Source organism: Lissotriton helveticus, chromosome 2_2 (genome assembly GCF_964261635.1).
Source record: "Lissotriton helveticus chromosome 2_2, aLisHel1.1, whole genome shotgun sequence".
NCBI lineage: Eukaryota > Metazoa > Chordata > Amphibia > Caudata > Salamandridae > Lissotriton > Lissotriton helveticus.
The window spans coordinates 524,185,376-524,329,554 of NC_136060.1; the positions used below are offsets into that span (position 1 = coordinate 524,185,376).

General features: G+C 50.5%; 1 protein-coding gene across 1 annotated transcript; it reads left to right on the forward strand.

Moving 5' to 3' along the window:
* Nucleotides 1–22,542: 22,542 nt before the first annotated feature.
* Nucleotides 22,543–103,124, forward strand: LOC144821933 (uncharacterized). The gene is made up of 5 exons (XM_078679082.1): nucleotides 22,543–22,640; nucleotides 26,469–26,588; nucleotides 79,427–79,582; nucleotides 96,561–96,710; nucleotides 102,108–103,124. Exons 1-5 carry the CDS (start codon nucleotides 22,589–22,591, stop codon nucleotides 102,236–102,238), a joined length of 609 nt encoding a protein of 202 aa, XP_078535208.1. The 5' UTR covers nucleotides 22,543–22,588; the 3' UTR covers nucleotides 102,239–103,124.
* Nucleotides 103,125–144,179: the final 41,055 nt, after the last annotated feature.

A 144,179-nucleotide genomic window follows, 5' to 3' on the forward strand; every position in this document is an offset into this window, starting at 1 on the left:
TTAAGCCCCTAGACAGGAAATTGTACTTTCAGCTTAGAATTGCCTCTCTGCCCCTTAATGCTTTTACGGCCAAATGGTCCCTCGGTAATGTAAATACTTGCTCTTACTGTAAAGCACATGTAGAGGACATCCCACATTTTTTGTTTGCTTGCCCATTATATGCTGCCCCAAGAAGTAGATGGCTAAAGCCGGTTTGCAGGAATTTGGGGACCAGGAAACATCTAGAGGCGCTAAGGATTTTGAAATCAAATTGTGCCCCCAATCTTGCAATTGCTGTAGCCAAATATATGGGGTGGGCCTGGCTAATACGCACGCGCACTTTAAAACTGTAAATAATTATCTACAATGACAAATTAATTCCCCTAAGATCTTGTGATGTGACTCGATTTTATAATTGTACAACTTTACTGAGTTATTCGTCAACAAAGTATAAAATTTAATATGTATTTTAATTGTTCTTAAAATTTCTAGAGTAGTATTTATTCTGTTTAGCTTAGGGACATATGCTTTTATGACAAATGTTGTCGAATAAAGTATTTAAACTGGACTGGTTTATTGACGAGCAAACCTGGGTCAATCATTTCACCCAATTATATGAAGCCCCGGGAAACAAGGAGCCATCCATTGATAATTGCTCTCGAATTGTACATAGCACAAATCCCCTAGTGTTTAGTCTAGAAGAATCTGAGCAAGCTATTAGCTCAGTTAAAAATGGTAAAGCGCCAGGACTAAACAAAATACCTGGGTACTTGTTCAAGCATGAGATTGGAGTGTGGGTGCCCTATATCAATCACCTTTTTAATATATTTGCTACCGGTGGCAATTTACCTGATAGTTGGAGGGGCGCTGAAATTATTTTAATTTTCAAAAAGGGAGATAGAGGTGTTCCTTCTAACTATCGTCCCATTAGTCTTTTAGATATTTTGCAAAAAATGTATGCGAGGCACCTTTTAATTCGTATAAATCAGTGGATTGATGAGCATGATATCTTTACCAAATTCCAAGCAGGTTTTAGACGTAACACCAGCACAATCGATCAAGTGTTCAGATTTTTTTGTATTTGTTGGAAATATTTTTTTTTATTAAAGGGACACATTTATGTATCTTTTGTTGACCTAAGGGCAGCTTTTGATTTAGTTTTACGGGATCGTTTATGGGATTGTTTGTTTGCAATGAGACTACCAGTCTGTTTACTCGAGCAGATCAGAAGATTGCATAATAACAACTTTGCAAGGATACGCTGGGGTCCGAATGGGGAACTAACTAATCCTGTTCCAATTAGGCGGGGAGTCCGCCAAGGGTGCGTGTTGGCCCCTACTCTCTTTTCCTTATTTGTCAATGATATTCCGGCATATTTAGATGAGAGTCAAAATGACTCACCTAAGTTGAATGGAGAGAGGGTTCCCGCACTTTTATTTGCGGATGACACCATTCTGATCTCGCAAACCCCAAGTGGTCTGCAAAACCTTTTAAACTCCTTCAAATTGTACTGTGATGAGATGGGATACGAAATAAACACAAACAAGACCAAATGTATAGCCCTCAATCCTCATAAATCCTTTAAGGGCCATTTCCTTCTTAACAACCAAAAACTGGAACTTGTATCAGATTTCTCCTACTTGGGTGTCTCTCTTGACTCCAAAAATTCCTGGAAGACACAACTAGAAAAAAGTAAAACCATTTCTAATCAGAACACCCTACCTATTACAAGACGACATGGGGCCAGCCTAAATAAATCTATTACACCAGCTCTGGAAGTGTTCAAATTTAAGGCACAGGCCGGTGCCTATATGGTGCCGAAATTTGGGGTATGAATGCGGGTAATCTTTTTAAGAAAAGAGAGAATGACTTCTACAGAAGTATTCTGAGATTGCCCACACGCACCCCACTCCTACCCCTTTTTTTAGACCTTAATATGAAGCGTACGGACGACCTTGCAGTACTCCACCCTCTCAATCAATCAATCAATCAGGTCATTTGTAGAGCGCACTACTCATCCGTAGGGTCTCAAGGCGCTGGGTTGGGGGGGGGGTGCCGTTACTGCTCGAACAGCCAGGTCTTGAGCTTCTTCCTGAAGGAGAGGTGGTCTTGGGTCAGGCGTAGGTCGGTCGGGAGTGAGTTCCAGGTTTTGGCGGCCAGGTAGGAGAAGGACCTTCCTCCTGTTGTTGCTCTTCGGATGCGGGGGACGGCGGCGAGGGCGTGGCTGGTTGATCTGAGGGGGCGCTTGGGAGTGTAGAAGTTGATCCGGTTGTTGAGGTAGCTCGGGCCTTGGTCGTGTAGGGCTTTGTGTGCGTGGGTGAGGAGACGGAAGGTGATTCTCTTGTTGACCGGGAGCCAATGCAGATCTCTCAGGTGTCCGGAGATGTGACTGCGTCGGGGGATGTCGAGGATGAGTCTGGCCGAGGCGTTCTGAATCCGCTGGAGTCTCTTCTGTAGCTTGGCGGTGGTGCCGGCGTAAAGGGCGTTGCCGTAGTCCAGTCGGCTGGTGACGAGGGCCTGGGTGACCGTCTTCCTCGTGTCGGTGGGGATCCACCGGAAGATCTTGCGTAGCATGCGCAGGATGTTGAAGCAAGACGAGGAGACGGCGTTTACTTGCCTGGTCATGGAGAGGGAGGAGTCCAGGATGAAGCCCAGGTTACGTGCGTGGTCCCTCGGTTTGGGTGCGGTGCCCAGGGCGGGGGGCCACCAGGAGTCGTCCCAGGCGGAGGGCGAGGAGCCCAGGATGAGGACCTCCGTCTTGTCCGAGTTCAGTTTCAGGCGGCTGGTCGTCATCCATTCGGCTACCTCTCTCATCCCTTCGTGCAGGTTGGCTCTGGCGGTGGCGGGGTCGTTGGTCAGGGAGAGGATCACCTGGGTGTCGTCGGCGTAGGAGATGATGTTGAGGTTGTGTTGGCGTGCGATGGCCGCGAGGGGGCTCATGTAGACGTTGAAGAGGGTGGGGCTCAGTGAAGATCCTTGAGGGACGCCGCAGATGACTTTGGTGGCCTCTGACTTGTACGGTGGTAGGCGGACTCTCTGTGTTCTTCCGTCGAGGAAGGAGGTGATCCATTCCAGTGCCTTGTCCTGGATTCCGATGTTGCCAAGGCGCTGTACTAGTGTGCGGTGGCAGACGGTGTCGAAGGCCGCGGAGAGGTCTAGGAGGATGAGGGCCGCTGTTTCTCTGTTGTCCATCAGAGTTCGTATGTCATCGGTGGCAGCTATGAGGGCGGTCTCGGTGCTGTGGTTCGCCCGGAAGCCAGACTGTGAGGGGTCGAGGGATCCGTTCGTCTCGAGGAAGGCTGCCAGCTGTTTGTTGACGGTTTTCTCGATGACTTTGGCCGGGAACGGGAGGAGCGAGATGGGACGGTAGTTCTTGAGGTCGGTGGGGTCTGCTGTGGGTTTCTTGAGAAGAGCGCTGAGATCGGCGTGCTTCCAGCTCTCAGGGAAGGTGGCGGTGTCGAAGGAAGTGTTGATGATGTCCCGCAGGTGGGGTGCGATGACAGCGTCGGCCTTGTTGAAGACGTGGTGAGGGCAGGGGTCAGTCGGAGATCCGGAATGGATGGAGTTCATTGTGCGGGTGGTGTCTTCGGTGTTGATCGGAGTCCAGGTGCGGAGGGTGGTGGTGGGTGGCGTTGTGGTCGTGGCTTGCTTAGGTTGGTTGCTGAAGCTGTTGTGTATGTCCGCGATCTTGTTGTGGAAGTAGGAGGCGAGGGAGTTGCAGAGGTCTTGCGACGGGGTGATGTCATTGCTTCCGGCATTGGGGTTGGAGAGCTCTTTCACGATGTTGAAGAGTTCCTTGCAGTTGTGTGCGTTGTTGTCCAGCCGGTCCTTGAATGTATTTTTCTTGGTGGCGCGGATCAGCTGGTGGTGTTTACGGGTGGCGAGTTTGAGGGTGGTCATGTTGTCCGTGGTTGGCTCCCTTCTCCAGGCTTTCTCGAGGGCTCGGCAGTTCTTCTTGGAGCTCTTTAGTTCGTCGGTGAACCATGGTGTTTTTCTGCTGCAGGGTCTGCTGGGTGGGGTTCTCAGTGGGGCGAGTTCGTCCGCGCAGTTGCTGATCCACTTCGTGAGGTTGTCGGCGGCCTGGCTGGGGTTCGCTGAGCTGGCGGGAGGGTGCTGGCTCAGGGAAGCGGTGAGCTGGTCGGCTGTGATCTTGTTCCAGCTTCTTCGGGCAACCTGTTGCTGGTGGTGGTGGATCGTCGATCTTTTGAAGGTGAAGTGGACGCAGCTGTGGTCCGTCCAGTGGAGTCCTGTTGCGTGGCTGAAGGTGACGTCGTTGCTGGATGAGAAGACGGCGTCGAGTGTGTGTCCGGCGAGGTGGGTGGGGGTGGTCACCAGTTGCTTGAGTCCGAGGTTGGCGAGGTTGTCCAGCAGGGTGGTGGTGTTGCGGTCGTTGTTGTTCTCCAGGTGGAAGTTGAGGTCCCCCAGGAGGATGTAGTCGGCGGAGGGGAGGGCATGCGGGCTGACGAAGTCGGCGATGTCCTCGCTGAATCGTGTGCGTGGCCCCGGGGGTCGGTAGATCAGGGTGCCTCTGAGGGTGGTCTTCGGGTTGGTGTGGATCTGGAAGTGCAGGTGTTCAGCGGTGGTTAGGGTGTCGTCGGTGTTGGTCGCGATGCGGATGGTGTCTTTGTGGATGATGGCGATGCCTCCTCCCGTCTGGTTGGCGGTGCGGTCCCTCCGGATGATCTTGTAGCCCTCCGGGATGGCGATGGCGATGTCGGGAGCTGAGGAGGCGTTCATCCAGGTCTCGGTGAGGAAGGCAACGTCAGGGGCGGTGGTGTCGAGGAGGTTCCAGAGTTCTACGGCGTGTCTGTGGACGGATCGGGTGTTGAGCAGGATGCACTTGAGGTGGCTGCTGGTGGTGTTCGGCTTGGCGGGTGCTGGTGCAGGGTGTGCCCGGGTGCAGGTGAACTTGCAGGCGTGGCAGCTGAAGGGTCCGTGGGTGTGCTTCGGGGCGGCTTGATGACATCCTGGTATGCGGCCGGTGTTGAGGGCGATGAGATCGGCAGCGTTGTAGGTTCGTCGGGTCGGCCTTCGACGGTGGGGGCCAGGGGTCCTGGCGCTGGTCGCGATCCGGTCGTGGACGGGCGCAGACGGGCTTACCTTTGGCGCGCCTTCGGCGCACAATCGGCGCTCCCGCTGCGCGTCAACGCTGCGCGTTCGCACGGTCGCCATATAAGGCGAAGTGCGCGGGTGGGCGGAGCAGCTGGGAGGCGGGAGCGGGGAGGGAACAGAAGGAAAAAGGGGCGGGGTCGGCGGTAGTGGCGGGAAGCGGGGGCGGCGAGGGAGGCGGGAAACAGAGCGGGCAGAGGTTACAGATGGAGACAAATTACGCTAACACGGGAAAAAAAGACTAAAAAAGGCAGACAAGCACAAATGATTGGGAAAACAGGTTTAACAGGGGATAAAGACTGAAAAAGGCAGACAAGCACAAATGATTGGGAAAAACAAGCTTAACACGGGAAAGAGATTAGCAAATAAAAACAGGCACAAATGATTGAAAAGAAAACTAAACAGACGGCAGCAGGGTCAGTCGGCAGCGAGGCAGCTAGGCACAGCGAGGGGGCACACGCAGCAGCTGGTGGCCGTGCGGCGCGGGGGTGTCCCACAAGTGGGTCACACTCACCTGTGTCGCACGGTCGCCATATAAGGCCAAGTGCGCGGGTGGGCGGAGCAGCTGGGAGGCGGGAGCGGGGAGGGAACAGAAGGAAAAAGGGGCGGGGTCGGCGGTAGTGGCGGGAAGCGGGGGCGGCGAGGGAGGCGGGAAACAGAGCGGGCAGAGGTTACAGATGGAGACAAATTACGCTAACACGGGAAAAAAAGACTAAAAAAGGCAGACAAGCACAAATGATTGGGAAAACAGGTTTAACAGGGGAAAAAGACTGAAAAAGGCAGACAAGCACAAATGATTGGGAAAAACAAGCTTAACACGGGAAAGAGATTAGCAAATAAAAACAGGCACAAATGATTGAAAAGAAAACGAAACGGACGGCAGCAGGGTCAGTCGGCAGCGAGGCAGCTAGGCACAGCGAGGGGGCACACGCAGCAGCTGGTGGCCGTGCGGCGCGGGGGTGTCCCACAAGTGGGTCACACTCACCTGTGTCGCACGGTCGCCATATAAGGCCAAGTGCGCGGGTGGGCGGAGCAGCTGGGAGGCGGGAGCGGGGAGGGAACAGAAGGAAAAAGGGGCGGGGTTGGCGGTAGTGGCGGGAAGCGGGGGCGGCGAGGGAGGCGGGAAACAGAGCGGGCAGAGGTTACAGATGGAGACAAATTACGCTAACACGGGAAAAAAAGACTAAAAAAGGCAGACAAGCACAAATGATTGGGAAAACAGGTTTAACAGGGGAAAAAGACTGAAAAAGGCAGACAAGCACAAATGATTGGGAAAAACAAGCTTAACACGGGAAAGAGATTAGCAAATAAAAACAGGCACAAATGATTGAAAAGAAAACGAAACGGACGGCAGCAGGGTCAGTCGGCAGCGAGGCAGCTAGGCACAGCGAGGGGGCACACGCAGCAGCTGGTGGCCGTGCGGCGCGGGGGTGTCCCACAAGCTCTCCTACATTGGGTTAGACTATGGAGTACTCCAGATCTTGCAGATTATAAAAGTGGTATTCTAGAAGTGAAGAACCTTGATGCTTACAATACCAATCCTTGGTTGAAGCATGTAAAAACTTGGTTTATTCAAATTGGTCTTACCCACTTCTGGGAAAATCCTGCACTTTTGACACAAAGCTGCAAGAAACTTGTAAAGACAAGATGTTGGTCCTATATCTCTCATAACTCCCAAAATGATAATTCCTGTGGTTCTATCACTAGCAGTTTTCTTAACTTTAAAAGAGTACCACACTTTGAGGAGTTTTTTGATAAGAAACAACCCCCGCTTGCAAAAAGTCTGTACCTAAAATTTAGATACGGAATACTCAAAACGAATGTAGTTCTAGCAGGGTGGGAAAAGCACACCGAGACAACAAAAAGTTTGAACTGTATATAATGTCAGTTCAACCTAAGAGAGGATGAGAAACACATATTGCTGTTCTGCACCACATACGACGGAGCAAGTAGACGATGGATCAAGCCCTTGTGCAATGCCTTAGGTATTCGTTCGTATGTGGAAGCATTCAGGATCATCAAAACTGATGCTAGTCGTCTTACTGTGTTCTGTGTTAGCAGATTTCTGTTGCTTGTAAGTTATTTACGCAAGAAGCGGGGGTTGGAGTTGTAGTTGCTCAGCTGGCCGTTCGCCATGCAGAGGTTATGTTGTCCTGACTGTCTGAGGAATACTGTCGAGTCAATCTTTAGGATCATTCTCGGTGGTGCCACTTAAAAAGTTTTTTATCTTGTATTTTAACATAAATTGTATATTTTATGTGCCTTTTTAATCCATGAATCAATACTAATTTGATGAATTGTACTGTATTTCAGCTTGCCAACAGCATATCATGTATGCACTTTTGTATTCACTGTCTAAAATGTACTGTTGTTTTTATGTGTCTTTTATGGCCAGAATGTGCCGAAATAAAGATCAAATGAATGAAATGACATAGTTCGGTGCTGCCAAATTTGACACAGCTGTGCGCTCTGATGATTTCTTAACAAGTACATTTAAATATGGCAGAATGTTTCTAAACAAATCCTTAGAATATCAATGCATTATTATATTTGCACTTTTTTATTGCTATGTTTGCTTAACCATCAGCAATACCTACCTGTGAACTCATAATGGTATTTGCCTTTCGAGGAGGTGCAGGGAGACTAGTTGATGACATTACGTATTATTTCCTTTTGTCAAACAAAGAATGTATGGGATATATAATGAAACACCAATGTGAGTCTTGGCTGGGGCTTTTAGTAAATCCATGAGCAGAAAGCAAGCCTTGATGGAGGAGCTGTGAGGAGACTTCAAGTAGTCCAAAATTCAGCTGCCAGGGCTATTTATGGACTCCCTAGACGAGCTAGTGCTTCTGACTTGTTGAAGGAATTGCACTGGCTTCCTATAGCCAAGAGGGCTCTCTTCAAAAGCCTGACACTGACCTACAAGGCCCTTCACGACTCAGGCCCTAGGTACATTAGGAAGCGTCTTGCTCTTTACAAGCCGAGCAGAGCTTTGCGATCTGCCTCCTTGTCAAAAATGGTCGTTCCGTCCATCAAGCGAACCAGACAAGGGGGGCGCTCTTTTCATTACCTGGCCCCGCGCGCTTGGAATGAGCTTCCCATTTCTCTCAGACAGGCCCCTAGTCTGATGTCTTTCAGAAAGGCATTAAAAACCTGGCTTTTTACCAGTTAACTTCGCTGTTCCTTTTATTCTGCAGTTATGTTCCTTTACCTAAAGGACTTCTTCGCCAAAGCGCCGGGACACTCCTACTGGAGTAGCCGTTGCGCTATAGAAGAACCCAAATAACATAACATAACATAACATGGAGACACTGAGAGAGCCTAGGCATGGTGGATATATTCTAACAAGAATTGAACATCCATAGAAAATATAGCTTCTAAATATTCATAATCCACATGTTCTCTTGAGGTTGAATTTGCATCCTTGTTACAGGCCCGGCTCACCGTGTGTGGGATACAGAGGGATAAAGTAATTTACCCATGTTCAGTTGATTGAAATAATTGCATGTAGGGAACTGTGTGGTATAATTTCACATAGTTACTATAGGCAACAAATATTAATTAAAGCTTTTTGAGAAAATAAACAAAATACAGTCAATAGTGTTTCTAAAAAGAGCACACCACCCTTTAAACAGCATTAACAATTATTTCAGTGTAAAAGGAGGTGAGGCTGAGAGCAAAGAGTTTCACAGTTTTGTTCAAAAGAGATAGCATCCAAGAAAGTTAATCCTGGTGTGTGGTTTTGAAACTTAAGTTAAGGTGCTTAGAAAGTGGGTGCATCAGAGTACTAGTCAGGGCTGATGTAACATTGTGGCCCCAGTTAGTGAGGCCCACAAGGATGATGAAGGGAGATGAGTGGTGGAAGATAGTCATCTTGTGGTGTGTAAAGCCGTGGAGACTTAAGGACCGCTGCCTGCGGCCCTTGCTGTAGTCAGTGGAGGCCAGCTGTGACTCCTGGAGGATATAAGAGGAGCATGTAGTAATGCTAGGATCACCCTCTAGGGGCATGGAAGAGTGTGAGACAGATGGAGTCTGTGAATTCCCCCAGTCTAGCTAGGGTTCTTGGTGCATTGTCTGATCCTATTGGCCCGGAACAGGGACAGAAGTAGAGGCGGTCATCGGCAGGTTTGGGACAGCAGCACAGCAGATGGAGCCAAGATTCTTTGAGATAGTTACATAACCTACATGGAGTTACCTCTGCGTTCCAGTTCCAGGATAGGTTAAAGTCAGGGTTTGGCACGGCAATGAACCTCATGTAGTGACATTTTCTGTGTGCCTGGTCTGAAATTGTGCGTTGAAAGTAGGGCTGGGCCTTCCCCGGGACGGAGGATGCATCCAATGACTCGGTGGCGGTTCTGCAGTATAGAATTTCAATTTCCTGTTCAAAGGAGGTCTGCATTACTTGCCTTTCCCCAGCACTTTACCAGACAGAGTATGGTGTTTCTTGGATGTGCAGGTTGACAGCCTTGATCTTCAAACTGCTGATAGCTAGCGCTAACTGGGTTTTCCATCAGGTGCCCTATCCTTCAAAGATTGATTTGAGATGATAATTGAGGGAGGGCTCTGAGCCCACATGACCCTGATGCAGTATTTTATTAAGTACTCCTTGCACACAAAGCCAGGACTCCTGAACCCCAACTCCAGACTCAGCTTTGTTCTGGCATGCAGGGGAGGTAGCAGGACTTTCATATCTGCGGTAATCTGGGAGTCATAAGCAGCATGTTGAGGGTCCCTGGATACGCTTAGTGGCCCTAGTTATGAGCCGGGATCAGATTGGTTCTAGGGACTGTCAGCGTTAGGTCAGCAGTTCACAAGTGGTTGCTTAGGCGTTTCAGACTGTGACTAACGTGTGTCTGAGGTGCCTTAGGAGGTCTGCCGGTTTGGCCCCTTCCATGAACCAGACACCAAGGTAATTCTAAGTGAGTTTCCATAATTTATAGGTCTACCAGCTGCCAGCAAATTTGTTTTTTGTGAGTAAATTTAGCAAAGATGACAACCTTGGTTTTGCCTTGATTCACCTGGAGTTTATTCTCCTGGTTGTAACGGTGAACAGCGTTGAGGGCTCTCTGTAGACCGGCTCTGCTGTGGTACATTATAACAGTGTCCTTTGCATACTGCAAGATGGGAAGGCACACTCTACCCAGCCTTGATGTAATAAAGCTGGCACCTTCCAGGGCAGTGCCAGAGAGTATGCAGGGGATTTTGCGGTATTCTTACCCATTCCTCGTGGTGGTGAGATTCTTAAGGACTTGAGCCAAATTAAGTCAGGGTGTAAGTGAGTTCAGTTTGAGAAGACTTGCAAGTGCTTTATGCTTTTTAAACACATTTCTTTGTGTCCTCTAAGTTCACAGGACAAGAAATCAATCCTCTGAATATGTCTCAAAGCTCCCAGCTTCCTATACTTCAAGCATCAGTCACTCAAAACTAAACACAAGGAAAGGGGCTTCACAGAGCTTAAAATGTGTCTCTCAATTAATGCGGTTCCCAAAATTGGGTACCCCTCTAAAGGTCTTTAGCAAGTTCACACAAGAACAGAGAGGGACACATAGATAACACACATCTCAGGAGTAATAAGGCAGCCTCATACATCCTTGGAGTCGATAGAGAGGATCCCAAATATATAAATGCGATACCTGTTTGACAAAGATTGACCATTTGCTGCCTAGAACCGCCCTCTGTGAAAAGCAGCAACTCTCCTAAGACCTTGAATGCTGCTCGTCGCAAGACGCCTCTGATTCACTTACGATTATCTGTCAAAATAATGAGGCAGGCGCTGGAAACTGGAAGGCAAGAAACATGTTTTTTACTACAGAGGAGAACACATCAACTCGGCCTTTTATACAGTTTTAGGTGTATTACATAAGTTTATTGGCATGGTCAAACATCCTTGGAATCCCCGCCCCAGGCATATTCCTACACAAACCCAGCAGCAATCGCCCCCCACCCAGATCTAACAGATGATTGCTATCTCGCAGCTGGACATTCCGACAGGATCTAAAAACACGTGGGATCGGTCAGATCTACGGGTTCACGCAATTGATTAAATAGGGGCCCCTTTGTCAGCAAAAAAAAGTCCTGCCGTGTGTAGGTAATAAACCATGTCCGCCAGGGTCGGTTAGTGACTGGGACCGGATCGAGTAGCCAGGTGCGGTGAAGGAGGTTTTCAAAAGGGCTTACTCATGCATGGAGGATGAAAGGACGAACGGGTTTGGGGCGGGAAGTGACTCCGGGGCTTTGTCATGATGACAAGGTTTTACAACCCCAGTACATTTGTTCAGGCTTAGTCAGATCGCTGGGGGATGATAGCGTGGTCAGGGTGAAACATAGGTGACCAGCAGAGTATGAAATGGCCACGATGTCTATAATGGTTGCCGCTTACACGCAGGCAGAGTCTCTCGCTAAGCAAGATGGCGCCGGCAATTTTCATGTTTGCCGTTTTTCGTTTTACAGTCGCCCCTTTGAACATAACCTAGCCAGCTTGTCAGTTTACTTCAATGTCCATAATGTCCTGTATCTCTTTATCATACATTACTTTCAGTTTTTGTGAGTGGAGTGTCCACAGTCTTAGGGCACAAAGAGTTTAGGCAAAGAGAACACAAGGGTGGTAAACAGTGTATCCCCAAACAGCAGCCACATATTGCAACGATTGGAACCAAGAAGATCATTAATTTTTTCCAACCCCATTCTTTCAAAATGCCAGCTTCCAAGTGTCCAAGTCTCTGATTCTTGATGGATCTCTGACGTCAGCCTGTGGAGATGTTCAATTGCTTTGTAAACTGAAGGTGAGTTAACAGGGACGAAAGTGCAGCAACTGGCACCGATGATGCAGCATTCTCCTCCACGGTCCGCTAGTACTACGTCCATAACTATGCGGTTCTGTAAAGCCACCAGGCGGACTGCCTGGAGCTCAGCAGTGTTGTTGGTGAGGATGCCAGCTGTGACGTTCAAGGCTGTCTCCACTGCTTCAGACAGATGTTGGATGGCTCGGCTGTTTGCCATCGGACCCCTGGCGGGACGAGTCCTTTTGCTGCATCGAGGAATTGTGATGCGGCAGAGTCCGTTTGGTCTGTGTCTTTGGAACGCCTTTCTCGGTGGTGTCCTGCAGGCGCTGTGTAGGTTGGAGGAAGAACAAAGGCGATGTAGCATGTGCCCCCCCAGCCTTTTCAGAGCCAGGTGTAGGCTTTGGTACCACAGATGAAATACATGTTGGGTGATGCAACAAATGAAGGGGGGTCGGCAGTGTTCAGAGTCCTTGTGATTTGACAAGTGCTGTGACCAACGATCTTAGTCCCGTGGTCTTCAATGCAGACAAGGCCAGAGACGTTCACCACAAATAGGGCCACCGTCAGAGTTGCGGCAGTTCTTTTCTTCAGATAGGAAAAGGTAGGTCTGGCTGGGTTGTTGAACACTTGCATTTCTAGTGGCTCTTTGAAAGGGGATGTTCATTGGGAAGGTTGCATTGGAGGCGTGAGGGCAAAAGGGAGCGGTCGTTCTTCCTGTTTTGTTCATCCAAAACTCGCTGTAGAATTGTTTGATTGTCCCATCGGATGTGGCATTGTCTTTGTAGCTCTCTTGCAGGAGCATTAACCAGGCGAGGCAGGATCCTTGAACAGAAAAGGGTGAAGGGATGAAAGGAATGGAATGTTCAGTGGCAGGTGGTAGTAGCCCACAGACCCAACAGTTGGTGGCATTCGCGGCAAGATTGTGCTGGTGCAATAGTAATATGAAAGAATTATTCCAGAATTCTTTGCGTCGTTCTCGGAGGCATGGTGACAGTGACACCAGGTAGTGTTCTTTCTTGGTGGTTGGTTGCATGGTGGGTGATATTGTTCTGTATGCAGGAGCACTCTCTTCAATTATCCAGACTGTGACCATTAGCAAGAGACAGGTGAGAGATTCTGCTACGAGTGTGATTGTCTTTGTGCTGTGCAATTTCGCAGTTTTGGAGTCTTTGCGGTGGTTCTTCGGACGTCCGGGTTCTTCCATCAATTTCAAGGGGCTTGATGATTGGCAGGACCACATACTTTTGTCTAACGCTTCTCCTGGTAGCACTTGTAGATTTAGCTACCGATCTGAGACTTTTGACTCAGTTAGTGGTCTGCTTGTCGGAGCACCCTCCTTTTGTCGATCTCATGTTGTACCCTTTCTTGGATGGTACCGTGGGGTGGGTAAACTCTGCCAGTTCAAGTGTCTCTGTTTGTGGGTAGCAACTCAGGGTTGGTCGATCTTTCGTCTGCAGTTGTTCTTGAACATCCACTTTCTCGCATGTTGTCAGTGTTGGAGAGACCTTTTTACAGTGGTGCGCGTGTAGACAATTTTGTTTTCCTTCCACTCGAAGAGCGGTTCGGGTGGTGATCAAGACTTAAATCTGAAATCTCCAGGCTTAATAACATGTCCCAAGACCCTTGATACGTCTGGTATGGCTTGCTGCACCTGTTGATGGATAAGTCTTAGTTTGTTCATCAATTTATACAAATAATCGGACATTAATATGTCCGGGACATCATTAATGGAGGTTGGTTTTGGTGCAGCCCAAATGTTCATAGGCCTGCCGAAGACCACCTCATATGGGGTTAATCGGTGTTTGGTTGGGGTGGAACACATTGATAGCAATGTCAATGGGAGGGTGTCGGGCCATTTCAACCCAGTTGTGGCGACTATCTTTGCCAGTTTCAGCTTTAGTGTGGCATTATGTCTTTCTACCAGGCCTCCTGACTGGGGATGGAAGACGGCACGGAACTTTTATTTTACCGCCAACCCCTTCAGTATGTTCTGTATTACTTCTGCTATGAAGTGGGGGCCATTGTCGCTCCATAAATTTCTACAAAGGCCATATCGGGGGAAGAACTCCTTCAGCAATACCTTTGCAGTAGCTAAGGCGGTATTGTCGCGGGTGGGGTATGCTTCCACCCATTTGATAAAGGCGCACATGATCACTAGAACATGGCACCTTTCTAGTTGGATGTAATCCATTTGGAGGAATTCAAAGGGGTGGTCGGGGACTCCAAACCCTCCCTGTGGTATTCTGTCCTTTTCCCTGGGTTGTGTTGCAGGCATACTATGCATTGTTGCACTAGGCGTGTCGCCGAATCTGCTATCTTGCCGTTATGCCATACTCTGTTGATTAGTTCAGTCATGGGGGCGGATCCTATGTGTGCAGGTAAATGTGCCATGGTCAATATGGGGATTAGATAGGCATTGGGTAGCAGCCATTTATTCCCTTCTTTAGTCCTCCAGCACCCTTCCTCGTCTTTTAGTCCCACCTGTGCCCACTCGGTCAGTTCGTCTTGTGTGCCTGTCATTTGTATAGCCCTTACAGTGGTTCTAGCGTCAGTCCATTGTTCAGCTTGTGACTTGGTCACGTACATTCGTGTTGTGGTTCTGTCCTCGGCTGTGACTCAGGCAGTAACATCGGCTAGTGCATTTCCCTGTCCAATGAGATCAGTCACTTTCTTATGTGCTTGGCATTTAATCACTGCTAGCTGCTTGGGGAGGAGGACTGCTTCTGTCAAGGCGGAGACTAGATCTCCATGTCGGATGGGTGTACCGTGTGAAGTCAGGAACCCTCTTTCTCTTCACAGGAGCCCGAAATGGTGAACCACCCCGAAGGCGTATTGGCTGTCAGTGTATATGTTTACTGTCGTGGCAGCTGCTAAAATACATGCTCGTGTGAGGCTAATGAGCTCTGCTGCTTGGGTGTAAAGTAGGGCAATGTGGGCTGTTTCTAGAGTGGTTTGGGCTTTAGTGACAGCGTATGCAGCTGAGGTGGTGCCGTCGGGGAGTTTGATGCATGAGCCATCTACCCATAGCTCCCCATCTGGTTCTTAAAAGGCAGTGTCCCGGAGATCTACTCTACTCTTTGTTTGTTCGTCAGTTAGTGTCACACAGTCGTGCAGTGGAGCCACACCAGGGTCATTTTCGGGTAGGGGTAGCAATGTGGCTGGATTGAAGGGTGGTGCATCGTTTTAGAGTGATGTGTGGTGCTAGCAAGGTCAACTCCTATCCTGTCAGTCGGGCGCTAGGTAAGTGTTGGGTTTTGGTCTGGTTCAGTAGTGTATCGACTGCATGAGGCACTAACACAGTGATTGGGTTGGAGAGAACTATTCCTTCGCTCTGGCTTATGGATACTGCTGCAGCTGCCACAGCGCGCAAGCACACTGGCAGCGCTCTAGCTACTGGGTCGAGGGTGGCGGAGAAATATGCACAGGGGAGTTGCTTGTGACCAATTGACTGTGTTAAGACCGACCATGCGCATCCCTCCCTTTCGTGTGTGTAGAGGGCGAATGATTTGGAGTAGTCTGGGGTTCCTAGAACGGGTGCTGAACAGAGGGCATCTCGTAATTCTTTCAATGCCGACTGGCATTCGGGTATCGAAGGGAGTGGTAAGGGGATGTCTTTGGCTAGGAGGGAGAGAAGGGGTTTGACAATGCGGCTAAAGTTCGGCAACCACTGTCGACAGAATGAGGTGAGGCCTATCAAAGAGCGTACTCGTTTATGATTCCTGAGAACAGGAGTGTCTAGAATTGTCTGGATCCTATCGGGCGTGAGTGTCCTCTCTTCCTTCAATAAAAGGTGAACTAAATAGGTTAGTTGTGGTTTGCAGAACTGCAATTTTGTTCAGAAAACTTTGTGACCATTTTCGGCAAGGAAATGTAGTAGTTAGATGGTGGCTGTGACAGCTATTGGAGTGGTGTCTGCTGCTAGAAGGATATCGTCTACATATTGTATCAATGCTACCCCGTCTGGCAATTGTACGCCGTCCAACTGCCTTTTGAGCGCCTGACTATAGATGCTCAGGCTTTCTGTGTACCCCTGGGGTTCTCTACAAAATCTATATGGGAGGGATCTCAGGGAGAATCTGAAAAGATAGCGGCTGTCCTTGTGAATAGGTATGGAAAAGAAGGCGTTTTTGAGCTCGATGACGGTGAAAGTGGTAGCAGTGGACGGAATTAGGGTTAGAATGGTGGTGATGTCGGAAACTACTGGGTACTGTGGCACTACGATTTTGTTTATCTCCCACAGGTCGATAATAAAGTGGTAGGCTTTCCCATCTCCCTCTCCCTGTCTCTTCATGATCGGCAAAATAGGACCGTTACAAACATTGCTCACTACCTCTTCTACCACCCCTGCCTCTACCAGTGAGTGTATGATTTCTGTCAGTGCTTTCTCACCCTCTGGTGATATCTTGTACTGCGGTACTTTCGGTAGTGTTGCGTTTTGTCGTATTGTCACGTGTACTGGGTCAATCATCATTCGTCCTACGTCTCAAACAGCCCTAGCCCACAAGTGTGATGGCAAAGTGTCTAGCAGGGATGTGTCTGTCGTAGAAATGGGATACATATGCTGGGAAGGATTATCTGTCTGGTGTGGTGGTTGTCATATAAGATGACTCGTACCCCGTCCATTGAACATCTGATAGTTGCACGGAAATGTTTCAACAGGTCGAAACCCATAATGGCATCTGGGGTGTTGGAGGAGAGAAGGAATGTTGTGTTGATAATATTGTTTTCAAGATTAAAAGGGATCGGTTTGGACAAAGGGTTGGTGGAGGGCATATCATCAAATCCTTTTGAGGTCATATGTGAGCCAGACAAGGGTGCCCGTGGAATCAGTCGTTTGGATAGTACACTAAGTGTTGCTCCCGTGTCTACCAGAAATGGTGACTTTGTGCCCAGGACCTTTGCGGTAACATAAGGGCCTTGCTGATCAACATAGAGCTCGACTGGATCCCTCCCTTGCCCTTGGCTGTCCTATGCGAAGATGTGCGTGTTGTCGTAATCTGATTGTTGGTACTGATTCTGTCTGGGATGGTCAAATGCATTCGCTCTTCCTGGCCTTTCCTCGCTAGCTTCATTCATGTACCCTCTCCCATGTCCTCTTCCTCTCTGTCCAATTTCTATTACCCTCGCCCCTCTACCCCTACCAATTCCTAACAGAACTGGGCATTGGGACTTCCAGTGTCCATACTCTTTACAAAACGTGCATTGATCCTCTCCTAGGTCTTGACGTCCTGCATATGGCATCAGTGAATTATTTCTGGGTGGTGGCGCTCTAGGGGCATCCTCCCTTATATTGCTCCCTTCCTGTATTTACCCCTTGAAGCTGTGCTATCATTACTCTTTCCTTCAAGTCCTTCTTTTTCTTTTCTGTAGCCCTATCATTCTCGTTTTTCTGGTGTTCGTAGTACTGGGCCATCTGGAGAATGGCCGCTGGTTTAGAGGCTGCCCAACTGCTTTCGCTGGTCTGCAGCTTCTGTGATACTTCCGGCAGCAGTCCTTTAACATAATTCTGCACGAACAAGTGGTGTCCGTTTATGGTGGACATGTCTTGTCCGCTGTAATCGGAGAACACTGTTTTGAATCGGGAGAAATACTCTGAAACATCTTTATGTGGTTTCTGGCGGCACGTGGTTACTATGGACCAGTCGATCTTTTTCTAAAGGATCATAGTTTTTACTTTCTGTACTATCTTGTCGGGGAGGTCTAATATAGCTTTTACCGGTTTCTGACCAGGGTTTCGCTGTTTGTCTAGTACACCGAGTTGTTCCCAGGTATGACCGAGCAGCTCTGTGTGGTCTATCTTCTTAATTTGTTTCCACACATCTGATGGCAGACATAGCCCAAAGAATAAGTCGATGTCGGCGAGTGTCATGATGGTTGATCCCAGAGCGGTACCTAGCTCGTTGTGTAAAATGCAGTAGGATTCTTTCGTAAATCCGGTAAAGATTTACGGAACATCAGAATGTCCTGTCTGTCCCATAGTTGATATACCCAATTGTAGGCCACCCTTCCTTTAGTGTCCTGATGGTTTATATCGTTGTTATTCCCTTGCCCTCTAGGGGGGACCCAATAAGGGGCAGCTTCCTTAATCGGCATCATGTTATCTGGTTTTTCTATTGGGGGCCCTGCCATTATAGATGTCTTATCCTTAACTACCCGTCCTTGTTCTATGAGATGGCGGAATACCTCTAGTGTGTACAAGAAGAGTTCCGCCACATCACAGTCATTTTCATCTCCCGTATCTACTTTCCTATAAAGAGCCATGAGTGGTTCGGGCCCTACATCCTTGTACTTTTCTTCGTAAGCAGTGAGAGTGTGGTAACAGAGACGTACAACAAAGTGTCGCTTGTGATTCTCGACATAGGAGTTGCATATGTTGGTTATGTACTCTTCTGTCTCCTTTCTATCTACGAGGGTTTTAACTCATTTTATCGATGCCTGCTCATTCGTTTTTACTTAATCGTGGGACCCTCAACAACCTTTTCTCTTTTGATTCAACTCCTACTGACACGTCTTTTGATGAGGCATTAGGCACAAGAGGCTCGGTCGGCGCAGAGTCTGTGGCGACCGAGGCACTGGTGCTACCTCCGGCTATGCTTTGGGATTCCTGGCATTGTACTACAGGATGAGTAGGGGCATAAGGAGGTGGCATGTAGATGATCAGTGGACCTAATAACAAATCATCATCTACTCTTTGTTTCACTGGTAGCTCGGGGTAAAGAGTTGAGGGTGTTCTAACAGGGTATTGGCCTGAAATCTTTGACTCTTGTTCCTTTCTATCGGTTTCTCTTTCTTTTATGTCTTCTTCTAACTTTTTACAAAGCTAGGTGAGCTGATTTTTACATTTCTTTATCTAATCTAGCTTTGTCTCTTTTCTTTCGTCGGGCTGCTTCTTTCTGCCACAAACCAAAGCTATCAAGCATAGCTGGTGTATTTTTCTTTTTGTGAAGGGCTATTTCTAGCGCTTTCATTTTAGCGGGTCGAAAGATCCCGTCAGTGGCCACTGATTTTCCCGGTCCTTCCTAGTGCGTTTATGCCACAGTTCGCTATAAGCTACAGTGGCTAATCCATATTTTACATACATGTCCTTATTAGGGGTGCCCTCCGGTGGTGCTGGATGACTGACCTCTAATAAACGGTTTGGTCCAAAACAATTATCAAACAATCTAGAGAAGACAGGCATGATGTATTTAGCGGTCAAAATGAATTTCTCAAAATAAGTTAGAAAAAAGTCTGCACTACCGGCCCTTCGCTGTCTGCAAAGAGAGAGAATATTCTGATTCTTTGTTGTTTGCAAGCAGGGAATGTCTCAAATAACTCAAAACGGAATACTAGTATTCGATCAATGAAATTCCAAGACACTCAATCAAACAATCAATAACAGTCGTTTTTCACGACCTTACCCGGACCGTATGGACAGTTCTTCGTCTTCCCCTTCCAGCGCCCGATCGTCCTCTTACCTCTTACTCCGATTTTACCGCGGCACTCCTGTGGTCCCAGTCAGGACCACAGGTCACTCGAGAGAGGTCCGTTCGGAACTGGTGAAGTTCAGTAGATCGGCAGCCAGACGAGGGTCTTCTCAAGGCAGGTATAATCCAATCGTTTAGATGTTCACTTTGTCGTTAGGACCTCTCTACCAGACACATAGTGTCGCTGATGGGCCCGCGTTGGGACGCCAATTGTGAAAAGCAGCAACTCTGATTCACTTACGATTATCTATCAAAATAACGTGGCAGGCGCTGGCAACTCGAAGGCAAGAAACAGGTTTATTACTCCAGAGGAGAACACATCAACTCGGACACCGGAATGTCTTCGGGAGGTGCTCTAACTGCTCTAACTGCATCTCTGTGACTCGGCCTTTTATACAGTTTTAGGTGTATTACATAAGTTTATTGGCATGGTCAAACATCCTTGGAATCCCCGCACCAGGCAGGTTCCTACACAAACCCAGCAGCAACCGCCCCCCACCCAGATCTAACAGATGATAGCTATCTCGCAGCTGGACATTCCAACAGGATCTAAAAACACGTGGGATCGGTCAGATCTAAGGGTTCACGCCATTGATTAAATTGGGGCCCCTTTGTCAGCAAAACAAGTCCTGCTGTGTGTAGGTAATAAACCATGTCAGCAAGGGTCGGTTAGTGACTGGGACCGGATCGAGTAGCCAGGTGCAGTGAAGGAGGTTATCAAAAGGGCTTGCCCGTGTGTGGAGGATGAAAGGACGAACAGGTTTGGGGCGGGAAGTGACTCCGGGGCTTTGTCATGATGACAAGGTTTTACAACCCCAGTACATTTGTTCAGGCTTAGTCAGAGCGCTGGGAGATGATAGCGAGGTCAGGGTGAAACATAGGTGACCAGCAGAGTATGAAATGGCCGCGATGTCTAAAATGGTTGCCGCTTACGCACACGCAGAGGCTCTCGCTAAGCAAGATGGCGCCGGCAATGTTCATGTTTGTCGTTTTACGTTTTACACCTCAATGGGTTCAACAGCATGAGACATAGCACTCCTTAGTTACTCTTCTGCGGGGTTTCACTTTATGACATAAATACCTATGAGCTTTTTATGTGGAAGGATGCCACAGAAGATTCCCATGCAGATTCATCATCCAAGAGACTTTGGGACACTGATGCTTTTAGGCCTCATTATTAGTTTATGGAACCTCTTTGGGCAACTACAAGCTTTTGATATGTTCAGATAAGGTATTATTGTAGCCTCAATCTCCTGACCTGTTAACTCTGGAACCATCAATACTAGACCTGAGACTAGCGAGGAGACCCTGGTTGGCTTCATACGTCACTTTAGGAGGAACTTAAAAACTCTCCAGTTGCTGAAGATAATATTGGCTCCTCTGCCACTCCCTCCACCCTCCCCCCCACCTCTGCCAAAGCAAGAAGGGCCAAGACAACAGCCCCAGCAGTACTGTAGGGGATCCTTGTGACTGTAGATTACACAGAAGGGCTTAGTCATTCATGTAATTTTGAAGAAGGCTCCCAGTGACTAACCATAGCTTCTCTTTCCTTCCTTTCCAATCACCTTACACCCCTCCCCCCACACACACACACACACACAAAGGACCTCACATATACATACCACCTGCTCAGAGCAGGTGAAAAATGTAGGTCTTACAATCAAGTCCCACATGAGCATTTCATACTCCTTTGGCTTCAGCTCATAATTGCATGGTACTAGTTCTGCATTTCCATGCAGTGGCATTGATATCACATGCATATTTACCACTGCTCTAGTACCGTGCAGCTTGTAATTAAGCCCCAGGAAGTAACAAATGCATGGCCCAAACATGTCAGATGTATTTCAAGAGAATTCTGCAAAACAATTGTAGCATGTTGGGGTGTTCTGTGGAAACAAATTATTAATGCAAATAATACAAGTTGTAAGTTAGAAAGGATCTTATGTGGGACAGTAGGCTATCAGCCAACATACATGAAGAAAGGGCACAGAGGACACAGCGTGGCATGCAATGACGTTCCTCAGCTGCAAAAGCATCCTTTTGAGTATTGTAGATAATGCTGAGGGTGGAGAAGCAATCATGAACTGTGATGAGACTAGTGTGTCTTCTCATGTAGCCCCTATTGTGGGAGAAAGGAGAATAAGGGGGGTGGAGAACTGTACAGCATCATTAACAGACAAGAGGTTCCATGGATGAACCAGAGGGCTAGGAGAAGGCTGCACAAGGAAAACAAGGAAGCCAGATATAAAAACAGTTACACAACCACAATGTACCTACACACAGATTGACCAGGTGAGTAAAGAAGGGCTGGTTTAAGAGTGAAAGGCAGACGCATACACCACTACTGAGGGGAGCGATGCAATAGCCATGATGAAGGATCTACCAAATATTAAAACAACCGAAACGTTTGAAGCAAGGTATTCGCAGTTGGAAGTGGATTGCACTTGGACTGATGTATGTACCGGATCAAACTCATCATGTAAAGACAGTCTACTCACCACACAAGCAATCACAATAGTGCTTTGATAGTGTAGGTTAACCCTACTACAGCGGAACAAATACTCTGTACATTAGTACTCTGATAGGACAGGAGCAACAGCAGCGAAGAGGGCACAGATGCAGATCAATTACTAAGCATATTGAAAAAACCCAAACAAGACTTTAATGACCTCTTACAAAATTGATTTTATATGGAAAATATATATAGTCAACCAAACATGTCAAAGGAAGCCCAACAGTTAGCAACTTTAAATGTAAACCCTGTAGTTGGTGACATTCTCAACAAAAAACTCAAACCTATCTTCCTAAAAAATAGTTATTAATAAAACACATTTTGTTCCTGTTTAGTAACCAGGTATTGTAGCAATCTGCATCTCGGGTGGAAATGCCTTACGTTTTCTTTGAATGGTTTACCCATGAAATATATCAGGGCCTTAATGAGGTAACTTACATCAAAAATAAAAGGTCAAATGCTGCTAGAAGCCCTCAGTGAGAAGAGCTTTTAGGATGTATTTACTCATGAGGTGTGCAGTGCATCAGCTCACAAGTCTGTTTTGCAGAAGGGCTGTCTCAGAAGCGCATCCAATCACAGTGAGGGTCATCCGTTTTTTACTTTGTGGGCGGCTCAGGTGGCCCCTGACCCCACCCCTTTGCACAGTATAAAAAGCCCTGTCCTCAGTAGTGGCTGTGTAGAAGACAAGCTCAGCTGCTCCAGCCCACACTCTGCCACTCAACCTACTCCAGGGCACCATGAGGACTCTCCTCACAGCTGCGGTCCTGCTCTGCGCACTCAATGCCGGAGGTAAGAGGACTCACTCATTCATTCATTCATTCATTCCCCACAGTCGTCCAGGAGCTCCACAGGGACAAAGTAATGATTCAGTGGTGTCTGAGAAGCACTTAAGTCAGCCGGAAAAAGGAGGTAGTGCTTCCCTCTGAGAACCCTTAGAACCCGTTCCTTTACACCCCGCTTCAAATCAATGTTGAGTCCTACCTTTGGCACCCGAAAGGCTCTTTTCAAATATAAGGGGGGGTTCTTGTTTAAAAAAAAAAAAAAGTCCTAGAAGTCGCTGACCTACAGTTATGTTGTCTCCCCAGGGCGAGACGGAGGGTATTGGGGATTGTATGTAGGTTTTACCACATAATTGCTACACTATGATAACTGCTTATCCTATACATTATCCTATACATGTGATGACCGACCTGCGGACACCCCCATTTGCCAAAATCCATGGGTTTTGCATGGGAACACCCATGCTCCATTCACAGAATACCTCTCTGGGGCAGAGTCACGCAATGCAGCTTTATGGTACTTTGGATTTATCAAGGCCACTAGGGCTAAACAAGGTGGCCTTGCATGTCAAGGATTGCAAAAGCTAACAACCCTTGATTTATATGCGCTAATATGTCTCTTAATGGCAAGATATCTCGCTGGAGACCCCCCCAGCACCGACCGAGACTTGCATGTCCCTTCCTTGTCCAGCAGTGAGGGTCCGTCCTGGATGGCACCTCAGACGGACTTGAGCCTGGGTCGGTGGTGTATAGTTAACATTCAGTTTCCCTCTTGGAGTAGTTTCCTCTTCATGTGTAAGCGTCAGAGGTTGCCTGACTTATAGGTGTTGTAGTTTTTCTTGTGGTTGATTTGTAGGTGGTGGGAGCTCGGATCACCTTTTAAAAGTTAATAGTCCAAAAATCTCAATGTAGGATCTATTGGGACCCTCTGGCTCATGCTTCGTGGCCGGTCACGCAGACTTCTCTCCCCCATATATATTTGGACATGCCTATCCTGCCAGAATCTATCTGGGGAAATAGTTATCGCATAGTTTGTAATTCAAGATGAAAATGTACCACCTTGTTTGTAATTAGTGTCACAGAGAGTGAGCTATTTACCACTACTGAAAAAATTCAGGCTCCAGGGTCTAATCGACAGAACCTTAAAAAATCTGTTCCTAAGAATCGGTAAATAAATGGGGAATTTGATGCATTAAGCACCAAAATCTGTATATCTGGGTATTTATCATGTATTTGACACCTGTCAAAACTAGTCAGGTTTGAAGTGCTGAATTACAATGGTGTGTGTGGGGTTTGAAAGTCAAGGTCAGCTCTAGGGTGGTGTGACTGATGCCACTGCACCTGGCGCTGATATTAAGTGGAGGCACTGTGGGCTTTGTTTACTTATTTTTGACAGAGGGCAGCGCCACAAGCCTTCCTGCTTCGCTGCCCTACATCAAAAGGAAAGGGCAGAAATGGTGCAATCCTGCCCTCTTTTATTGCGCTGGTGCTCAAATGACTGTCTTGCAACTAGGCAGGTGCCCCTGCAATGAAGCGTTGTTATTGGCCGGAGCGTTGTGGATCGGCCCTCAGAGAAGGAATGAATGGTGATGAACCTCTCCAGGATCGGATGTATGTCACTACAACGCATGCTTTTACAACGCATGCCATTACGACACAGGTTTTACAACGCAAGTCGTTACAACGACTTGCGTTGGGGTGTGCTGGATAGTGGAATAGTTTAATTTACTATTCCAACTCCAGTCCCCGTGGATAGTAGGGAAGGTGTTGGATAGTAATTAAACTATTCCCTATCCTAGAGCGCCCTCCAGCGCAATTGGTTGTAATGACTTGCGTTGTAAAAGTTTCGTCGTAATGGTAGTGCGTTGTAAAAGTTGCGTTGTAAAGGATGTTTCCCACCAGGATCTGCAAGCAATCATGTACACTTAGGGAGTTCAAACCATTCCTCCCCTTCTCTGGCCAGCCCCAACCCCCTGGGGGATACCTTTTTATTATTTTATTTTTCCTTTTGAGCAGTAGTGTGACTATCCGTCATCTTAGAAGAGGAGATTTCCGTTCTTATTATTAAAGGGTACCCCCAACCATGTTGTTATGTTATAAATTCTGAGATTGTGCTTCTGCAGACTAATCACTATTAAACTATTGTGCCTGCCTGTATGGATGAAATGTAACTCCTGAGGTTTTGTAAATTACGAATTCGTTCGTGCTCAGCCTCCATTTTGTAATCGCCGCCATTTTGTGTTGCCCTCACTCAGGCAACGCGGCGAACGCGATGTTTTTGTCGTTTCTGCCTTCACGTGTCAGGTGGCTTCTTTGCCTATGTTTACTAACGAGTGTCAGGGTCTGGCCGAGTACACTAACTGTCTGAGCTGATTAATCTCCGTCCGGACTATTTGTTGGTTCACACCATTCTTTCCTCCAGGTTATCTTATCTGCTGTCCTTCGCTACATGTCTCATACATTCTCCTGTTTCACGATTGTCCTTCTACAACATGCAGCTGTGTTTTCTTTACTTGTAAATCGGATTGTGTGGATTCACTTGTAATTTACTCAAGGGGTTGAGTGACAAACATAACCGGGAAACTTGAGTTGCTTTAGACTTAAAGCATTGTTTATAACGTTTGTCTATGTCGCATGCTCTCGTGTGATTGTATTTTGCATTGTACTGTATCGTATATAAACCTGTGCGCCACGGAGTTAAGTGGCAGTCTCTATTGAACCTCGTTTTACAGACCACTTCTAAGACCACTGTACTAGCTGCAGCTAATAAAAACTATCTTCTACGCCAGACGAAGAGTCCGTGTCTCTGTATCTGACAAGGCAGGTGAATCCAGGGGATTTCAGGCGTACCCTGCGCCGCCGGGCCTTAAGGCTGAGGTTCTCCACTCCTACAACTTGTAGTCCTCTGTTTTATAGAACATTTCCTATATGCTGATTTACACACATATGATTATGGTCTCTCTGTAGTGTGAATGGGATGTAAAGTGCTCTGACACCCTACACTGGTATGAGGGGCGCTATACTAATTAAATGCATCTTAGAAAAAGTGTTTCTGGAGATTTAGAGGCACTGTTAAAGGGTGGTAGTGAGAGAATCCGTGGCGGATGTGATCAGTGTAGTACGTCTACAAACAGTGTTACACCGGGTGCCACCAGGGCTAAAGCCAGCTCTGTTGAATGTCTGGGACTGTTAACTTTAGAACACGTGTTGTAATTGTAAACCCAATGAGAGCAGGGCTTTTATATATGAACCCAAACGCACCAGATGCCTTAGTGACAATGATGGATGTCAAAAAGCATCGTCCACGGAGGTGCCCACTGAGGGAAGCGTCGTTTACAACGCGGTGTTTACACCGCACGACATTTTCCACGCAGCTATTACAACGCAAGTCGTTATTACGACTTGCGCTGGATGGCGCTGTGGGATAAGGAATGTTGTCATTTTATATTCCAACACCTTCCCTACTGTTACGAGGACTGGTGTTGGAATATAAAATTATAAAATTCCTAAATCCGCGCCCTCCAATGCAAGTTGTAGTAACGACTTGCGTTGTAAAATCTGCGATGTCAAGTACCGCGATCTAAAAGATCGCGTTGTACTGACATACATCCGTCCACTGATGTCCCACTGACACCTCTCTGGAAAGGACAGCCCTTGTGTTTCAGACCTAGGACACCTTCATTTCTTTAATTATGATTCTTTGTTGAGTCATTACAGTGAGAATGTGTTATAATTTCTGCTTTGGAAGGCAAGACTTTGTAAATTTCCATTGCCAATTTTTTCAATTAAAAACATTATGTATAGAAATCTAGGAAATAAGGACTATTTTTCATTTCAGTGAATTGCCTACTTTGCGAGAAGTGCTTCTCTGTGGGCACTACCACCTGCTCCGGTATTTACAGACTTTGCCCCGCGGACGTCACTCACTGCGTGCAAGGTCTCGAGAACTCTACAATAAGTAAGTGTCAAGAGCCAAAGAGTGGATTTTTGAAATGTGGATGCTGTGGCACCCTTCGTGCCATGGTTGGCTCTACCCCAAGCTTCAGTGTGACGGACAGCAATCCATGCTGCTAATTTGTCTTACGCCCGATGGCGATTGGTTAATGCGTGCTCCGTTCTTTAAAATACCTCTTTCACCAACCACAGCTCTCTAATTTCTTCAGAGTGAGGTATTTTTTAATCTCACGAAGGAAATCCGTTTTGTTTTTAGTCTAATTTGAATAAGTGCGGGTTGAAACTAAGACCTTGGAACTGGGTTTATTAATGACCCTAGATGCATGAGGACATCAGCGTCATGCATCGTTACTCATGGAATCTTCCAAATTTTGAAGAATACTTAATTGTTGAGTGTTGCAGAATATAATGAAGAAGGTTGCAATGGCTTTATTTACATTTTTGCACCATATCTGGGGAGAAAGTTCCCAATTCATTGACTGTCTGTTGGATCACTGGGTGTGGGATTGGTGAGACGACTGTGATGTGTTCATTCAGTCAGCATGCCTGCGAGTGAGGATACACATATGTTTAGAAATTTATTTATGTTGTTGTTGTTTTTTTCACAGATGTAGAACACTCTGACATGAGAGTGCTTGCACATGAGAGTCACAGTGCATCGATTACAAGTTTGTAATTTTCTTCTTGTCTATCTACCTGGTTTGAAGTAGGTGCCTTAGTGTGCACCTCCTCACAGCTAAGAATATATACTGGTCCTGAGGAATGCTGAGCCGAGTTTGGGCTCGATAGCTGAAACATGTCGACCTTTTTTCCAGGACATTGGGATCAAATTTACACGACCTTTTACATGTCCGATTGTTCACTTTGTTTTTAATTGGGTTAGAACTACCCCTTTATTAAAAAATCTTTTGTTGAGGGAGTAGTCAACACTCATTTTAACTAGCACTTATTTCTGGTATTATTCACGTACTAACAAACTGGAACCCGATGAAGACAACTGGCTACCTGCCTTGTGTGGGTGCCTGAGGGTTCCTTCTTTTCCTCACTATGTGCGCATTGAAGTACACACTCCCCGGATTTTTCATACACTCACGGGCGGTGGTGGTGGAATAAGTTTCTGACCCCCCTCTTCGCCGTTGTAGTTTTTTGTGTTATTAAGGTACTCTTCTGTTGTTTGTTAGATTGAGGTATTTACAGCACATGTTAAATACCTCCAATTTTGAGTTTTCAACAAGAAAAAGAGGCATACCATCAGTATCCCTCAGCAGGCCACCATTCATGTGATGGCCACCATTCTTAATGGGTCTTGAATTCTGACCTACCTCATTAATATTCATGCAAACAGTCTCTATGTGACCCATTAGGTTTTGCTAATTAAAAAATACATGTTTCATACATTAAGAATGATGATTACCAAATATCAATTTTGAAGAAAAAAATACTATTTGGAAATAATTGTTCTTAATGTTCCTGCATTTACCCTCTAAGAGTCTTTCCATGCTGCAGCTCTGTTACTCCACCACCGGGACACACACAGCTCTGTTCATGCATCTCATCCCTTCCCCACAGCTGCAGCTCTGTTACTCTACCACCGGGACACACACAGCTCTGTCCACGCATCTCATCCCTTCCCTCCAGCTGCAGCTCTGTTACTCAACCACCGGGACACACACAGCTCTGTCCACGCACCTCATCACTGCCCCACAGCTGCAGCTCTGCTGCTCCACCACCAGGACACACACACAGCTCTGTTCATGCATCTCATCCCTTCCACACAGCTGCAGCTCTGTTACTCAACCACCGGGACACACACAGCTCTGTTCATGCATCTCATCCCTTCCACACAGCTGCAGCTCTGTTACTCAACCACCGGGACACACACAGCTCTGTTCATGCATCTCATCCCTTCCTTACAGCTGCAGCTCTGTTACTCAACCACCAGGACACACACAGCTCTGTCCATGCATCTCATCCCTTCCCCACAGCTGCAGCTCTGCTGCTCCACCACCAGGACACACACAGCTCAGTCCACGCATCTCATCCCTTCCCTACAGCTGCAGCTCTGTTACTCCACCACCGGGACACACACAGCTCTGTCCACGCATCTCATCCCGTCCCTCCAGCTGCAGCTCTGCTCCACCACCGGGACACACACAGCTCTATTCATGCATGTCATCCCTTCCCTACAGCTGCACCTCTGTTACTCAACCACCGGGACACACACAGCTCTTTCCATGCATCTCATCCCTTCCCTCCAGCTGCAGCTCTGTTACTCAACCACCAGGACACACACAGCTCTGTTCATGCATCTCATCCCTTCCCTTCAGCTGCAGCTCTGTTACTCAACCACCAGGACACACACAGCTCTGTTCACGCATCTCATCCCTTCCCTTCAGCTGCAGCTCTCCTACTCCACCACCGGGGCACACACAGCTCCGTCGATGCATCTCATCCCTTCCCTCCAGCTGCAGCTCTGTTACTCCATCACCAGGACACACACAGCTCTGTCCATGCATCTCATCCCTTCCCTCCAGCTGCAGCTCTGTTACTCCATGACCAGGACACACACAGCTCTGTCCATGCATTTCATCCCTTCCCTCCAGCTGCAGCTCTGTTACTCCATCACCAGGACACACACAGCTCTGTCCATGCATCTCATCCCTTCCCTCCAGCTGCAGCTCTGTTACTCCATCACCAGGACACACACAGCTCTGTCCATGCATCTCATCCCTTCCCTCCAGCTGCAGATCTGTTACTCCATCACCAGGACACACACAGCTCTGTTCATGCATCTCATCCCTTCCCTCCAGCTGCAGCTCTGCTGCTCCACCACCGGGACACACACAGCTCTGTCCACGCATCTCATCCCGTCCCTCCAGCTGCAGCTCTGCTCCACCACCGGGACACACACAGCTCTGTTCATGCATCTCATCCCTCCCCCACAGCTGCAGCTCTGTTACTCCACCAACAGGAGACACACAGCTCTGTCCATGCATCTCATCCCTTCCCTACAGCTGCAGCTCTGCTGCTCCACCACCGGGACACACACAGCTCTGTCCACGCATCTCATCCCTTCCCTCCAGCTGCAGCTCTGTTACTCAACCACCGGGACACACACAGCTCTGTCCAAGCACCTCATCCCTTCCCCACAGCTGCAGCTCCGCTGCTCCACCACCAGGACACACACAGCTCTGTTCATGCATCTCATCCCTTCCCCACAGCTGCAGCTCTGCTGCTCCACCACCGGGACACACACAGCTCTGCCAATGCATCTCATCCCTTCCCTCCAGCTGCAGCTCTGTTACTCAACCACCGGGACACACACAGCTCTGTCCAAGCACCTCATCCCTTCCCCACAGCTGCAGCTCCGCTGCTCCACCACCAGGACACACACAGCTCTGTTCATGCATCTCATCCCTTCCCCACAGCTGCAGCTCTGCTGCTCCACCACCGGGACACACACAGCTCTGCCAATGCATCTCATCCCTTCCCTCCAGCTGCAGCTCTTTTACTCAACCACCGGGACACACACAGCTCTGTTCATGCATCTCATCCCTTCCTTACAGCTGCAGCTCTGTTACTCAACCACCAGGACACACACAGCTCTGTTCATGCATCTCATCCCTTCCCCACAGCTGCAGCTCTGCTGCTCCACCACCGGGACACACACAGCTCTGCCAATGCATCTCATCCCTTCCCTCCAGCTGCAGCTCTGTTACTCAACCACCAGGACACACACAGCTCTGTCCATGCATCTCATCCCTTCCCTCCAGCTGCAGCTCTGCTCAACCACCGGGACACACACAGCTCAGTTCATGCATCTCATCCCTTCCCTCCAGCTGCAGCTCTGTTACTCAACCACCGGGACACACACAGCTCTGTCCATGCATCTCATCCCTTCCCTCCAGCAACAGCACTGCTGCTCCACCACCGGGACACACACAGCTCTGTTCATGCATTTCATCCCTTCCCCACAGATGCAGCTCTGCTGCTCCACCACCGGGACACACACAGCTCTGTTCATGCATCTCATCCCTTCCTTACAGCTGCAGCTCTGTTACTCAACCACCGGGACACACACAGCTCTGTCCAAGCATCTCATCCCTTCCCTTCAGCTGCAGCTCTGCTGCTCCACCACCGGGACACACACAGCTCTGTCTACGCACCTCATCCCTTCCCTCCAGCAACAGCTCTGCTGCTCCACCACTGGGACACACACAGCTCTGTTCATGCATTTCATCCCTTCCCCACAGCTGCAGCTCTGTTACTCCACCACCGGGACACAAACAGCTCTGTCCATGCATCTCTTCCTTTCCTTACAGCTGCAGCTCTGCTGCTCCACCACCAGGACACACACAGCTCTGTCCACGCATCTCATCCCTTCCACACAGCTGCAGCTCTGCTGCTCCACCACCAGGACACACACAGCTCTGTTCATGCATCTCATCCCTTCCTTACAGCTGCAGCACTGCTGCTCCACCACCAGGACACACACAGCTCTGTCCATGCATCTCATCCCTTCCCCACAGCTGCAGCTCTGCTGCTCCACCACCGGGACACATGCAGCTCTGCTACTCCATCACCGGGACACACGCAGCTCTGTCAACGCATCTCATCCCTTCCCTACAGCTGCAGCACTGCTGCTCAACCACCGGGACACACACAGCTCTGTCCATGCATCTCATCCCTTCCCTCCAGCTGCAGCTCTGTTACTCCATCACCAGGACACACACAGCTCTGTCCATGCATCTCATCCCTTCCCTCCAGCTGCAGATCTGTTACTCCATCACCAGGACACACACAGCTCTGTTCATGCATCTCATCCCTTCCCTCCAGCTGCAGCTCTGCTGCTCCACCACCGGGACACACACAGCTCTGTCCACGCATCTCATCCCGTCCCTCCAGCTGCAGCTCTGCTCCACCACCGGGACACACACAGCTCTGTTCATGCATCTCATCCCTCCCCCACAGCTGCAGCTCTGTTACTCCACCAACGGGAGACACACAGCTCTGTCCATGCATCTCATCCCTTCCCTACAGCTGCAGCTCTGTTACTCCACCACCGGGAGGCACACAGCTCTGTCCACGCATCTCATCCCTTCCCTCCAGCTGCAGCTCTGTTACTCAACCACCGGGACACACACAGCTCTGTCCAAGCACCTCATCCCTTCCCCACAGCTGCAGCTCCGCTGCTCCACCACCAGGACACACACAGCTCTGTTCATGCATCTCATCCCTTCCCCACAGCTGCAGCTCTGCTGCTCCACCACCGGGACACACACAGCTCTGCCAATGCATCTCATCCCTTCCCTCCAGCTGCAGCTCTGTTACTCAACCACCGGGACACACACAGCTCTGTCCAAGCACCTCATCCCTTCCCCACAGCTGCAGCTCCGCTGCTCCACCACCAGGACACACACAGCTCTGTTCATGCATCTCATCCCTTCCCCACAGCTGCAGCTCTGCTGCTCCACCACCGGGACACACACAGCTCTGCCAATGCATCTCATCCCTTCCCTCCAGCTGCAGCTCTGTTACTCAACCACTGGGACACACACAGCTCTGTTCATGCATCTCATCCCTTCCTTACAGCTGCAGCTCTGTTACTCAACCACCAGGACACACACAGCTCTGTTCATGCATCTCATCCCTTCCCCACAGCTGCAGCTCTGCTGCTCCACCACCGGGACACACACAGCTCTGCCAATGCATCTCATCCCTTCCCTCCAGCTGCAGCTCTGTTACTCAACCACCAGGACACACACAGCTCTGTCCATGCATCTCATCCCTTCCCTCCAGCTGCAGCTCTGTTACTCAACCACCGGGACACACACAGCTCTGTTCATGCATCTCATCCCTTCCTTACAGCTGCAGCTCTGTTACTGCACCACCAGGACACACACAGCTCTGTCCATGCATCTCATCCCTTCCCTCCAGCAACAGCTCTGCTGCTCCACCACCGGGACACACACAGCTCTGCCAATGCATCTCATCCCTTCCCCACAGCTGCAGCTCTGCTACTCAACCACTGGGACACACACAGCTCTGTCCACGCATCTCATTCCTTCCCTCCAGCTGCAGCTCTGCTGCTCCACCACCGGGACACACACAGCTCTGTCCACGCACCTCATCCCTTCCCTCCAGCAACAGCTCTGCTGCTCCACCACCGGGACACACACAGCTCTGTTCATGCATTTCATCCCTTCCCCACAGCTGCAGCTCTGTTACTCCACCACCGGGACACAAACAGCTCTGTCCATGCATCTCTTCCTTTCCTTACAGCTGCAGCTCTGCTGCTCCACCACCAGGACACACACAGCTCTGTCCACGCATCTCATCCCTTCCACACAGCAGCAGCTCTGCTGCTCCACCACCAGGACACACACAGCTCTGTTCATGCATCTCATCCCTTCCTTACAGCTGCAGCACTGCTGCTCCACCACCAGGACACACACAGCTCTGTCCATGCATCTCATCCCTTCCCTCCAGCTGCACCTCTGTTACTCCACCGACCGGGACACACACAGCTCTGTCCATGCATCTCATCCCTTCCTTACAGCTGCAGCACTGCTGCTCCACCATCGGGACACACACAGCTCTGTTCATGCATCTCATCCCTTCCTTACAGCTGCAGCACTGCTGCTCCACCACCGGGACACACACAGCTCTGCCAATGCATCTCATCCCTTCCCCACAGCTGCAGCTCTGTTACTCCACCACCGGGACACAAACAGCTCTGTCCATGCATCTCAACCCTTCCCTCCAGCTGCAGCTCTGCTGCTCCACCACCAGGACACACGCAGCTCTGTCCACGCATCTCATCCCTTCCCCACAGCTGCAGCTCTGCTCCACCACCGGGACACACACAGCTCTGTCCATGCATCTCATCCCTTCCTTACAGCTGCAGCACTGCTGCTCCACCACCGGGACACACACAGCTCTGCCAATGCATCTCATCCCTTCCCCACAGCTGCAGCTCTGCTCAACCACCGGGACACACACAGCTCTGTCCATGCATCTCATCCCTTCCCCACAGCTGCAGCTCTGCTCCACCACCAGGACACACACAGCTCTGTCCATGCATCTCATCCCTTCCCCACAGCTGCAGCTCTGCTCCACCACCGGGACACACACAGCTCTGACCACGCTTCTCATTCCTTCCCCACAGCTGCAGCTCTGCTGCTCATCCACCGGGACACACACAGCTCTGTCCATGCATCTCATCCCTTCCTTACAGCTGCAGCTCTGCTGCTCCACCACCAGGACACACGCAGCTCTGTCCATGCATCTCATCCCTTCCTTACAGCTGCAGCTCTGCTGCTCCTCCACCAGGACACACACAGCTCTGTCCATGCATCTCATCCCTTCCCCACAGCTGCATCTCTGCTGCTCATCCACCGGGACACACACAGCTCTGTTCATGCATCTCATCCCTTCCCCACAGCTGCAGCTCTGCTGCTCCACCACCAGGACACAGACAGCTCTGTTCATGCATCTCATCCCTTCCCTCCAGCTGCAGCTCTGTTACTCAACCACCGGGGCACACACAGCTCTGTCCTTGCATCTCATCCCTTCCCCACTGCTGCAGCTCTGCTACTCCACCACCGGGACACACACAGCTCTGTCCATGCATCTCATCCCTTCCCCACAGCTGCAGCTCTGCTGCTCCACCACCGGGACACACACAGCTCTGTTCATGCATCTCATCCCTTCCCCACAGCTGCAGCTCCGCTGCTCCACCACCAGGACACAGACAGCTCTGTTCATGCATCTCATCCCTTCCCCACAGCTGCAGCTCTGCTGCTCCACCACCAGGACACAGACAGCTCTGTTCATGCATCTCATCCCTTCCCTCCAGCTGCAGCTCTGTTACTCAACCACCGGGACACACACAGCTCTGTTCATGCATCTCATCCATTCCTTACAGCTGCAGCTCTGTTACTCAACCACCAGGACACACACAGCTCTGTTCATGCATCTCATCCCTTCCCCACAGCTGCAGCTCTGCTGCTCCACCACCGGGACACACACAGCTCTGCCAATGCATCTCATCCCTTCCCTCCAGCTGCAGCTCTGTTACTCAACCACCGGGACACACACAGCTCTGTCCATGCATCTCATCCCTTCCCCACAGCTGCAGCTCTGCTGCTCCACCACCAGGACACACACAGCTCTGTTCATGCATCTCATCCCTTCCCCACAGCTGCAGCTCTGCTGCTCCACCACCGGGACACACACAGCTCTGTCCATGCATCTCATCCCTTCCTTACAGCTGCAGCACTGCTGCTCCACCACCGGGACACACACAGCTCTGTTCATGCATCTCATCCCTTCCTTACAGCTGCAGCACTGCTGCTCCACCACCGGGACACACACAGCTCTGCCAATGCATCTCATCCCTTCCCCACAGATGCAGCTCTGTTACTCCACCACCGGGACACACACAGCTCTGTCCATGCATCTCATCCCTTCCCTCCAGCTGCAGCTCTGTTACTCAACCACCGGGACACAAACAGCTCTGTCCATGCATCTCATCCTTTCCTTACAGCATTATCTCTGCTGCTCCACCACCAGGACACACACAGCTCTGTCCACGCATCTCATCCCTTCCCCACAGCTGCAGCTCTGCTGCTCCACCACCGGGACACACACAGCTCTGTTCATGCATCTCATCCCTTCCTTACAGCTGCAGCACTGCTGCTCCACCACCGGGACACACACAGCTCTGCCAATGCATCTCATCCCTTCCCCACAGCTGCAGCTCTGTTACTCCACCACCGGGACACAAACAGCTCTGTCCATGCATCTCATCCCTTCCCTCCAGCTGCAGCTCTGCTGCTCCACCACCAGGACACACGCAGCTCTGTCCACGCATCTCATCCCTTCCCCACAGCTGCAGCTCTGCTCCACCACCGGGACACACACAGCTCTGTCCATGCATCTCATCCCTTCCTTACAGCTGCAGCACTGCTGCTCCACCACCGGGACACACACAGCTCTGTCCATGCATCTCATCCCTTCCTTACAGCTGCAGCTCTGCTGCTCCACCACCGGGACACACACAGCTCTGTCCATGCATCTCATCCCTTCCTTACAGCTGCAGCTCTGCTGCTCCACCACCGGGACACACACAGCTCTGTCCATGCATCTCATCCCTTCCTTACAGCTGCAGCACTGCTGCTCCACCACCGGGACACACACAGCTCTGTTCATGCATCTCATCCCTTCCCCACAGCTGCAGCTCTGCTGCTCCACCACCGGGACACACACAGCTCTGCCAATGCATCTCATCCCTTCCCTACAGCTGCAGCTCTGCTGCTCCACCACCGGGACACACGCAGCTCTGTACATACATCTCATCCCTTCCCCACAGCTGCAGCTCTGCTGCTCCACCACCGGGACACACACAGCTCTGCCAATGCATCTCATCCCTTCCCTACAGCTGCAGCTCTGCTGCTCCACCACCGGGACACACGCAGCTCTGTACATACATCTCATCCCTTCCCCACTGCTGCAGCACTGCTGCTCCACCACCGGGACACACACAGCTCTGTCCATGCATCTCATCCCTTCCCCACAGCTGCAGCTCTGCTGCTCCACCACCGGGACACACACAGCTCTGTTCATGCATCTCATCCCTTCCCCACAGCTGCAGCTCTGCTGCTCCACCACCGGGACACACACAGCTCTGTTCATGCATCTCATCCCTTCCCTCCAGCTGCAGCTCTGCTGCACCACCGGGACACACACAGCTCTGCCAATGCATCTCATCCCTTCCCTCCAGCTGCAGCTCTGTTACTCAACCACCGGGACACACACAGCTCTGTTCATGCATCTCATCCCTTCCTTACAGCTGCAGCTCTGTTACTCAACCACCAGGACACACACAGCTCTGTTCATGCATCTCATCCCTTCCCCACAGCTGCAGCTCTGCTGCTCCACCACCGGGACACACACAGCTCTGCCAATGCATCTCATCCCTTCCCTCCAGCTGCAGCTCTGTTACTCAACCACCGGGACACACACAGCTCTGTCCATGCATCTCATCCCTTCCCCACAGCTGCAGCTCTGCTGCTCCACCACCAGGACACACACAGCTCTGTTCATGCATCTCATCCCTTCCCCACAGCTGCAGCTCTGCTGCTCCACCACCGGGACACACACAGCTCTGTCCATGCATCTCATCCCTTCCTTACAGCTGCAGCGCTGCTGCTCCACCACCGGGACACACACAGCTCTGTTCATGCATCTCATCCCTTCCTTACAGCTGCAGCACTGCTGCTCCACCACCGGGACACACACAGCTCTGCCAATGCATCTCATCCCTTCCCCACAGCTGCAGCTCTGTTACTCCACCACCGGGACACACACAGCTCTGTCCATGCATCTCATCCCTTCCCTCCAGCTGCAGCTCTGTTACTCACCACCGGGACACAAACAGCTCTGTCCATGCATCTCATCCTTTCCTTACAGCATTATCTCTGCTGCTCCACCACCAGGACACACACAGCTCTGTCCACGCATCTCATCCCTTCCCCACAGCTGCAGCTCTGCTGCTCCACCACCGGGACACACACAGCTCTGTCCATGCATCTCATCCCTTCCTTACAGCTGCAGCTCTGCTGCTCCACCACCGGGACACACACAGCTCTGTCCATGCATCTCATCCCTTCCTTACAGCTGCAGCTCTGCTGCTCCACCACCGGGACACACACAGCTCTGTCCATGCATCTCATCCCTTCCCCACAGCTGCAGCTCTGCTGCTCCACCACCGGGACACACTCAGCTCTGTCCATGCATCTCATCCCTTCCTTACAGCTGCAGCACTGCTGCTCCACCACCGGGACACACACAGCTCTGTTCATGCATCTCATCCCTTCCCCACAGCTGCAGCTCCGCTGCTCCACCACCAGGACACAGACAGCTCTGTTCATGCATCTCATCCCTTCCCCACAGCTGCAGCTCTGCTGCTCCACCACCGGGACACACACAGCTCTGCCAATGCATCTCATCCCTTCCCTCCAGCTGCAGCTCTGTTACTCAACCACCAGGACACACACAGCTCTGTTCATGCATCTCATCCCTTCCCCACAGCTGCAGCTCTGTTACTCACCACCGGGACACAAACAGCTCTGTCCATGCATCTCATCCTTTCCTTACAGCATTATCTCTGCTGCTCCACCACCAGGACACACACAGCTCTGTCCACGCATCTCATCCCTTCCCCACAGCTGCAGCTCTGCTGCTCCACCACCGGGACACACACAGCTCTGTCCATGCATCTCATCCCTTCCTTACAGCTGCAGCTCTGCTGCTCCACCACCGGGACACACACAGCTCTGTCCATGCATCTCATCCCTTCCTTACAGCTGCAGCTCTGCTGCTCCACCACCGGGACACACACAGCTCTGTCCATGCATCTCATCCCTTCCCCACAGCTGCAGCTCTGCTGCTCCACCACCGGGACACACTCAGCTCTGTCCATGCATCTCATCCCTTCCTTACAGCTGCAGCACTGCTGCTCCACCACCGGGACACACACAGCTCTGTTCATGCATCTCATCCCTTCCCCACAGCTGCAGCTCCGCTGCTCCACCACCAGGACACAGACAGCTCTGTTCATGCATCTCATCCCTTCCCCACAGCTGCAGCTCTGCTGCTCCACCACCGGGACACACACAGCTCTGCCAATGCATCTCATCCCTTCCCTCCAGCTGCAGCTCTGTTACTCAACCACCAGGACACACACAGCTCTGTTCATGCATCTCATCCCTTCCCCACAGCTGCAGCTCTGCTGCTCCACCACCGGGACACACACAGCTCTGCCAATGCATCTCATCCCTTCCCTCCAGCTGCAGCTCTGTTACTCAACCACCGGGACACACACAGCTCTGTCCATGCATCTCATCCCTTCCCCACAGCTGCAGCTCTGCTGCTCCACCACCAGGACACACACAGCTCTGTTCATGCATCTCATCCCTTCCCCACAGCTGCAGCTCTGCTGCTCCACCACCGGGACACACACAGCTCTGTCCATGCATCTCATCCCTTCCTTACAGCTGCAGCGCTGCTGCTCCACCACCGGGACACACACAGCTCTGTTCATGCATCTCATCCCTTCCTTACAGCTGCAGCACTGCTGCTCCACCACCGGGACACACACAGCTCTGCCAATGCATCTCATCCCTTCCCCACAGCAGCAGCTCTGTTACTCCACCACCGGGACACACACAGCTCTGTCCATGCATCTCATCCCTTCCCTCCAGCTGCAGCTCTGTTACTCACCACCGGGACACAAACAGCTCTGTCCATGCATCTCATCCTTTCCTTACAGCATTATCTCTGCTGCTCCACCACCAGGACACACACAGCTCTGTCCACGCATCTCATCCCTTCCCCACAGCTGCAGCTCTGCTGCTCCACCACCGGGACACACACAGCTCTGTCCATGCATCTCATCCCTTCCTTACAGCTGCAGCTCTGCTGCTCCACCACCGGGACACACACAGCTCTGTCCATGCATCTCATCCCTTCCTTACAGCTGCAGCTCTGCTGCTCCACCACCGGGACACACACAGCTCTGTCCATGCATCTCATCCCTTCCTTACAGCTGCAGCACTGCTGCTCCACCACCGGGACACACACAGCTATGTTCATGCATCTCATCCCTTCCCCACAGCTGCAGCTCTGCTGCTCCACCACCGGGACACACACAGCTCTGCCAATGCATCTCATCCCTTCCCTACAGCTGCAGCTCTGCTGCTCCACCACCGGGACACACGCAGCTCTGTACATACATCTCATCCCTTCCCCACTGCTGCAGCACTGCTACTCCACCACCGGGACACACACAGCTCTGTTCATGCATCTCATCCCTTCCCCACAGCTGCAGCTCTGCTGCTCCACCACCGGGACACACACAGCTCTGTTCATGCATCTCATCCCTTCCCCACAGCTGCAGCTCTGCTGCTCCACTGGGACACACACAGCTCTGTCCATGCATCTCATCCCTTCCCCACAGCTGCAGCTCTGCTGCTCCATCACCGGGGCACAAACAGCTCTGTCCATGCATCTCATCCTTTCCTTACAGCTGCAGCTCTGCTGCTCCACCACCAGGACACACAGCTCTGTTCATGCATCTCAACCCTTCCCTCCAGCTGCAGCTCTGTTACTCCACCACCAGGACACACACAGCTCTGTCCATGCATCTCATCCCTTCCCTCTAGCTGCACCTCTGCTACTCCACCACCGGGGCACACACAGCTCTGTCCACGCATCTTATCCCTTCCCTCCAGCTGCAGCTCTGCTCCACCACCTGGACACACACAGCTCTTTCCATGCATCTCATCCCTCCCCCACAGCTGCAGCTCTGCTGCTCCACCAACGGGAGACACACAGCTCTGTCCATGCATCTCATCCCTTCCCTCCAGCTGCAGCTCTGCTGCTCCACCACCGGGACACACACAGCTCTGTCCATGCATCTCATCCCTTCCCTCCAGCTGCAGCTCTGCTGCTCCACCACCGGGACACACACAGCTCTATCCACGCATCTAATCCCTTCCCCACAGCTGCAGCTCTGCTGCTCCACCACCGGGACACACACAGCTCTGTTCATGCATCTCATCCCTTCCCCTTCCCCACAGCTGCAGCTCTGTTACTCCACCACCGGGACACACACAGCTCTATCCACGCATGTAATCCCTTCCCTCCAGCTGCACCTCTGCTGCTCCACCACCGGGACACACACACAGCTCTGTCCACGCATCTAATCCCTTCCCTCCAGCTGCAGCTCTGTTACTCCACCACCGGGGCACACACAGCTCCGTCGATGCATCTCATCCCTTCCCCACAGCTGCAGCTCTGCTCCACCACCGGGACACACACAGCTCTGTCCATGCATCTCATCCCGTCCCTCCAGCTGCAGCTCTGTTACTCAACCACCGGGACACACAGAGCTCTATTCATGCATGTCATCCCTTCCCCACAGCTGCAGCTCTGCTGCTCCACCACCGGGACACACACAGCTCTGTTCATGCATCTCATCCCTTCCCTACAGCTGCAGCTCTGTTACTCCACCACCGGGACACACACAGCTCTGTCCACGCATCTCATCCCGTCCCTCCAGCTGCAGCTCTGCTCCACCACCGGGACACACACAGCTCTATTCATGCATGTCATCCCTTCCCTACAGCTGCACCTCTGTTACTCAACCACCGGGACACACACAGCTCTTTCCATGCATCTCATCCCTTCCCTCCAGCTGCAGCTCTGTTACTCAACCACCAGGACACACACAGCTCTGTTCATGCATCTCATCCCTTCCCTTCAGCTGCAGCTCTGTTACTCAACCACCAGGACACACACAGCTCTGTTCACGCATCTCATCCCTTCCCTTCAGCTGCAGCTCTCCTACTCCACCACCGGGGCACACACAGCTCCGTCGATGCATCTCATCCCTTCCCTCCAGCTGCAGCTCTGTTACTCCATCACCAGGACACACACAGCTCTGTCCATGCATCTCATCCCTTCCCTCCAGCTGCAGCTCTGTTACTCCATGACCAGGACACACACAGCTCTGTCCATGCATTTCATCCCTTCCCTCCAGCTGCAGCTCTGTTACTCCATCACCAGGACACACACAGCTCTGTCCATGCATCTCATCCCTTCCCTCCAGCTGCAGCTCTGTTACTCCATCACCAGGACACACACAGCTCTGTCCATGCATCTCATCCCTTCCCTCCAGCTGCAGATCTGTTACTCCATCACCAGGACACACACAGCTCTGTTCATGCATCTCATCCCTTCCCTCCAGCTGCAGCTCTGCTGCTCCACCACCGGGACACACACAGCTCTGTCCACGCATCTCATCCCGTCCCTCCAGCTGCAGCTCTGCTCCACCACCGGGACACACACAGCTCTGTTCATGCATCTCATCCCTCCCCCACAGCTGCAGCTCTGTTACTCCACCAACAGGAGACACACAGCTCTGTCCATGCATCTCATCCCTTCCCTACAGCTGCAGCTCTGCTGCTCCACCACCGGGACACACACAGCTCTGTCCACGCATCTCATCCCTTCCCTCCAGCTGCAGCTCTGTTACTCAACCACCGGGACACACACAGCTCTGTCCAAGCACCTCATCCCTTCCCCACAGCTGCAGCTCCGCTGCTCCACCACCAGGACACACACAGCTCTGTTCATGCATCTCATCCCTTCCCCACAGCTGCAGCTCTGCTGCTCCACCACCGGGACACACACAGCTCTGCCAATGCATCTCATCCCTTCCCTCCAGCTGCAGCTCTGTTACTCAACCACCGGGACACACACAGCTCTGTCCAAGCACCTCATCCCTTCCCCACAGCTGCAGCTCCGCTGCTCCACCACCAGGACACACACAGCTCTGTTCATGCATCTCATCCCTTCCCCACAGCTGCAGCTCTGCTGCTCCACCACCGGGACACACACAGCTCTGCCAATGCATCTCATCCCTTCCCTCCAGCTGCAGCTCTTTTACTCAACCACCGGGACACACACAGCTCTGTTCATGCATCTCATCCCTTCCTTACAGCTGCAGCTCTGTTACTCAACCACCAGGACACACACAGCTCTGTTCATGCATCTCATCCCTTCCCCACAGCTGCAGCTCTGCTGCTCCACCACCGGGACACACACAGCTCTGCCAATGCATCTCATCCCTTCCCTCCAGCTGCAGCTCTGTTACTCAACCACCAGGACACACACAGCTCTGTCCATGCATCTCATCCCTTCCCTCCAGCTGCAGCTCTGCTCAACCACCGGGACACACACAGCTCAGTTCATGCATCTCATCCCTTCCCTCCAGCTGCAGCTCTGTTACTCAACCACCGGGACACACACAGCTCTGTCCATGCATCTCATCCCTTCCCTCCAGCAACAGCACTGCTGCTCCACCACCGGGACACACACAGCTCTGTTCATGCATTTCATCCCTTCCCCACAGATGCAGCTCTGCTGCTCCACCACCGGGACACACACAGCTCTGTTCATGCATCTCATCCCTTCCTTACAGCTGCAGCTCTGTTACTCAACCACCGGGACACACACAGCTCTGTCCAAGCATCTCATCCCTTCCCTTCAGCTGCAGCTCTGCTGCTCCACCACCGGGACACACACAGCTCTGTCTACGCACCTCATCCCTTCCCTCCAGCAACAGCTCTGCTGCTCCACCACTGGGACACACACAGCTCTGTTCATGCATTTCATCCCTTCCCCACAGCTGCAGCTCTGTTACTCCACCACCGGGACACAAACAGCTCTGTCCATGCATCTCTTCCTTTCCTTACAGCTGCAGCTCTGCTGCTCCACCACCAGGACACACACAGCTCTGTCCACGCATCTCATCCCTTCCACACAGCTGCAGCTCTGCTGCTCCACCACCAGGACACACACAGCTCTGTTCATGCATCTCATCCCTTCCTTACAGCTGCAGCACTGCTGCTCCACCACCAGGACACACACAGCTCTGTCCATGCATCTCATCCCTTCCCCACAGCTGCAGCTCTGCTGCTCCACCACCGGGACACATGCAGCTCTGCTACTCCATCACCGGGACACACGCAGCTCTGTCAACGCATCTCATCCCTTCCCTACAGCTGCAGCACTGCTGCTCAACCACCGGGACACACACAGCTCTGTCCATGCATCTCATCCCTTCCCTCCAGCTGCAGCTCTGTTACTCCATCACCAGGACACACACAGCTCTGTCCATGCATCTCATCCCTTCCCTCCAGCTGCAGATCTGTTACTCCATCACCAGGACACACACAGCTCTGTTCATGCATCTCATCCCTTCCCTCCAGCTGCAGCTCTGCTGCTCCACCACCGGGACACACACAGCTCTGTCCACGCATCTCATCCCGTCCCTCCAGCTGCAGCTCTGCTCCACCACCGGGACACACACAGCTCTGTTCATGCATCTCATCCCTCCCCCACAGCTGCAGCTCTGTTACTCCACCAACGGGAGACACACAGCTCTGTCCATGCATCTCATCCCTTCCCTACAGCTGCAGCTCTGTTACTCCACCACCGGGAGGCACACAGCTCTGTCCACGCATCTCATCCCTTCCCTCCAGCTGCAGCTCTGTTACTCAACCACCGGGACACACACAGCTCTGTCCAAGCACCTCATCCCTTCCCCACAGCTGCAGCTCCGCTGCTCCACCACCAGGACACACACAGCTCTGTTCATGCATCTCATCCCTTCCCCACAGCTGCAGCTCTGCTGCTCCACCACCGGGACACACACAGCTCTGCCAATGCATCTCATCCCTTCCCTCCAGCTGCAGCTCTGTTACTCAACCACCGGGACACACACAGCTCTGTCCAAGCACCTCATCCCTTCCCCACAGCTGCAGCTCCGCTGCTCCACCACCAGGACACACACAGCTCTGTTCATGCATCTCATCCCTTCCCCACAGCTGCAGCTCTGCTGCTCCACCACCGGGACACACACAGCTCTGCCAATGCATCTCATCCCTTCCCTCCAGCTGCAGCTCTGTTACTCAACCACTGGGACACACACAGCTCTGTTCATGCATCTCATCCCTTCCTTACAGCTGCAGCTCTGTTACTCAACCACCAGGACACACACAGCTCTGTTCATGCATCTCATCCCTTCCCCACAGCTGCAGCTCTGCTGCTCCACCACCGGGACACACACAGCTCTGCCAATGCATCTCATCCCTTCCCTCCAGCTGCAGCTCTGTTACTCAACCACCAGGACACACACAGCTCTGTCCATGCATCTCATCCCTTCCCTCCAGCTGCAGCTCTGTTACTCAACCACCGGGACACACACAGCTCTGTTCATGCATCTCATCCCTTCCTTACAGCTGCAGCTCTGTTACTGCACCACCAGGACACACACAGCTCTGTCCATGCATCTCATCCCTTCCCTCCAGCAACAGCTCTGCTGCTCCACCACCGGGACACACACAGCTCTGCCAATGCATCTCATCCCTTCCCCACAGCTGCAGCTCTGCTACTCAACCACTGGGACACACACAGCTCTGTCCACGCATCTCATTCCTTCCCTCCAGCTGCAGCTCTGCTGCTCCACCACCGGGACACACACAGCTCTGTCCACGCACCTCATCCCTTCCCTCCAGCAACAGCTCTGCTGCTCCACCACCGGGACACACACAGCTCTGTTCATGCATTTCATCCCTTCCCCACAGCTGCAGCTCTGTTACTCCACCACCGGGACACAAACAGCTCTGTCCATGCATCTCTTCCTTTCCTTACAGCTGCAGCTCTGCTGCTCCACCACCAGGACACACACAGCTCTGTCCACGCATCTCATCCCTTCCACACAGCAGCAGCTCTGCTGCTCCACCACCAGGACACACACAGCTCTGTTCATGCATCTCATCCCTTCCTTACAGCTGCAGCACTGCTGCTCCACCACCAGGACACACACAGCTCTGTCCATGCATCTCATCCCTTCCCTCCAGCTGCACCTCTGTTACTCCACCGACCGGGACACACACAGCTCTGTCCATGCATCTCATCCCTTCCTTACAGCTGCAGCACTGCTGCTCCACCATCGGGACACACACAGCTCTGTTCATGCATCTCATCCCTTCCTTACAGCTGCAGCACTGCTGCTCCACCACCGGGACACACACAGCTCTGCCAATGCATCTCATCCCTTCCCCACAGCTGCAGCTCTGTTACTCCACCACCGGGACACAAACAGCTCTGTCCATGCATCTCAACCCTTCCCTCCAGCTGCAGCTCTGCTGCTCCACCACCAGGACACACGCAGCTCTGTCCACGCATCTCATCCCTTCCCCACAGCTGCAGCTCTGCTCCACCACCGGGACACACACAGCTCTGTCCATGCATCTCATCCCTTCCTTACAGCTGCAGCACTGCTGCTCCACCACCGGGACACACACAGCTCTGCCAATGCATCTCATCCCTTCCCCACAGCTGCAGCTCTGCTCAACCACCGGGACACACACAGCTCTGTCCATGCATCTCATCCCTTCCCCACAGCTGCAGCTCTGCTCCACCACCAGGACACACACAGCTCTGTCCATGCATCTCATCCCTTCCCCACAGCTGCAGCTCTGCTCCACCACCGGGACACACACAGCTCTGACCACGCTTCTCATTCCTTCCCCACAGCTGCAGCTCTGCTGCTCATCCACCGGGACACACACAGCTCTGTCCATGCATCTCATCCCTTCCTTACAGCTGCAGCTCTGCTGCTCCACCACCAGGACACACGCAGCTCTGTCCATGCATCTCATCCCTTCCTTACAGCTGCAGCTCTGCTGCTCCTCCACCAGGACACACACAGCTCTGTCCATGCATCTCATCCCTTCCCCACAGCTGCATCTCTGCTGCTCATCCACCGGGACACACACAGCTCTGTTCATGCATCTCATCCCTTCCCCACAGCTGCAGCTCTGCTGCTCCACCACCAGGACACAGACAGCTCTGTTCATGCATCTCATCCCTTCCCTCCAGCTGCAGCTCTGTTACTCAACCACCGGGGCACACACAGCTCTGTCCTTGCATCTCATCCCTTCCCCACTGCTGCAGCTCTGCTACTCCACCACCGGGACACACACAGCTCTGTCCATGCATCTCATCCCTTCCCCACAGCTGCAGCTCTGCTGCTCCACCACCGGGACACACACAGCTCTGTTCATGCATCTCATCCCTTCCCCACAGCTGCAGCTCCGCTGCTCCACCACCAGGACACAGACAGCTCTGTTCATGCATCTCATCCCTTCCCCACAGCTGCAGCTCTGCTGCTCCACCACCAGGACACAGACAGCTCTGTTCATGCATCTCATCCCTTCCCTCCAGCTGCAGCTCTGTTACTCAACCACCGGGACACACACAGCTCTGTTCATGCATCTCATCCATTCCTTACAGCTGCAGCTCTGTTACTCAACCACCAGGACACACACAGCTCTGTTCATGCATCTCATCCCTTCCCCACAGCTGCAGCTCTGCTGCTCCACCACCGGGACACACACAGCTCTGCCAATGCATCTCATCCCTTCCCTCCAGCTGCAGCTCTGTTACTCAACCACCGGGACACACACAGCTCTGTCCATGCATCTCATCCCTTCCCCACAGCTGCAGCTCTGCTGCTCCACCACCAGGACACACACAGCTCTGTTCATGCATCTCATCCCTTCCCCACAGCTGCAGCTCTGCTGCTCCACCACCGGGACACACACAGCTCTGTCCATGCATCTCATCCCTTCCTTACAGCTGCAGCACTGCTGCTCCACCACCGGGACACACACAGCTCTGTTCATGCATCTCATCCCTTCCTTACAGCTGCAGCACTGCTGCTCCACCACCGGGACACACACAGCTCTGCCAATGCATCTCATCCCTTCCCCACAGATGCAGCTCTGTTACTCCACCACCGGGACACACACAGCTCTGTCCATGCATCTCATCCCTTCCCTCCAGCTGCAGCTCTGTTACTCAACCACCGGGACACAAACAGCTCTGTCCATGCATCTCATCCTTTCCTTACAGCATTATCTCTGCTGCTCCACCACCAGGACACACACAGCTCTGTCCACGCATCTCATCCCTTCCCCACAGCTGCAGCTCTGCTGCTCCACCACCGGGACACACACAGCTCTGTTCATGCATCTCATCCCTTCCTTACAGCTGCAGCACTGCTGCTCCACCACCGGGACACACACAGCTCTGCCAATGCATCTCATCCCTTCCCCACAGCTGCAGCTCTGTTACTCCACCACCGGGACACAAACAGCTCTGTCCATGCATCTCATCCCTTCCCTCCAGCTGCAGCTCTGCTGCTCCACCACCAGGACACACGCAGCTCTGTCCACGCATCTCATCCCTTCCCCACAGCTGCAGCTCTGCTCCACCACCGGGACACACACAGCTCTGTCCATGCATCTCATCCCTTCCTTACAGCTGCAGCACTGCTGCTCCACCACCGGGACACACACAGCTCTGTCCATGCATCTCATCCCTTCCTTACAGCTGCAGCTCTGCTGCTCCACCACCGGGACACACACAGCTCTGTCCATGCATCTCATCCCTTCCTTACAGCTGCAGCTCTGCTGCTCCACCACCGGGACACACACAGCTCTGTCCATGCATCTCATCCCTTCCTTACAGCTGCAGCACTGCTGCTCCACCACCGGGACACACACAGCTCTGTTCATGCATCTCATCCCTTCCCCACAGCTGCAGCTCTGCTGCTCCACCACCGGGACACACACAGCTCTGCCAATGCATCTCATCCCTTCCCTACAGCTGCAGCTCTGCTGCTCCACCACCGGGACACACGCAGCTCTGTACATACATCTCATCCCTTCCCCACAGCTGCAGCTCTGCTGCTCCACCACCGGGACACACACAGCTCTGCCAATGCATCTCATCCCTTCCCTACAGCTGCAGCTCTGCTGCTCCACCACCGGGACACACGCAGCTCTGTACATACATCTCATCCCTTCCCCACTGCTGCAGCACTGCTGCTCCACCACCGGGACACACACAGCTCTGTCCATGCATCTCATCCCTTCCCCACAGCTGCAGCTCTGCTGCTCCACCACCGGGACACACACAGCTCTGTTCATGCATCTCATCCCTTCCCCACAGCTGCAGCTCTGCTGCTCCACCACCGGGACACACACAGCTCTGTTCATGCATCTCATCCCTTCCCTCCAGCTGCAGCTCTGCTGCACCACCGGGACACACACAGCTCTGCCAATGCATCTCATCCCTTCCCTCCAGCTGCAGCTCTGTTACTCAACCACCGGGACACACACAGCTCTGTTCATGCATCTCATCCCTTCCTTACAGCTGCAGCTCTGTTACTCAACCACCAGGACACACACAGCTCTGTTCATGCATCTCATCCCTTCCCCACAGCTGCAGCTCTGCTGCTCCACCACCGGGACACACACAGCTCTGCCAATGCATCTCATCCCTTCCCTCCAGCTGCAGCTCTGTTACTCAACCACCGGGACACACACAGCTCTGTCCATGCATCTCATCCCTTCCCCACAGCTGCAGCTCTGCTGCTCCACCACCAGGACACACACAGCTCTGTTCATGCATCTCATCCCTTCCCCACAGCTGCAGCTCTGCTGCTCCACCACCGGGACACACACAGCTCTGTCCATGCATCTCATCCCTTCCTTACAGCTGCAGCGCTGCTGCTCCACCACCGGGACACACACAGCTCTGTTCATGCATCTCATCCCTTCCTTACAGCTGCAGCACTGCTGCTCCACCACCGGGACACACACAGCTCTGCCAATGCATCTCATCCCTTCCCCACAGCTGCAGCTCTGTTACTCCACCACCGGGACACACACAGCTCTGTCCATGCATCTCATCCCTTCCCTCCAGCTGCAGCTCTGTTACTCACCACCGGGACACAAACAGCTCTGTCCATGCATCTCATCCTTTCCTTACAGCATTATCTCTGCTGCTCCACCACCAGGACACACACAGCTCTGTCCACGCATCTCATCCCTTCCCCACAGCTGCAGCTCTGCTGCTCCACCACCGGGACACACACAGCTCTGTCCATGCATCTCATCCCTTCCTTACAGCTGCAGCTCTGCTGCTCCACCACCGGGACACACACAGCTCTGTCCATGCATCTCATCCCTTCCTTACAGCTGCAGCTCTGCTGCTCCACCACCGGGACACACACAGCTCTGTCCATGCATCTCATCCCTTCCCCACAGCTGCAGCTCTGCTGCTCCACCACCGGGACACACTCAGCTCTGTCCATGCATCTCATCCCTTCCTTACAGCTGCAGCACTGCTGCTCCACCACCGGGACACACACAGCTCTGTTCATGCATCTCATCCCTTCCCCACAGCTGCAGCTCCGCTGCTCCACCACCAGGACACAGACAGCTCTGTTCATGCATCTCATCCCTTCCCCACAGCTGCAGCTCTGCTGCTCCACCACCGGGACACACACAGCTCTGCCAATGCATCTCATCCCTTCCCTCCAGCTGCAGCTCTGTTACTCAACCACCAGGACACACACAGCTCTGTTCATGCATCTCATCCCTTCCCCACAGCTGCAGCTCTGTTACTCACCACCGGGACACAAACAGCTCTGTCCATGCATCTCATCCTTTCCTTACAGCATTATCTCTGCTGCTCCACCACCAGGACACACACAGCTCTGTCCACGCATCTCATCCCTTCCCCACAGCTGCAGCTCTGCTGCTCCACCACCGGGACACACACAGCTCTGTCCATGCATCTCATCCCTTCCTTACAGCTGCAGCTCTGCTGCTCCACCACCGGGACACACACAGCTCTGTCCATGCATCTCATCCCTTCCTTACAGCTGCAGCTCTGCTGCTCCACCACCGGGACACACACAGCTCTGTCCATGCATCTCATCCCTTCCCCACAGCTGCAGCTCTGCTGCTCCACCACCGGGACACACTCAGCTCTGTCCATGCATCTCATCCCTTCCTTACAGCTGCAGCACTGCTGCTCCACCACCGGGACACACACAGCTCTGTTCATGCATCTCATCCCTTCCCCACAGCTGCAGCTCCGCTGCTCCACCACCAGGACACAGACAGCTCTGTTCATGCATCTCATCCCTTCCCCACAGCTGCAGCTCTGCTGCTCCACCACCGGGACACACACAGCTCTGCCAATGCATCTCATCCCTTCCCTCCAGCTGCAGCTCTGTTACTCAACCACCAGGACACACACAGCTCTGTTCATGCATCTCATCCCTTCCCCACAGCTGCAGCTCTGCTGCTCCACCACCGGGACACACACAGCTCTGCCAATGCATCTCATCCCTTCCCTCCAGCTGCAGCTCTGTTACTCAACCACCGGGACACACACAGCTCTGTCCATGCATCTCATCCCTTCCCCACAGCTGCAGCTCTGCTGCTCCACCACCAGGACACACACAGCTCTGTTCATGCATCTCATCCCTTCCCCACAGCTGCAGCTCTGCTGCTCCACCACCGGGACACACACAGCTCTGTCCATGCATCTCATCCCTTCCTTACAGCTGCAGCGCTGCTGCTCCACCACCGGGACACACACAGCTCTGTTCATGCATCTCATCCCTTCCTTACAGCTGCAGCACTGCTGCTCCACCACCGGGACACACACAGCTCTGCCAATGCATCTCATCCCTTCCCCACAGCAGCAGCTCTGTTACTCCACCACCGGGACACACACAGCTCTGTCCATGCATCTCATCCCTTCCCTCCAGCTGCAGCTCTGTTACTCACCACCGGGACACAAACAGCTCTGTCCATGCATCTCATCCTTTCCTTACAGCATTATCTCTGCTGCTCCACCACCAGGACACACACAGCTCTGTCCACGCATCTCATCCCTTCCCCACAGCTGCAGCTCTGCTGCTCCACCACCGGGACACACACAGCTCTGTCCATGCATCTCATCCCTTCCTTACAGCTGCAGCTCTGCTGCTCCACCACCGGGACACACACAGCTCTGTCCATGCATCTCATCCCTTCCTTACAGCTGCAGCTCTGCTGCTCCACCACCGGGACACACACAGCTCTGTCCATGCATCTCATCCCTTCCTTACAGCTGCAGCACTGCTGCTCCACCACCGGGACACACACAGCTATGTTCATGCATCTCATCCCTTCCCCACAGCTGCAGCTCTGCTGCTCCACCACCGGGACACACACAGCTCTGCCAATGCATCTCATCCCTTCCCTACAGCTGCAGCTCTGCTGCTCCACCACCGGGACACACGCAGCTCTGTACATACATCTCATCCCTTCCCCACTGCTGCAGCACTGCTACTCCACCACCGGGACACACACAGCTCTGTTCATGCATCTCATCCCTTCCCCACAGCTGCAGCTCTGCTGCTCCACCACCGGGACACACACAGCTCTGTTCATGCATCTCATCCCTTCCCCACAGCTGCAGCTCTGCTGCTCCACTGGGACACACACAGCTCTGTCCATGCATCTCATCCCTTCCCCACAGCTGCAGCTCTGCTGCTCCATCACCGGGGCACAAACAGCTCTGTCCATGCATCTCATCCTTTCCTTACAGCTGCAGCTCTGCTGCTCCACCACCAGGACACACAGCTCTGTTCATGCATCTCAACCCTTCCCTCCAGCTGCAGCTCTGTTACTCCACCACCAGGACACACACAGCTCTGTCCATGCATCTCATCCCTTCCCTCTAGCTGCACCTCTGCTACTCCACCACCGGGGCACACACAGCTCTGTCCACGCATCTTATCCCTTCCCTCCAGCTGCAGCTCTGCTCCACCACCTGGACACACACAGCTCTTTCCATGCATCTCATCCCTCCCCCACAGCTGCAGCTCTGCTGCTCCACCAACGGGAGACACACAGCTCTGTCCATGCATCTCATCCCTTCCCTCCAGCTGCAGCTCTGCTGCTCCACCACCGGGACACACACAGCTCTGTCCATGCATCTCATCCCTTCCCTCCAGCTGCAGCTCTGCTGCTCCACCACCGGGACACACACAGCTCTATCCACGCATCTAATCCCTTCCCCACAGCTGCAGCTCTGCTGCTCCACCACCGGGACACACACAGCTCTGTTCATGCATCTCATCCCTTCCCCTTCCCCACAGCTGCAGCTCTGTTACTCCACCACCGGGACACACACAGCTCTATCCACGCATGTAATCCCTTCCCTCCAGCTGCACCTCTGCTGCTCCACCACCGGGACACACACACAGCTCTGTCCACGCATCTAATCCCTTCCCTCCAGCTGCAGCTCTGTTACTCCACCACCGGGGCACACACAGCTCCGTCGATGCATCTCATCCCTTCCCCACAGCTGCAGCTCTGCTCCACCACCGGGACACACACAGCTCTGTCCATGCATCTCATCCCGTCCCTCCAGCTGCAGCTCTGTTACTCAACCACCGGGACACACAGAGCTCTATTCATGCATGTCATCCCTTCCCCACAGCTGCAGCTCTGCTGCTCCACCACCGGGACACACACAGCTCTGTTCATGCATCTCATCCCTTCCCCACAGCTGCAGCTCTGTTACTCAACCACCGGGACACACACAGCTCTGTTCATGCACCTCATCACTGCCCCACAGCTGCAGCTCTGCTACTCCACCACCGGGGCACACACAGCTCTGTCCACGCATCTCATCCCGTCCCTCCAGCTGCAGCTCTGTTACTCAACCACCGGGACACACACAGCTCGGTCCATGCATCTCATCCCTTCCCTCCAGCAACAGCTCTGCTACTCAACCACCGGGACACACACAGCTCTGTCCATGCATCTCATCCCTTCCCCACAGCTGCAGCTCCGCTGCTCCACCACCAGGACACACACAACTCTGTTCATGCATCTCATCCCTTCCCCACAGCTGCAGCTCCGCTGCTCCACCACCAGGACACAGACAGCTCTGTTCATGCATCTCATCCCTTCCCCACAGCTGCAGCTCTGCTGCTCCACCACCGGGACACACACAGCTCTGCCAATGCATCTCATCCCTTCCCTCCAGCTGCAGCTCTGTTACTCAACCACCGGGATACACACAGCTCTGTTCATGCATCTCATCCCTTCCTTACAGCTGCAGCTCTGTTACTCAACCACCAGGACACACACAGCTCTGTCCATGCATCTCATCCCTTCCCCACAGCTGCAGCTCTGCTGCTCCACCACCAGGACACACACAGCTCAGTTCATGCATCTCATCCCTTCCCTCCAGCTGCAGCTCTGTTACTCAACCACCGGGACACACACAGCTCTGTCCATGCATCTCATCCCTTCCCCACAGCTGCAGCTCTGCTGCTCCACCACCAGGACACACACAGCTCTGTTCATGCATCTCATCCCTTCCTTACAGCTGCAGCACTGCTGCTCCACCACCGGGACACACACAGCTCTGTTCATGCATCTCATCCCTTCCTTACAGCTGCAGCACTGCTGCTCCACCACCGGGACACACACAGCTCTGCCAATGCATCTCATCCCTTCCCCACAGCTGCAGCTCTGTTACTCCACCACCGGGACACACACAGCTCTGTCCATGCATCTCATCCCTTCCCTCCAGCTGCAGCTCTGTTACTCAACCACCGGGACACAAACAGCTCTGTCCACGCACCTCATCCCTTCCCTCCAGCTGTAGCTCTGTTACTCAACCACCGGGACACACACAGCTCTGTCCATGCATCTCATCCCTTCCCTCCAGCTGCAGCTCTGTTACTCAACCACCGGGACACACACAGCTCTGTCCATGCACCTCATCCCTTCCCTCCAGCTGCAGCTCTGTTACTCAACCACCGGGACACACACAGCTCTGTTCATGCATCTCATCCTTTCCTTACAGCATTATCTCTGCTGCTCCACCACCAGGACACACACAGCTCTGTCCACGCATCTCATCCCTTCCCCACAGCTGCAGCTCTGCTGCTCCACCACCGGGACACACACAGCTCTGCCAATGCATCTCATCCCTTCCCTACAGCTGCAGCTCTGCTGCTCCACCACCGGGACACACACAGCTCTGTTCATGCATCTCATCCCTTCCCCACAGCTGCAGCTCTGCTGCTCCACCACCGGGACACACACAGCTCTGCCAATGCATCTCATCCCTTCCCTACAGCTGCAGCTCTGCTGCTCCACCACCGGGACACACGCAGCTCTGTACATACATCTCATCCCTTCCCCACAGCTGCAGCTCTGCTGCTCCACCACCGGGACACACACAGCTCTGCCAATGCATCTCATCCCTTCCCTACAGCTGCAGCTCTGCTGCTCCACCACCGGGACACACGCAGCTCTGTACATACATCTCATCCCTTCCCCACTGCTGCAGCACTGCTACTCCACCACCGGGACACACACAGCTCTGTCCATGCATCTCATCCCTTCCCCACAGCTGCAGCTCTGCTGCTCCACCACCGGGACACACACAGCTCTGTTCATGCATCTCATCCCTTCCCCACAGCTGCAGCTCTGCTGCTCCACCACCGGGACACACACAGCTCTGTTCATGCATCTCATCCCTTCCCCACAGCTGCAGCTCTGCTGCTCCACCACCGGGAGACACACAGCTCTGTTCATGCATCTCATCCCTTCCCCACAGCTGCAGCTCTGCTGCTCCACCACCGGGACACACACAGCTCTGTTCATGCATCTCATCCCTTCCCCACAGCTGCAGCTCTGCTGCTCCACTGGGACACACACAGCTCTGTCCATGCATCTCATCCCTTCCCCACAGCTGCAGCTCTGCTGCTCCACCACCGGGACACACACAGCTCTGTTCATGCATCTCATCCCTTCCCCACAGCTGCAGCTCTGCTGCTCCACTGGGACACACACAGCTCTGTCCATGCATCTCATCCTTTCCTTACAGCTGCAGCTCTGCTGCTCCACCACCAGGACACACACAGCTCTGTTCATGCATCTCAACCCTTCCCTCCAGCTGCAGCTCTGTTACTCCACCACCAGGACACACACAGCTCTGTTCATGCATCTCATCCCTTACCTCCAGCTGCACCTCTGCTACTCCACCACCGGGGCACACACAGCTCTGTCCACGCATCTTATCCCTTCCCTCCAGCTGCACCTCTGCTACTTCACCACCGGGACACACAGAGCTCTGTCCATGCATCTCATCCCTTCCCTCCAGCTGCAGCTCTGCTGCTCCACCACCGGGACACACACAGCTCTATCCACGCATCTAATCCCTTCCCTCCAGCTGCACCTCTGCTGCTCCACCACCGGGACACACACAGCTCTGTTCATGCATCTCATCCCTTCCCCACAGCTGCAGCTCTGTTACTCAACCACCGGGACACACACAGCTCTGTCCATGCATCTAATCCCTTCCCCACAGCTGCAGCTCTGCTGCTCCACCACCGGGACACACACAGCTCTGTTCATGCATCTCATCCCTTCCCCACAGCTGCAGCTCTGCTACTCAACGACTGGGACACACACAGCTCGTTCCATGCATCTCATCCCTTCCCTCCAGCAACAGCTCTGCTACTCAACCACCGGGACACACACAGCTCTGTTCATGCATCTCATCCCTTCCCCACAGCTGCAGCTCTGCTGCTCCACCACAGGGACACACACAGCTCTGTTCATGCATCTCATCCCTTCCCCACAGCTGCAGCTCTGCTGCTCCACCACCGGGACACACACAGCTCTGTTCATGCATCTCATCCCTTCCCCACAGCTGCAGCTCTGCTGCTCCACCACCGGGACACACACAGCTCTATCCACGCATCTAATCCCTTCCCTCCAGCTGCACCTCTGCTGCTCCACCACCGGGACACACACAGCTCTGTCCACGCATCTAATCCCTTCCCTCCAGCTGCAGCTCTGTTACTCCACCACCGGGGCACACACAGCTCCGTCAATGCATCTCATCCCTTCCCCACAGCTGCAGCTCTGCTCCACCACCGGGACACACACAGCTCTGTCCATGCATCTCATCCCGTCCCTCCAGCTGCAGCTCTGTTACTCAACCACCGGGACACACACAGCTCTATTCATGCATGTCATCCCTTCCCCACAGCTGCAGCTCTGCTGCTCCACCACCGGGACACACACAGCTCTGTTCATGCATCTCATCCCTTCCCCACAGCTGCAGCTCTGCTACTCAACGACTGGGACACACACAGCTCGGTCCATGCATCTCATCCCTTCCCTCCAGCAACAGCTCTGCTACTCAACCACCGGGACACACACAGCTCTGTTCATGCATCTCATCCCTTCCCCACAGCTGCAGCTCTGCTGCTCCACCACAGGGACACACACAGCTCTGTTCATGCATCTCATCCCTTCCCTCCAGCTGCAGCTCTGCTACTCCACCACCGGGACACACACAGCTCTGTACATACATCTCATCCCTTCCCCACAGCTGCAGCTCTGGTGCTCAACCACCGGGACACACACAGCTCTGTTCATGCATCTCATCCCTTCCCCACAGCTGCAGCTCTGCTGCTCCACCACCGGGACACACACAGCTCTGTTCATGCATCTCATCCCTTCCTTACAGCTGCAGCTCTGCTGCAACACCACCGGGACACACACAGCTCTGTCCACGCATCTCATCCCTTCCCTCCAGCTGCACCTCTGTTACTCCACCGACCGGGACACACACAGCTCTGTCCATGCATCTCATCCCTTCCCCACAGCTGCAGCTCTCCTACTCCACCACCGGGGCACACACAGCTCTGTTCATGCATCTCATCCCTTCCCCACAGCTGCAGCTCTGCTGCTCCACCACCGGGACACACACAGCTCTGTTCCTGCATCTCATTCCTTCCCTCCAGCTGCAGCTCTGTTACTCCACCACCAGGAAACACACAGCTCTATTCATGCATCTCAACCCGAATCTATGACATAATATCGACAGACAGAATATCTACATACAAAAATATCGACACAAAAATATCGAAATCAAAAATATCGGAGTCATATCTTCATAAAGGTAAGTACAAAAATATCGAAAAATTAATATCGTAGTACAAAAATATCGAAATTAAAAATATCGTTTTTTTAAATGTATAAATAATAATGTAAAAATAAATGTAAAATACATATAATTTTACAAATATTAAATAAAAACATTAAAACATAATTAAAAAATTAAAACTAATACATATACATTTAAAATAAATTAAAAATGTAATAATTTAATGTAATTTTATTTTTTTTAATTTCATTTAATTGATTTAATTTAAATATAAATTTCTTTTATTTTTACCCTGTACTCCTATACCCCAAAAACCCAAAACTGACCCTGAACCCTAAAAATACCCCTTTACCCAAAAACCCCAAACTGACCCTGAACCCTAAAAATACCCTTTTACCCAAAAACCCAAAACTGACCCTGAACCCTAAAAATACCCCTTTACCCAAAAACCCAAAACTGACCCTGAACCCTAAAAATACCCCTTTACCCAAAAACCCAAAACTGACCCTGAACCCTAAAAATACCCCTTTACCCAAAAACCCAAAACTGACCCTGAACCCTAAAAATACCCCTTTACCCAAAAACTGAAAACTGACCCTGAACCCTAAAAATACCCCTTTACCCAAAAACTGAAAACTGACCCTGAACCCTAAAAATACTCCTTTACCCAAAAACTGAAAACTGACCCTGAACCCTAAAAATACCCCTTAAAAAAAACTAAAACATATAAAATTTAAAATATTATTATATACTTACCTATACTTACGTTGTAATGGTATGCGTTGTAAAGGTACCTGCGTTGTAAAAACATGCGTTGTAAACACATGCGTTGTAATGGTTTTTGCATTGTAACAATTTCGTTGTAATGGTAGTGCGTAGTAAAAGTTGCGTTGTAAAGGTTGTTTACCCGGTGGATAGCGTAGGGGTAAAAATTTACTATTCACACTCCAGAGGGTGCAACAGTAGGGAAAGCGTTGGATAGCATGGGGGTAAAAATTAATTCCCACACTACTCCCACTTTAACACACAACACACTACACATATAAAAAAGACAATTAATATAAATTTCAATTAATCAATTAATAACAATTAATATTACTAAATTGATGTAATTATAAATGAACTAAATAACACATATTAATTACTAATTAATTAACAATAAATACCAAAGAAAATTACAATCTATTTAATTAATTACATTTAATTATATCACACCCTATCCCCCTATAAACACACAACCCACTACACAGAAATAAATCATACCATTTATTCACTTAATAAATATTAATTACCAATTAATTATTATTTAACAATAACAAAAAATTAAATATATTAGCACATTAACTCTAAATAATTTAATTACATAATTAATATTATTTAATTATCAATTAATTATTATTTAACAATAACAATAAAGTAAATATATAAGCACATTAGCTGTAAATAATTTAATTTACTAATTAATATTATTGTTTCCCAATTAATTAATTAACAATAACAAAAAATTAAATATATAAAATAATTACTCTAATTAATGTAATTAACTAATTAATATTAATTAATTACCAATTAATTATTAATTAAAAATATGTACAAAATTATATTAATTAATTAATTATTATTAAATTACTTCCCACCCTATTCCCCTATAAACCCACAACCCGCTCTGATACTAAAACGCAAAATGTAAACAAATTTACAAATTTTCAAACATACATTACAAAACATGTTTAACAAACATATAAACAACACATTAAAATACATAACACTAAACAAAATTTCGATATTAGTAAAATTCGATATTAGTAACATACATACCTTAAAAAAACGATATTCTGTCTGTCGATATTTTGGACATCGATATTCTTTACTATCGAAATTAAAACATCGATATTATTGTATATCGATATTTTAATTTCGATATTTTGTCTCACTACCATCTCAACCCTTCCCTCCAGCTGCAGCTCTGTTACTCAACCACCAGGACACACACAGCTCTGTTCACGCATCTCATCCCTTCCCTTCAGCTGCAGCTCTCCTACTCTACCACCGGGGCACACACAGCTCCGTCGATGCATCTCATCCCTTCCCTCCAGCTGCAGCTCGTTACTCAACCATCGGGACACACACAGCTCTGTTCATGCATCTCATCCCTTCCCTTCAGCAACAGCTCTGCTACTCCACCACCGGGACACACACAGCTCTGTGCATGCATCTCATCCCTTCCCTCCAGCTGCAGCTCTGCTGCTCCACCACCGGGACACACACAGCTCTGTGCATGCATCTCATCCCTTCCCCACAGCTGCAGCTCTGCTGCTCCACCACCAGGACACACACAGCTCTGTTCATGCATCTCATCCCTTCCCCACAGCTGCAGCTCTGCTGCTCCACCACCGGGACACTCACAGCTCTTTCCATGCATCTCATCCCTTCCCTCCAGCTGCAGCTCTGTTACTCCACCACCAGGACACACACAGCTCTGTTCATGCATCTCATCCCTTCCCCACAGCAACAGCTCTACTACTCCACCACCATGACACACACAGCTCTGTCCATGCATCTCATCCCTTCCCAACAGCTGCAGCTCTGTTACTCAACCACCGGGACACACACAGCTCTGTTCATGCATCTCATCCCTTCCCTCCAGCTGCACCTCACCTACTCCACCACCGGGACACACACAGCTCCGTTCATGAATCTCATCCCTTCCCTCCAGCAACAGCTCTGTTACTCCACCACCGGGGCACACACAGCTCCGTCAATGCATCTCATCCCTTCCCCACAGCTGCACTTCTGCTACTCTACCACCGGGACACACACAGCTCTGTTCATGCATCTCACCCCTTCCCTCCAGCTGCAGCTCTGCTGCTCCACCAGCGGGACACACACACAGCTCTGTTCATGCATCTCATCCCTTCGCCTCAGCTGCAGCTCTGCTGCTCCACCACCGGGACACACACAGCTCTGTCCACACATCTCATCCCTTCCCTCCAGCTGCAGCTCTGTTACTCCACCACCAGGACACACACAGCTCTGTCCATGCATCTCATCCCTTCACCACAGCTGCAGCTCTGTTACTCAACCACCAGGACACACACAGCTCTTATCACGCATCTCATCCCTTCCCTTCAGCTGCAGCTCTGTTACTCAACCACCAGGACACACACAGCTCTGTTCACGCATCTCAACCCTTCCCTCCAGCTGCAGCTCTGTTACTCAACCACCAGGACACACACAGCTCTGTTCACGCATCTCATCCCTTCCCTTCAGCTGCAGCTCTCCTACTCCACCACCGGGGCACACACAGCTCAGCTCCGTCGATGCATCTCATCCCTTCCCTCCAGCTGCAGCTCTGTTACTCAACCACCAGGACACACACAGCTCTGTCCATGCATCTCATCCCTTCAACACAGCTGCAGCTCTGTTACTCCACCACCAGGACACACACAGCTCTGTCCACGCATCTCATCCCTTCCTTCCAGCTGCAGCTCTGTTACTCTACCACCAGGACACACACAGCTCTATTCATGCATCTCAACCCTTCCTTCCAGCTGCGCTCTGTTACTCAACCACCAGGACACACACAGCTCTATTCACGCATCTCATCCCTTCCCTTCAGCTGCAGCTTTCCTACTCCACCACCGGGGCACACACAGCTCTGTCGATGCATCTCATCCCTTCCCTCCAGCTGCAGCTCTGTTACTCAACCATCGGGACACACACAGCTCTGTTCATGCATCTCATCCCTTACCTCCAGCAACAGCTCTGCTACTCCACCACCAGGACACACACAGCTCTGTTCATGCATCTCATCCCTTCCCCCCAGCTGCAGCTCTGTTACTCAACCACCGGGACACACACAGCTCTGTTCATGCATCTCATCCCTTCCCCACAGCTGCAGCTCTGTTACTCAACCACCAGGACACAAACAGCTCTGTTCATGCATCTCATCCCTTCCCTACAGCAACAGCTCTGCTACTCCACCACCATGACACACACAGCTCTGTTCATGCATCTCATCCCTTACCTCCAGCAACAGCTCTGCTACTCCACCACCAGGACACACACAGCTCTGTTCATGCATCTCATCCCTTCCCCCCAGCTGCAGCTCTGTTACTCAACCACCGGGACACACACAGCTCTGTTCATGCATCTCATCCCTTCCCCACAGCTGCAGCTCTGTTACTCAACCACCAGGACACAAACAGCTCTGTCCACACATCTCATTCCTTCCCTCCAGCTGCAGCTCTGTTACTCCACCACCGGGACACACACAGCTCTGTTCATGCATCTCATCCCTTCCCTCCAGCAACAGCTCTGCTACTCCACCACCAGGACACACACAGCTCTGTTCATGCATCTCATACCTTCCCTCCAGCTGCAGCTCTGTTACTCAACCACCGGGACACACACAGCTCTGTTCATGCCTCTCATCCCTTCCCCACGGCTGCAGCACTCTTACTCAACCACCGGGACACACACAGCTCTGTGCATGCATCTCATCCCTTCCCTCCAGCTGCACCTCACCTACTCCACCACCGGGACACACAAAGCTCCGTTCATGAATCTCATCCCTTCCCTCCAGCAACAGCTCTGTTACTCCACCACCGGGGCACACACACAGCTCTGTTCATGCATCTCATCCCTTCGGCTCAGCTGCAGCTCTGCTGCTCCACCACCGGGACACACACAGCTCTGTTCATGCATCTCATCCCTTCCCTCCAGCTGCAGCTCTGCTGCTCCACCAGCGGGACACACACACAGCTTTGTTCATGCATCTCACCCCTTCGCCTCAGCTGCAGCTCTGCTGCTCCACCACCGGGACACACACAGCTCTGTCCACGCATCTCATCCCTTCCCTCCAGCTGCAGCTCTGTTACTCCACCACCGGGGCACACACAGCTCTGTCCATGCATCTTATCCCTTCCCCTCAGCTGCAGCTCTGCTGCTCCACCACCGGGACACACACAGCTCTGTCCACGCATCTCATCCCTTCCCTCCAGCTGCAGCTCTGTTACTCCACCACCAGGACACACACAGCTCTGTCCACGCATCTCATCCCTTCCCTCCAGCTTCAGCTCTGTTACTCCACCACCAGGACACACACAGCTCTGTCCACGCATCTCATCCCTTCCCCACAGCTGCAGCTCTGCTGCTCCACCACCGGGACACACACAGCTCTTTCCATGCATCTCATCACTTCCCTCCAGCTGCAGCTCTGTTACTCCACCACCAGGACACACACAGCTCTGTTCATGCATCTCATCCCTTCCCCACAGGAACAGCTCTACTACTCCACCACCATGACACACACAGCTCTGTCCATGCATCTCATCCCTTCCCCACAGCTGCAGCTCTGCTGCTACACCACCGGGACACACACAGCTCTGTTCATGCATCTCATCCCTTCCCTCCAGCTGCACCTCACCTACTCCACCACCGGGACACACACAGCTCCGTTCATGAATCTCATCCCTTCCCTCCAGCAACAGCTCTGTTACTCCACCACCGGGGCACACACAGCTCCGTCGATGCATCTCATCCCTTCCCCACAGCTGCACCTCTGCTACTCTACCACCGGGACACACACAGCTCTATTCATGCATCTCAACCCTTCCCTCCAGCTGCAGCTCTGTTACTCAACCACCAGGACACAAACAGCTCTATTCATGCATCTCAACCCTTCCCTCCAGCTGCAGCTCTGTTACTCAACCACCAGGACACACACAGCTCTGTTCACGCATCTCATCCCTTCCCTTCAGCTGCAGCTCTCCTACTCCACCACCGGGGCACACACAGCTCCGTCGATGCATCTCATCCCTTCCCTCCAGCTGCAGCTCTGTTACTCAACCACCAGGACACACACAGCTCTGTCCATGCATCTCATCCCTTCCCTCCAGCTGCAGCTCTGCTGCTCCACCACCAGGACACACACAGCTCTGTTCATGCATCTAATCCCTTCCCTCCAGCTGCAGCTCTGTTACTCAACCACCGGGACACACACAGCTCTGTTCATGCATCTCATCCCTTCCCCACAGCTGCAGCTCTGTTACTCCACCACCGGGACACAAACAGCTCTGTTCATGCATCTCATCCCGTCCCCACAGCAACAGCTCTGCTACTCCACCACCATGACACACACAGCTCTGTCCATGCATCTCATCCCTTCCCCACAGCTGCAGCTCTGCTGCTCCACCACCGGGACACACACAGCTCTGTCCAAGCATCTCATCCCTTCCCCACAGCAACCGCTCTGCTACTACACCACCAGGACACACACAGCTCTGTCCATGCATCTCATCCCTTCCCCACAGCTGCAGCTCTGCTGCTCCACCACCGGGACACACACAGCTCTGTTCATGCATCTCATCCCTTCCTTACAGCTGCATCTCTGCTGCTCCACCACCGGGACACACACAGCTCTGTTCATACATCTCATCCCTTCCCCACAGCTGCAGCTCTGCTCCACCAACGGGACACACACAGCTCTGACCACACTTCTCATTCCTTCCCTCCAGCTGCAGCTCTGCTGCTCCTCCACCAGGACACACACAGCTCTGTCCATGCATTTCAGCCCTTCCCCACAGCTGCAGCTCTGCTGCTCCACCACCGGGACACACACAGCTCTGTCCACGCATCTCATCCCTTCCCTCCAGCTGCAGCTCTGTTGCTCCACCACCGGGACACACACAGCTCTGTCCACACATCTCATCCCTTCCCTCCAGCTACAACTCTGCTGCTCCACCACAGGGACACACACCTCTCTGTCCACACATCTCACCCCTTCGCTCCAAGCTGCAGCTCTGTTACTCAACCACTGGGACACACACAGCTCTGTTCATGCATCTCATCCCTTACCTCCAGCAACAGCTCTGCTACTCCACCACCAGGACACACACAGCTCTGTTCATGCATCTCACCCCTTCCCTCCAGCTGCAGCTCTGTTACTCAACCACCGGGACACACACAGCTCTGTTCTTGCATCTCATCCCTTCCCCACAGCAGCAGCACTCTTACTCAACCACCAGGACACACACAGCTCTGTGCATGCATCTCATCCCTTCCCTCCAGCTGCAGCTCTGCTGCTCCACCACCAGGACACACACAGGTCTGTTGATGCATCTCATCCCTTCCCCACAGCTGCAGCTCTGTTACTCCACCACCGGGACACACACAGCTCTTTCCATGCATCTCATCCCTTCCCTCCAGCTGCAGCTCTGCTGCTCCACCACCAGGACACACACAGGTCTGTTGATGCATCTCATCCCTTCCCCTTCCCCACAGCTGCAGCTCTGTTACTCCACCACCGGGACACACACAGCTCTTTCCATGCATCTCATCCCTTCCCTCCAGCTGCAGCTCTGTTACTCCACCACCAGGACACACACAGCTCTGTCCAAGCATCTCATCCCTTCCCCACAGCTGCAGCTCTGCTGCTATACCACCGGGACACACACAGCTCTGTTCATGCATCTCATCTCTTCCCCACAGCAACAGCTCTGCTACTCCACCACCATGACACACACAGCTCTGTCCATGCATCTCATCCCTTCCCCACAGCTGCAGCTCTGCTGCTTCACCACCGGGACACACACAGCTCTGTCCAAGCATCTCATCCCTTCCCCACAGCAACAGCTCTGCTAATCCACCACCAGGAAACACACAGCTCTGTCCATGCATCTCATCCCTTCCCCACAGCTGCAGCTCTGCTGCTCCACCACCGGGACACACACAGCTCTGTTCATGCATCTCATCCCTTCCTTACAGCTGCATCTCTGCTGCTCCACCACCGGGACACACACAGCTCTGTTCATGCATCTCATCCCTTCCTTACAGCTGTATCTCTGCTGCTCCACCACCGGGACACACATAGCTCTGCTCATGCATCTCATCCCTTCCCTCCAGCTGCAGCTCTGCTGCTCCACTGGGACACACACAGCTCTGTTCATAAAGTAAAGTAAAGTCCACATTTGTAAAGCGCACAATCACCCGTAAGGGTCTCTAGGCGCTGGGGGGCCGTCGGGAAGATTAAGCGAGCTATTGCCCAGAGTCACATGGTGCTGGGCTAACCTGCCGCCGGTGCCGGGGATCGAACCGTGGTCCCCAGATTCCAGCGTCAGTCGCCCTGGCCGCGGCGCCACACCTCTCCCACTCTCATGCATCTCATCCCTTCCCCACAGCCACAGCTCTGCTGCTCAACCACCAGGACACACACAGCTCTGTTCATGCATCTCATCCCTTCCCCACAGCTGCAGCTCTGCTGCTCCACCACCGGGACACACACAGCTCTGTTCATACATCTCATTCCTTCCCCACAGCTGGAGCTCTGCTGCTCAACCACCAGGACACACACAGCTCTGTTCATGCATCTCATCCCTTCCCCACAGCTGGAGCTCTGCTGCTCCACCACCGGGACACACACAGCTCTGTTCATACATCTCATTCCTTCCCCACAGCTGGAGCTCTGCTGCTCCACCACCGGGACACACACAGCTCTGTTCATGCATCTCATTCCTTCCCTCCAGCTGCAGCTCTGCTGCTCCTCCACCAGGACACACACAGCTCTGTCCATGCATTTCAGCCCTTCCCCACAGCTGCAGCTCTGCTGCTCCATCACCGGGGCACACACAGCTCTGTCCATGCATCTCATCCCTTCCCCACAGCTGCAGCTCTGTTACTCAACCACTGGGACACACACAGCTCTGTTCATGCATCTCATCCCTTCCCTCCAGCTGCAACTCTGCTCCACCACCGGGACACACACAGCTCCGTCGATGCATCTCATCCCTTCCCTCCAGCTGCAGCTCTGTTACTCCACCACCGGGACACACACAGCTCTGTTCATGCATCTCATCCCTTCCCTCCAGTTGCAACTCTGCTGCTCCACCACCGGGACACACACAGCTCTGTTCATGCATCTCATACCTTCCCTCCAGCTGCAGCTCTGCTGCTCAACCAAAGGGACACACACAGCTCTCTCCACGCATCTCATCCCTTCCCTCCAGCTGCAGCTCTGCTGCTCCACCACCAGGACACACACAGCTCTGTTCATGCATCTCATCCCTTCCCTCCAGCTGCAGATCTGTTACTCAACCAAAGGGACACACACAGCTCTGTTCATGCATCTCATCCCTTCCCTCCAGCTGCAGCTCTGCAGCTCCACCACCGGGACACACACAGCTCTTTCCATGCATCTCATCCCTTCCCTCCAGCTGCAGCTCTGTTACTCCACCACCAGGACACACACAGCTCTGTCCATGCATCTCATCCCTTCCCTCCAGCTGCAGCTCTGTTACTCAACCACCGGGACACACACAGCTCTGTCCATGCATCTCATCCCTTCCCCACAGCTGCAGCTCTGCTGCTCCACCACCGGGACACACACAGCTCTGTTCATGCATCTCATCCCTTCCTTACAGCTGCATCTCTGCTGCTCCACCACCGGGACACACACAGCTCTGTTAATGCATCTCATCCCTTCCCCACAGCTGCAGCTCTGTTACTCCACCACCGGGACACACATAGCTCTGCTCATGCATCTCATCCCTTCCCTCCAGCTGCAGCTCTGCTACTCAACCACCGGGACACACACAGCTCTGTTCATGCATCTCATCCCTTCCCCACAGCCACAGCTCTGCTGCTCAACCACCAGGACACACACAGCTCTGTTCATGCATCTCATCCCTTCCCCACAGCTGCAGCTCTGCTGCTCCACCACCGGGACACACACAGCTCTGTTCATGCATCTCATCCCTTCCCTCCAGCTGCAGCTCTGCTGCTCAACCACCAGGACACACACAGCTCTGTTCATGCATCTCATCCCTTCCCCACAGCTGGAGCTCTGCTGCTCCACCACCGGGACACACACAGCTCTGTTCATACATCTCATTCCTTCCCAACAGCTGGAGCTCTGCTGCTCCACCACCGGGACACACACAGCTCTGTTCATGCATCTCATTCCTTCCCTCCAGCTGCAGCTCTGCTGCTCCTCCACCAGGACACACACAGCTCTGTCCATGCATTTCAGCCCTTCCCCACAGCTGCAGCTCTGCGGCTCCACCACCGGGACACACACAGCTCTGTCCATGCATCTCATCCCTTCCCCACAGCTGCAGCTCTGCTGCTCCACCACCGGGACACACACAGCTCTGTCCACGCATCTCATCCCTTCCCTCCAGCTGCAGCTCTGTTACTCAACCACTGGGACACACACAGCTCTGTTCATGCATCTCATCCCTTCCCTCCAGCTGCAACTCTGCTCCACCACCGGGACACACACAGCTCCGTCGATGCATCTCATCCCTTCCCTCCAGCTGCAGCTCTGTTACTCCACCACCGGGACACACACAGCTCTGTTCATGCATCTCATCCCTTCCCTCCAGTTGCAACTCTGCTGCTCCACCACCAGGATACACACGGCTCTGTCCATGCATTTCAGCCCCCCCCCACAGCTGCAGCTCTCCTACTCCACCACCGGGGCACACACAGCTCTGTCCACGCATCTCATCCCTTCCCTTCCCTCCAGCTGCAGCTCTGCTGCTCCACCACTGGGACACACACAGCTCTGGCCACGCATCTCATCCCTTCCCCACAGCTGCAGCTCTGCTGCTCCACCACCAGGACACACACAGGTCTGTTGATGCATCTCATCCCTTCCCCACAGCTGCAGCTCTGTTACTCCACCACCGGGACACACACAGCTCTTTCCATGCATCTCATCCCTTCCCTCCAGCTGCAGCTCTGCTGCTCCACCACCAGGACACACACAGGTCTGTTGATGCATCTCATCCCTTCCCCTTCCCCACAGCTGCAGCTCTGTTACTCCACCACCGGGACACACACAGCTCTTTCCATGCATCTCATCCCTTCCCTCCAGCTGCAGCTCTGTTACTCCACCACCAGGACACACACAGCTCTGTCCAAGCATCTCATCCCTTCCCCACAGCTGCAGCTCTGCTGCTATACCACCGGGACACACACAGCTCTGTTCATGCATCTCATCTCTTCCCCACAGCAACAGCTCTGCTACTCCACCACCATGACACACACAGCTCTGTCCATGCATCTCATCCCTTCCCCACAGCTGCAGCTCTGCTGCTTCACCACCGGGACACACACAGCTCTGTCCAAGCATCTCATCCCTTCCCCACAGCAACAGCTCTGCTAATCCACCACCAGGAAACACACAGCTCTGTCCATGCATCTCATCCCTTCCCCACAGCTGCAGCTCTGCTGCTCCACCACCGGGACACACACAGCTCTGTTCATGCATCTCATCCCTTCCTTACAGCTGCATCTCTGCTGCTCCACCACCGGGACACACACAGCTCTGTTCATGCATCTCATCCCTTCCTTACAGCTGTATCTCTGCTGCTCCACCACCGGGACACACATAGCTCTGCTCATGCATCTCATCCCTTCCCTCCAGCTGCAGCTCTGCTGCTCCACTGGGACACACACAGCTCTGTTCATAAAGTAAAGTAAAGTCCACATTTGTAAAGCGCACAATCACCCGTAAGGGTCTCTAGGCGCTGGGGGGCCGTCGGGAAGATTAAGCGAGCTATTGCCCAGAGTCACATGGTGCTGGGCTAACCTGCCGCCGGTGCCGGGGATCGAACCGTGGTCCCCAGATTCCAGCGTCAGTCGCCCTGGCCGCGGCGCCACACCTCCTCCCACTCTCATGCATCTCATCCCTTCCCCACAGCCACAGCTCTGCTGCTCAACCACCAGGACACACACAGCTCTGTTCATGCATCTCATCCCTTCCCCACAGCTGCAGCTCTGCTGCTCCACCACCGGGACACACACAGCTCTGTTCATACATCTCATTCCTTCCCCACAGCTGGAGCTCTGCTGCTCAACCACCAGGACACACACAGCTCTGTTCATGCATCTCATCCCTTCCCCACAGCTGGAGCTCTGCTGCTCCACCACCGGGACACACACAGCTCTGTTCATACATCTCATTCCTTCCCCACAGCTGGAGCTCTGCTGCTCCACCACCGGGACACACACAGCTCTGTTCATGCATCTCATTCCTTCCCTCCAGCTGCAGCTCTGCTGCTCCTCCACCAGGACACACACAGCTCTGTCCATGCATTTCAGCCCTTCCCCACAGCTGCAGCTCTGCTGCTCCATCACCGGGGCACACACAGCTCTGTCCATGCATCTCATCCCTTCCCCACAGCTGCAGCTCTGTTACTCAACCACTGGGACACACACAGCTCTGTTCATGCATCTCATCCCTTCCCTCCAGCTGCAACTCTGCTCCACCACCGGGACACACACAGCTCCGTCGATGCATCTCATCCCTTCCCTCCAGCTGCAGCTCTGTTACTCCACCACCGGGACACACACAGCTCTGTTCATGCATCTCATCCCTTCCCTCCAGTTGCAACTCTGCTGCTCCACCACCGGGACACACACAGCTCTGTTCATGCATCTCATACCTTCCCTCCAGCTGCAGCTCTGCTGCTCAACCAAAGGGACACACACAGCTCTCTCCACGCATCTCATCCCTTCCCTCCAGCTGCAGCTCTGCTGCTCCACCACCAGGACACACACAGCTCTGTTCATGCATCTCATCCCTTCCCTCCAGCTGCAGATCTGTTACTCAACCAAAGGGACACACACAGCTCTGTTCATGCATCTCATCCCTTCCCTCCAGCTGCAGCTCTGCAGCTCCACCACCGGGACACACACAGCTCTTTCCATGCATCTCATCCCTTCCCTCCAGCTGCAGCTCTGTTACTCCACCACCAGGACACACACAGCTCTGTCCATGCATCTCATCCCTTCCCTCCAGCTGCAGCTCTGTTACTCAACCACCGGGACACACACAGCTCTGTCCATGCATCTCATCCCTTCCCCACAGCTGCAGCTCTGCTGCTCCACCACCGGGACACACACAGCTCTGTTCATGCATCTCATCCCTTCCTTACAGCTGCATCTCTGCTGCTCCACCACCGGGACACACACAGCTCTGTTAATGCATCTCATCCCTTCCCCACAGCTGCAGCTCTGTTACTCCACCACCGGGACACACATAGCTCTGCTCATGCATCTCATCCCTTCCCTCCAGCTGCAGCTCTGCTACTCAACCACCGGGACACACACAGCTCTGTTCATGCATCTCATCCCTTCCCCACAGCCACAGCTCTGCTGCTCAACCACCAGGACACACACAGCTCTGTTCATGCATCTCATCCCTTCCCCACAGCTGCAGCTCTGCTGCTCCACCACCGGGACACACACAGCTCTGTTCATGCATCTCATCCCTTCCCTCCAGCTGCAGCTCTGCTGCTCAACCACCAGGACACACACAGCTCTGTTCATGCATCTCATCCCTTCCCCACAGCTGGAGCTCTGCTGCTCCACCACCGGGACACACACAGCTCTGTTCATACATCTCATTCCTTCCCAACAGCTGGAGCTCTGCTGCTCCACCACCGGGACACACACAGCTCTGTTCATGCATCTCATTCCTTCCCTCCAGCTGCAGCTCTGCTGCTCCTCCACCAGGACACACACAGCTCTGTCCATGCATTTCAGCCCTTCCCCACAGCTGCAGCTCTGCGGCTCCACCACCGGGACACACACAGCTCTGTCCATGCATCTCATCCCTTCCCCACAGCTGCAGCTCTGCTGCTCCACCACCGGGACACACACAGCTCTGTCCACGCATCTCATCCCTTCCCTCCAGCTGCAGCTCTGTTACTCAACCACTGGGACACACACAGCTCTGTTCATGCATCTCATCCCTTCCCTCCAGCTGCAACTCTGCTCCACCACCGGGACACACACAGCTCCGTCGATGCATCTCATCCCTTCCCTCCAGCTGCAGCTCTGTTACTCCACCACCGGGACACACACAGCTCTGTTCATGCATCTCATCCCTTCCCTCCAGTTGCAACTCTGCTGCTCCACCACCAGGATACACACGGCTCTGTCCATGCATTTCAGCCCCCCCCCACAGCTGCAGCTCTCCTACTCCACCACCGGGGCACACACAGCTCTGTCCACGCATCTCATCCCTTCCCTTCCCTCCAGCTGCAGCTCTGCTGCTCCACCACTGGGACACACACAGCTCTGGCCACGCATCTCATCCCTTCCCCACAGCTGCAGCTCTGCTGCTCCACCACCAGGACACACACAGGTCTGTTGATGCATCTCATCCCTTCCCCACAGCTGCAGCTCTGTTACTCCACCACCGGGACACACACAGCTCTTTCCATGCATCTCATCCCTTCCCTCCAGCTGCAGCTCTGCTGCTCCACCACCAGGACACACACAGGTCTGTTGATGCATCTCATCCCTTCCCCTTCCCCACAGCTGCAGCTCTGTTACTCCACCACCGGGACACACACAGCTCTTTCCATGCATCTCATCCCTTCCCTCCAGCTGCAGCTCTGTTACTCCACCACCAGGACACACACAGCTCTGTCCAAGCATCTCATCCCTTCCCCACAGCTGCAGCTCTGCTGCTATACCACCGGGACACACACAGCTCTGTTCATGCATCTCATCTCTTCCCCACAGCAACAGCTCTGCTACTCCACCACCATGACACACACAGCTCTGTCCATGCATCTCATCCCTTCCCCACAGCTGCAGCTCTGCTGCTTCACCACCGGGACACACACAGCTCTGTCCAAGCATCTCATCCCTTCCCCACAGCAACAGCTCTGCTAATCCACCACCAGGAAACACACAGCTCTGTCCATGCATCTCATCCCTTCCCCACAGCTGCAGCTCTGCTGCTCCACCACCGGGACACACACAGCTCTGTTCATGCATCTCATCCCTTCCTTACAGCTGCATCTCTGCTGCTCCACCACCGGGACACACACAGCTCTGTTCATGCATCTCATCCCTTCCTTACAGCTGTATCTCTGCTGCTCCACCACCGGGACACACATAGCTCTGCTCATGCATCTCATCCCTTCCCTCCAGCTGCAGCTCTGCTGCTCCACTGGGACACACACAGCTCTGTTCATAAAGTAAAGTAAAGTCCACATTTGTAAAGCGCACAATCACCCGTAAGGGTCTCTAGGCGCTGGGGGGCCGTCGGGAAGATTAAGCGAGCTATTGCCCAGAGTCACATGGTGCTGGGCTAACCTGCCGCCGGTGCCGGGGATCGAACCGTGGTCCCCAGATTCCAGCGTCAGTCGCCCTGGCCGCGGCGCCACACCTCTCCCACTCTCATGCATCTCATCCCTTCCCCACAGCCACAGCTCTGCTGCTCAACCACCAGGACACACACAGCTCTGTTCATGCATCTCATCCCTTCCCCACAGCTGCAGCTCTGCTGCTCCACCACCGGGACACACACAGCTCTGTTCATACATCTCATTCCTTCCCCACAGCTGGAGCTCTGCTGCTCAACCACCAGGACACACACAGCTCTGTTCATGCATCTCATCCCTTCCCCACAGCTGGAGCTCTGCTGCTCCACCACCGGGACACACACAGCTCTGTTCATACATCTCATTCCTTCCCCACAGCTGGAGCTCTGCTGCTCCACCACCGGGACACACACAGCTCTGTTCATGCATCTCATTCCTTCCCTCCAGCTGCAGCTCTGCTGCTCCTCCACCAGGACACACACAGCTCTGTCCATGCATTTCAGCCCTTCCCCACAGCTGCAGCTCTGCTGCTCCATCACCGGGGCACACACAGCTCTGTCCATGCATCTCATCCCTTCCCCACAGCTGCAGCTCTGTTACTCAACCACTGGGACACACACAGCTCTGTTCATGCATCTCATCCCTTCCCTCCAGCTGCAACTCTGCTCCACCACCGGGACACACACAGCTCCGTCGATGCATCTCATCCCTTCCCTCCAGCTGCAGCTCTGTTACTCCACCACCGGGACACACACAGCTCTGTTCATGCATCTCATCCCTTCCCTCCAGTTGCAACTCTGCTGCTCCACCACCGGGACACACACAGCTCTGTTCATGCATCTCATACCTTCCCTCCAGCTGCAGCTCTGCTGCTCAACCAAAGGGACACACACAGCTCTCTCCACGCATCTCATCCCTTCCCTCCAGCTGCAGCTCTGCTGCTCCACCACCAGGACACACACAGCTCTGTTCATGCATCTCATCCCTTCCCTCCAGCTGCAGATCTGTTACTCAACCAAAGGGACACACACAGCTCTGTTCATGCATCTCATCCCTTCCCTCCAGCTGCAGCTCTGCAGCTCCACCACCGGGACACACACAGCTCTTTCCATGCATCTCATCCCTTCCCTCCAGCTGCAGCTCTGTTACTCCACCACCAGGACACACACAGCTCTGTCCATGCATCTCATCCCTTCCCTCCAGCTGCAGCTCTGTTACTCAACCACCGGGACACACACAGCTCTGTCCATGCATCTCATCCCTTCCCCACAGCTGCAGCTCTGCTGCTCCACCACCGGGACACACACAGCTCTGTTCATGCATCTCATCCCTTCCTTACAGCTGCATCTCTGCTGCTCCACCACCGGGACACACACAGCTCTGTTAATGCATCTCATCCCTTCCCCACAGCTGCAGCTCTGTTACTCCACCACCGGGACACACATAGCTCTGCTCATGCATCTCATCCCTTCCCTCCAGCTGCAGCTCTGCTACTCAACCACCGGGACACACACAGCTCTGTTCATGCATCTCATCCCTTCCCCACAGCCACAGCTCTGCTGCTCAACCACCAGGACACACACAGCTCTGTTCATGCATCTCATCCCTTCCCCACAGCTGCAGCTCTGCTGCTCCACCACCGGGACACACACAGCTCTGTTCATGCATCTCATCCCTTCCCTCCAGCTGCAGCTCTGCTGCTCAACCACCAGGACACACACAGCTCTGTTCATGCATCTCATCCCTTCCCCACAGCTGGAGCTCTGCTGCTCCACCACCGGGACACACACAGCTCTGTTCATACATCTCATTCCTTCCCAACAGCTGGAGCTCTGCTGCTCCACCACCGGGACACACACAGCTCTGTTCATGCATCTCATTCCTTCCCTCCAGCTGCAGCTCTGCTGCTCCTCCACCAGGACACACACAGCTCTGTCCATGCATTTCAGCCCTTCCCCACAGCTGCAGCTCTGCGGCTCCACCACCGGGACACACACAGCTCTGTCCATGCATCTCATCCCTTCCCCACAGCTGCAGCTCTGCTGCTCCACCACCGGGACACACACAGCTCTGTCCACGCATCTCATCCCTTCCCTCCAGCTGCAGCTCTGTTACTCAACCACTGGGACACACACAGCTCTGTTCATGCATCTCATCCCTTCCCTCCAGCTGCAACTCTGCTCCACCACCGGGACACACACAGCTCCGTCGATGCATCTCATCCCTTCCCTCCAGCTGCAGCTCTGTTACTCCACCACCGGGACACACACAGCTCTGTTCATGCATCTCATCCCTTCCCTCCAGTTGCAACTCTGCTGCTCCACCACCAGGATACACACGGCTCTGTCCATGCATTTCAGCCCCCCCCCACAGCTGCAGCTCTCCTACTCCACCACCGGGGCACACACAGCTCTGTCCACGCATCTCATCCCTTCCCTTCCCTCCAGCTGCAGCTCTGCTGCTCCACCACTGGGACACACACAGCTCTGGCCACGCATCTCATCCCTTCCCTCCAGCTGCAGCTCTGCTGCTCCACCACCGGGACACACACAGCTCTGTCCATGCATCTCATCCCTTCCCTCCAGCTGCAGCTCTGGTACTCCACCACCAGGACACACACAGCTCTGTTCATGCATCTCATCCCTTCCCCACAGCTGCAGCTCTGTTACTCAACCACCGGGACACACACAGCTCTGTCCATGCATCTCATCCCATCCCCACAGCTGCAGCTCTGCTACTCCACCACCGGGGCACACACAGCTCTGTCCACGCATCTCATCCCTTCCCTCCAGCTGCAGCTCTGCTCCACCACCGGGGCACACTCAGCTCTGTCCATGCATCTCATCCCTTCCCTCCAGCTGCAGCGCTGCTGCTCAACCACCGGGACACACACAGCTCTGTTCATGCATCTCATCCCTTCCCTCCAGCTGCAGCTCTGTTACTCAACCACCAGGACACACACAGCTCTGTTCATGCATCTCATCCCTTCCCCACAGCTGCAGCTCTGTTACTCAACCACCGGGACACACACAGCTCTGTTCATGCATCTCATCCCTTCCCTCCAGCTGCAGCTCTGTTACTCAACCACCAGGACACACACAGCTCTGTTCATGCATCTCATCCCTTCCCTCCAGCTGCAGCTCTGCTGCTCCACCACCAGGACACACCCAGCTCTGTTCATGCATCTCATCCCTTCCTTACAGCTGCAGCACTGCTGCTCCACCACCGGGACACACACAGCTCTGTCCACCCATCTCATCCCTTCCCCACAGCTGCAGCTCTGTTACTCAACCACCGGGACACACACAGCTCTGTTCATGCATCTCATCCCTTCCCTCTAGCTGCAGCTCTGTTACTCAACCACCAGGACACACACAGCTCTGTTCATGCATCTCATCCCTTCCCTCCAGCTGCAGCTCTGCTGCTCCACCACCAGGACACACACAGCTCTGTTCATGCATCTCATCCCTTCCCCACAGCTGCAGCTCTGCTGCTCCACCACCGGGACACACACAGCTCTGTTTATGCATCTTATCCCTTCCCCACAGCTGCAGCTCTGCTGCTCCACCACCAGGACACACCCAGCTCTGTCCACGCATCTCATCCCTTCCCCACAGCTGCAGCTCTGCTGCTCCACCAGCGGGACACACACAGCTCTGTTCATGCATCTTATCCCTTCCCCACAGCTGCAGCTCTGCTGCTCCACCACCGGGACACACACAGCTCTGTTCATGCATCTTATCCCTTCCCCACAGCTGCAGCTCTGCTGCTCCACCACCAGGACACACACAGCTCTGTCCACGCATCTCATTCCTTCCCTCCAGCTGCAGCTCTGCTACTCAACAACCGGGACACACACAGCTCTGTCCACGCATCTCATCCCTTCCCTCCAGCTGCAGCTCTGTTACTCAACCAAAGGGACACACACAGCTCTGTTCATGCATCTCATCCCTTCCCCACAGCTGCAGCTCTGCTGCTCAACCACCAGGACACACACAGCTCTGTTCACGCATCTCATCCCTTCCCCACAGCTGCAGCTCTGCTACTCAACCACTGGGACACACACAGCTCTGTCCACGCATCTCATTCCTTCCCTCCAGCTGCAGCTCTGCTACTCAACAACCGGGACACACACAGCTCTGTTCATGCATCTCATCCCTTCCCCACAGCTGCAGCTCTGCTGCTCCACCACCAGGACACACACAGCTCTGTTCATGCATCTCATCCCTTCCCTCCAGCTGCAGCTCTGCTGCTCAACCAAAGGGACACACACAGCTCTGTCCACGCATCTCATCCCTTCCCTCCAGCTGCAGCTCTGCTGCTCCACCACCAGGACACACACAGCTCTTTTCATGCATCTCATCCCTTCCCTCCAGCTGCAGATCTGTTACTCAACCAAAGGGACACACACAGCTCTGTTCATGCATCTCATCCCTTCCCTCCAGCTGCAGCTCTGCTGCTCAACCAAAGGGACACACACAGCTCTGTCCACGCATCTCATCCCTTCCCTCCAGCTGCAGCTCTGCTGCTCCACCACCAGGACACACACAGCTCTGTTCATGCATCTCATCCCTTCCCTCCAGCTGCAGATCTGTTACTCAACCAAAGGGACACACACAGCTCTGTTCATGCATCTCATCCCTTCCCTCCAGCTGCAGCTCTGCTGCTCAACCAAAGGGACACACACAGCTCTGTCCACGCATCTCATCCCTTCCCTCCAGCTGCAGCTCTGCTGCTCCACCACCAGGACACACACAGCTCTGTCCACGCATCTCATCCCTTCCCCACAGCTGCAGCTCTGTTACTCTACCACCAGGACACACACAGCTCTGTTCATGCATCTCATCCCTTCCCCACAGCTGCAGCTCTGCTGCTCCACCACCAGGACACACACAGCTCTGTCCATGCATCTCATCCCTTCCCCACTGCTGCAGCTCTGTTACTCCACCACCAGGACACACCCAGCTCTGTCCATGCATCTCATCCCTTCCCTCCAGCTGCAGCTCTGTTACTCCACCACCAGGACACAGACAGCTCTGTCAATGCATCTCATCCCTTCCCTCCAGCTGCAGCTCTGCTGCTCAACCACCAGGACACACCCAGCTCTGTTCATGCATCTCATCCCTTCCCTCCAGCTGCAGCTCTGCTGCTCCACCACCAGGACACACACAGCTCTGTCCAAGCATCTCATCCCTTCCCCACAGCTGCAGCTCTGTTACTCCACCACCGGGACACAAACAGCTCTGTCCATGCATCTCATCCCTTCCCTCCAGCTGCAGCTCTGCTGCTCCACCACCAGGACACACACAGCTCTGTCCATGCATCTCATCCCTTCCCTCCAGCTGCAGCTTTGCTGCTCAACCACCAGGACACACACAGCTCTGTCCACGCATCTCATCCCTTCCCTCCAGCTGCAGCTCTGCTGCTCAACCACCAGGACACACACAGCTCTGTCCACGCATCTCATCCCTTCCCCACAGCTGCAGCTCTGCTGCTCCACCACCAGGACACACACAGCTCTGTCCAAGCATCTCATCCCTTCCCTCCAGCTGCAGCTCTGCTGCTCAACCACCAGGACACACCCAGCTCTGTTCATGCATCTCATCCCTTCCCTCCAGCTGCAGCTCTGCTGCTCAACCACCAGGACACACACAGCTCTGTCCACGCATCTCATCCCTTCCCCACAGCTGCAGCTCTGCTGCTCCACCACCAGGAAACACACAGCTCTGTCCATGCATCTCATCCCTTCCCCACAGCTGCAGCTCTGCTAATCCACCACCGGGACACACACAGCTCTGTCCAAGCATCTCATCCCTTCCCCACAGCAACAGCTCTGCTAATCCACCACCAGGAAACACACAGCTCTGTCCATGCATCTCATCCCTTCCCCACAGCTGCAGCTCTGCTGCTCCACCACAGGGACACACACTTGGGCCCTCATTACTATCCTCCTTGACTATGGTAACACCCTCTAAGATGGCAACTTCTTCAATCTCCTCATGAGACTCCAGACCATACAGAATGCTGAAGGCCAGGGTCCTCCTGAACCTTCTTTAAAAGAACCTACCTCAACCCCAACCTGAGGGAACTCCACAGGCTCCCCATCCAGCTGAGAAGCCAGTTCAAGATCCTCACACACTCCTAAAAAGCCTTCAACGACCCCGGACCTGCCTACCTCAACCATTGACTAAACTTTCACCAACCTGCCAGACACATACGCTCCTCTTCACTCACACTCCCATACACCCTCTGCATCCGCCGCACCCGCAGCGGCGGCTGCTCCGTCTCCTTCTTCACAGCCAAGACTTGGAGCAATCTTTCCCTACAGCTCCACATGGCCCGCTTCCTGGCTCATTGATGGGGGCACAAAGCCCAGACACCCCTGGGGGTGAAAGCGCTGCACTTTACAAATGCTGATTGATGGAATGATTGATTTATTTTGATTCTATGTGTAGCATGTAGTTTGTATCACTTAAAGTGCTTCTGAAGAAATAATTGTTAAAAATAAAAATTAAGTACTTAATTGTTTTTTGAGTTTTTATGTGTATTATTTAGTTCTGAGTTTGCAACCCACATCACCTTCCTGAGGGAGCCCTGGACTGGGTAAACAACCTTTACAACTAAACTTTTACAACGCACTACCATTACAACGCGGTCATTACAACGCAAACCATTACAACGCATTGCGCTGGGGGGCGCTCTAGGATAGGGAATAGGTTAATTTACTATCCAATAACCTTCCCTAGTGTCCACGGGGACTGGAGTTGGAATAGTAAATTAAACTATTCACTATCCAACACCCAAAAGCACTATGCGTTGTAATGGATTGCGATGAAAAAAACGCGTTGTAAAGGCAGGCGTTGTAATAGCCTGCGTTGTAAAGTCATACATCCCCTGCACTGCTCTGGCAGTGAGGAAGGGTTTTGGTTGCTTTTTGATTTCGTGGGAACAATAGGAAGTATAGCACAAAGATCTCTCCAAGCCACTAGTTTAATCTCCTGAGGCCAAAAAGGTCCTCCCTGTGTTCAAATAAAGTTCAGATAGAATAAACAAATGTTTATTTATTGAAAATATTGAAAATGTACATCAGTGTTTGTACTTTGAAAATGAGCATATAAGAGACTTGCATAAAATGTTTAAATGCTGGCAATGTCATATCAGCCATGCTTGTTCAGATCACTTTCTTTGAGACTTATTGTGGCTGATTATATTGTTTCCTAATTGAAAAATATATGGTTTCTAACAGTGAGCAAGAATGCGTTAACTTCATTCAAGGATTGTGGTACTCCCTCCAGCAGAACTACCTGTGATAAAATCCTCTCCTACAGGACACAAATGTCCTTGGTTCGGATCAGTAGAACATGCTGCGACTCCGATTACTGCAACGGTGGAGATATACAGGGTATGTACAAACTTAGACTCCGACTACCATAAAACTGCAGATTTACAGGGTATGTAGAGGCTGAGACTATGACTATCATAACACTGTGGCCATACAGGGTATGTAACATAACTCTGCCAACAAACAGTGTATGTATATGCTGAGACTCTGACTACCAAAAAGCTGCGGACAGGACATACAGTGTACATACAGGCAGAGACTCCGACTGACATAACGTTATGGGCATGCATGGTACATATTAGCTGAGACTCTGACTACCATAATGCAGGGGACATACAGGGTATGTACAGGTTAAGACTTTGATTACCACTATGCCGCAAGCATGCAGGGTACGTTCAGGCTGAGACTTTTACTACACTAACGCTGCAGACATACAGGGTGTGCACAGGCTCAGACTCCAACTACTAAAACACTGCAAACATACAGGGTATGTACAGGCTGAGACTCCAACTACCACAATGACATGGACATACAGAGCATGTATAAGTCAAGACTCCAACTACCATAACGCAGGGTGTATACAGGGTACGTACAGGTTGAAACTCCGATTACAATAACACTGCAGACAAACCGGGTTCATACAGTCGGAGACTCTGACTACCATAATGCTGTGGACATAGAGGGTACGTACAGTCTGTGACTCTGGCTACTACTACATTAAATAAGTAATAATATGTGGGACATACAGTCTGCAACTCTGACGACTGTTCTTTTAATGTAGGAATAATACATGGTACGTACCACCTACGAATGACCGCTACTAATTTGATGTAGGGATGATACGTGATACTTACCTTCTACAACTCTGACTACTACTACTTTAATGTAAGGATGACACAGAACACACTGTCTACGACTCTCACTACTCCGATCCAGGCCAGCACTCTTCCTAGCAGCTCTGCCTCACAGCTGGTCCTCTCCAGAACCATTTTTGAGCAGGGTTCGAGCTGGCAGCCTGCCCCTGCACCTCAGGTTCTCCTTTGCCTGCCGTTCGGTTCCACTTATTAATTTTCCCCATTGTTCCTTCAGTCTTTTGCCTCATTTTGGTTGACTGTGTTTATTTTTTTCTGTACTACTGTGTTTACTACTGTGTTTTCTCCTGCTGTTCTTGGTCAATTTCCTTCCTTCTGCTGCTGGCCCTGCAGCCCCACCCTCCAACTCAGACCCACGCCCACTTCCCTACCTCTGCTCCCGCCCCCCTCCCTACTTAACGGTGACCAGTGCGTGATCGCGGTGCTGGCAAACCAAAGGAAAGCCCGTCAGTGCCTGTCCATGGCCCGACCGCGGCTAGTGCCCGGAATCCTGGATCTCCTAGACCCCTCAGCTATGACTCAACCACCCTCCATGCACTCAATCCCGGAAGACACGCCGACTGTGCTAGATCCTCGCCGAACACCACCCATGGACAGTTCTTGTGCAGACCCTGCCACAGATCCTTCACCATCGACAAAGCTCCCACAGTTGCCGAAGTTCCGCCTGATGCCCGCACCATCGATGCCTTGACGTGCATCCACCTCAACGTGCGCTCCCTGCATCGACATGGCATAGAAATCTGGGACATGATCGACACCCACTCGCCCGACGTCGCTTTCTTCAAGGAAACTTGGACCAAAGCCTCCTACTGACTGACATCGCCACTGCCATCCCCGACGGCTACAAGATCCAGTAAAAGGACTGCCTCCACTGCCTAGGAGGAGGACTCACAATCGCACACAAGACCCCTCTCTAACTCTCCACATCCAGCACGAGTGACCCCCACTCCAACACAGAACACCTCCACTTCCAGATCCTGACCAGCCCAGTACCATTCTTCATGGCACCCTCATCTACAGACTGCCTGGTGCTCGCACCCAGCCTGCAACTACCATCGCCAAGCTCGTCGAACCCCACGCCATCACCTCCATGGACTACATTCTACTCGGGGACCTGAACTTCCACCTCGACAACGGCAACGACCATGACTCCACCACTCTCCTCAACAACCTCGCCAACCTCAGACTAAAGCAGCTGGTCAACACGCCCACCCACAGAGCTGGACACACACTTGACCCCAACTTCGTGGGTGGGACAAATATCCATTTCAGCCACACAACTGAGCCCCTCTGGACAGACCACCACTGTGTCCACTTCTCCCTCAACACCACCACCGCACCCAAGCACGTCCTGTGCCTGCCATAATGGAACAGGAGCAAGGTCATAGAGGAACACCTCAATACCACCCTCCTCCAAAACCCCCCATGCACCAATAATGACACCAACGCTGCAGCCGTAGAACTACACTGCTGGATCACCTGCTGCACCGACAAGCTCGCTCCCCTCCACCAGCCCACAAAACAACGCCCTCTGAAAACTGCCTGGTTCACCACAGAACAACAAAAATCAAGACGCTTCTGCAGATGCCAAGAGAAAACCTGGCAAAACCAGAAAACCACGGAAGCATAGAACAACCACAGGAGTGCCCTGAAAGATTACCTCCAGCGCACAAGAGAAATTAAACGGACCTTCATAAGAGACAAAGTCCAGACCAACGCAACCAGCGCCAAGGAACTGTTCAACGTCATACAGCAGCTTGCAAAACCTGACAGCAAAAACATGGACATCACACCTTCCTAGGAACTCTGCGACAAACTCAGTTCCTATTTCCATCTGAATACCAAGGTCCACAACGACAACTTCAGCGAACCAGAACCGGACACCACCTCCTCACCCAACGCCGCCGGTAAGCCAATCATCACGACCTAGGATCCCACCACAGTTGAACACATCACTGCGACCATGAAAAAAACCCTCTCAGGAGCCCCAAAGGAACCCTGCCCACCGCAGATTTTCCACAGGGACACGGCCTCCATCGCACCCTAAATAGGACGGACCATCAATTCACCTTCAAATTCGGAATCTGCCCAGATGGCTGAAAGCGTGCAGAGGTTAAACCCCTTCTCAAGAAACCAACGGCCGGCCCTATGGACTTAAAAACTAACGGCCCATCTCTCTCCTCTCCTTTGTGGCCAAAGTCACAGAGAGACTCGTTAATGCCCAGCTGACCGCCTTCATCGAAGAGAACTCCATCCTAGATGTTTTCCAGTCTGGATTCCGCAGCGAACACAGTACCAAGATCGCCCTCCTCGCCGTCACTGATGACATCCGCATGCTACTCCACCAGGGACACACTGTGGCCCTCATTCTTCTCCACAGCCTTTGACACCGTCTCACATGGCAGCCAGACTTCACGATGCGAGGATACAAGGAACTGACCTCAACTGGATCCAATCCTTCCTCTCCAGCAGAACCCAGAGGGAGGATCAGACTCCCTCCCTTCCTCTCTGAACCCACCACCATCAACAGCAGGGTACCCCAAGGATAATCACTCAGCCCCACGTTCTTCAATATTTACATGGCCCCCCTTGCAGCCATCGTTAGACAGCATGGGCTCAGCATTGTATCCTACGCCGATGACACCAAGCTCATCCTCTCACTCACGCAGAATCCCAAAAACACCAGACTCTGCTCCCAGGAAGGAATGAAGAATGTGGCAGCCTGGATGAAAGCCAGCTGCTTGAAGCTCATCTCGGAGTAAACCGAGGTCCTCATCCTCAGACCCTGCACCTCCGCCTGGGACAACACCTGGTGGCCCTCCGCACTCAGGAACCCACCCACCCTGACTGACCACGCACAAAACTTTGGTATCATCCGTGACTCCTCCCTCGCCATGAACCGCCAGATCAACACCATTGCCTCCAATAGCTTCAACTGCCTGCACATCCTCCGTAAGACCTTCAAATGGATCCCCCCGACTGCAGAAAGACCGTCACCCACACGTTCATAAACAGCAGACTGGACTACGGCAATGCCCTCTACTCCTGAATCAACAGAACTCTTTTAAACAAACTCCAAACCATCCAGAACGCTGCAGCCAAACTCATCCTTTAGACACCGCGTCACAAACACATGACCTCCACTGGCTCCCCGTCGAAAAGAAGGTCACCTTCAAACTCCTCTCCCATGCCTACAAATCAACAACATTGAACCCAAATACCTCAACAAGAGAGTATCTTTCCACATACCCTAGAGGAACCTCCGCTCAGCCAACATCGCCCTGGCGGAGGTCCCCCGCATTCGCAGAAACAGAACAGGCAGCAGAGCCTTCTCCTACATCTCAGCCAAGACCTGGAACGAGTTCCCGTGAACATCAGATGCTCCCTGACCCTGCACACGTTCAGAAAGGACCTCAAGACCTGGAACGAGCTCCCCGTGAACATCAGACGCTCCCTGACCCTGCACACGTTCAGGAAGGACCTCAAGACCTGGAACGAGCTCCCCGTGAACATCAGACGCTCCCTGACCCTGCACACGTTCAGAAAGGACCTCAAGACCTGGAACGAGCTCCCCGTGAACATCAGACGCTCCCTGAGCCTGCACACGTTCAGGAAGGACCTCAAGACCTGGAACGAGCTCCCCGTGAACATCAGACGCTCCCTGACCCTGCACACGTTCAGGAAGGACCTCAAGACCTGGAACGAGCTCCCAGTCATCAGACGCTCCCCGGCCCTGCACACGTTCAGAAAGGACCTCAAGACCTGGAACGAGCTCCCCGTGAACATCAGACGCTCCCTGACCCTGCACACGTTCAGGAAGGACCTCAAGACCTGGAACGAGCTCCCCGTGAACATCAGACGCTCCCTGACCCTGCACACGTTCAGGAAGGACCTCAAGACCTGGAACGAGCTCCCCGTGAACATCAGACGCTCCCTGACCCTGCACACGTTCAGAAAGGACCTCAAGACCTGGAACGAGCTCCCCGTGAACATCAGATGCTCCCTGGCCCTACACACGTTCAGGAAGGACCTTAAGACCTGGCTCTTCGACTGATCCGGAGTGACCCCCCCCCCCCCCAGCTCCTTGAGACCCTCACGGGTGAGTAGCATGCTATACAAACCGCCTAATTGATTGATTAATTGAATGTAGGGGTAATAAATGATACATACAGTCTACAACTCTGAGTACTACTGCCTCAATGTAAGGGTGATACATGGTAAGTACATTCTACAACACTGACTACTACTACTTTAATGTAGGGATGATGCATGGAGCATACAGTCTACGACTCTCACTACTTCATCATCATAATCTTTATTTCGGTTGTAAAACCATAAAAGATACACACATATTCTTCCCTAGCAGTGGAGCCCATGATAGAATTAACACAAGTAAAAGTAGATATTTAGTACACGAGGTTCAAATGGTCAAGTGTCACGTAATGAGAATTGTAAACACCAAGGAAATCACTAAGATGCAGCATTTCCATGTGTGTATTCAATTAATAATCAAGTAAAAAGGATAAAATAGGAATAAAGTGTGTGCAATAATGACTAACAATATCCACAATTTGAAAAGATTTTGATAAAAACTTTGAGAAGAAAGTTAAAAACAGGATCCTAGGGATTAAAATACCATTGAGTCGTAAGATTTTTACTACAGCTGGTACCTGGCACAAGGAAAAGTGGACAGGAACCTTCACCTAATGGCCCAGAACCGGCCAAGACATTTTGCAATGGCACATACAAAGGATGGACTTGAATCCGATCTTAAAATCCGTAGTGCGTCAAGATGGCTATGGGTCCCCAACTAGGCCTGGGCGGCAAATTCTGTTCCGCTCGCGGAATTTGCAGAATTTGGGTAATTTTGCGTTCCGCGGAGAATGCAAAATTGCCCAAAATTCTGCGTTCCGCAACTTCGCGAAATGTTTTGCTTGTTCGCGTTCTCAAAATGCATGTTCGCAAGATATTTACCCCTGAGCACGCAAACAGTGATTGCGAACAGTTAAAAAGCATCACGAACAAGCAATTCCGTGTGTTCGTGGAATTTCTGTATGTTTGTGGTGATTTTTTACCATTTCGCTGAGATTTGCGTAACACGATTACGCAAATTCCGCCCATCCCTATCCCCAACTGTCTGCACAGTGGGACCAACCAATTCCTTCTTGGTCTGTCGTAGGCTGGACATGCAAAGAAAACATGGCCCACAGTTTTGTTTGGGTCGGGACAGGATGGGCATCCCTTGGGCTGGCTGATGTTGTTTAGCCAAAGGTTGGTAAAGGCATTGATGGGTAAGCTGCCAAACCTAAACTGGGTATACAATTTCCTGTCCCCAGGCACTTTGATGCTCTCAAGATATTTCTCAAGGTATTTCGAGGATTTGATATCTAAAAAAAACATTGGTTAAGCAACCATGACGAATCCTCAAATAGGCGGTTTGTTCTACACATAGCCAATATTGATGCTTTAGCTGGTCCTTTGAGTACAGTGGTAGAAAGATAGCAGGCTCATTAGGGAGGCCAATTGCTGTTCGAACAGTGTTAACATATTTTATCCACCCAATGTCTTTGTTCCTGTCTAGGGTGGACAATTCGTTAAAAGCAGCAACATAAGGGGCCAGGTCAGGGGTGGTGACCAACCTATACCAAAGAAGCAAGGGGCGCAGACTCGCTTGGTCAGGTATAGACCTAACTCCCTGTTCCAGTTCTAAGGAAGTAGGGGGGTACTATGGGGCAGGGCTACAAGACTTCTAAAATACTTGTTTTCAACTGTTTGCATCCACCAGACCCCAAAGTTCTGCGTCAAAAAGTACACTACTCACAACCTTTGAGCTATAGAGTTTAAGAGCTGGGGCTACGGGCTTTGTATAAGATAAGCAAATCTCATGCTGCAATGCCTCTGCTAGCTGAGAGAATTTTAGGGACACCTTGGGGCATAATACCAAGCAATGGCGAAAATTATCGCTATTGCTTGGTTAGAGAGAACATTTTACCGCTGAGCTGCGGCGATTTTTATCGCAGATAAACCTTGGTATTACCAAGGTTTATCGCAAATGCGATGAAAAACGGCCGCAATGCATGAATATCGCTGAAAAGTCAGCGATATTCATGCATTACAGAGCTAATGATCTTAGCCATGTTATCCACCTACCATTGGATAACATGGCTAAGAACTGCTCAGGGCAAGTGTTAGCTTTTGGAGATATTCGCGCTTAGCGCGAATATCTCCAAAAGTTGGTAATAGGAGATAGCGATGTTAGCGACTGTTTCCAGTCGCTAACATCTTGGCACGCCCACTTTGCATGTCATTAGTGATAAATATCACTGACATGCAAAGTGGGGCCCAAGATGGTCGCTATCTCCTACTAGCTGTCGCTAACTGGTGTTAGCGACAGCTAGGTAATAGGGAGATAATTTTATCTCCGCTTTCTTGGCTTTTAAAGCCAAAAAAGCGGAGATAAACCCCCTTGATAATATGCCCCCTTGTTCAACTGATTATTCCAGGTCATGCTATCGGAGATCACTATGCCCAAATACTCAAAGGAGCTAACCCTCTCCAAAGGGATCTAGGACCAGGTTCTGTTTAAAGGATTTAAGAGGGTTCATAATCATCAACTTGGTTTTGAGGGTATTAATAATCAAGCCTCTCGCATCACAGAAAGCCTTAAATTTGTCCAGGAGCTTCTGAAGACCCACAGGAGTTTTAGAGACCAAAAGGGTACCCTCAGCGAAAAGCAAAGTAGCTATCTTCTGATTTGCCAATCAAGGGGCATCAGCTTGAGTTGAACATAAAAGGTTGACAATCTGGTTGACATAAAGGGAAAACAGGGTAGGGGCCAAAACACACCCTGGCGTACAACGCGCCGGATCTTAATTGGGTCGGTAAGTTGCCCCTGGTTGCCCCACCTCACACGTGCAAAGTTATGTTCATGCATCCTGTCCAAAGGTTCTAGAATTTCGAGGGGCATTCCCATGTTCATGAGGGTTTGTCAGAGTAGGTCTCTGGTGACAAGGTCGAAGGCAATTTTGAGGTCTATAAAGGCAAGATATAAGCTGCCTTTGCCCAACGCAATAACCTTCCGATATAGCAAGAGAAGGCAAAAAATCCTGGTCAATAGTGCTGGTCTTCCGTCAAAAGCCTGCCTGTAAGGGAGAAAGGATGTTCTTCTCATCCATCCAGGTTTGGATTTTAGTTACAAGCGAGCGACAGAAGACCTTTTGACTGCAATCTATCAAGCTAATTGGGCAGTAGTTGGAGGGCTTCGACCTGTCCTCTTTTTAGAAGATTGGAATCATTTCCGCCCCCTCCCACAAGTTCGGAATCTTTCCTCCTCCGGCAATGTCATTGGCCAAGTTCATAAAGTAAGTTTCCCAGTTCACCCTGTCAGCACGGAAGAGATTGCCTAAGCCTGGGGCTTTAGCAGGTATAATTGCATCTATTGAGCTCATAATCTCTTTCCTAGTAAATACAATTATGCTTCGTTGGATATCCAAGCTGGGGGACATCCGAAACCTATCGGTAGTATTACCTAAAGAATATAGCTCATTAAAATGATTGTACCATTTTAATGATGTAATGCTGTTGGCCAGGGTAGGGTTATGTTCAAAATTTGTCTTGGTCACTAACAGCCAGAATTGTCGAGGGTCAGGATGACCAATAGCCTCCTCTAGCTCTTCTCATCTCCCTTCATCCCCTAGCTTTTTGGCCTTTCTGCAGTCAAGGATGCTTACTTGCTCCCTGTTTTTCATAGCTGTGGTCAATCTTGCTCTAGCAAGCCTACAGTCCAGATTGTACCACGGATTTGCTCCAAGGTGGCTACCCCGGAAAGATCTGGTCTTTGAAAAGAGGATGTCTCCTCGTCATGCTTCAACATCCTACGCATGCTACGGAAGATCTTCCGGTGGATCCCCACCGAAACCAGGAAGACGGTCACCCAGGCACTCGGCACCAGCCGACTGGACTATGGTAGCTCCCTCTACGCCGGAACCACAGCCAAACTTCAGAGAAGACTCCAGCGCATTCAGAACGCCTCAGCACAACTCATCCTGGACATGGCTTGGCAGTTCGGGCTGGACTGTTCCCATAAGGCACAGGGTCAGACTGATTTGCATATAGCCATGTCTGAAATGGGGTGGCTGAGTGGGCTAAAGAATGGTGATGGATTAAACCCAGATCAGTTGACTGGGGGTGAGTGTTTGATTTGCTCAAACGCTCCGTCCATAATCCCCTTTTGTATCGCTTTGTACGCCCTAAGTGTGGCAGGGTATGCTCAGACGTGAGTCCCTTGCTCACTTGGCCACTGGATTCAAGATAGCCTGGCTGATGAGGATTATGAATCCCATAAACCGGTCCCAGGATGTTTGTTTCCGGTCCATGGAAGACATGGCTTGGCAGTTCGGGCTGGACTGTTCCCATAAGGCACAGGGTCAGACTGATTTGCATATAGCCATGTCTGAAATGGGGTGGCTGAGTGGGCTAAAGAATGGTGATGGATTAAACCCAGATCAGTTGACTGGGGGTGAGTGTTTGATTTGCTCAAACGTTCCGTTCATCATCCCTTTTTGTATCGCTTCATCCCCCGACACAGCCACATCTCCGGACACCTGAGAGACCTGCACTGGCTCCCCGTCAGCAAGAGAATCACATTCCGACTCCTCACCCACGCACACAAAGCTCTCTACAACCAAGGCCCCAGATACCTCAACGACCGCCTGACCTTCTACACTCCCACCCGCCAGCTACGATCGACCAGCCATGCCCTCGCCGCGCTTCCCCGCATCCGAAGAGCCACAACGGGAGGAAGATCCTTCTCCTACCTGGCGGCCAAGACATGGAACTCCCTCCCCATCCACCTCCGCCTGACCCAAGACCACCTCTCCTTCAGGAAGCAACTCAAGACCTGGTTGTTCGAGCAGTAGCGGACCCCCCCCCCCCAAGCGCCTTGAGACCCTCCGGGTGAGTAGCGCGCTATACAAATGCTTTGATTGATTGATTGATTGATTGATGTGAAAGAAGGTAGCCAATTGCTCGAAGAATGCTCCGTGAAGGCCATTACAGGTGTTCAAAGAGAGAGAGTCACTACTTGCTGGTTCTAATGTCGCTAAATACTCGGCTAGAACTTCATTGCTCTTTTGCATTTTAAGTTTGTGGGCCATTTTAGCCGACGCTTATCATTTGTGACTCGCACTACTTTAATGGAGGGGTAATAAATGATACAAACTGTCTACAACTCTGACTACTACTGCCTCAATGTAAGGGTTATACATGGTACGTACAATCTACAACTCTGACTACAACCACAAAAATGGAGAGATGATACATGGTACGTACAGTCTATCACTGACTATTACTAAATTAATGCACTGATGTAGGGATGATACATGGTATCTGCAGTCTAGGACTGACTACTACTCAATTATTGAATTAATGTACGGACGATACAAGGTATGTATAGTCTGTGACTGACTCTATTGCTACATTAATGTAGGGATAATACATGGTACGTATAGTCTACAACACTGACTAATACTACATTTATGTAGGGATGATACATTGTACCTACAGTCTTCGACTGACTATTACTACATTCATGTAGACATTATACATGGTACATACAGTCTTACAACTCTGACTACTACAGTAATGTAGGGATGAGACATGGTGCGTACAGTCTACGACTCTGACTACGACTACTTTAATGTAGAGATAATGCATGGTATGTACAGTCTACAAATGTGACTACTACTACTTTAATGTAGGAAGGATACATGATATGTGCAGTCTATGACTGAGTACTACTGCATTAATATAGGGATGACACATGGTACATACAGTCTATGACTTTGACTACTACTACGTTAATGTAGTGATGTCACATGGTATGGACAGTCTACAACTCGGACTACTAGTACATTAATGTAGGAATGATACATGGTACGTACGGTCTGCAACTTTTACTACTAATTTATTAATATAGGGATGACACATAATACGTACCGTCTGCAGCTCTGATTACTACTGCATTAATATAGGGATGACCCATTGTACATGTATTTGGCTACTACTACATTGATGTCATTATGACACATGGTTCGTACCGTCTATGACTCTGACTGCTAGTAGATTAATGTAGATGTGATACATGGTGCTTACAGTCTACAACTGATTACTGTAATGGCGTGGATGCAGCAAGTGACTGACTATTGTAATAGGGTGGTATCACAGGGTACACACTCTATGTGCCGGCGACTAGTCTTAAGATGGGGATGAACATGGTCGACAGGTGACTTTTCTAGTTATTGAGTAGCAGACGGTAGATGCAGTTGGTGTCTCTGACATTATGTTGGGGTCATACTATATGAAACCCCACCTGCTGTAAAAGACACACTGTGCCTTTGGTCTGATTCTGACTTTGTAATTATGGTGTTAAAGAGTACCTACTGTATGCGACTCTAACTACTGTGAAAGCAGTGTTAGACAGGGTAAGCGCTGTCCATGACTCCTTCTCAGAAGACGGAGATCTCACTGCAATGTCACTTGTTACTTCACAGGTTATTACATTGGGAACCATTGCATTGTAGTTGTTACATCAGCAGTATTTGTACATTGCATATTATATGGTGGAAAGGATTTCAAAAGTCTTCAAACTTTTTTCTGCTGCCCAATCAACCAGAGTAGTACAATTCTGAGCACCTAGGACCTCAGAGCAGACCCTAGGAACTCTCATGATGTCTGACAGGAGGTCAACTCCAGGGTCTTGCCTGGGTCCAGTTGCTACTGGTCATCTGAGCACTTCAGGAAGGCGGTCGCTACTGCTTGTAGTGTCTTTGTAGCAACAAAGGGGGTCATCCATCTAACTCAGCCAGCCGACGGCTCGGTCCTAGGTACAAGTGGGGAAGTGGGGGGCTGGCCCATCCCTCCAGGTCCCTAACCCTGATCTCAAACAGCAGAAGAACAGAGAAGTAGAGTGTTATGAGGCAACTCCTGGTGGTGCCACTGTTGTGGTTGGTACTAGCTGGTGGGTGGGGTGATTCTTGCTTCCTCTGTAACAAATTGGATAAAAGTTCCAGAGGCAACCCTACCAACGGTTGCCTCTCTGCAAATAGGCCCAAAGAACCATGTGCTAAGCAACTCAAGATGGCCAAAGAGATTATGGATGGTTGGATTATGACACTAGAAATTTAATGTCGAAGGGAAAAAATATGGGGATCATTTATAAACTAAATGTATGATTGTATTGCGCTACCAGCACGCTTGTGTTTTTTTTTTTCTTTCTTCTTCTCTTCTCTTTTTCTGTTTTCTCTTATATACAATGAATACTATATGTACAGTTTCTTTTTTCATATATGTATGCATAATTAATGCAATTTCAGTATTGTAAATATTCTCTCTTGCAATCAATAAAAATTATTTTTTTTTAAAAGAAATGTAATGTCTGTGTTCGAATTTAATTCTTTTTGTTTTCTGTATCCTCTCCTGGGATTCTCGTTTATCATGTACTATGTTTAGATCCAGCATCTGATTGATTAATTATTTTTTGGATATAATGTAATCAGTGTGTTGTTGAATTATTGTCAAGAACTCAATAAAAAAAAAAAAAAAAAAAAAAAGATGGCCAAAGTCATCAACCACACTAAACCTGGGCTCTGGGAGCTAGTGGTGCACATGCAAGGTCACCATGGAACTCAACAGAGTCCTCTGACACTTAAAGGGTGCTGTGGACCCACAACAAACAAGAGACACATGCCTGATAGGACAAAAACCAACAGGGCTCTTCGGCAATCATACAGGGGTTGCACTAGAGTTGTGTTCTGGTCCTGTTTGTTGCCTTTCAAGGGCTCAGTTGTTCTACTTGTGTCTCAGATTAAGCTGTCCGGCAGGATTTGATACTGGTGTGCGAAGAGGAGGGGCAGTAGCCACCACCCTGAAGGTCCAGGTGCTGTCAGAGGAGTCATCCCTGCTCATTCAGATCAACCTGTCAATCAAAGTGAACCATTGTGTAGCTCCTAGGAGGAATCTCACATTCCATTGAGGTAAAGCATTTGATTGACAGCTGCTGGAGGGTTAATGTTGATTAGCGTGCAGGAGCTTCAGGCAGAGAAAAGGTAACATTCAAAAAGTACATACATATGTAGTAAGGATCCCACTTAACCACTGAGTTGGGTGTTTAATAATTGTTAAAAAGGGTGGTTAAATTATTGTTCTAGCCGGTCCCACACTCAAGATAACAAAATAAATATGTTAACCTGTCCTTTAGTATTGTCCTAGGATAGCAAGGGCTCCGACTGTGATAATATATTTTGGGGCTACTCGCTGTAAGAACATGGTGCAACTAAAATCCTTGCATATACCATTTTTTAAATACAATGCACTCTTCCTGGTGGGCTACGAAGCCTAAATAGGGTTGACCTTTTAATATTTGACAGGATGGACTTCTGCTGTCAAATGGTTATGTTGACAGGTCGGGCTGCAGGTTTAAATTTCAGACGTCAGGCTAGTTTAGCAGGCCTGGGTCCATGTTTTCCTTGTCACACAAGCAGATGGCACAATAAGTGCTGCAGTTCACAGATGACATTTAACTTTCCATTTCATTTGTATAGCTTCTATACAGTATCATTTGACTTTGGAGTGCAGTTCAGTATGAGAGTTTGCATGTGTTGGGGCGCGGATGACACACACTGTTCACTGGACAGCAGTGCCCCGGTGAGCCTAATAACAATAATAATAATAATTAATAATTATAAAAAATAAATAAAAAAAAAATAAATAAAAATTAAATAAAAATAAAAAAAAAAATAACATTCAGCAAAGAATGGGGAAGACTGTGAAAAAATGTAATTTTCTCACAATGTACATGGAAGCAATGGATTTGTAAACACTACCCAAGAACTGCATCACCCAAGAATAGCTCCAAACATGAAGACAAGAAAAGATTGTCAGCTGCATGTTCTACCGTAGAGAGGTGGGGTCATACAGCTTTCATGCTGGGAAACTCAGATGCTTTCAGTCATCCAGGCGCTCTCCTGAGACTACAGGAAGAGCTCTCTCTTTGCCACAGTGTTATTGCAGCACCGGGACTCCTGATCTCTGAATAAAACTGGAAAAACACTCCTGGGGGCATATTTACAAGCACCTATCGCCATGAGGATGTCACTTTTTTCAACGTTCCTGTGGCGATAGGGGGGTTCTACTTATTTACAAGGCAGCGTTACCTTAAAGAGGCTTAAAGCTGCCTTGAAAATAAGGCCAGCTTTCAGGATATGGTTAGCGTGAAAGGGGACGGCAATGGGTGTTGCAGTGGGCGTTCCACCGCATCACCCATTGAGTCTAATGCTGCTTCCCATTTACAAGTGAGACACAAATAGGAAGCAGCGCCAGAATTAAGACCAGGGACAATCTGGTCTTACCCTGGCCAAATGAGGAAACATGTTTCATTTCTGCATGTTTTTGCTGTTTCCATATGTGCTGTATTGTGCAGCACATATGAAAACAGCATAAAGCCAATGATTGTTTATGTACAGGAAGGTCCCCCTTCCTGCTACATTAGGCAGCACACATAGAAGTTCAAAAACAAATTTAAAGATTGTTTATGTGCCGGAAGGGGTTCTTTCCTGCACTTAAACAATCGTTCCCCTTCACGCAGACACCCTTGCACTATGGTGCAAGGGTACCTGCATTGGCGCTAGGCTGCTAAGTATAGTGCCACTGCAGGGGGAAACACAGGGCTGCAACATATTCTTGTGAATATGTCACAGCCCTGCATTTCAGAGGTGGGGGAGCTTGTTGTTAAGCCAAGGAGGCAAACGACACGCGCCACCACTTCTTTGTAAATAAGCCCTCTGGTCTCGCCCACCCTGCCAAGGCTTCCTGGAAAGGCATATAGTGTCCAGGCCGCCTCAGCCAGGTATCCAGATGGTACTTTGCAGTTTCTGGAGCAGCTGCCCTCCCACACAGGAAGGAGCACTACTGTAGCTTTTGTGTCCACGAATCAGTCAATTGCAGGCCAGCCATCTGCCTCTTAGAAAGAGGTTCCGGTACTGGCAGTAGCAGCTTCAACGCTATGACACAGCACTCAGCAACTATCACCGGCAGATCAAAGAAGCCAAGAAAGCAGCCATCACCACCAGCATCGACTCTGCTGTGTACAACACAAAGGAATTCTCCAACCCGACAGCCATAGGGAACACCACCACCCATCCCAAGAACTTAGCAACACCCTCTCAGACTAAATCCAAAGTAAGATCACCAACATCGACAGTAATTTCAACATCCAACCTGCTATCTTCAATCCCGACAAAGTCAAACAACCAGCGAATACAAGCCAAACCATCACCACATAGCCAAAGCTCCGAGGTGCCCACTGACCCCTGCACCCACCACCTTTACAACTCACATCGAAGCCAATCAGCAGGCAACTCAACAGCATCCTCAACACCTCCATCTCCACGGCAACCTTCCGGACAGATGGAAACTCGCAGATGTCAGACCCCTCCTAAAGGAAGCCTCAGCTGATCTCAAAAAACCCGAAAGATATCATCTGATCTCCCTGCTCCACTACCTGACCAAAGATCGCACGAAGCTATCAACCAGCAGCTCCCTGATTTCCTGGACATAAACCACCTGCTGAACGCCTCTCAATCAGGATTCCATGACTTCGACAGCACTGAGACTGCGCTGATTGCCTCTACAGATGACGTCAGAACCTCCTCGACCTCTCCACAGCATTCATCCCCATCTCCCACAACACTCTCACCAATAGACTTTACAATATAGGCATACAGCAAGACTCCTTTAGGTAGATCACCTCCTTCCTTACAACACACGCACAGAGCATCCAACTCCCTCCCTTGATCTCCACACTCAAAGAACACCATATGCGGCATGCCACAAAGATCAAGCCTCAGCCCCACCCTGTTCAGCATCTGCAGGACCCTCCTTGCAGAAGTTGTCAGACCCCACAGACTCAACATGATCTCCTATGCAGAAAACACACAACTGATCCTCTTTCTCACTGAGGACACCAACACTAAAAGCAACGTACCAACTTCTGCAACGTCTTGACCAATGTAACCAAATTAATGAGAGACAACTGCCTCCAACTCAACTCTAAGAAAACTGAAGTACTGATTTTCAGGAAGAACACCTCAACATGGGACCACAATTGGTGGCTTGCCGAACTCGGACCCACCCCCACATAGACCTACCATGCATGCAACCTCAGCATCATTCTCTACAGCCAACTAATCATGAAACAACAAGTCAATGCAGATGCCTCCTCCTGCTACCACACAGTTTGCATGCTCAAAAGACCATCACTCTGACCCTCGTCACAAGCCGCCTTGACTACTGCAATGCCCTCTATGCTGGCATCTCCACCCAGCTCCTCGCAAAACCCCTCCAGGACGTCCTTCAATGAACTTGTATCGCCCCCCAACAGAGAGACCGCCACTGGCTCACCATCCAGAAAAGATATCTGTTGAAGATCCTCACGCACGACTACAAAGCCATCCTTAACCTAGAAGCTGACTACCTCAACTATAAACTGAACTTTCACGAACACACTAGCCAGCAGTGCTCCTCTTCACTCACCCTTGCACCCCTGTATCTGTCTCATGGGTGGCCGCTCCTTCTACTACATCGCTGCCAAGACTTGGAATAACCTTTCCCCCGAACTCTGTGCATATCGCTCGCTGGCATACTTTAACCCCTTAGCTGCGGCGGCTATTCCGCCTAAGCGCTAAGGGGGAGGGGCGGCGGCGCGGCGCTCCCGTACTCGTGACAGAACCGCTCCGTCACGAGCCTCGGGTGGGCTGTGCTTGTGATGGAACGGTTCCGTCACGGCCCCACCCGCTCATCAGAACGCTCAGCGCAGGCGCGGAATTTGCACCGCGCAGGCGCAGCGAGCGTGCCGTGACGGAACCGTTCCGTCACCAGCACAGCCCACCTGAGGCTCGTGACGGAACGGTTCCGTCACGAGCACGCAACGGGTTAAAAAGAGACTAAAGACTTGGCTCTTTGACGGAGACACAGAGCCTAGATTTCCCCAGGGGTGACAGTGTAGCGCTTTGCAAATGCTGTTTGATTGATTGATTGATTTTATTGATTTCTCAGTGGTATAACATGTACAGTACTTGTCTTCTTATTTGTTCCACTCTCTGTTGTTTTAGCACTTGTTGTCGATGAAAGCCTCAATGGATATAAATGTGGAGAGTGCATTCATGACCGGTCCCCAGATGCCTGCACAACCAAAAAGGAGGTTCTGTGCTCCGGGCAGGAGAAGACGTGCCTCTTCCTCTCTGGAACAATGATCCTACCAGGTGACATACAGTTTTTTGTAATTTTGAGTTGTCTAAGACTCTACATGTCCAAACCTAGTAGCATTTCATAAAATTGAATGGCTTGTCCAATTCTTCACACATATGGATAATAGCTGGTTTTCAAGAAGAATCTATTCCGTCTGGAAGACTGGTTAACTCCAGCTAGGTTTCCATTCTCATACATACCATTTGAACATTGCAAAATAAGTAGGTATGGGCCCGACTCGCGGGATTCAATGTAGCGTAATCATGTGAAAAATGCTTGAGGATTACATACAAGATTACTAATTACTGGTGAGAAGAGTAATTCGATGATTAGTGCTATTTCTTAGCACAAATATGCCCCATCTCATTCAAAATGGATTTCAGAATTTTGCTCAAAGAAATAGCACCTAAGGGGGGCGCTAGGTGGCACACGACCAAGATGGCCACACGCCTGTGAGGCTCTGACAGCTTGGCTGCATGATATTACAATTATCCTACCTTCTACTTGGCTGATCCTGACCAAAAGGCCTGCCACTTGTCCCTCAACATCCTGCCTTAACAGTTGTTGTGTCATATCTGGTATCCCCTTGGGATCGTGTTTCCCCTTCTCTTCGGCCGTCTTTGGAGAATGAACTCAGCCCGGGCAGGATCAGACAGAAGCAATCGATCTCTGCTCGGGCTGAGCACGGGGATACACGATGTCATGGGATACCAGACAGGCTCAAGCTATAAATTAACTTGCTTCTCTAAATACTGGAGCCACTGCTGCACAAGAGACAGGAAGCAAATCCAAAGCAGTACAAAGAAGGAACGGTTAAATACATTAACATTAAATTTATACACAGAGTCGAAGTGAAAGAATGGAATGCTTATTTTCCAACAAGTACAAAGAAAAGAAAGGTGAAATTAATAAACATTAAATAAATGCACGCACGGAGTCACAGTGAAAGAATGGATTTATTTGTGTGGCAAGTAGTACAAAGAAGGAAGCAGTGAAATAAATGAAAAATAAATACATGCACGAGTCAGAGTGAAAGAAGGGAATTTTTAGTTTTTGAAGCAAGTTGCAAGTAGTACAAAGAAGGAAGTGTGAAATACATGAAAATTAAACACATGTACGGAGTCAGAGTGGAAGAAAGGATTTTTTTATTTTTTAAACAAATGGCAAGTAGTACAAAGAAGGAAAAGTCAAATAAGTGAAAATTAAACATATGCACAGAGTCGGAGTGAAAGAATGGAATTTTTATTTTTGAGATGGAATCACATTGTAAATTAAAACCTGAGGAGAGAGAATGACTGAGCAGGGAACATAGCTGAAAAGGTTTTAGATTGCTATGTATGACATTCTCATAAATTCAGTGTAATTATGAGTGACATTTCAACAACTATCAATCAATAATTTGTAAAGTGCAGCACTCACCTGTGAGAGTCTCAAGGCGCTGGGGGATAGGCGCTACTGCTCAAACAGCCAGGTCTTGAGGCATCTCCTGAAGGCCAGTAGGTTCTGGGTCTGCCGTAGGTCGATGGGGAGGGCGTTCCATGTCTTGTCGACGAGGTGGGAGAACGATCTTCCGCCGGTGGTACGGGGTGTAGAAGGTGAGTTGTGTGTTGAGGTACGCTGGGCCGGCGTTGTGGAGGGCCTTGTAGGCATGGGTGAGGAGCTTGAAGGATATCCTCTTGTTGACGGGGAGCCAGTGTAGGTCTCTCAGGTGTTTTGTGATGTGGCAGGGGATGTTGAGGATAAGGCGTGCAGAGGCGTTCTGTATTCGTTGGAGTCGCATCTGGAGTTTGGCCGGGCTCTTGCTTAGAGCGCGTTGCCGTAGTCCAGTTTGCTGCTGACGAGGGCCTGGGTGACCGTCCTTCTGGTCTCGGTGGGGATCCATTTGTAGATATTGCGGAGCATATGGAGGGTGTTGAAGCAGGAGGATGAGACGGTGTTGACTTGCTGGGTCTTTGATAGCGGTGAGTCTAGGATGATTCCCTGGTTGTGTGTGTGGTCGGTGGGTTTCGGTGCGACTCCCAGTTTTGCCGGCCACCGAGTCATCCCAGGCGGAGGGAGTGGATCCGAGGATGAGGACCTCCGTCTTGTCCGAGTTCAGCTTCAGGCGGCTGTTCGTCTTCCATTCGGCGATGGTCTTCATTCCCTCGTGGAGGTTGGTTTTGGCTGTGGTGCGGTCATTGGTGATGGAGAGGATCAGCTTGGTGTAGTCGGTGTATGAGATGATGTTGAGGTGGCGCAATCGGACGATGTTGGTGAGCGGTGCCATGTAGATTTTGAAGAGTGTCGGGCTGAGTGAGGATCCTTGGGGTATACCGGAGATGATCTTGGTGGCTTCCGAGCGAAAGGGGGGACACTCTGTGTTCTGCCGATGAGGAAAGAGGTGATCCAGTGCAGTTCTTTATCGCAGATCCTTACGTTGTGGAGGCATGTGTGTAGGGTGTGGTGGCAGACGATGTCGAAGGCGGCGACAGATCCAGGAGGATAAGGGCCACGGTTTCACCGCTGTCTAACAGGGTCCTCATGTCATCGGTGGCGGCGATGAAGACAGTTTCAGTGCTGTGGTTGCTGCGGAATCCCGATTGGGATGCGTCCACACATTTGTTCTCTTTGAGGAATCGTGTCAGTTGCTTGTTTAAAAAAATATAAACATAAGCATGTCACATGAAATTGTCCACCATTCCCTACCCCCCTCCACCCTCCACCCTCCACCCTCCACCCATCCCTCCCAGAATCTCAGAGAAAATACACATGGATACAGTGGTGCTCCACCTATCGCAACTTGGCACATTGCCGTCTATATCCTCCCCCGCATGCGCCGGGACAACAGGGTGGCCTGACCACCTTCTTTCACAGTCCTCCATCCAGACCATAATAGCATCTCCATTCCCCCCACACTCTTTGAACTTCTTAGTGCAACCTCTAGCTTTGTATGTGACCCTCTCCGCTGCCATGTATATATCCATGCCTCATCTCCATTCATCTAGTCGAGGAGGTATGGGAGCGCCCCAAGCTCTAGCCACATCTCTCTTAGCTACCACCAAAGCCAGTGTAAGGATCCACTTCATTTGTTATACCCAACAGAACCAGTTTAGGCTCCATTGGGAGGGTCGTTTCCAGTATGTAACTTAATTCACTTAATACCTTGGCCCTGTAGTCCTGGATTACACAGCAGTCCCAGATGGTATGTTAAAGTCTCCCTTCACATACCCACAACGCAGACAGTTAGGATCACTGTCCCGCCCCATCCGTTGCAATCGGTGTCTATCGTAATAAACCCTATAGAGGATTTTAAATTGTATGAGCTGAAGCCGAGACTTTATCGCGATTTCCCTGGGGTGCATCAAGGCTGTCTCCCAGTCAAGTGTGTCGATCTCCCCCAGATTTAGTTCCCACGTTCCTTTCAATTTCACTAGTCCGTCAAGCATATTGTTAATCAACATTGTTATAGGTCAGGGAAACTAGTTTAGTCGGGACGTGCTCCTGCAGCAGACAGCCCTCAAGCGGTGCATACTCCGGCAGGGGACCTGTGAGCACCGTCTCTGACCTCCATGCATGACGTACCTGCTCCTATTTCAAGTTCTGAGTATGATGCAGTCCATACTCCACCCTCAACGCCTGGAAGTAGTTCAGAGCTCCCCTTTTCAGCAGATCTCCCAGAACAGAGATACCAATGTCATCCCACCTTTTAAACCCCTTCAGTTTATGCAAATCCTTTAACCATGTACATTGCCATATCGGTGTTTGTTTAGTCGGTTTGTGTACCCAGTCAATCCTCTTAGTCGCCCTCTCCCATGTCCCTATCGCTTACCAGTCACACTTGTACACGTCGGCTTAGTTGCGATTTTCTACTGTGGAAAAAGTTTTGACAGCGGTGCAAATGGCGATTCTTAATAAACGTGCACTGTTGCAGGAAAAATGCATTTTAGTTGTTACTCTTTATCCTGCCACGGAGGCAGTGACGAAAGCCAGTGTACCCAAATCAAAGGCTTTGCACCCACAGTGGATACAATGGGTCACGTCCTTGACATCCCCAGATGTCTCATTCATTTTTGAATTCTCTCTGCAGACTCAGGAGTTTTTGCAGTGAATTTGTTCTTACTGTTCTCTGACCATGCGCCCACTTGAGGATATTCATTGTATGATATACACTGTCGGTGGTGCGCAGGCTGCTACCGGTTCAAAGCACGCATATGTATCGGCCTGCGCAATAGTGGTTGGTACTATGGTTGCTGGTGAGTTCAAGTCCGTTGTCGTGCATACACAGACATTAGGGGACTGTACCGCCCAATTGGCGGAGCTTCATGCTCTGATGCTTGCATTGGAGTACGCAGATCCTAGTGTGACTACTCTTATCGTAAGTGACTCTTACTACTGTGTTCAATCATACAATGACAAATTATCCTTTTGGACTCAAAATGACTATGGTGACTCCACTTGTGCTGTGGTAAGTTTACGAGGGCAAGCAGGAAAATTAAATGCTAGAACGCCTACTGCCAATATTTCTTAACACGGACGATAGCAGCAGGTTGTTGCCACTCGTATTGAGAAAGTTGCAGATCAAGGTGAGAATGTCACTCAAGTCGATGATCTCTTTGAGCGTCAGAAAGAAGCAGAACCCTCTGGCGCACTGTGTGATGTCATTTGCGCTGATTTTACTATGCAGGAGGATCTACCGGCACAAAAAAATAAGCATAGGTAGCGTGTTGTACCAAAACTCTGCCACTCACAGAACTCCACACAATCTCACCATTTTTATGTAACTCACTCACTCATTTTATTTAACACGGAATTCTACAGGGTGAAACTCTGTGACATCTGCCCACACCTACAAAGAAGCTAACAATAGATGTTTGTATCTGGTGAGTCTAGCCATCTCATGTCTTGATTCTAGGATGCTCAGAGAGTGTCTGAGGAGCTTAGGGTTTCCAGACAGAGTGCCTGAGGTCATGAGAGCTTGTATATGGTGAGTCTGGTGATTTTAGGTCTTATTCCTATTCTCTTCAGGTACAAGCTAGCTCTTATACCCTTATGCACTCCATCTGGAAACCCTAAGCTCCCCGGATACTCACTGAAGTACCGGTACAAACTTTAAGCACCTAAAGCATCCCAGAAACAAGACATTCAAGCCTCTTCTGCTATCTCTACTCCATTGATTCCCAGCCTCTCTCCGTGCTTCCTTCATCCTGTGTTCACTTATCTCTGTCTTCATTCCTTCTTGTCTCAAGCTGGCCCCATCTCCTTCAAGTTCATCTCAGAGGCTCTGCAGTGGCCCCATTAATGCTCTATCTGCCTTGTCTACTCCATTGATCCTCTGCCTCCTTCCATTCCATCTTTTCATTCTTCCTTCATCTTATGAAACCCTTGGATCTAACAGTCCTCTTCAATTCTGTGTCTTAACCTTTCTTCTGCAGGTGAAGATGCAGTAGCGTACAGCGAGTTTGGATGCATAACCAACAATTTTTGCAGAAAAGGCGGTTTCCAACTTCAAGGTTTACAGCTGCAGAATTCTGATCTTAAGTGTGCACCTGCCATCAAAGTTTGAGAACACCTTCCGCACCATCAACATGCCCATGTGCCAGCCGAGTGTACCTTATTATATCCAGTACACATGTATCTGTATGTGCATGGCCATGTAACATGCCACTGCATGCTTAGACATTAGCTGATTCTAGTGCTACAGATGCCCTTAAGCTACATCACTGCCCTTGCCTCCTCTGTGACCTCTCAGAGCAGCTCCTACTGATCCAGGCCAGTTCCAGAAGCCTTTAAGATGCATCAGACCCTTAGAAGCAAGCTGTCTTGATATAATACTGGCAGGACATGACATCATCAGCTGCCTCCTGCCAACCCACAGGACATGATGACATCTGCTTCCTCCTCCCATCCCACAGGACATTGTCATCTGCTTCCTTCTCCCATCCCACAAAACATGACGTCATCTGCTTCCCTCTCCTATCCCACAGGACATGACATCACCTGCTTCCCCCTCCTATCCCACAGGACATGACATCACCTGCTTTCCCCTCCCACAGGACATGACGTCACCTGCTTCCCCCTCCTATCCCACAGGACATGAGGTCACCTGCTTCTTCCTCCTATCCCACAGGACATGAGGTCACCTGCTTCCCCCTCCTATCCCACAGGACATGACGTCATCTGCTTCCTTCTCCTATCCCACAGGACATGACGTCACCTGTTTCCCCCTCCTATCCCACAGGGCATGCCGTCATCTGCTTCCCCCTCCCCTTCCATCCTACAGGACATGACGTCACCTGCTTCCCCCTCCTATCCCACAGGGCATGCCATCATCTGCTTCCCCCTCCCCTTCCATCCTACAGGACATGACGTCACCTGTTTCCCCCTCCTATCCCACAGGGCATGCCGTCATCTGCTTCCCCCTCCCCTTCCATCCTACAGGACATGACGGCATCTGCATTCTCCTCCCATCCCACAGAACATGCTGTCATCTGCTTGCACCTCCCATCCCAAATGACATGTTGTTATATGCCTCCTCCTCCCATCCCACAGGACATGACGTCATCTGCTGCCTCCTCCCATCCCCCAGGACATTATGTAATCTGCTTCCTCCTCAAATCCCCCAGGACATGAGGTCATCTGCTTCCCTCTTCTATCCCACAGGGCATGACGTCACCTGCTTCCCTCTCCCATCCTACAGTACATTATCGTCACCTGCTTCCCCCTCCTATCCCACAGGACATGACGTCACCTGCTTCCCCCTCCTATCCCACAGGGCATGACGTCACCTGCTTCCTTCTCCCATCCCACAGGACATGACGTCACCTGCTTCCCCCTCCTATCCCACAGGGCATGCCGTCATCTGCTTCCTTCTCCCATCCCACAGGACATGACGTCATCTGCTTCCCTCTCCTATCCCACAGGGCATGACGTCACCTGCTTCCCTCTCCCATCCTACAGGACATGACGTCACCTGCTTCCCCCTCCTATCCCACAGGACATGATGTCATCTTCCTCCCTCTCTCATTTGAAAGGAATGGCCATTCTGCCCATGGACTCGGTGACCTCCAAGCAGCTTCTGTGAGTAAGACCTTACCAGACTCTACTGGGCCCTATCGACCCCATCAGGCATCATCCACCACTCTTGTGGTTGAAAAGAACCAAACACAAGGACAGGGATTCGCCTGTTCCTAATAAGTTGGCCGCAGTAGTGAACTGGCATTCTCTGTCACAAAAACTTTAAATGACAATGTGTTGATTTCCATGACACTGCAAATTAAACAAAAGTAATAAATATTAATTTAAGCTAATAGAAGTTTGACTCTGTATTTATGGTCATTTAATAACATTTTTAAAAGGGGAATCCAGTTAAAAATACATACCTTTGACCAGTGGTTACTTATTGCCTGCAGAGGCCGCTATCCAAGAAACAAAATTGAACAAGTGTGCACCCTGGTATTGAGTGCATCGTGAAGGCTGCGCGTTTGTGAATGAACCGCTCTCTGTGACGTAGATGAGTGCCAGGGATGTGATGATAGGTCAGCGTCATTCATGCCCACGGGCACTGATGGATTCACCAATGGTGGCTCTCAGAGTAGTGGGTGTCATGGAGACTGCACATGAGTGGCCATTCTCCCAGGATTACCAAAGCCTGAGTCTGACACTTGTCATGTGACTAGAGTGGTTGATGCTCACGTTAGTATGTGTGAGCTCTTATACATTGCAGACCTCACTGCAAGAGACGGAGTGCAGTGCAGGGACAGTACAGAGGGCCGTTAGGGAACAGTACAGAGGGCCGTTCAGGAACAGTACAGAGGGCCGTTCAGGAACAGTACAGAGGGCCGTTAAGGAACAGTACAGAGGGCCGTTCAGGAACAGTACAGAGGGCCGTTAAGGAACAGTACAGAGGGCTGTTCAGGAACAGTACAGAGGGCCGTTAAGGAACAGTACAGAGGGCCGTTAAGGAACAGTACAGAGGGCCGTTAAGGAACAGTACAGAGGGCCGTTCAGGAACAGTACAGAGGGCCGTTCAGGAACAGTACAGAGGGCCGTTCAGGAACAGTACAGAGGGCCGTTCAGGAACAGTACAGAGGGCCGTTAAGGAACAGTACAGAGGGCCGTTAAGGAACAGTACAGAGGGCCGTTAAGGAACAGTACAGAGGGCCGTTCAGGAACAGTACAGAGGGCCGTTCAGGAACAGTACAGAGGGCCGTTAAGGAACAGTACAGAGGGCCGTTAAGGAACAGTACAGAGGGCCGTTCAGGAACAGTACAGAGGGCCGTTCAGGAACAGTACAGAGGGCCGTTAAGGAACAGTACAGAGGGCCGTTAAGGAACAGTACAGAGGTCCGTTCAGGAACAGTGCAGGGGGCCATTAAGGAACAGTAAAGAGTGCCGTGCAGGGAAAGTACAGAGGGCCGTTCAGGAACAGTACAGAGGGCCGTTCAGGAACAGTACAGAGGGCCGTTCAGGAACAGTAAAGTGGGCCGTGCAGGGACAGTGCAGTGGGCCGTGCAGGGACAGTGCAGTGGGCCGTGCAGGGACAGTGCAGAGGGCCGTTCAGGAACAGTACAGAGGGCCGTTCAGGAACAGTACAGAGGGCTGTCTAGGAACAGTGAAGAGTGCTGTGCAGCGACAGTACAGAGGGCTGTCTAGGAACAGTAAAGACTGCCGTGCAGCGACAGTACAGAGGGCCGTGCAGGGACAGTACAGAGGGCTGTCTAGGAACAGTAAAGAGTGCTGTGCAGCGACAGTGCAGAGGGCCGTGCAGGGACAGTACAGAGGGCTGTCTAGGAACAGTAAAGAGGGCCGTTCAGGAACAGTTAAGAGTGCCGTGCAGCGACAGTGCAGAGGGCCGTTCAGGAACAGTACAGAGGGCTATCTAGGAACAGCAAAGAGTGCCATACAGGAACAGTACAGAGGGCTGTCTAGGAACAGTAAAGAGTGCTGTGCAGCGACAGTGCAGAGGCCGTTCAGGGACAGTACAGAGGGCTGTCTAGGAACAGTAAAGAGTGCCGTGCAGGGACCGTGCAGAGGGCCGTTCAGGAACAGTACAGAGGTCTGTCTAGGAACAGTAAAGAGTGCCGTGCAGGGACAGTGCAGAGGGCCGTTCAGGAACAGTAAAGAGTGCCGTGCAGGGACAGTAAAGAGTGCCGTACAGGAACAGTACAGAGGGCTGTCTAGGAACAGTAAAGAGTGCCGTGCAGGGACAGTGCAGAGGGCCTTTCAGGAACAGTACAGAGGGCTGTCTAGGAACAGTAAAGAGTGCCGTGCAGCGACAGTGCAGAGGGCAGTTCAGGAACAGTACAGAGGGCTCTCTAGGAACAGTAAAGAGTGCCGTGCAAGGACAGTAGAGAGGGCTGTGCAGACACAGTACAGAGGGCTGTTCAGGAACAGTAAAGAGTGCCGTACAGGGACAGTACAGAGGGCCGTTCAGGAACAGTACAGAGGGCCGTGCAGGGACAGTGCAGAGGGCCGTGCAGGGACAGTGCAGAGGGCCGTGCAGCGACAGAGCAGAGGGCTGTTCAGGAACAGTACAGAGGGCTGTCTAGGAACAGTAAAGAGTGCCGTGCAGGGACAGTACAGAGGGCCGTTCAGGAACAGTACAGAGGGCTGTCTAGGAACAGTAAAGAGTGCCGTGCAGGGACAGTAGAGAGGGCTGTGCAGACACAGTACAGAGGGCTGTTCAGGAACAGTAAAGAGTGCCGTGCAGGGACAGTACAGAGGGCCATTCAGGAACAGTTAAGACTGCCGTGCAGGCACAGTACAGAGGGCCGTTCAGGAACAGTAAAGACTGCCGTGCAGGGACAGTACAGAGGGCCGTTCAGGAACAGTACAGAGGGCTATCTAGGAACAGTAAAGAGTGCCGTGCAGGGACAGTACAGAGGGCCGTTCAGGAACAGTACAGAGGGCTGTCTAGGAACAGTAAAGAGTGCCGTGCAGGGACAGTACAGTGGGCCGTACATGGACAGAGCAGAGGGCTGTCTAGGAACAGTAAAGAGTGCCGTGCAGGGACAGTGCAGAGGACCGTTCCGGAACAGTACAGAGGGCTGTCTAGGAACAGTAAAGAGTGCCGTGCAGGGACAGTGCAGAGGGCCGTTCAGGAACAGTACGGAGGGCCGTTCAGGAACAGTACAGAGGGCCGTTCAGGAACAGTAAATAATGCCATGCAGGGACAGTGCAGAGGGCCGTTCAGGAACAGTACAGAGGGCTGTGCAGGGACAGTGCAGAGAGCCATTCAGGAACAGTACAGAGGGCTGTCTAGGAACAGTAAAGAGTGCCGTGCAGGGACAGTGCAGAGGGCCGTGCAGGGACAGTGCAGAGGGCTGTCTAGGAAAAGTAAAGAGTGCCGTGCAGGGACAGTGCAGAGGGCCGTTCAGGAACAGTAAAGAGTGCCGTGCAGGGACAGTGCAGAGGGCCGTTCAGGAACAGTACAGAGGGCTCTCTAGGAACAGTAAAGAGTGCCGTGCAGGGACAGTGCAGAGGGGCGTACTGGAACAGTACAGAGGGCTGTCTAGGAACAGTAAAGAGTGCAGTGCAGGGACAGTGCAGAGGGCCGTTCCGGAACAGTACAAAGAGCTGTCTAGGAACAGTAAAGTGTGCGGTGCAGGGACAGTGCAGAGGGCCATACAGGGACAGTGCAGAGGGCCATTCAGGAACAGTGCAGAGGGCCATTCAGGAACAGTACAGAGGGCTGTCTAGGAACAGTGAAGAGTGCTGTGCAGCGACAGTGCAGAGGGCCATACAGGAACAGTACAGAGGGCTGTCTAGGAACAGTGAAGAGTGCCGTACAGGAACAGAACAGAGGGCTGTCTAGGAACAGTAAAGAGTGCCGTGCAGGGACAGTGCAGAGGGCCGTTCAGGAACAGTACAGAGGGCTGTCTAGGAACAGAACAGTAAAGAGTGCCTTGCAGGGATAGTGCAGAGAGCCGTTAAGGAACAGTACAGAGGGCTTTCTAGGAACAGTAAAGAGTGCCGTGCAGGGACAGTGCAGAAGGCCGTTCAGGAACAGTACAGAGGCTGTCTAGGAACAGTACAGAGTGCCGTGCAGGGACAGTGCAGAGGGCCGTTCAGGGACAGTGCAGAGGGCTGTTCAGGAACAGTACAGAGGGCTATCTAGGAACAGTAAAGAGTGCAGTACAGGGACAGTGCAGAGGGCCATTCAGGAACAGTACGGAGGGCTCTCTAGGAACAGTAAAGAGTGCCGTGCAGGGACAGTGCAGAGGGCCGTACAGGAACAGTACAGAGGGCCGTTCAGGAACAGTAAAGAGTGCTGTGCAGGGGCAGTGCAGAGGGCTGTTCAGGAACAGTACAGAGGGCTGTCTAGGGACAGTAAAGAGTGCCGTGCAGGGACAGTGCAGAGGGCCATTCAGGAACAGTACAGAGGGCTCTCTAGGAACAGTAAAGAGTGCCGTGCATGAACAGTAAAGAGTGCCGTGCAGGGACAGTGCAGAGGGCTGTTCAGGAACAGTACAGAGGGCTATCTAGGAACAGTAAAGAGTGCAGTACAGGGACAGTGCAGAGGGCCATTCAGGAACAGTACGGAGGGCTCTCTAGGAACAGTAAAGAGTGCCGTGCAGGGACAGTGCAGAGGGCCGTACAGGAACAGTACAGAGGGCCGTTCAGGAACAGTAAAGAGTGCTGTGCAGGGACAGTGCAGAGGGCCGTTCAGGAACAGTACAGAGGGCTGTCTAGGGACAGTAAAGAGTGCCGTGCAGGGACAGTGCAGAGGGCCATTCAGGAACAGTACAGAGGGCTCTCTAGGAACAGTAAAGAGTGCCGTGCAGGAACAGTGCAGAGGGCCATTCAGGAACAGTACAGAGGGCTGTCTAGGAACAGTAATGAATGCCGTGCAGGGACAGTACACAGGACCGTTCAGAAACAGTACAGAGGGCTGTCTAGGAACAGTAAAGAGTGCTGTGCAGCGACAGTACAGAGGGCTGTTCAGGAACAGTACAGAGGGCTGTCTAGGAACAGTAAAGAGTGCTGTGCAGCGACAGTACAGAGGGCCGTGCAGGGACAGTACAGAGGGCTGTCTAGGAACAGTAAAGAGTGTTGTGCAGCGACAGTGCAGAGGGCCGTTCAGGAACAGTAGGGAGGGCTGTCTAGGAACAGTAAAGAGTGCCGTGCAGCGACAGTGCAGAGGGCCGTTCAGGAACAGTACAGAGGGCTATCTAGGAACAGCAAAGAGTGCCATACAGGAACAGTACAGAGGGATGTCTAGGAACAGTAAAGAGTGCTGTGCAGCGACAGTGCAGAGGGCCGTTCAGGAACAGTACAGAGGGCTGTCTAGGAACAGTAAAGAGTGCCGTGCAGGGACCGTGCAGAGGGCCGTTCAGGAACAGTACAGAGGTCTGTCTAGGAACAGTAAAGAGTGCCGTGCAGGGACAGTGCAGAGGGCCGTTCAGGAACAGTAAAGAGTGCCGTACAGGAACAGTACAGAGGGCTGTCTAGGAACAGTAAAGAGTGCCGTGCAGGGACAGTGCAGAGGGCCTTTCAGGAACAGTACAGAGGGCTGTCTAGGAACAGTAAAGAGTGCCCTGCAGCGACAGTGCAGAGGGCCATTCAGGAACAGTACAGAGGGCTATCTAGGAACAATAAAGAGTGCCGTGCAGGGACCGTGCAGAGGGCCGTTCAGGAACAGTACAGAGGGCTATCTAGGAACAGTAAAGAGTGCCGTGCAGGGACAGTGCAGAGGGCCGTGCAGCGACAGAGCAGAGGGCTGTTCAGGAACAGTACAGAGGGCTGTCTAGGAACAGTAAAGAGTGCCGTGCAGGGACAGTACAGAGGGCCGTTCAGGAACAGTACAGAGGGCTATCTAGGAACAGTAAAGAGTGCCGTGCAGGGACAGTAGAGAGGGCTGTGCAGACACAGTATAGAGGGCTGTTCAGGATCAGTAAAGAGTGCCGTACAGGGACAGTACAGAGGGCCGTTCAGGAACAGTACAGAGGGCTGTCTAGGAACAGTAAAGAGTGCCGTGCAGGGAAAGTACAGAGGGCCATTCAGGAACAGTTAAGACTGCCGTGCAGGGACAGTACAGAGGGCCGTTCAGGAACAGTAAAGACTGCCGTGCAGGGACAGTACAGAGGGCCGTTCAGGAACAGTACAGAGGGCTATCTAGGAACAGTAAAGAGTACCGTGCAGGGACAGTACAGAGGGCCGTTCAGGAACAGTACAGAGGGCTGTCTAGGAACAGTAAAGAGTGCTGTGCAGCGACAGTGCAGAGGGCCATTCCGGAACAGTACAGAGGGCTGTCTAGGAACAGTAAAGAGTGCCGTGCAGGGACAGTACAGTGGGCCGTACATGGACAGAGCAGAGGGCTGTCTAGGAACAGTAAAGAGTGCCGTGCAGGGACAGTGCAGAGGACCGTTCCGGAACAGTACAGAGGGCTGTCTAGGAACAGTAAAGAGTGTCGTGCAGGGACAGTGCAGAGGGCAGTTAAGGAACAGTACAGAGGGCTATCTAGGAGCAGTAAAGTGTGCCTTGCAGGGACAGTGCTGAGGGCCGTTCAGGAACAGTACAGAGGGCTGTCTAGGAACAGTAAAGAGTGCCTTGCAGCGACAGTGCAGAGGGCCATACAGGGACAGTGCAGAGGGCTGTCTAGGAACAGTGAAGAGTGCTGTGCAGCGACAGTGCAGAGGGCCATACAGGAACAGTACAGAGGGCTGTCTAGGAACAGTGAAGAGTGCCGTACAGGAACAGAACAGAGGGCTGTCTAGGAACAGTAAAGAGTGCCGTGCAGGGACAGTGCAGAAGGCCGTTCAGGAGTAGTACAGAGGCTGTCTAGGAACAGTACAGAGTGCTGTGCAGGGACAGTGCAGAGGGCCGTTCAGGAACAGTACAGAGGGCCGTTCAGGAACAGTAAAGAGTGCCGTGCAGGGACAGTACAGAGGGCCATTCAGGAACAGTACAGAGGGCTGTCTAGGAACAGTAAAGAGTGCCGTGCAGGGACCGTACAGAGGGCCGTTCAGGAACAGTACAGAGGGCCATTCAGGAACAGTACAGAGGGCTGTCTAGGAACAGTAAAGAGTGCCGTGCAGGGACAGTGCAGAGGGCCGTGCAGGGACAGTGCAGAGGGCCGTGCAGCGACAGAGCAGAGGGCTGTTCAGGAACAGTACAGAGGGCTGTCTAGGACCAGTAAAGAGTGCCGTGCAGGGACAGTACAGAGGGCCGTTCAGGAACAGTACAGAGGGCTATCTAGGAACAGTAAAGAGTGCCGTGCAGGAACAGTACAGAGGGCCGTTCCGGAACAGTAAAGAGGGCTGTCTAGGAACAGTAAAGAGTGCCGTGCAGGAACAGTACAGAGGGCCGTTCCGGAACAGTAAAGAGGGCTGTCTATGAACAGTAAAGAGTGCCGTACAGGAACAGTACAGAGGGCTGTCTAGGAACAGTAAAGAGTGCCCTGCAGCGACAGTGCAGAGGGCCGTTCAGGAACAGTACAGAGGGCTGTCTAGGAACAGTAAAGAGTGCCGTGCAGGGACAGTGCAGAGGGCCGTTCAGGAACAGTACGGAGGGCCGTTCAGGAACAGTACAGAGGGCCGTTCAGGAACAGTAAATAATGCCATGCAGGGACAGTGCAGAGGGCCGTTCAGGAACAGTACAGAGGGCTGTCTAGGAACAGTAAAGAGTGCCGTGCAGGGACAGTGCAGAGGGCCGTGCAGGGACAGTGCAGAGGGCTGTCTAGGAAAAGTAAAGAGTGCCGTGCAGGGACAGTGCAGAGGGCCGATCAGGAACAGTACAGAGGGCCGTTCAGGAACAGTAAAGAGTGCCGTGCAGGGACAGTGCAGAGGGCCATTCAGGAACAGTACAGAGGGCTGTCTAGGAACAGTAAAGAGTGCCGTGCAGGGACAGTGCAGAGGGCCGTTCAGGAACAGTACAGAGGGCTCTCTAGGAACAGTAAAGAGTGCCGTGCAGGGACAGTGCAGAGGGGCGTACTGGAACAGTACAGAGGGCTGTCTAGGAACAGTAAAGAGTGCAGTGCAGGGACAGTGCAGAGGGCCGTTCCGGAACAGTACAGAGGGCTGTCTATGAACAGTAAAGAGTGCCGTGCAGGGACAGTGCAGAGGGCCGTTCCGGAACAGTACAAAGAGCTGTCTAGGAACAGTAAAGTGTGCGGTGCAGGGACAGTGCAGAGGGCCATACAGGGACAGTGCAGAGGGCCATTCAGGAACAGTGCAGAGGGCCATTCAGGAACAGTACAGAGGGCTGTCTAGGAACAGTGAAGAGTGCTGTGCAGCGACAGTGCAGAGGGCCATACAGGAACAGTACAGAGGGCTGTCTAGGAACAGTGAAGAGTGCCGTACAGGAACAGAACAGAGGGCTGTCTAGGAACAGTAAAGAGTGCCGTGCAGGGACAGTGCAGAGGGCCGTTCCGGAACAGTACAGAGGGCTTTCCAGGAGCAGTAAAGAGTGCCGTGCAGGGACAGTGCAGAGGGCCGTTCAGGAACAGTACAGAGGGCTGTCTAGGAACAGAACAGTAAAGAGTGCCGTGCAGGGATAGTGCAGAGAGCCGTTCAGGAACAGTACAGAGGCTGTCTAGGAACAGTACAGAGTGCCGTGCAGGGACAGTGCAGAGGGCCGTTCAGGAACAGTACAGAGGGCCGTTCAGGAACAGTAAAGAGTGCCGTGCAGGGACAGTGCAGAGGGCTGTTCAGGAACAGTACAGAGGGCTATCTAGGAACAGTAAAGAGTGCAGTACAGGGACAGTGCAGAGGGCCATTCAGGAACAGTACGGAGGGCTCTCTAGGAACAGTAAAGAGTGCCGTGCAGGGACAGTGCAGAGGGCCGTACAGGAACAGTACAGAGGGCCGTTCAGGAACAGTAAAGAGTGCTGTGCAGGGACAGTACAGAGGGCTATCTAGGAACAGTAAAGAGTGCAGTACAGGGACAGTAAAGAGTGCCGTTCAGGAACAGTACAGAGGGCTGTCTAGGGACAGTAAAGAGTGCCGTGCAGGGACAGTGCAGAGGGCCATTCAGGAACAGTACAGAGGGCTCTCTAGGAACAGTAAAGAGTGCCGTGCAGGGACAGTGCAGAGGGCCATTCAGGAACAGTACAGAGGGCTCTCTAGGAACAGTAAAGAGTGCCGTGCAGGAATAGTGCAGAGGGCCGTTCAGGAACAGTACAGAGGGCTGTCTAGGAACAGTAAAGAGTGCCGTGCAGGGGTAGTGCACAGAGCCATTCAGGAACAGTACAGAGGGCTGTCTAGGAACAGTAAAGAGTGCCGTGCAGGAACAGTGCAGAGGGCCATTCAGGAACAGTACAGAGGGCTCTCTAGGAACAGTAAAGAGTGCCGTGCAGGGACAGTGCAGAGGGCCGTTCAGGAACAGTACAGAGGGCTGTCTAGGAACAGTAAAGAGTGCCGTGCAGGGACAGTGCAGAGGGTCGTTCAGGGACAGTACAGAGGGCCGTTCAGGAACAGTAAAGAGTGCTGTGCAGTGACAGTGCAGAGGGCCATTCAGGAACAGTACAGAGGGCTGTCTAGGAGCAGTAAAGTGTGCCTTGCAGGGACAGTGCAGAGGGCCATTCAGGAACAGTACAGAGGGCTGTCTAGGAACAGTAAAGAGTGCCTTGCAGCGACAGTGCAGAGGGCCATTCAGGAACAGTACAGAGGGCTCTCTAGGAACAGTAAAGAGTGCCGTGCAGGGACAGTACAGAGGGCCGTACATGAACAGTACAGAGGGCCTTTCAGGAACAGTAAAGAGTGCTGTGCAGGGACAGTGCAGAGGGCCGTTAAGGAACAGTACAGAATGCTTTGGAGCGACAGTGCAGAGAGAAGTTCAGGAACAGTACAGAGGGCTCTCTAGGAACAGTAAAGAGTGCAGTGCAGGTACAGTGCAGTGGGCCGTGCAGGGACAGTGCAGTGGGCCGTGCAGGGACAGTGCAGACGGCTGTTCAGGAACAGTACAGAGGGCTCTCTAGGAACAGTAAAGAGTGCCGTGCAGGGACAGTGCAGTGGGCCGTGCAGGGACAGTGCAGTGGGCCGTGCAGGGACAGTGCAGATGGCCATTCAGGAACAGTACAGAAGGCTCTCTAGGAACAGTAAAGAGTGCCGTGCAGGGACAGTGCAGAGGGCAGTCTAGGAACAGTACAGAAGGCCGTGCAGGGACAGTGCAGAGGGCCATTCAGGAACAGTACAGCGGGCTGTCTAGAAACAGTAAAGAGTGCTGTGCGGGGACAGTAGAGAGTGCCGTTCAGGAACAGTACAGAGGGCCGATCAAAGGCCTAACGGCTAGGGCGCTCGACCTCGGACCTGGGGAACTGGGTTCGAGTCTCGGTATCGACGCCAAAACCTCCTGTGATTCTGGGCAAATCACTTAATCTCCCTGTGCCTAAAAATAAATCTGTGTCCTCATGTAACGTAACCGGTGCTATGTAAAGCGCTCTGATACCCGATTCGGTTTGGGTCTAGTTTGCGCTATATAAAACTCTAAAAAAAAAAAAACAGTACAGAGGGCTGGCTAGGAACAGTAAAGCATGCCGTGCAGGGACAGTGCAGAGGGCCGTTCAGGAACAGTACAGAGGGCTGTCTAGGAACAGTAAAGAGTGCCGTTCAGGAACAGTACAGAGGGCCGTTCAGGAACAGTACAGAGGGCTGTCTAGGAACAGTAAAGTGTGCCGTGCAGGGACAGTGCAGAGGGCCGTTCAGGAACAGTACAGAGGGCTGTCTAGGAACAGTAAAGAGTGCAGTGCAGGGACAGTGCAGAGGGCCATTCAGGAACAGTACAGAGGGCCGTGCAGGAACAGTACAGAGTGCCGTGCAGGAACAGTACAGAGGGCCGTGTAGGAACAGTACAGAGTGCCGTGCAGGGACAGTGCAGAGGGCCGTTCAGGAACAGTACAGAGGGCCGTTCAGGAACAGCACAGAGGGCTGTTTAGGAACATTAAATAGTGCTGTGCAGGGACAGTGCAGTGGGCCGTTCAGGAACAGTACAGAGTGCTGTGCAGGGACAGTGCAGAGGGCCGTTCAGGAACAGTACACAGGGCTGTTTAGGAACATTAAATAGTGCTGTGCAGGGACAGTGCAGTGGGCCGTTCAGGAACAGTACAGAGTGCTGTGCAGGGACAGTGCAGAGGGCCGTTCAGGAACAGTACAGAGGGCAGTCTAGTAACAGTAAAGAGTGCCGTACAGGGACAGTACAGAGGGCCGTTCAGGAACAGTACAGAGGGCTATCTAGGAACAGTAAAGAGTGCCGTGCAGGGACAGTGGAGAGGGCCGTTCAGGAACAGTACAGAGGCTGTCTAGGAACAGTAAAAAGTGCCCTGCAGGGACAGTACAGAGGGCCGTTCAGGAACAGTTAAGTTTGCCTTGCAGGGACAGTACAGAGGGCCGTTCAGGAACAGTAAAGAGTGCCGTGCAGGGACAGTACAGAGGACGGTTCAGGAACAGTACAGAGGGCCATTCAGGAACAGTACAGAGGGCCGTTCAGGAACAGTAAAGAGTCCCGTGCAGGGACAGTACAGAGGACGGTTCAGGAACAGTACAGAGGGCTGTCTAGGAACAGTAAAGAGTGCCGTGCAGGGACAGTACAGAGGGCCGTGCAGGGACAGTACAGAGGACCGTTCAGGAATAGTAAAGAGTGCCGTGCAGGGACAGTACAGAGGGCCGTTCAGGAACAGTACAGAGGGCCGTTCAGGAACAGTACAGAGGGCCGTTCAGGAACAGTACAGAGGGCCGTTCAGGAACAGTAAAGAGTGCCGTGCAGGGACAGTACAGAGGACCATTCAGGAACAGTACAGAGGGCTGTCTAGGAACAGTAAAGAGTGCCGTGCGGGGACAGTGCAGAGGGCCGTTCAGGAACAGTACAGAGGGCTGTCTAGGAACAGTAAAGAGTGTCGTGCAGCAACAGTGTAGAGGGTTGTGCAGGAACAGTAATAAGGGCCATACTGGAACATTGCAGAGTGCAGTAGGGGAACAACCGAGTGTGCTAAACAGGAAGAACAGATTGATGTGACAGGGACAGCACAGAGTGCCGTAGCAGTATAGAGTGCAGTGTAGGAACACTACAGAGAGCTGTGCAGGAACAGTGCAGAGGGATGTGCAGGAACAGTAGAGTGTTGTGCAGGATACGTACAAAGGTTTGTGCATGAAAAGTATAAGAATGTTGCAGAGGAACAGTACCAAAGGTTGTGCAGGAACAGAACAGAGGACTGTGCAGGAACAGTACTAACTTTTGTGCACAAACATTAAAGAGTGCTGTGAATGTAAATGTGTAAATGTGCTGGATTTGTAAAGCGCACGGCTGCCCGTGAGCGTCCCGGCGCTTGCTTAGGGAACCCGTCCTGGTATTCCCCTGTGAGAAACCCCGGCAGGGTGTCCACAAGGTGAAAGCCAGGCATCCCGCCGCGAGGGGCCGTAGTGGAGATTAAGCAAGCTATTGCCTAGAGTCGCAGAGTGTGACCCCGTGAGTTGAGTAGGCACCAGAGCGAGAATTGTCGAGTCCGTGGAATTTTTTTTTTTATTTTGAGCCCGAGACCCGCCGAGGCGGGGAATCGAACCCTGGTCCACGGTCGATCTCAGCTTCCGGGTCTGCCGCCTCTAACCACTGAGCCACGCTTCTCCTCTACATCGCTGTGTAGGAACAATACAGAGGGCTGTGCAGAAACATTACAGAGCGCTGTGAAGGAACAGCATAGAGAGCTGTGTAGGGACAGTAAAGAGGGTTGTGCAGGGAGAGTATAGAGGGCTGTGAAGGAACATTACAGAGGGCTGTACAGGAAGAGTAGAGGGCTGTGTAGGAACATTCATTACAGAGGACTGTGCAGGAACTGTACAGAGGACTGTGCAGGAACAGGACAAAGTGCTATGCAGAAACAGTAAAGAGGACTGTGCAGCAGCAGCACAGTTTTGTGCAGAAACAGTGTAAAGGGCTGTGCAGAAACATTACAGAGTAATGTGCAGGGACAGAGCAGAGTGCTGTGCAGGTAAAGTACAGAATGCTGTACAGGAACAGTTCAGCGGGCTGAGCAGGAACAGTACAAAAGGCTGTGCAGGAACAGTACAGAGTAATGTGCAGGAACAGGACTGAGGGCTTTGCAGAAAAGGTACATCATTATGTGTAAGTACAGTAGAGAGTGTTGTACAGTATCAGTACAGAGTGCTGTGCAGGAACAGGACAGAGTGCCTTGCAGAAGAAGTACAGAGGACTGTGCAGGAAGAGTACAGAGTGCTGTAGGGGAAAAACCCAGAGTGGTATGCAGGAAAAATACAGATTGATGTGACAGGGACAATACAGAGTGATGTGACAGGGACAATACAGAGTGATGTGACAGGGACAATACAGAGTGATGTGACAGGGACAATACAGAGTGATGTGACAGGGACAATACAGAGTGATGTGACAGGGACAATACAGAGTGATGTGGTGGTATAGAGTGCTGTGTAGGAAGAGTACTGAGGGCTGTGAAGGAACAGCATAGAGAGAGAGCTGTGTAGGGACAGTACAGAGGGTTGTACAGGAAGAGTAGAGGGCTGTGCAGGAACAGTACAAGGTCTGCGCAGGAACAATACTGAGTGTTGTCCAGGTTCGTTATGGATGTCTGGGAGGCGTTGCAGGAGCAGTATAGAGTGCTGTGCCAGAACAGTACAGAGGTATGTGCATGTACATTACAGAGGGCTGTGCAGGAGCACTACAGAGTGTTGTGCAGGAACACTACAGCGTGATGTACAGGAACAGTATAGAAGGCTGTGCAGGAACAGTCCAGAGGACTGTGCAGGAACAGTACTGAGGGCTGTACAGCTACAGTACAGAAGGTTGTGTAGAAACATTACAGAGGGCTGTGAAGGAACAGTACAGCGGTCTGTGCAGGAACAGTACAGAGGGTTGTGCAGGAACAGTACAGAGGGTTGTGCAAGAACAGTACAGATGGCTGTGCACTTATCAAAAGTCATTGATTGACGAGCAAGGACGGACTCGCCTCCTGCAGGAGCACCCTAACGAACAGATATTTATGTTGAAAACTTCACCTATTTTTTTCCAGCTGTGCCCCTCCTCAGTTTCTTTTTGTCAGTACCTTACCGCCCAAGAGGAAGGTAGCACGCATATTTCATAATGCAATTTGATGAAATCACTAAATCCACTGAAGCCAGAGCTAAAACACTCGCCTACAGCGATGAAGAAACAGCACGCATTTATGCATTAATTAATGAGGATATAGCCCATGAATCTCCTGGCCGCACAAAAGAACAATGCATCAGACAGTTATTATATCTATCGAAACGTGAAATCAATCATAAACTACACGCCAACACGCTCATCAAATATCATAGAGCCTTACGAATTCCCTGAGGATTAAGGATAGCGCTGAAACCTTCTTTGTGTAAAAACTCTAGGACATTTCAAGAAAAATGGAATGCTTTCCTCAACAAATGTAGCCTGGATCTAATTCTATTGATGGTAGAAGAATTATCACACTTACTCTTGGATCTTCACAATGAAATTAAAGAAATTAAAAAAGAGCTAGCTGACGCAGTCCCATCTGATGATTGGTCACTAACCTTAGATGGTCTAATCACAGGAGAAAGGATCACTTGTCCTGATCAACCTTAGGTCTGCAGGATGGTGAGGGGTTTTTTGTCCCAATATTAAGACCCTCAGGCACGTGATGGGTATGGTGGTGTCTTAAGCGGTATATCTTGATTCTCCGCTTATAATTCACGTGTGTGCATAATCATTAGGTCTATTTAGGTTATGCAGCCTCCACCAGGAGGTTATTACCCAAGGTTGGTGCAGTAGTGAGCCAGAGATAAAAAGACCGAAAAACCAGGGAGAAATTTTTTTATTAGGTCTGGTTTTGGGTCTGGTAGACTCAATTGTAGTGCATCTGGTTAACTGGATAATGAGTTATAGTTGCACTTTGAGTATCGAAAAATCGTGACAGGAAGTTAAAAATTGGTCGACATGTTTCTGCCTCAATAGCCTTTGTTCTAGGACTTACGGGCATTCATCAGGACCGTGAAATAACGTGCATTGAATCATTAAATATAGTGTTAAGAAGTGAAAAGGAAAAAGGTTATTGACCTGTTCCTATGTCTTGGAGGTCTTATGGTACCTGTAATGAGTAAACACATGATTTCAAACACACACACACGGGGTGGGGGATGGGGGAGAGACACACACCTACAGCAGAGTTCTGCTGTATATATTGACTAAAATAAACAACTAAAAAATGGCAATACTTTAGTAGACCGTTTTCATTCATTAAAATGTCAACTCTCTCTTCTCCTTTCCATACTCGAGCACCAACCTATAGCATGCTTGCAAAGGGACAGAATGTGTTTTTATATATGGTAACATGCATTCTATTCAGTTCAGACTATAGTGATACTCAAGCAGTGTCTGTGGCTGTTGATCGTTTTTTAAGGCATTCATAGTAAGAAGAATGTGATATTGATTCAACCTCTAGTGCCTGTTGTATTTTTTATCGTGGCATGCAAGGCATACTGAGCGCTTGGTGAGTTGAAACGCAGTTGTGTAATGCGACGTCATGACACACACAGGCCGGTTAGTTACCGATATTACTAACGTTTACCTCGCGCATTATTTGTGCACACTTCCTTCAGCCGGTAGAGATTTTGGAGCGGGCTAGAGGGGAGGTAAAGTGAGGGATTATTAGGACGGCTGTTTTATACTTGCGGTTTTGTGGACGTGATCAAATCTGTCTCCTCAGCCCGCTGATGTGCGCGCTGCTCTGCTCGTACCGAACCGGAAGTGGTTCGTGTTCTTTCCGGGTTACTTTTGAAGAACTGTCTGTGAGGCGGGGCTTACGTCCTCGTCACTATCCTATTGGACTATTGGTGTTGTCCAGGGGATAGTAAACATTAAATTTCTTGGCAATGCGTTTTCAATTTGGATGTTCTCTTTATTATAACGCTCGCTTTTGTATATGCAGAACGGACAGGTGTTGATAGGGTCTTTCTATTCAGGGCGCGGTGTGCGTCTTGTCATATCTAGACATTTGTAGATGTCTTAATAAACACAGTATGATTATGCATCCAATTTGGTACAAGTATTAACTGATAGTTTCATATTAGTAATACCTCTATAAGGTGGTTTCCTCATTCACTAGTGTGGATAGTACTGCTGTATGTTATGTCCAATGCATCTTTCTGGAATTAAATTTCGAAACTGGACTGTGTTGTAGGAGGTATAACAGTGTCATTTTTGCTTTTATTGTGTTTATTTAAAGGCACTGTTATTTTCTGGGGCATTGGTTATTTGTTCAAGTCAAATGATCTTTATTCGGATTGTCAATACATCCATAAAAGTACATAAAAATGCATTAAGAACAGTTTAAAACATATATAAATAAACAGATTTATCAAGATAGCATTTAAGCAGCATATATCATAAAGTGCGGTAAGCATAGTATAAAGTGCAAAGAGGATAATAAAGGGAGAAATATTATACTACTAGCAGCATACACATAAAATTCAAGTTATGAACTCCTTTTTTCAGCAGTGAGGCAATGTAGCTGTTAATGTTGGGACATCAGATTTGGTGGAGTGGAGCTTTTGACCGTCTATCTTCGCCGAGGAGAGTGTGAGGCGTTTTCAACAGGGGCCGGGACTGCGAGACCCAGGGTTCCGCGCAGGATCAACGCAGCGCACCTGGAGTCTCTTCCCGCCCCCTGCTCCTCCCCGTTTGCCTAGCCTGACCTGTGCCTTCAAAACAGCTCGCGGCCCCCGCTTCGCGGGTGCCACTCGCAGCTGTGTGCTGAGTTCGTGACTTTGTCCCTGACACCTTGCTTGTTTGCCCGCAGATTTGGTGGAGTGGAGCTTTTGACCGTCTATCTTCGCCGAGGAGAGTGTGAGGCGTTTTCAACAGGGGCCGGGACTGCGAGACCCAGGGTTCCGCGCAGGATCAATGCAGCGCACCTGGAGTCTCTTCCCGCCCCCTGCTCCTCCTATAAAAACGTCCCTCTGACGCATAGCGGGACGCGTGTGCGGGACGCCGGACGAAGCCCGGACAAAGGGCGGACAGTCTTAGACAGTCCGAGACAGGCTGAGACTGGACTGGGCTCGTTTTTTTGCCTTTGCTGAACCTGACCCTTTCCATACAGTAAGACTATTAATCCTTGAAATACTTGCTCAACTTTTGACACTCTGTACCGTATTACCGTGAGTTGGCCCGTTTTTGGTAGATTGCCAAATATTAGGTTTTAACACCATCCTCTTTCATAATGCCAAAGAAGAATGTTGTGGTGGGGGGTAATTCCATTGAAAACTATATGGTACAAGTTGTATCAAAGATCAACACTGAAAGGAGACAATCTCTAGGTCTTAGTCACTCTCCAAATGTATCTCCCTTAAGCCCTTCACCAGACTCACCATGGTTAGATATTCCATCTCAGGCTGAGGGAAGTGTATTTTTGGATTCCGAGTCACCCGAGAATGGCCCTTCAAACATGAGTATTAGTCTAGCTCAGGAGCAAGATATAGCTACGATCAACGTCTCAGACTCGCAGATAGTTGACCCTGAAGAAAACCATACTGCAGAAGACAGTGAGCAGACATCCATAGAAGCCGATCCTCCTGTTCAAGCCCCAGCCCCGCGAGCGATTAGAAAGTGTAGGAAAACCCAATTACTTCGTGGTGGAGTTTGTACAGGGAGGAAGAGGGCTGCGTCACCACTGAGAAGCAGGGAAAAAGGTAGGAGGAAATTAGAAGAGGACGAAAAATTAAATACGGATGAAGAGCTTATATCCAGGATAGCAGTTTTAATTGACGCCAAATTTAGAGCCTTAATTAAACCAGTAGTGGCCAAACTGGATAAGTTATCCGCAGATGTGAAAAAGTTGGGAGTAGATCAAAAGAAGTTAACGGAAGAAGTGTTTAACATAGCCGGTACAGTTAAAAATCTGGCCATGCCTGCAAAAGAGGTAGTTGGCCCTCAGCTAGATACAGGCACAATTCCTAACATCACAAGGGTAAATCATTCAGATCAGACGCCAAATACCGCATCCAATCAGTCACCGACAAGGGACATCCATCCTCCACAACCACCAGAAATAACCCTTCCAAGAGCAGAAGAAGACACACTACACTTCATTGAGGACGCAGCCCCTCTAGTGCTGGTTTTAGCAAATGCTCCCCCTTTAACACCGGACCAAACTGAATCACCTACGGCGCTAACAAGTAAAGCCCTGCACTGGCTATCGGGCAATATGCGGCTGGCCCCATGGGGGAAGCAACAGCTAGCTAGAGATATTAAATCAGCCAGAAGGGCCACTTGGATAGGCCAAAACCCCAAAAAATTTAAAGGCGACTGCATAATTATTAACTTTGTAAACTCTGCAGTCTTACCAAATATCCTTCCAAACATTCTACCACCACAACGAAGGAGTGGTACTATCATTCCTCTCACTCTGGAATTTTTTTGGTAAAAAACAAAGGAGTATGACATACCCTAAGCCTAATCATACCTATATTAGATCAACATGGCCAGAAAAAACAAATGGTTGGGGTTTTGATGTACCAGTAAATAATTGGGGTAGTAGTAGGGACGGATATGACCAACCATCACGACCATATCACACAGATCCCCATTATTTTAATATCCCCACTTCCAATAGGTATGATATTTTCTCTGTGGAGGGTGGGCTGGACGGGGTTGAATGACTACCAAAAGACGTAGGCATAGTGAATGTGAATACTTACAGTTCTGTAATTCCTACTAGTCCACCTGCAAGAGAGAACTTGAACGAAACACAATGTGGACGTCAAAAATGTGTGGAGGGACTTATATTGTTATCATGGAATATAGCTGGACTTTCTGATAAAATGCAAGATAAAGACTGGCTGCACTATGTTAAAAAATATTCTATAATATGTCTTCAAGAAACCTGGGTAGTAGGGAAAAACCTGTATATTGAGGGATATCAGAGCTTTATGATCCCGGCAATACCATCTGCAAGTGGAAGAGCTAAAGGGGGTTTGGCCATCTTTGTCAGTTTGTCGCTTATATGTCACAAAATTGAACACAAATCTGGTAATAATAACATACAGATTTTGGAATTCAGAAGGGGTAAAACTAATTTTGCACTGATTAATTTTTATAATTCTGTGAACCAGGCTGGAGATTGCAATATAGAAATTTTGCGTGGTCTGCTAGGGGCAATTGATAGTTCTCTGCCCTGCTCTAAAATTTTAGTAGGTGATTTTAACACACATTTATGTGGGAACCCAAGCGTGGAACCTGTTGGACATTTGGGTTGTAACAGTATGGAAGGAATACACTTCGAACACTCGCGGAGGGGTACAGGGTTAAATGAGTTAATGAATGAAAACAATCTATTCACGGTAATGTCGACAGTACCTGATCGAACTGTATTCCCAATCCCTACTTTTAAGGGCCACGCCACAGGTACATATATAGACCACATTCTCATTTCAGCTGACTTTGTTAATATCACCGAGGATTTTAGGATCCTCATGAGTATTTATAGCGACCACAACCCTTTATGCATCACTATGGGCATGAGTCTACTTGAAAAACGCAATCCCCGAGAGGACCGTGGCCACTTAAAATGCATTAATGGGAAGCGCCGCCTAAAATGGGCAATGGTGGATTGCGATCAATTTTATACCTCTATTAGTGCAGTTTGTAATCAAGAATTAATGATATGTACATCTCCTGAATCAGCTCCGTCGCAAATCTTGACATCATTTAAGGAGATAGTTAATAAGGTGGAGTTATTTCTAACGGTACCCAATAAGGGGAGAATAAATTTAAATTGCAATCCAAAATGGTTTGACAGTGATTGCTCAAAGGCTAGTCGCGAGCTAAAGAAAGCTTTAAAAACAAATCCGAGAGATCCACTGATCATTAGGGGTTTGCGGAATGATTATAAGAAATCATTGGCTATTCGGAAGCGAGCAGTTAAAAAAAGTGTATGGGAGTCACTTCTAGAACCCGAGACTTTAAAAAATAGTTCGAAGTTTTGGGAGATAATCAACAAACCAATATTTGATTGCCCTACCATCCCAAACGTGGGCACAAATATATCAGAGGACGAATGGATAGATCATTTCAGTTCTATTTTTATAAATAATGAATCACAGGCAGAACACAACTCAGGTACAGGTAGAGATATCTCTCTATGTTTTACAAATGAGGAGATAGTTAAAGGAATTAAAGGTCTGTCAAATAATAAGGCCCCAGGTCCCGATGGACTTCCGCCCGACCTCTTTAAGTCACGCGAAGCACTATGGGCGCCGGTACTCACAGCAGTACTTAATGCAGCTGTGTTATGTGGATGCCCAAAATCATGGGGGGTATCTACAATAGTCCCCATATTTAAGAAAGGAGACCGTAGCAGCCCGGCCTGCTACAGACCGATATCGTTAATAAATTCTGTGGCAAAGGTGATAGGAGGAGTCATTTTAAATAGATTGACTAGTTGGTCAGAGGAAAATAATATATTATCTCCAATCCAGTATGGTTTTAGGCCTGGACATTCTACCATTTCCCAATGTCTGAATTTGTATCTCATTGTAGGGAAGTACACCAGGGCTCGAAGAGGAACGATCCATATGGCGTTTATGGATCTCTCTTCGGCCTTTGATTGTGTGAACCGTGGGAAGCTCTGGGGTGCCATGGAAAAAATGGGCGTGGACAAAAACCTAGTAAACTTCCTAGAAGATATACATTCAGATACCAAAGCGAATGTCAGATATACCCAGGACCTAAAAGTGACCAAAGATTTTGGAGTGTTTCGGGGCGTCCGGCAAGGATGTATTCTGGCCCCGTTCCTCTTCAATCTTTATATTAATGATCTGGAAGAGACCCTTTTAAGTACCAACACAGACTATCCATACATTGGTCGCAAAGGTCTGCCGGTTTTACTATACGCGGACGACGCAGTCCTTTTATCGAGAACGGCCAATGGACTCCAAATTTTACTAGATTCCTTTTACACATTTATGAAGACCAGAGATTTAAGTATTAATAACACTAAATCCTACATAATGAAGGTTGGTCAAGGATTTAAAAAACCAAACCACCTAAATGTAGCTGGAGTGGCAATACCTGTTACACACACATTCTCCTACCTCGGGGTCCTCTTTGACAGTCAACTTAAATGGGGACCCGTGATTCTGAAAAAGAAGGGAGATGTCTCAAGGGTAAACGCGGCTATATTGGATTTCTCAAAAAAACTGGGAAATAGCCCAGTTGCCGCTCTACTCCAACTATATAGGGCCAAAAGTGTAACCACAGCTTGTTACGGCAGTGAAATATGGGGATACGTTCCCTTGGACGTACTCCAGATAGTTGAAAATATTTTTTTAAAACAGATTTTAAGGGTTCCGAGGGGTACAGCAAATTATTCTGTGCATGAAGAATTGGGGGTTCCGTATGTTAGCGATAAAATTGCATTGAATCCCATGTTATGTTGGATGAACAGCTGGTTAAATGATAATATCCCCCTGACCAAGCTTATTCTAAGAGAAGCTCTTACATGGGATAACAGGTTGGAGGTTCCCTGGCTTAAATATTTATTTAAATGTTTTTCTGATTTAGGCCGTCCTGAACTTTTTTTATGCCCGGAATCCATCACTAAAATGGATCTTATTACGGTCAAAAATGCTTTTATTGACTCTAGACAACAGGAAAGGGAATCATGTGAACTAAAAAAGGAAAGTGTACGCAATCACATACTAATTAAAAGCACTTTGCTTATGGAACCCTACCTGACATGGCAAATGTCGAGTTACGACCGTTTTTTGTTAACAAGGTTCAGGTTCAACCTGTTTCATCTTTTGCTGGCGGTACCTAGGGGTTCTCATCGAGGTCAAGTGTTGCCGGCTTGCGGCTGCGACGATAAGTCTCCGCAAGACCTGGCACACTTTTTGTTTTTCTGCCCCTTTTATGCTGTACCAAGGAAGCTATGCTTGAAACCCTGTTTGAAAAAATTGAACTTCCAACAATTTCGTCCTGCACAATATTTTTTACAGCTGCTAAATTATGATTACACCTTGTTTATATGTAGTTTTTTAAGAATGGCGATCAAATTTAGAAACAGTATGGAAGGATAATAATACTGATACTGTTATTTATAATTGCTGTTAAAGGAATACTATTTTTTAAACGGTCTTCAATATCTTGATACAGTGCTGTATTTTTAATTCTGTGATTTTTATCTGCAATTGATTACGCTCTTTTAAGATTATGTGTATGTCATGTTATTATCTGTAATGTAAATACTTTTATGGTTGTCAAATCGAACAACCGAATAAAGTTACTTGACTTGACTTGACTTATACTACTAGCAGCATACACATAAAATTCAAGTTATGTACTCCCAAAAAATGATCCTTTACAACAGAATACATATACAACTAAATCAACGGGCAATTAAAATAAATAATTAGGTGCAAGAAGTGCAACAATACCATAGTGCTATTAGCAATTATCCAAACTCCATGCATGACCTCGATTTGACACAACTTTTTATAAAGCAGTTTACAGTGTATATAACTTCATCAGTATGTAGCAATTGGAGAAATTTTAAAGCAAGATTAAAATCTCTGAGGTTATATTTACAAAGGGTCGGCCTTAAGTATTGACAGGTATATAATTTATAGAAGCCGCAGAAGAAGAAATAGTGCAATAGACTTTGTTTCCCGCCCTGAGAACAGGGGCAGTCCAATTCTTCCAGTTTTTTGTTGTAGCCAAGGGGGAAGCTGAGCAAATGTACTATGCTTCCATCCCGAAACCTGAACAAAAGGCTCCTATTCCACTTTCCTATGGGTATTGACAAGTATCTATAAAAATTTTCCAAATTAATCAAATGATCACAACTTAGGTCAATAATGAGCTGATATCTAATGACACCAGATTTAATAGACTCAGACCTCAAGCGATCCTCTTTGTATAGGTCAAGTAAAGCCCGTTTAATACTGTGCTTATGGGCGGGGACAATAGAGTTCGGGGAACTAAACAAGGAACCCTGACCCACGCTCTGCAGGCTATCCTTGACTGCATTAAACCAAGGTATGTGATTAAAACTATCACTTAACAAACAGTCAGATATTATACTGCGCGTTAAGGACGCTGCTGGATTTAACCATACCTTGATCCAAAAGAGAGCAGGCCTAGACCTAATGAAGTCATCAATATAGGACAATCTCAATTCGTTATGACAGATAAGTGTAGAGGCGCAAGGGACTCCTCCCAGCACCCTCCTACAAAATCTATTTTCCTCTGACTGAAGACCCGTGCTTTTGCAGTATCCCCACACTTCAGCTCCATATGTCCCAGTTGGTCGACATTGGGTGCGGTATATATTAAGTAGGGGTGTTACCACATCTGCCAGTTTTGGTTGTCGGAGGGATAAAATTGATTTAATTGTTTGATTTGTTGCAGAGTTTTATATAGCGCGAACTAGACTCGAACCGAATCAGGTATCAGAGCGCTTTACATAGCACCAGTTACGTTACATGAGGACACACTTTCATTTTTTTTTTTTTTTTTAGGCACGATTTGCAAATTGACTTGCCAATTTTATTTCTCGCATAAGCGGCATGCGGCTGCCAAGAGCCAGAGTTGGAAAAAAGTAACCCTAAATAGGGAAAAGTGCTAGTGCATTTTAAAATATTGTTGCCGGATTTAATTGATGTAATATTGTACTTTTTAGGTCCGCAGTTCATGATAAAGGATTTTTTAAAATTGGTATTTAAACCAAGATCAGACATAAACGCAACAAACCCCGAAATTAAGATGCGTAGAGCGTTCGGGGTTCGCCCCATTAGTACTGCGTCATCCGCATAAAGTAGAGTAGTAATGGGGACGCCATTTATAATTGGAACGTCCTTAGTAATTTTATTTAAACTGCTGCTCAACCCATTGATATATAAAATAAAAAGCAGGGGGGCGAGTACGCAGCCCTGTCTAACTCCTCTGCTAATAAGAACATCATTGGACAGATCGCCATCATTATTTATCCGTACTCTTGCTTTTAAGTCCCTATGTAACTCAGACAAAAAATACACCAGAGAGTCATCCAAACCATAATCAAGCAAAAGAGACCACAACCTAGAACGATTAACAAAATCAAATGCAGAACTCAGATCCATGAAACCTAAATAAAGGGGGGATTTTTTAACAATAATGTATTTAGCCATAATCAGGTTTAAATTTAGACACTGTTCAACTGTGCCAACGTGGCTTCTAAATCCCAGTTGACTACAATGAAGAACATTGTTGTCCTCAGCCCAGTTCCTTATCCGTTTAAAGATTACCCTACCAAGGACCTTTAACGTATTGTCGATCAGTGAGATCGGACGGTAGCAGGCAGGATCCGACCTGTCACCTTTTTTGAAGATTGGTACGATAACACTGTTCGACCAGGATTCAGGAATTGAGTTTTCGCACAGGTTATTAAAAAGGTTGCATAGGAGAGGGGCCCAGAAATTAATTTCTGATTTAATCTGATCGATAGAGAGACCATCGGGGCCAGGTGCTTTGTTACTTGCACTATCAATTATAGCTTCCTCGACCTCTATTAATGAAAAGGTCAAAGGTTCAACGCTATTGGATAGGGGGGCAATAACTAGAGAGGTGGCTGATATGGCATAAATTTGTGAAAAGTGCTCAACCCAAGCCTCACCGGTTATGTTGCAGTTAATTGGGTTGAGACTAGAGCCAAAGGTTCTTAGGGACTTCACTTCTCTCCAGAAGCCGGCTGTATCCTTTAGCATGGCAGTGCGTATGAGAGATTCCCAATGGTTAATTACCAGAGCCTCAGATCTGGTATGTAGGGCAATTTTATATTTTGATCTTAAATCTCGTACCAATGGCACATCCCTAGGGTTAGTTTTTAGGGCAGCCCTCAATTCCCTATTGGCCTTGGAGCAGGCAGAGTCAAACCAGCGTGGACCTTGAGCTATATTCTGCCTAGCCGGTTTAGAAGATTCTTTTTTAATGGCTCTGCATAAATTGCCAAAGGCCTCAACCACAACAACACAGGGGCTCGAGTATGATAAGCAAGTCTCTACTACCACAAGATGTTTTCTAATTACTCTAGCTAAAATGTCTTTATTGTCTACCCCTTTCCACACTAGTCTTAATCTATCGGTCGATAAAGACAGATTTTTTGGCCCACTCTCTACTTTTGCTGCAACCTTCCAGGTCTGAGGATTATGTAAATATATTCTAATTGGATAGTGGTCGCTATAAGCGGAACAGATGACTTCTGCTTTTAAGATGATGTCACTTAATAATGGCATATAAATATATAATCTATTGTGGATGCACAACCATGACCCACGAAAGTTGGGGTTGTTATGCTATCAACACTTGAACCTACAATTTCCATTGCATTTAATAAATCACGGGAGGCTAAAAGATTTTTCAACTCTTCACCGTTTTTACATGGTGGGCTCCTGCGATATATATGGGCATTGAAATCCCCTCCGATACAGATACCGTCAAAAGGCCCATACTTATGCCCTTCCATAATATCATCAATAAATGCAAACAAAGAAATAAAATTATCATTAGGATGAGTTACGAAATCATTATTATAAAAGTTAATAATGCACAATTTCATTCTATTAAAATACTTAATGGCCATAAAACAGTTACCTAAAGTAGGGATCAATGTAGTTTGGACCCCAGGTTTTATTTTGGACCAGATGGATAAGCCCCCACTGGGCCTGCCCATATGGGAGGGGGTGGCTTTTAAATTGTAACAACAGAAGCCCTCCATCGATGGTGACATTATACACCAAGTTTCTTGCAACATCAATATATCACAATTATTGTCAACCCAAGTTAGCCATTCTGGAATTTTTAATTTCGATTTTAGACCTGCTATATTCCAACTTACAACCAATAATTCGGAATCCAGGTTCTTTCTTTTTGAAATCAAAATTTTTTGACTCGTAACCGGTCGAGTCAAAGGTTGAAGCAAGTATTGGGGAACAACCTGGGATTCAGAAATTGGCGACATAGATGGTACAACAGAATTAGGCAGAGATGGTCAATCCTGCAAATCTAAGTCCGACAAAGGTGCAAATCTATTGAACATATTAAGAGGAAATGGGGCCGATTGGAATTGCATAGGCGGTGGCTGAAAGTACATGGACGAAGGGTGAAAGTGCATTGGTTGAGGTAATGGTTGTGATAAAAATTGCACTGGAGGAGGCCGTGGATGTCTTGCCATTTGTCTGTAGAAATAACTCAAAGGTAGCATGCTTACAACAGTAGAAATGGCAGAGCAGTTACTGTTTCTATTAAGAAGGTTTCTCACAGTCCCTGGGTTCTGGAAATTAAGAACTATGCAGTCGCCTTCCTTATCTTTAGTTAGAGGTCCAATTCACGTCACCCTACGTGCTGATAAAATCTCTCTAGAGATATCATAACCAACGCCTTTATGTTTAGTCAGCCAATCTATGCATTTATTTCTTAATTGCACCCAAGACTCCCCCTGACTCTCCCTCAACTGTGGTACGCCTGCAAGAACTAAAACATAGGGACAAGCATCTGGAGGCAAGTGTAAAGCCGGCCCTTGATGCTTAATTGATTTATTTGGCCCTTGTTTACGAATGTCCTCAGTATTACTTACAACAGTTGATCTCAACGCTGTCGCTGATTGGGTAGAACCATTCTCACAGTTCGAAGCAGTGTTGGTGCAGTTAGTGGTGAGGGAGGTTGTAGTTTTCCTAGGGGCAGGTGTAGGGGTAGGCCTAGTAGTCAAATCTGATTTTGTTAAAAGTGGCCCTCCATCAGTAGGTCTTAATGGAGCTGTAGGTAGCACAGTAGACAGCGGCAAAGTTCCGGGGTTACTCAAAACCCCGCCCAGGAGATTAGAAGTTTCCTGTTTCTTTGCAGACAGAGTGTTATTTACAGATTCCAGTTCTTTTATTAGACGATCGGCCCTAATTTGGTCCAAAACAACAGACCCCTTCTTTTTTGTTTCTCCGTTTTTGACCAAATTGTCAAGTCTATCAAGTCTTTTAAAAACATTATTAAACTGACTGATCATTTGCTTTTCTATCCGATTAAAAATAGTATCCACTATAGTTTCTATAAGGTTCACATTCTGTCTTGAAAGATTGTAATTATCTCCCATTAGTGTTGTTTGGGTCCAAACAGTATTAGAGCTCTCACTGGAGTGAATGGTAGATGGCACGATAGTACATCCCATATCTGCTTGATCTTCTTCCTCCATAGTAGCAATTTGCATCCCCGTGGATTTCTGTTTATTCCACAGACTTTGGGGTGTGGGCTGATTCTTATGGGTTGGCGGTTGTTTCCTTTTGTTGGCACTTTGCTTAGTGGTGCCTCTTTTGCGTTTTTCACCTCCCTGTTTGTTGCTACTAAGTTCTAAATTGTCCAAGGTATGAGCCTCATCGAATGAAGCTATTGTGATTGTTGTTGGAACGTTTTCATTTAGCGAAGCTACAGTAGGTACAGTAGGTGAAGATATATGCGCCGGTTTTAAGGCGACAACTGCCGGGGAAGAAAAGGCAGAGTCCTGTGCTATATAGGTGATAGTATCTTCTTCATCTGAGACAATGGGAACATCGACAGGAGGATGTGACGGCTTAACAATAGTTACTGCGGGGGTTATGTGCGTATTCCCATAGGTACTACTTGTACTGTTTGTTATTACACTCGAGTTAAAGTTGGTAGAAAATGGACCCATAGAAAACCTCCTCTCAGTCTCCACAATCTCGTTAAAAGCTGTGTCTATCAGTGTCTCAAAAGATGTGATGAGAGAGACGGAGGTATCAACACCCTGGGTGGAGACTTCATTGCTAATGGCAACGGGCGTATTGTCGCCCATTTTCGTGTCCAAGTACAGTGCTCACCTTAAAAGAGAAAGACTTAGGGACCTGGCCCGCCCGGCCACTGTGGACCACTGACGGCCACAGACGGTCCCGCCCTTGTCCCAGGCTTCTCCCGCGCGCGACTCGCGTGTGCGAGAGGCGTTCCCTGCTAATAAGGCGCCTCCTGGCGCGTGGCCGCCGTCACACCCGCCGCGTCCACCCCCGGGGCAGCTGGGTGATGTAGTTCCCCAGCTGCTGCTGCACCGGGTGGATGGCGGTGGATGGCGGTATGGGCGCTAAAGATTTCAAGCGCTGGCCGTTTCCCTCACGGCGCGGTTCGGGCAGAGAGCAGGCGGGCAGCTGTGGCAGAGAGCAAAGCGAGTTGGCCGTTCCCCTCACGGCAGGTAAGGCGGCGTCTGGAGTGTCATCAGGCAACCTCACCTGGTCGAAACCAAGATTCGCAAATAAGAGGAGCAGAAACCTAAAGGATATCCTGGTCCATACAAGGCCAGCTCCGAAAAAACCAAGAGAGAATTTAAATCCATGGGGCAATCCACAAGTGACAGGTCACTACCCATGTGGCTCATGTTCTGTCTGTAACCTCACAAAACCAACCAAAGAACTACAACTCTTACCAAATTTCAAATGGACTCTGAACAGCCACACAAATTGTAATACCACCCACGTGGTCTATATGATTACGTGTCCATGTAAAATGAACTACATTGGAAAGACATGCAGAAGAGCGAAACAAAGACTATGCGAACACAAGAGCAATGTAAAATGCAAAAAGAGTACCACGAAGATGGCTACCCACTACTTAGAGAAGGGCCACACAGTATCTGACTTACAATGGGTAATTCTAGAAACGTTACCCTATAAAGACCATAATGCCGAAAAAATTCTCTTTGAAAAAGAGCAAAGATGGGTACACAGACTCAAGACGGATACCGAAGGGCTGAATGATAATATACCCTGGCTCACGTTGGCAAGAAAATGAATATCCAAGGAGCATTCTGTGAGCAGACAAGGCATACCCAGTCCCAAATCATAGATATGAGACCCCATTACAGATCAATGAGAGATGGAAACTAATAACTGGGGCCTTTTATAACAAATAACCAATGCCCCAGAAAATAACAGTGCCTTTAAATAAACACAATAAAAGCAAAAATGACACTGTTATACCTCCTACAACACAGTCCAGTTTCGAAATTTAATTCCAGAAAGATGCATTGGACATAACATACAGCAGTACTATCCACACTAGTGAATGAGGAAACCACCTTATAGAGGTATTACTAATATGAAACTATCAGTTAATACTTGTACCAAATTGGATGCATAATCATACTGTGTTAATTAAGACATCTACAAATGTCTAGATATGACAAGACGCACACCGCGCCCTGAATAGAAAGACCCTATCAACACCTGTCCGTTCTGCATATACAAAAGCGAGCGTTATAATAAAGAGAACATCCAAATTGAAAACGCATTGCCAAGAAATTTAGTGTTTACTATCCCCTGGACAACACCAATAGTCCAATAGGATAGTGACGAGGACGTAAGCCCCGCCTCACAGACAGTTCTTCAAAAGTAACCCGGAAAGAACACGAACCACTTCCGGTTCGGTACGAGCAGAGCAGCGCGCATATCAGCGGGCTGAGGACGAGGCGCAATTGGTAGCGAGGAGACAGATTTGATCACGTCCACAAAACCGCAAGTATAAAACAGCCGTCCTAATAATCCCTCACTTTACCTCCCCTCTAGCCCGCTCCAAAATCTCTACCGGCTGAAGGAAGTGTGCACAAATAATGCGCGAGGTAAACGTTAGTAATATCGGTAACTAACCGGCCTGTGTGTGTCATGACGTCGCATTACACACCTGCGTTTCAACTCACCAAGCGCTCAGTATGCCTTGCATGCCACGATAAAAAATGCAACAGGCACTAGAGGTTGAATCAATATCACATTCTTCTTACTATGAATGCCTTAAAAAACGATCAACAGCCACAGACACTGCTTGAGTATCACTATAGTCTGAACTGAATAGAATGCATGTTACCATATATAAAAACACATTCTGTCCCTTTGCAAGCATGCTATAGGTCGGTGCTCGAGTATGGAAAGGAGAAGAGAGAGTTGACATTTTAATGAATGAAAACGGTCTACTAAAGTATTGCCATTTTTTAGTTGTTTATTTTAGTCAATATATACAGCAGAACTCTGCTGTAGGTGTGTGTCTCTCCCCCATCCCCCACCCCGTGTGTGTGTGTTTGAAATCATGTGTTTACTCATTACAGGTACCATAAGACCTCCAAGACATAGGAACAGGTCAATAACCTTTTTCCTTTTCACTTCTTAACACTATATTTAATGATTCAATGCACGTTATTTCACGGTCCTGATGAATGCCCGTAAGTCCTAGAACAAAGGCTATTGAGGCAGAAACATGTCGACCAATTTTTAACTTCCTGTCACGATTTTTCGATACTCAAAGTGCAACTATAACTCATTATCCAGTTAACCAGATGCACTACAATTGAGTCTACCAGACCCAAAACCAGACCTAATAAAAAATGTTCTCCCTGGTTTTTCGGTCTTTTTATCTCTGGCTCACTACTGCACCAACCTTGGGTAATAACCTCCTGGTGGAGGCTGCATAACCTAAATAGACCTAATGATTATGCACACACGTGAATTATAAGAGGAGAATCAAGATATACCGCTTAAGACACCACCATACCCATCACGTGCCTGAGGGTCTTAATATTGGGACAAAAAAACCCCCACCATCCTGCAGACCTAAGGTTGATCAGGACAAGTGATCCTTTCTCCTGTGATTAGACCATATCCTTTGGAAAATGAAAGGATCAATATTCCATCTCCCCTACTTCTGATTAGAAGACTAACCTTAGATGACATCAAAATACAACTTGATAAACATACAAGAGAAATCAACGAAAGGAAAATTAGAAAGTTCACAAGAGACACCCTGGACTACAAGCTAGGGGAGGTCTACACTTGGGCAGAGGTGTACGCCCAAAGAAGAAGAAAAAAGCCATATAGTCAGCAAACTGACACATCTTCTACTCGCTTATATAAAAAAACTGGCACATTCAATCCATCAACCGTCAGATCTAAAGAGTCAACTGAAGAGACCGATAAACCTAACGAACTAAGATAGCTCATCGAACTCAGGACCTTTTTTAGAGCAAGGCCCAGACGACAGAGGAGACCCCGGAGGGGTAAAAGAAAAAGACAGAACACACCCGAACACACGAAGCACTATTCAAAAGAAGGTCAGCAAAAAATAAAACACCTAGGGCCCGATGTAGGTCGGTCGGTAACGGCCGAAAATCGGTATTTTCGGCCGTTACCGATCGGTATCGAGCCATCGGGATGTAGCAGTCCGAAAACCGCCCAAATCGGTGATAATGCCGAATCGGAAAAGTTATCGAATCGTTAGAATACCGAATCGGAAAATACACAGAATCGGTAAATTTACCGATTCGTCTACAAACCGAATCGGTAAAAATAGGGATTCGTAAAAATCACCGATTCGGTAGAATACCGAATCGGAAAAAACACAGAATCGGAAAAAAATACCGATTCGTCAACAAACCGAATCGTTAAAAATATCAAATCGGTAAAGTCAGCGATTCGGTAAAATTACCGATTCGGTGTAAATCCGATTCTGTGTGAAAAACTGAAGATTGAGATGTAGGAAAGCTCTGAAATACCGAATTAGCTTCAAATTCGGTATTTAAGAGTCTGTAGTTACCATAGATTGGAATCAGGTGGTAACCAGGTGCAACCTATAAAAATGGACCCAAAATGCAATTCTTCTTGCACCATGGCGCATTTTATGTCATTGCAAGACGGCTACGGCTACAGCAGGAAGGAGAGAGGGAATGGCTGAGACAGGAGCAGGTGTATAGACAGCGGATCACCCTGTTCATGCTGACAGATGCAGAGATCCTACAGAGGTACAGGCTGGACCCAGAGACCATCTTAGAGCTCATTAGGGACCTCAAACCCCTGTTGCAGCACACCACCCCAAGGGCACACGCAATCCCAGTGAACGTGCAGGTGCTATGCAGCCTATACCTGCTTGCGTCTGGCAGCTATCGAAGTGTAGTTGCTGTGGCAGGAGGGGTGACCCAGAGCTGCCTGTCAAGGTTCTTCCACAAGTTCCTTGACGCCATGATACAAAGGATGGACCAATACATTTCCTTCCCTGCAACCCATGCAGAACTGGTACAGACAAAAGCAGACTTCTACCAGATGGCAAGATTCCCCCACATCATTGGCTGCATAGATGGCACACACATTCCGATTTGCCCCCCTGCTGACACGGAATACGTATACCGCAATTGGAAGTCACGGCACACCATAAATGTGCAGGTGATTTGTAATGCTAAGTGCGTCATCACAGACCTGGTTGCAAAATTCCAAGGGAGTACCCACGACTCCTACGTCTTCCAAAGCAGCGGCATCCATGCACGGCTGACGGCAGGGGAATTTGGTGATGGATACCTCCTAGGTGAGACACACTGTCAGACCCCCATAACAAAAATAGCAGTGTGAAGTACATGTATGCATGTGAGTAATGTTACCCCTTTTCCTTCTAGGCGACAGTGCATATGCCCTCCGCTCATTCATTCTCACCCCCTACCTCAACCCCTCAACACCCAGCCAAAGGAGGTATAACCGTGCGCACAAAAGCACAAGGAATGTAGTAGAACGGACCTTCGGCATCTGGAAAAGCAGGTTCAGATGCTTGCACAAGAGGGGAGGTGCAAGGGAATATACCCCCATCACCTGCTGCAAAATGATTGCTGTCTGTGCAATGTTGCACAACCTTGCGGTCAAGAAGGGCACAGAGGTAGAGTTGTCTGACTACCCTGACGATGACATTGCTGTGCCACAAACACAACCTGCTGGAGTGTCTACACCAAGTGATGGCAGGTTCAGACGTGAGGAGATAACAGACAACTATTTCTGAGTGAGTACAGATGCACAGACACGTAATGGATGTGAAGAAATGAAACTTTTAAAATGTTGGTACAACGTTACAGCACTGATGTGCAACAAATGAAATGATTAACTACAATTTGGGGACAGGAAATGGGCCGGGTTGCCTCACCCACACTGGCAGTGTCATTTCCTGCTGCGCTTTGCAGACCCACTGGGATGCGGCTCCCCCCTTCTGCATGTCCGGCTGACTCTGCGGAGCGCCTGGAGCTCCGGCGCGGCTCGGACACTGCGCTGGCCGGACTGCTGCGGCTGCTGCTGTCCCCAGCCTCGGCCACGTCCAGGGCAGGATTCACCACTGTGTTGGATATGATGAGTGTCTCCATGGCACTGGCGATGCGGGCCATGCCCCTGGTCACCTCCGCAGTGTTTTGAGTGAGGCACTGTTCCATATTTTCCCCTCGGCGGCATAGCAGGGCTGTTGCTGCGGCAAGCCGGTTAATTGCCCGGTTTTGTACACGGGCATCCCTGCGCCTTGTGTGCTCATTCTGTTCCATCTTGGAACACAGCTGTGTTATGGCAGTTGTAATGCGACCCATTCATGTTGCAATTTCCCGGTTACTTGCCACAAACTCAGCAAAGCCCTTTGTCATTTCCACCATCTGCAGGTTATGTTCACACAATTGCCGGTGGCAAGCGAGGATGGACTTGGCCTGCATCCGCTGGATTCGCACCATGCTCCCCTCAAGCCCTTGGAAGACGGTGCCCTCCCGTGATGGAATTGCACTGCTGGAAGTGCGTGGCCGGTGGCGATTGGTGCTGGTCTGTTGGGTGGCCTGCTGTGCCACAGGTGTCACAGGTGTGGGTGCTGGTGCCTGACCCGCAGCTCCCTCCATGATGGTCAATGGGGCCACAATACTCCTCCTGGCTGGAGATGTGGCAGGTGCTGGCTGGGACCGTGTGGGTGAGTTCTCTGGTGAGAACTGCAATGGTGGGGATTGTGACAATTGGGGGGAGTGGGAAATTAAGAGGGCATGTCCTGAGTCATCCTCATTGGCCATGGCACTGCTGTCCTCCACCTCCTGCGAGGCATCCATGCTGCTTGGCCCTGCCACCGCACTGTCCGCTGTTCCTGGAGCTGACACTTGTGCAGCTGCTGCTCCACTACCTGATAGCGCCCCTAGGAATAAAGTAGCATTTGTCAACTGAGCGGAAATGTCTTACTGTCAGTACAATAAATGCATTGCACATGTCATTTTCATTACTCTGATTCTTTCTTAAAGTGCATTGCAGTTTAATGTGCACTGTAAATTGTTCCTACATTAGCTGTCTACATTTTCCATCATACATTGCTCATGTATTTTGCTAGCAGTACTGGACTGGGGTTTGGCTGTACATTGGGGCCAATGGGGAGGTGTCTGGTAGGGTGTGTCATGCTGTGCATGCTTCTTACCTTTTGCTTTAGCTCTGGCTGAGCTGTCCATGTCCCCAACTCCAACCACACTCTCCGTCACAATCGTTGTGGACACCAGTTCCTCCAGTTCAGTGAGGGGGGGCGCGGGGTTCCTGCCTCCACCGGTCAGTCCTGCCTGCTTGTGGAGCTCCGCCAATTTCCTCTTGGTGAGGCTCCGGATATCATAAAACCTGTTCTTGAGGTCATCCATGCTCCTGGGGGTCACACCAACAGCATTGACCCTCTCACTGATGGCACTCCACAGTTTCCTCTTTGTAGACTCAGGGACTGTGAGGGACAGCCTCCCATACAGCTGCCTGTGGACCCTCGCCACCTCCTCCACCAGTACTTGCAGCTCCATGCTGCTGAACTTGACCTTGCGCTTTCTCTCAGCCTTCTGGCTCTCAGAGCTGCTTGCCATTTCCACTGTGTTCACAGATCTCCAAACACTCTCTCTGCTGCTCACTCTCACTGCTCAGCTCTGGCTGCCTCTCCAGAAAGTTCTGATGAGTTTTACCTGCCTGGGTTGCCACTCCCTGCTAGGGTGGGGGAGGGTGCTTCCACCTCATTGGCTGCTTTCATTAGTTTCACTTTTACTTGCTTGCCGATTCCGTGTTTACCGAATCGGTATTTACCAAATCGGTATTTATACCGATTCGGGAAATACCGATTCGGTTTTGCCAATGCATTCCTATGGGCCTTTTGGGCCATACGGTTGTATTGCCATTACCGAAACGGTATCTACCGATTCGGTCAATACCGATTCGGTAAGTGTCGAAACACGATACCGAATGTTACCGAATCGGTATTTTACCGATTTTTTTTCTATACATCTCATTTTCCGATTTCAGAATACCGATTCGGTAAAAATCGGTATTTTAAAATCGGTAAATGACTTTTACCTACATCGGGCGCCTAGTGATCAACTTTCAGATACTGTTTTAAATCCATATGAAATGAAATTGTTGGAAAAAGGAACATCATCTATTCCCACTGCACAAACCAATTTACTGGAAATGGAAGTCCGCACCTTTAAATGTACCCGCAAATTGAGACTACGTCACTTCTTTGATAATGTTTTACCTCCAGCCACATAACAAAAAACTGATCAACTAATGGGCCTACGTCCACATAGCACATATCAGGCACCCTGTAGTCATAAATGTATTGACCTATTTGAGAACCTAGTTAAGCAAGACTTGACAAAAATCAACTATAAACAAAAATTAAGAGAAATTTAACTCAGAAAGATCAAGATACCCTCAAAAGAATCGCTGACAACAAAAACATCAAATGTATAAAGGCAGACAAAGGCGGAGCCCTGGTCGTTTTGAACACAGAAATGTACAACACAAAAATAACAGAACACATATCAGATGAGAAAATTTACATGAAGCTAGATGGCAATCCCACGAATCAATTTAAAGCTATCCTCACTGATATAGTAACTAAAGCTAATGAAACAGAAACCATTGATGACAGAGTTAAAAAAATCTTACTTCAACAATACCCCAGAAGTCCATCTATTCACATGACGCCTAAAATACATAAGAGTATTGAAAATCCACCGTTTAGACCTATAGTATCTACAAGAGGTTCCCTATACGAACCTATAGGGAAATTTCTAGATAAACACTTACAACCTTTGGTTAACAAAATGAGGAGTTACGTTAAAAATACCACTGATTTTCTTGTCAAATTATCTGAAATCACCACTCATGCTGAAGAACATTTGATTCTATGTACAGCGGATGTGAAGTCATTATATACTTCGATTCCCCACACAGGAGGCATTGAAGCCATCGAAAAAGTGATCTTAAATAGTGACATTGAACCTTCCATGCAACAATTTCTTATGGAACTCATTGATTTTCACTTTGTATCATAGTTATTTTGAATATGACAATAGCTGGTATCTGCAGCTGTCCGGCACATCCATGGGGAATTGTGCGGCACCCATGTATGCTAATACCTACATGAAAGAATTTGAAGACACTCATATCTATGGAGACATGAATTGGATCAACAACATTAAACTGTATGTTAGAGACATTGATGATTTATTAATTATCTGGAAAGACACCAAAGAAAATTTGCAACAATCTTTAACAACCTTAAATACTATGGATGACAGAATTTAACTCACATGGCAAATAAGTGAAGAATCGATTACATTCCTGGATGTACAAATTACTAGAACACCCACTGGATTTGAAACTGATTTATATCGCAAACAAACTGACCGTAATAACACTCTCCACTATTCAAGTTTTTATCAGGGATCATTAAACGCATCACATCCAATATGAATATTGCCAAACAACGCATCAAAGAAATGGGTTCAAGATTCAGTGAAAGAGGTTATCCTAACACCATAATTGAAGAGGCTGAAACTAGAGTGGCATTAATTTCTAGAGAAGAGGCATTGAAACAAACTACAAAATCCAAAGACACCAGGTTGGTGCTCGTATCTAAGTTTTCTACACTCAGTACTACATACAAAAAAATCATACTGAAACATTGGCCTATTTTGAGTATGGAGCCCGATTTTAACAATCTGTTCAAAGATCCTCCTATCTTTGCCTATACCCGGAATCCAAACATCGGAGAGATACTAACTAAGGAATCGGTTGAACCATTCGAAGCAAGAGGGACACGTCCCTGCATGAACTGCAATAATTGCAATAATGTCATCAAAGGCAATACAATCACACATCCTATGAAAGGTCACGTTATCAAGTTAAAAGTTAATGCGACTTGTGATTCATCGAATTTAATATATTTGATAAAATGCCCATGTGGGAAAATCTACATAGGCAAAACTGAAAGGAAAATTAAAGTCCGTATTAATGAACATAAATCAAACATAAGAACCAGGAATGTCAAATCCAACATTGCGGTACATTTCATGGAAGAAAAACACAACATTGCTCAACTTAAATATATGGTTCTTGAAATCATCCAGAAACATGAAGGAAGAGACAATAATAAACATTTGTTGCAATGTGAAATGACATGGATTTACCAACTTCAGGCTATGAAGCCCTATGGGCTTAATGATAGAATCGAATTTAGCTGTTACCTTTGAATGTAGTTAACCATAAGTTTCATGGCTTACTGATGCTATATTTCTTTTTTGTATGTGGTCCGTTTTTTTACACATCACCAATAGTTGTTCACACTTTATTGTTCACTTTCAAGCACTTTGAACACTGGCTTAGTCCGTCTCAATATGGCTACCTTTGGTATTGGATACCTTTACCTTTACGTAAAGCCCTGAACATTTCACTTCCTTATTTAACCTCTCGCGATAAGTAAACGTAACATCGCGGTTATTGGAATCCACACACGGCCAGACGCGGAAGTTTAGGACCGAAGACATTTTTCACATCTAATATGCAATAAGTCGGCATTGTGCTGCAATGTTTTCCTTAACGAGTCGTAATCCTACTCGTGGGACCGTTAGAGGTTTTACTTAATCTTCTTTTTTCTTTCTTTTTTTCTTTTTGTACCCACAGCGTACTTCTTTTTGTATACCCACAGCGTACTATTCTTGAGCAATCTGGACGCTTACCTACGGGAGTGTTACTCATCGTTTCACGAGTCGGAGTTTAAATGCATGCTTTGCTCACCTATTCACCTATTCACTTTTCACATTTGACCTAATTTGCAAATTAATACACCATCACATTATGAATGGTTGTATATTGTTTTTATCCTGTGATGTGTTTAATAATCAGTAACTCATGTGAAAATAGCTGATAGCTATATCCTTTTGTTTTCAGAGCTCTTGAGAAAGGGCTCGTAAGCCCAAAATGCATCGGAGCAGTTAGAAACATATGTATACATGATGATGAATATATTTGGAATTCAATGAAGAAATGATCAAATTGATATGATATGAAAACATCAAATTTATTGATAATAAATCGTTAAAAAGACATTTTGGGGGGGCGTGGCCAAGATGGCGACGGAGTGACATGTGCCTGAGAGTCCCTCCGGCACCACAAACTACTCTTAGCCTTGTATTGCCTTTCGGGGGGCTTCTCTTCCCCAGCAACCGTGCTATCTAGGTGCCTGAGGCGGCCTGGGGGGTCCCGGGCTTTCGTCCGCCCAGCTGGGGTGGCACTCTCCGAATCAGGGAGTCGCGGAGACGAGGGGCGGACGCCCGGGCCTAGTGGGGGCTGAACGGCCGCGGTCCCGGGAAAGAGCGGGGTCTCCCGGCCTGGAGTGGCCTTGACCCGGTACGGGCATGTCCGGGAGCGACCTTCCTCGATGCACCAGCGTGGGCCCCAGCCGATCCTGTGAGCCTGTCCTCTGTCCCCTCGTGGCTCCGTGGTGACTCCGGCGGGGAGCCGGCACCCGGGACTGGTAGCACACGCCCGGCCGCTCACACAGGACAGGGCGGGGATTCCCGGCCTCGGAAGGCCTTGGCAGAGAGTGAGCTGCGCCGGGGGGCGCTCTGCTGCGGAGGCTCCGACGGAGGTTCCGGACTGCAGGGTGGGACTGTCTCCGGTCCCCCCGCCACCCCCGAGGCGCCTCCTGAGCCATGCGGCATTGGCGTTTGGGACACGTGAGGCGTTGCTGGCGACTGCTGGAGGAGCGGGTCGAGGCTGCGGCGGAGTGCGCGCTTTGGCTCGGGGCTGTGGGGTCCGGGCGGCCTGGCGCCTGATCGAGTTCCTAGGGCCCCCCTGAGTCCCCTGACCTGCATACCGGCCGTTCTGGGGACACTAGGCAATCCAAGTAGGTGGCCACTGTGACAACCTGAGGCCCGCCCGGACAGCCGCTGGGAAACTCGAAGGTCCCCTGGGGGTGGCCCGTGGATGGATGCGGCCCCGGAGGGCTGGGACACATCGAGGACCCAGCACCCTACCAACAGAGCTGCGAGCTGCGGGGGATCCCCTTGATCTAGGTATCCAGCTCCGGGATCAACCTAGGGAGCTGGATCGATCTGCTCACTGTTTGGCGCCATCTTCAGTGCACCGGGCCTGGGTTTGGACCCACCAGCCACAGCTCACGCGACCTGGCGCCATAGAGAACGGGGATTGCGCTGGGAATTCTGATCTGTGCCTTCCCGCCCCCACTCCTGACCCATCGGACCGACAGGGACGTTTTGATCCTGGGCTGCGGGGCACACCGCGATTTGCGAGCTACCCGCATCCCCCGGCGAGGGCTCCAGTGGATGACCAAAGCGCAGGAGACGTGGTTTCACCGCAAAGGACCTAGACCTGCCCCTTATCATTCTTGGACAGTACAAAGGATCTACACCTGCTCCTTGTTCTACTTGGTCAGGAAGGATAGGGCTGCACCTGGCACACCCGACTTATGGCTACCCCACTGATGCACTATCTGGGGCCTCCGCCCCTATCTAATCACTTGGACTGGCCCGACTGGCTTCGATGGCTGCACTTTGATCAGTGGCAGCTCTGTACTCTGGTGCCATACGTACTCTCAAGGCAGACAAGATTTCACTCTCTTTGGGCCCGAGAACGGATTCACCTGGAGGTCTACCACCACGATATCCGACTGCAGGAACGAGGAGGATACATAGACGCCGAGGTGGAGATCACTCCGGGGCCTACCCCGTGACCCCAGTAAGTTCCATCGCAGGGAGGTGTTTAGGCTTGCTTCCCCTATCCACTTCGGCACCCCGGGGCCACCACCATGACGTCCAGAAACCGTAAGGACAAGCCTGGAAAGGATGGGGTCGGTAGAGGCTCACAGCCGGCGTCGCCCCCTAGCTCTAGCAAGTCGCCCCGCACGGAGACGGCGATGCACCCGCTACCAAAGCCTTCATGATCGAGCTCTTCTCAGCTATCAAGGAGGACATCTCCGAACTGCGCTCTCAGCTGGCATCGGACTTGCGAGACGTGAGGAGAGATGTGGACGGTATCGGAGAACGGGTGGCGTCCCTAGAGGAGCATGACCTAGGCCTGGCAGGAGATGTGCACCAGCTCCAGCAGGATGTGATTAGACTTACAGAACAGAATCTGGATCTTCAGGCCCATGCCGAGGACCTGGAAAACAGGTCACGCCGCAACAACATTAGAATCCGGGCGGTGCCCTGGGAGGGAGAAGGGGGAGACCTGCGAAGCTACGTGGAAGCCCTCTTTCTCCAGATCCTGGCGGAGGACGACCTTAAGGAGATTGGTATGGAAAGGGTCCACCGGGTTGGTTTGCCACGGGGGGACGAGGTCGCCACCCCCTGACATTTTATTGTGCATCCACGACTTCCAACTAAAGGAACGCATACTCATGAAAGTGAGAGGAATTAACCCCCTGCAATTTCGAGGGCACCACCCT

What these genes read in the sequence shown, in the direction of transcription:
- LOC144821933 (XM_078679082.1), top strand. Translation starts at nt 22,589, where the DNA reads ATGAGGACTCTCCTCACAGCTGCGGTCCTGCTCTGCGCACTCAATGCC. An exon ending in CTGCGCACTCAATGCCGGAG is followed by an intron (nt 22,641 to 26,468) that starts GTAAGAGGACTC and finishes TTTTCATTTCAG; the next exon opens with TGAATTGCCTACTTTGCGAG. An exon ending in TCTCGAGAACTCTACAATAA is followed by an intron (nt 26,589 to 79,426) that starts GTAAGTGTCAAG and finishes GGTTTCTAACAG; the next exon opens with TGAGCAAGAATGCGTTAACT.